Source organism: Lissotriton vulgaris, chromosome 7 (assembly GCF_964263255.1).
Source record: "Lissotriton vulgaris chromosome 7, aLisVul1.2, whole genome shotgun sequence".
NCBI classification, from domain to species: domain Eukaryota; kingdom Metazoa; phylum Chordata; class Amphibia; order Caudata; family Salamandridae; genus Lissotriton; species Lissotriton vulgaris.
In genome coordinates, this window is record NC_141695.1 from 424,131,332 (window position 1) to 424,275,510 (window position 144,179).

The following is a 144,179-nucleotide window of genomic DNA, read 5'->3' on the forward strand; positions in this document are numbered from 1 at the left end:
GCACTTCCTCAAAAAATCAAGTAAGCATTAAAAGTGAACAGCATTTACCATACTACTAAGGGGTGAACTGGCTGGAAGGTAAAGCAGTGTGCTCCCACCCCCCTACTATTTGAAAGGCTCCCTGATGAGCTGATGAGCGTTTGGAGATGCACATGTGTGCCAGAGAGAGGTACTGAGACCTGGAAGATTGTAGCAGCTTTCTCTGCAACCCCAGATGAATTTCCTTTTCATTTTTCTACTGATGAAGGATAATATCCAGAAACATATGTGTCTAGAGATTCACAGTACTAACCTGCACCAAAGTTGATGAAACACGTCCTCAAAGTGAACTGCATTCACTATAATGCTAAGGGGTGAACTGGCTGGGAGGTAGGGCAGTGTGCTCCCACCTCCCTACTACTACTTCTACTACTAGTGGTGGTTGCGGCTGTTGTTGCCCACTTTTCTGAGTTTTCTGCATTGCTTGTGCACTAGTTTGCAATTACGATAAGTCAATTTCAATGTCACTGGTCATCGTTTTGTCATGATGGGCTTGGGTCTAGGTTGGGGGGGTGGGTCCGCTGATGTGGGGGTGCTGCTCCCAGCTTGCTCCCCAGACACTGCAGCTTCAGGCACAATGTTTGGATTCGCAAAAAAGGTACTAGGCAACATACCTGTGGTGGTAAGTGGCAGTGCCGTCTTTTTCTCACTGACAACTTTGACTTTCTTGGTACTAGTACCTTTCTTTAGGGCATCTTGAAGCTGTCAGTTAGCACGCTGTAACGTTTTGAAGAACCATACATCACTCAGCTTCATGTAGGTAAGAAGTATTTAACTAAGTACCTCATCCATCTGTAACTGCCACCTTCTCACATAAATCACCCCGCAGTCCATGTTCTTAGTTCCATGGAACCAATTTCCCCAGAGCCTTCTCAAGCCATATATCACACACACAGCGGCACTTGTTTTAGATTCACAAGTTGAAGAGATGTCTGTGGTCTCACGTCACGTAACGTCGTGTGCAGGGCACAGGCCTTCTGTACGCCAGTACAATCGGTGATGTTGTCTCCTCCTCTTGTGCACCTAAAAGCAAAGAAGTAAGAAGAACATCAGTGAAAAAATATTATACTATATAATCTTATGTGTGGTCACATGCGTTAGTGTTACCTCAGCTATTAAAAAAGTACAGTACAGTCAGGAAGGATAGGAAAGAAGAACAGGGAGCTTCAGCTGACAAATTACAATGGATTGAAACACTCCTTAGACAATGAATTCTGTTGTGCATGTCATATAGCAGACATGTGGTTAATGTTAATGGTTCATTGATGCCAAATCATCTTACTTTGAAACTGAAAACAAATTGAAAAAAACTTGGAAAAATTGAAAAAACTAAAGTTGAAAATATAAAAAAGAAAACATTAAACTAATTGGATTTTAAACATAAAAAAGAAAAAAAAAAAAAAAAAAAAATAATTATAAATAAGTAAAAAATAAAAATTACCCTCAAGCATCTAATTATTAGTATATTAAGCTGCTTATCTCATTGATCAACCATCCATGCAAGCATATGGCATAGGGGAGAAGGGCACACTGACTGAATGCACAAATGGCTGAGAGCCACTTGGCCAGGCCAAAACAAGACGCAATAATCCAAGGGGAACAAAGAGAATTCATGCAGGCCTATGGCAAAAGCACACTGACTACCTTCACAAAATGGCCGCCAGCCACATGGTCACATCACAACCAGCTGGAGGACTGGAAAAAATGCAAGCCTAAGGAGGACACAGACTTTGCTAAATGGCCCTTGCCACATGGCCCTGGGGAACGACGGCAAATGCTTTACTCACCTTCTTGCAAACACACTCACACACTGGCCAAACAAGGGAGGCATGCTTGCTAAACAACACATCTTTAATGCAATGATGCCAAAAATGCAAATCCACAGGGCTAAAAAGGTTTGCAAGTTATACCACACACATCCAACAAAGTCACTTAATTAAGTTAACACACATGAAAAAAAAGTGAAATACCAGGGAAAAAATAGTATTTTCATCTAATGCCATCCATGGCCAAAATGATGTTTAAGTTCAACAGATCCCATAGAAACAGTTGTTTCATGCACACATGAGTAGCTCCGTCTATTGGCTGGAAAACCGAATGGCAGACTAGGCCACATAGTTAATCAATATTGCTAATTTATTACAAACATGGGTAAAATCTAGTGATCTGTGCTACATTTTTGCTGAATAAAAGAATAAAAAATTGTAAGAAAAACAACACCCACGAAGAAGACATAGGCACCACAAAGAAGGCATGCAGGACTATAGCAGAAGCACACTGGCTACCTTACCAAAATGTCCACCAGCCATTGGCCAGGCCACAACAAGATGCAATAATAAGCCTACAAAGCCTACAAAGGGAAGACAATGTAGGCCTATGGCAAACACACACTGGCTGCCTCCACAAAATGGCCGCCAGCCACATGGCCAGGTGCCCACAACAAGAAGCAAAAATCCAAGAGGAACAAAGGGAAGACATGCCGGCCTATGGCAAAAACAGCACACTGACTGCCTCCACAAAATGGCCACCCACCACATGGTCACAACACACAACAACAAGCAGGGGGCCTGGAAAATAATGAACACAAGCAGGCCCATGGACAGAGACTTTACAAAATGACCCCCAGACACATAGGTAGCCAAGGAAAATGTTGGGTCCTACTATTACAAACACACTCGCACACTGGCAGGACAAAGGAGGCATGCTAAATACCACAAAAACACATTTTGTATTTCAAACTAATGCCATCCATGCCCTAAATCATGTTTCAGCAGACACCACAGAAACAGTTGCTGTTTCATGCACCTATGAGTAGCTCTGGGCCTACTGGCTGATAAAGGCCTCTATCCAGACTACTGGGCTACATAGTGAATTAAATAAATATTGCAAATTGAGTTCAAAACATGGAGAAAATGTAGTGAACTGTGCAACATGTTTTCTTTATTAAGAAGAAAAATTACTTACATAAAAACAACTAGGCCCCTACTGAAACTACAGGCCACCCACCACAATAAATGTAAACAAATCGACGGATCAAAAGTACAAATAAATCTAAGTGCATTGCCCCAATCAAGCAAACAACACCAGTTTTCCAACTTACTGGTGAAATCTCAAATTCAAAGTCCTCAAATCCAATGATATATCGTGCAGAAGACACTAAGAGTGATCCTTCCAGCTCCAAATCAAAATGAAAAGTGACCAGGAAATGGACAAAGCACTGGGAGGAGCCTGCTGGAATAGAACAGGAAGTTGGAGGCTCTGGGATACTTCCTTCTTCTTGAAAAAAAGGGAAAGGACTCGTTGCACCAAAATGTATAGCCAAATGTTAATTTGAGGAGTTTTTACTCTAAATTGTCGTTTTAAGAAGGATTTGACGCTTCTCGGGGACAGAACCTTCTCCAGATTGCAGTTGCGGTTGATCCGGTGCGTTCAGGATCGCGTTTTTCACAAATTCCCCACCGGAAGTCCGCTGGTGCGCTCCAATGATGTGTTGGCAACCGCAAACTCTCTCGGGACCATGGAGCCACCTAGCAAATCTCGTCAGTGATCGCAGGCACCCAGTAAGTCGTTCCCTCACACGCAAAAACACAGTTCGGGCGTGCCAACACAAAAAGTTCCACTCTGTTGCAGAGTGCAGAGCTTTTTGGCAACCCTGCGTTCTACGCAGAAAGCGAAGTTGCCAAAACTCTGCAAACTCTGCGAGTGGAGGGGAGTTTTATGCCCAGGGATAGTATAAGACCTACTCAACCAATGTATACTTTTGCCAACCTAGACTGAGCATCCTTGGGCCCCCAAAGTCAACTATTCAAGGGCCATACCCCAAGCCTCAGACACTTTAGGGAGTCTGGCCTCAGAAGAGGGACTCTCAGAGGTGACGGATTAATGGGGAATTAACAGTGAGGAAACTGTTCTTTCTTGGGGAGAAGAATAAATTAGGATATCCTGGACCACTCCGGAAGCACAAGAAGCAATTTTGCATGATCCTTCTGGATCATCTTGAGGCCTCTAGGGATCAGAGGAAAGAGAAAAACCCCATACTGAAGACCCAAAGGCCAGGGAATAACAAAGGCTTCTATTGCCCAAGCCTTCTCAGATGGTACCAGACTGAAGATGTTTGGTAGCAAGGCAATGTTCTCTGTGGCAAATAGATGCAAACACGGGCAACCAAATCTGTGAATAATCTGTCTGAACAGACTGGGCGAGAGGTATATAGTTAGTGAGGATGGAAATGTTCTGCTCAGGGAGTCTGCAGGCCTATCATGCATCCGCAGAAGGTAAACGGGTGGGAGATAAAGGAGATTCCTCTGGCCCAAAACCCTATCTTCTAAGAAAGGAGATAAAGAAAAGTCTGCTTTCCCACGAGTGGTAAATGTAGGCTTTCACAGCCTGATTATCCGCCTGCACACAGACAGCCTGATTCTGAAGGAGGAAAGTAAACCACTGAAGAGCCTTCCAAACCACAGCCAGCTCTATCCATTTCTATGATTGAAGCCTCTCTGAAATGCTCCATCTGCCTTGGGAGTTCAACCCCTCTATTACTGCACCCCATCCAGTGGTGCTGGCATGCTTTATCAGGATCGTCACTGTTGGGAAAAACAATTTGTGTCCCTTTCTCCAATTCAAAAGGGCAAGCCACCATTGCAGCTCCCGACTAATATCTGCCATCATGGGAATACATGTCTTCTACTCCTGAGATAAAGGGCTCCAGTGATGAAGAAGATGGTGTACTGAGGGGGTATAAATAAAGGCGAGCCAATGGGAGTGTTGCCACGGTTGAAGACATCTCACCATGGCTCCTTAACCTCAGTCTTTCTGAAACCTGGGAGCTTGTTAAAAGAGAGGACACATGTTCAATCAGATTGGATTGTCTCTCGTTCGAGAGAAAAAACTGCCCCAGGTCGGACCTGAATAATGCTATAATGAATTTCAGAGTTTGAGAAGGCTGAAGACTGGAATGGTTGCAATTGAGAAGAAAGCCAAACTCAGACTTGCTGAACATGTTGTATCACTTTCGCAAAAGAAGGAGAAGCAATTAGCCAGTCATCTCATCAGGGTAGAGATAAACTTAAATTGGAATGTAAAATATCTACCAAGGGAGACAAAAGCTTTTAAAAACTCTTGGTGCTGTTGAGAGGCCAAATGGAAGGACTCAGAATTGATAATGACCCCCTTCCAGTTCAAAGCGAAGATATTTCTGGTGCTTCTAATGGATGGGTTGTGGAGACACAACATGTCCAGGGATTCCAGGCAGTTCCCATGGCTGTTCGGTTTAAGGATACCCTATAATATTAGCATCTTGAATAGTCAGTGAAGAATGTGACAATTCACCACTTTGAGTTCAATGCATGGCGATAGTCCAAAGACGCTTTTTGAATCAGAAACCGTACGGAATAAAAACCGATGTATTTCTCCTATTGTTGCCCCAAGGAAATTGCTGATTGCCTCTGATCCGCGGAATCCCCGAAGGCAGAGCACTGCATCACACCGGGTCTCTTGACAGAGGGGTTCTCCAGAAAATGGGTTCTGGAAGTCTGAAACATGATGAGATATCCTTCCGATATCATGTGTGTGTCCCAAGCATCTAAGAGTTGTCATCTACTACTGGAGAAACAAAGACGGCCTCCCACAGAAAGGGAAGAATAGTCCTGCCTAAGGGGAGCAGGCTTTACTGTGGCTGGAGGCTGATAACAGAATTTCTTGTGAGTTGTGGCCCCTACCTTGAAATGGCTGGCCAGATAATTAAGAACGATTTGGACGAAAGGCTCCCCGATAACCAAAGCCCCTACCCCTGAAAGTGGGCCAACCAGGATGACCAATGTTAAATTTTCTCAAATTAATATAGAGAGGGACCCCTTTGCCTTACCAAAGGAATAGGGTACTGTTACCAAGTAAAAAACTATTTTTTCCCTTGGTTATTACGACTCAACAACATGCAACTCTAATATCTCACACGTATCCTTTCAATTACACCAGATAAGAATATTTCAAAAGGCCCCCACAGTAGACAAAAAATACGTCAAGTAGAGATTGTACATGTGTTTATTAAAAGAATTTTTTTAATAAATGTCAATGGTACTTGTAGAGCGCAAACAATCATCCTAGATAGGATATCACGGCGCTATCATGACAGAAGTAGGTGGTTGGCAAATAACAGGGTCATAATTATAATTTAATCAGATTTAGGGAAAAGAAATGGTTTTAATTGCCTTCTAAAGGACAAATAACAGTCAGTTAATCTAAGTTCCATAAGCAAATCATTCCAGCTATTTGCCGCCAGGTGGGAGAACGCCCGTCCACCCATCCTAGCTGTTTTTCGCACAAGTATTTCTTGCTCTGGCTGCCGTGCGGGATCGCAGGTTCCTGGAAGGAGTGTAAAATCTGATTTTGTTTTTTAGGATGTGAGGGCCAGTATTGTGCAAAGCTCTATGCGTTATGCACAGCAGCTTAAACGTGGCTCTCTGCCTCATTGGTAGCCAGTGAAGCTCACGCAGGCAGCTTTTGGCTGGGTCGTACTTTTTTTTATTACAAATTGCCTTCGCCGCAGCGTTCTGTATGATTTGTAGTTTAGAAAAAAGGTAGTCAGCCATTCCCACAAACAGAAAGTTTCCATAATCCAGCCTGCTCATTAATAAGGATTGGACCAGTATTTTCCTACACTCAATAGGGATCCATGGGAAAACTCGCCGGAGCATCTTAAGTATAGCAAAGCCTTTGCCACAGATTGTTGATAAATGAGCTCTCATGCTCAAGGTGTTATCTAAAGTCACGCCTAAATTCTTGGCCATTGTTGCTGGGCTGGGAGCGGTGCCCAGAGTTGTGGGCCACCAGCTGTTGTCCCATAGCTGTGTATGTCTACCAAACAACAGTACTTCAGATTTATCTGCGTTTAACTTAAGGCAATGGTTGTGCATCCAGGTGTCTAGTTCAGTTAAACAGTTTAATAACCTGTCCTTAGTGTCATCTTCTTCATCCAATGTCATCATCAGCTGGGTGTCGTCTGCATAAGAACAGATCTCGACACCCCACTTTCTCCCTATCTCAGCGAGTGAAGAGACAAACACATTAAATAGGGTTGGACTCAATGAGGCCCCCTGTGGGACCCCATACTTGATATTCCGGGGAGGGGAAACAAAATCACCCATCCGTACTGACTGTGTTCTGTCTTGCAGAAAAAACTGCAGCCACCCTAGTGCATTTTCCCGGATACCCTTGGCTTGAAGGATTTCCAGGAGTCGATGGTGTGGAACGGTATCAAATGCCGCCGAGAGGTCCAATAAAATCAGGGCGACTAAAACTAGACCATATAGACATAAACAATGTTAAAAACAATTCAAGGTTCTTACTAGTATAAGACACTTCATTAAAAAGAAAATAACAAGAAAAACATTTTATAAATACTCTACCCTTATCCTACTATGGAAAAAATAACAATTGTTACTAACACAAATATTAAGAGAGAGAGAAAAAAAGACAGTACACTTTGTCATTCAGGAATACACATTCGTAAAAAGCAGTATGCTAACTGGGACCTGATACGTTGACTCTCGTGTAGTATCTAAAGATCCAGCCAACTGTGTGAATTGTGTAATGGATGTGTCGACGTGTTTCGATGGTGTTGTCTCACTTTATACCATCTTTCTCAAGACATTAATATCACTCTCATTATTTAACATATAGAGGATCCTAAACATAGTCCTGTATTTAAAACAAATATTAGTCTGTATCAACACTATATGCACAACATAATTAAAAAGAGAAAGAAACAAAGGAAAAAACACCTTTTTTTATTCTTTTTTTTTATTCTGTTCTTATTGAGCAGAGCCAAAAGAAAAGAGCCGTTATTTACACATCACAAAAAGTTGCACTGTAAGCAAATCGCATCCTGATTTAGCACAAAATAAATACCTGTAACAACCAAGAAAGATAAGACACCATTATTAAATTAACAATCAGCAAAATGATCCCAAACCCTTGAAAAATTCTTAGTTGCCCCCACCCGCTTAGCATAAGCTTCTTCAAAACATTTTGTATGTTTCAATTTACTCAACCATTTCTCAAACAAAGGTATTTCCACTGATCTCCAATTTTGTAAAATCAATGAACGGGCAACCAGCATAGCAATAGCAAGAAAACATCCCTGAGATTTGGAGAGTATAACCTCCTTAATACCTATGCCAAATAAAGCAGCTTCTACTGAAGGTTTATACATTTTCATAATCTCACCACTAAAATATGCAAATATTTTTTCGAAAAAAACGTTTAACTTAGGGCAGGAAAAAAAATATGTTGCCATCCCCTTCTGCTAAAATACCACAGAGAAAGCAGCTATTTATCACCTCTGGATATATTTTATTTAGTACTTCTGGAGTGTAAAATACCACCCAGTTGGCAAAAAATTCCATTCTTTTATAATTAGCAGCTCTCAAAGCCTTATTACCTAAAGATGAGATTTTTTGCCATTCTTGATAAGAAAAAACGCATTGTGTCTAGCTTCAACTTTCTCCAACATCTTTAATACCAAAGGAGACTCATCTTGATAATTCAATAAACGGTACCAATTTCCCACTCCAGATAATCTCGAAACATATAGTGCAGAAGCAATTTTACCAGGGGGGATGTTAAAAATTAAATTATACTTTTTCAAGAAATTAATAATTTGGATGAATTAAAGAAAAGAAGGTTTATTGGGGCCCAAACTTCTAGCCTGAACTTCTTCCCAGGTAAATAGCCTGCCCTGAATGCCCAATTGATTCAAACCCCCTAAACCAGAATCGTTCCATTTTTTCATTTGAGTAGAATGAATATATACACCTAAATCTTGACACTCGATTAATTTTAAAGAAAAGAACCCCGAGAGATCCCTTTGTTTAAAAACCATACACAGGCGATTTGAAAAATCTAATAATGTTTTATATCAAGTTCTCTTTGGGTGTTTTGAAGTCTTTCAAAAAGTAGAGAGCTAACTTCCGACCTCTTGGATCATTTCGCTGATAAAAAAATGATCAACAGAATAAGGTTTAGACAACAAACATGCTACATAATCAAAAAATGATGCATCATAATATAAACAAATATTTGGGAGTGCCAACCCGCCCAGCTGAGTATCTAATTGCAGAATTGGCAGATTAACTCTAGCAGTCTTTTTATTCCACACAAATGATCTAATCATAGTGTCGATCCTTTTAAAAAACTAACGTTGACCTTAACCGGAATATTTGTCAATAAAAATATCAAAAGAGGTAAAATAGACATCTTAATCAATGCCACTCGTCCTATCAAAGTCAGAGGAAGATTAAATCATTTATTCAGCAAATTCTGAATCTTGAATATAGAATTCCCCGTAATGACCTGTGACATATATTCCCAAATACCTAATGGGATCAGTTTTTCTTACTTGTTGTTTTAATTCTTCTGGAAGGCATGCCGGCCCAGGATTTAGCATTAAAATTTCTGTTTTGAAAGGATTCATTTTATAGCTCCGTATTTGTTCGAATTTCCTGAATTCCACCGATGTTGACTGTAAATTTAACTTTTCTGGCTCTGGATATAAAATAGCATCGTCAGCAAAAAGTTTCAATGTTGCCATTCCTTCGATTGGGGCTCTAATATTCCTATAGGGTTGTAATCTAATAGCAAGAGGTTCGATAAAAAAAGTAAACAAAAGAGGCGATAAGGGACAGCCTTGCCTGGTCCCGCGATTTATCTTTAGTAACCCTGCTTGATCCCTGTTGACTATAATCTGAGCCTGTGCCCCCTGGTAAATATTTTTATTCATAGTCATTAAAGATGGTGAAAAGCAAACCTAGAAAGTGCATAAAATAATGAATCCCAATTAACTAAATCAAAGGCCTTTTCTGCTTCTACCATCATGATACAAGCAGGAGCAAGAGCTTGAATCAAAAAGCGGGTATTGTTCGACATCAACCAGCCTGCAATAAACCCAATTTGATCACCATGAATCACTTCCTTAGCTGCAGGGGTAAAACGCTGTGCCCAAATCTTCTTAAAAATGTTATAATTGGTATTCAATGAACTGATTGGACTGTAAGAATTCTAATTATTGGAGGATTTACCCTTTTTTACAAAGCTAACTACTATTGCTTTTTTAAATTCAGAAGACACCGCCCCACCCATTTTAATATAATCAAATAACTTTACCAAAAAAGGGGTCAACTCCTTCACAAAACATTTATAGAGTTCACTTGGTAACCCGTCCTCGCCACAAGCTTTTGCTCCCGCCATAGATTTAATAGCTGCCGCTATCTCGGCTTCTGTAATTTTCATCTGCAGCATCGTCACTACGTTCTGCGATATTTTATGAACTTGCAGTGAAGCAAAATACTCCTCAATCAACTCAAAATTAAGCGAATGCTTAGTGTTATAAATTTGTTGAAAGTGATTCAGAAATATTCGAGGAATATCAGCTCTATCAGTAACTACTGTATTAGATCAGGGATCTATTATTTCTACAATGCAGGCAGATTCTTGTTGAGCCCGAGTTGACCAGGCGAGCATCTTACCCACCATTTGACTTTCTTCATATACCTTCTGAGAGTAAGTCTGGGAGCTATTTATTTCTTCAAAAATAAAAAAATATCTTAAAGCCTTCCTAGCCTATTCCAGCTGAGTCTGATTTAAAGAGTCCACCGGATTAGCAGCATGGATTAATGACCGCTGAAGTTGTGCTATTCTATCTAAGCGTTCCTTAGTTTTCTTGGCAGTGGTGGCAATCATCTGCCCACGGGCTGCAGCCTTAAAACCCCTTCAGACAGAAAACATATCAGCGGTCCCTTCATTAATGGAAAAGTAATCTTTTATCCAACATCTGAATTCATCAATCCAGACTGGATCTTACAAAATAAGGCGGTCCTTCTGCCACTTGGACCTACGCTACTTAGAAAGACCCAAATCTTTTACATACTTGAACGTAAAAGTGGTCAGTGAAAGCATTAGCACCAATATCTGCATCTCTAAGAATCAGAGAGCGTGACAACAACAAAAAATCGATACGAGATGCAGTTTGATGTTGGCGTGAAGAACAAGTATATTTACGACCAGTTTGATTTAAAAAACGCCATGCATCAACTAGCTGGAGATCATCTATCAAAGCAACATAAAGCGTCTTTGTTTTAGGTTTCAATTGTTTTTTCTCTCTGTTGGAGTTATCCATTTTCAAGTCCTGAATTTAATTAAAACACCACCCCCAAATTATTTGCTCGAGACCCCAATCAAAAGTTTATAAAGTGTACATAATTCAGATTCATCATCAAATATTGGCCCATTATAACTAACAAAATTCAGAATCTGGCCGTTTAATGACACCTGTACCCATATCCATCTTCCCTGGGGATCTCTTTGTTCCTGAAGAAACACCCAATCAAATTCACGAGAAAAATATGTAGCCACCCCCCGCATTGCAACACCTGCTGAAGCAAAAAAAACCTTGAAAACATTCCTGGAATATAACATTTTGGGGTATTAGATTTCAAATGTGTTTCCTGTAAAAGAAGAATGTAAGGTTTTAAAGTAACTAGCCACCTAATCAAACCACCATATTTGAGTCTGTTCAAAATTCCATTAACATTGACAGAAAGAATTTGGCAATTACTGGATGAACTCATTCACAAAGTAAAAAAAGATCAAAAAGCTCAGCGTACTGCAATTCTATTTTAAATTGATTCCTGTACCATTTAGCGCCTTCCTTATAGCACCTGCTCATTTTTCCAACGAACCCCAACCACCCTAACCCTCCCTCAAAAAAAAAAAGCCCTCCACCCCCTAGGAAATGTGGATATTTCCGCTGTCCACATACTCCGCCCCCCCAAGCACATACTGGTGCCCTGATATTGCACCACAAAGTGATCTCCCTCCCCCTCAAAACTGAAAAAAGAACAACAAATCTTCAAAAAGAAAGACTCTACAAGTCTTTAAATCGCCAAGAGAAAAGAAGAAAACAAAAAACAAAGAAGAAAGCAACCAGTTTATTATCTTCCAGCACAGATTGTCTTGAGCAGCTCCTGTGCTTCTTCTAGAGGAGTAAATAAATGAAACTTTCCATGGACAAGAACTTTAAGTTTTGATTGTTGTGCTATCAAAGCTTGTGCCCGTTGAGCTTTAAACAGATATAGTAGCTTAACAAACTCTTTCCGTCTTTTTGCCGCCGCTGCCGACATATCAGAAAAAATTCTACACCTTGCTCCATTTTCAGTTTCAAACTGTCTCAACTGAATTGCTGAAGTCAAAACTTTTTCCTTGACACGATAATCTGCAAAGTTGACAAGTATCGTGCGGGGAAATTTATCATTAGGAGGAAGATGAGCGGTGAAACGATGAGCCGTAGTTAGTGTTAAGTTTCCCGCAAAGTCAGGTAGCACAGCCTTTTTTATGAATGTTTCCACCCACTTGAGGGTGTCACACCCTTCAAGCAGTTCCGGAACACCAACTATTCTAAGATTACAGCGGCGTGAAAAATTCTCAAGTTCCTTGATCTTGGTCTCCATGATTGATTTTTCACGTGCCACTGAGTCTACTTGTTGAAGAACACCAATCATTTGGTCCTCTAGGGTAGAAATCCTTGACTCAGCCTCATGGAGACGACATGGAAGACTAGCAACTACTTCCTCTATCTTTCCCAAGCGTTACTGAATTGATTGAATTTCTAACTGCTGTGTTTTTTTCATATCTCTAATTTCCACGAGAATCATATTTAACATGGTTTTGATATCCATCTGGCATGAGATTTCCTTCTCATCCTGAAATATAAAGACAGGCTAGGCTCCTTGGTTCCTTGTTGATATAAGCTTTTATCCAAATCGACCCCGGCTACTATAGTAAAACTACTTTCCAGTAAGATTTGAGGCCCTGGACGAGCTGAAAGCATTGATTGTTCTGCCAAGGGCTGCCGGCCTTGCTTATCTGACTGACCCTGAGCCTGGGTAATGCTGGTGCCATTTGATTGCGTTTGAAGACCATTTGAGCTGGTTTGAAGAGAAGGCGAAGACGGAGGGAGTGGAGTTGCAATAGCCATTGTCATAGTCACTCCATTAGGTAGGATTGGAATCGAGAGGCCTGGGGCTGGGTCCTGTACCTGTATCAATGATGGATGCCTCCCTGAAAAAGACGGCCCTGAAAAAGAGGGGATAGCCTCCAAAGTGGATACTGATTGCGTTAAAGAGACTCCTGATGTTGCACCCCCTCTACCCCCCACAATAGCTTGCACAGAGTCCTGCACGAGAACATCGTTTCTCGAATTACCAGTGGAAGAAATGGGGGGTGCCATCTTTTTCACAAAAAGAGGGAAGTCACTGGCATTTTTCAACTCCTGATTCAGGCGAACATCAGAGATCCCTGACTGAAGATTTTGATCCCTGGGAACAACTTCTACAGGTGCCACCACTCTTTTAAAGGGGAATCCTCAATTCCTGAACTTTGCATACTGAAGGAGGACTCAGTGTGCCCTAATTTATCACTCCCCTTAGACTGATTCAGTTTGGCTATCGCAGAGCGCGATTTATTTTTTGCTGCAATCACGGCGTCCGCTTTCCCTGCTGCAACCGCCAGCTTAAGCTGTTTCCTCATCCTGCCTCCTCTTACTACTTCTGTAGCAACTTTTTTTTTCTTGTCTTAAAGATTGTCTTTAATTGATAGCACCTTCTTCTCTCTCTTTTTCTTTTTTTCCTCCTGCTCCCAAATTCTTCTACATAGCTCCAGAAGTTTTTATATTTATATTTTTCCTTTATAGGTCCTTAGCCAGCTGTCGAAAGTCCCAAAAAGGCACTATATCAAAATTATATCGCTTGCCCAGCTCTCCCTCCTGGATACATTTTAAATCACCACCAATTACAAGCAGACTTCCCCCGTCGTACTCACATGTCTATGCTTTTATACTAATGCTTCTTCAGCATTCCATGAAACAGCCTAGTCCAGTCAAGTCTGCACTGAAAATAACAGACCCGGACCCCACAAGCCAGCAAAAACAGCAAAGGAGATGAAGTACATCCACGGTCCCAAGCCGCCACTCAAATTACCGGGACCAGCAGAAACCAAACAGGAGCGAGAGCAGGAGCAGCAATGAAGTCACTGATGCCACCGGAACCGCCAAAACCACTGAGGAGCACGAACCCTCAACGCTCCCCTTCAGTCAAAAAAACGTCAGCCAGCTACACAGCAGAAACGCCGAAAATGAGAAATCAGGAACGGGAAGGGAGAAGCCTGCTATGCCGGACCTTGGTGTTTCCACACACCAGCTCCTCGAGACGCCATCTGAATGAGTGGGAGGAGCATCACCGCACCTACTCGCTAGCGGGAAGCGCCGTAGCTGCCATCCAGCAACCTCGTGGATGAAATCCCAAAACACTATTCTTGTCAGAGCTACACGTCACAATTTGAACATATAAGTTCTAAGATCTAATAATCTCATACTAAAATCATATATATTGACTCACGGGATGGGCTATAAACAAAGAGGAGGGCTACAAACATTCTCTTTCACACCCACCATACCAAACTATATATACTTTTAAGCTTATTGCTTCAACCACGCTGACAGCTCCTTACATTAATAGTAAAATCCACTATTTGATACAGGAAATATACCGATCTCACGGTAGGACGAACCTCACTGGTCTATTCATACAATGCTTATTATAGTATGTGGCGTCCAACTGACTTGTTGCTGTGAATTTTCATCTGATACTTCATGCCCAGATCGAGTAACTAATGCAAAAAGGAAGAAGAGGAAAATGTTATCCTCTGCTGTTGATTAATTCTAATTCTAGTCTTAGCTGTTCCTTGTTTTTTATGAAAGAAAAACCTCACTTTATCAACAAGATGTCCAGAGATAATAGTTTATCCATAGTCTGGGATATGACTAAATCCGTAATGTACACACCCACTACGTGGATGACACGTGACAGGATCTGTGGAGTACAATAATCAGTTTTCAGTCCCTGTAAATACACTGGCGTATCTAGGGTAGTCGCATTACCTTAGAGGCTGCTAGTCGAGCGGTCGCTTTTTAGAATTCTCTGAAAATATTGCAATTTCATTTATTCCCTTTGTGTCCGTTCCCCCCCTTGCATATAGCGTTTCACGGATTTCAGCGTGACGCTATTATTTTTAAAACTAGATCGCTCCTACCCTCACTGCTCATTTTGCACACTAATGAGGCAACATTCTTACGGTCCCCACTTGGGTGGTGCCTTAGTCGATTTTAGGACTGAGGCTCACCGGGTCCCGGGCTCGATCCGGTTTTTGCGGCCATATTAGGTGGGTCATCATTCCGGCGAGCGTCCTAGTCTACGCGCAGCGGACGCGCTTAGCGGGCGCGCCGGATTCGCGCCGGAGTCACGCCAGAGTCCAGCCCGTCTGCGCCCGTTCGCGCCTGGACGGGCGTAGGGCTAGACTCTATGCCGGTTAGTATTACTGACAGGGTGAGTTACTCTCGGAAGGACCTACTCAGTCTCAGACCTGTGAAAAACTCAGAGTGTAACTACGTCTTAGAGACAGACGAAAATTTTGAAAATTGTGCGCTCTGTTGCCCTTACTCCTTAAAGTTGACCCAGGCACCGGTTTTATTCCCTGGCTTAAAAATAGCATTATTGATTTGCAGGTCGCTTCCCAAACATGCCCTGTTAATTAACCACCTCCTTCTTGACCTCGAGCTAGATATCCTGTTTCTCACAGAAACATGGCTTACGTCACACTCGGATTCGGATATTGTCATGGCTCTCCCTCCGGGTTTTCTTATTCAGTCCCAACTACGCCCCTTGGGTAGAGGGGGCGGGCTGGCTATTCTGCATAGAGACCATTTTATATGCAGAATTAGCGATGCACAAATTACGGACTCAGAGAGTTGCCACTTTTCAATTAAATTGGCCCCTACCACCTCTCTTATAGGCCTTTTGTTGTATGGCCCCCCGGGCCATTTTGGCCCTTTTGCCAGCTTGCTGTTAGAATCCATCTCAGCTCTGGCCCCTTCTGCATCCAATTTCACTGTTCTTGGTGACCTCAATATTCATTTTGATGATCCCCTTGACATGGGGGCCGCTGATTTGAGGTTGGATTTGGCTGCTTGTGGACTTCAATTGGTTAATAATGGGCCCACCCACAACCAGGGCCACTTGTTGGACCCCGTTTTTACTAATGTCTGCTCTATCCAGGCAAAAACCCTCTTGTCCCCTCCCCTGGACAGACCATTTTTTAGTCTCTCTTTCCTGGCCAGGCGATTTTAGGAAACCTTATAAGTCTGTTACTTATACCCAGGATAGGGCCTGGTCTAGACTCTTGATTGAGGATTGGTCTAGAGCACTGAAACTCACGACTCCCGCTCCTACTGCGGACCTTGCTTTGGCTGATAGCAACTTTAGAAATTGGATTACCGGTTCACTTGACTCCATTCTACCTATAAAGACTCGAGAAAATAAGAGTGGGAAGATAGGCTCCGCCCCTTTGTTCAATTCGGAACTGAGAGCTCTCCGAAAGAATTGCAAAAAATTGGAACGTCTGTGGAGAAAGGACTGGCTCCACACAAAAAAAGACTCCTACCGGACTTCTCACTATGATGATAGGATCAAAAATGCCACAAACTCCTCGAGAGAGACCTATCTCATAGTCAAAGAACTTTTAAAGATTCCGCAGCCCCCTACTTCGGCCTTGGCCTCATCGGACAGGAGTATGGAACTCGCGAAGTTCTTTGATTCTAAAATTTCTAATATTTTGTCCTCACTTCCTCAGCCACCTCAGCTACTTTGCTGGGATAGTGTGGCCCCTGAGACCTGCTTAGCGGATTCTACTCGACCACAGCTTAAGGCCTTTAGGGCCATATCATTGGATGAACTTGATAAGACCCTGGCCAAAATGAAAAGTGGCTCTCCCAGTGACCCCGCTCCCATGAGGTTTTTGAAACAAGTTGCTCCCGTGATTGTTCCTTCAGTACTGGAGCTGATCAATTCCTCACTATCACAAGGCTCTGTCCCTTCTAGTTGGAAGGGAGGGGTAGTTAAAGCCCTACTAAAGAAACCCCAGCTGGATCCAGCAGATCTGGCTAACTATAGGCCGATCTCGCTCTTACCTGGCATTAGCAAAATAGCCAAAAAACTGGTTAATGTCCAGTTGTCTCAGTTCCTGGAATCTAACAAACTCCTGCGTTGCTCCCAAACGGGGTTTCGCCTTGGCCAGGGCACGGACACTGCCCTCCTCGCTGTCATCGAGGAAGCTAGGTGCATTTTGGATTCAGGGGGATCAGTGGCAGTGATCCTCCTGGACCTTAGTGCAGCCTTTGACACGGTGAATCACCGTGTCCTGATCCATCGGCTAGCCAGGGCAGGGCTCGGGGGTACTGCCTTAGCCTGGATAGAGTCATTCTTGTCGGGCCGTACGTTCCAGGTCTGGGATGGCAACTCTCGTTCTGACCATCTTCCCCTTCTAAGTGGGGTGCCCCAAGGCTCCCCACTTAGTCCTACTCTTTTTAATGCTTACATGGCCCCTTTAGAAGATGTGGTTACCCCCTTTGGCATCAAGATTGTGAGTTATGCGGACGACACGCAATTGGTCGTCTCTCTCTCACATCTTGACCACTGCCCAGACAATCTGCTACACTGCCTTCAGGAAATTCATCTTTGGATGTGCGATTCCTCACTCAAACTCAACGGGTCTAAGACAGAAATTATGCTGTTAGGAAAAAAATGGACAGCGATTCCATCATCTGTCTGGCCTGATACTATGGGTGAGGTTCCCGCTCCCAAAACCGAAATCAAGAGCCTGGGGGTCTGGCTCAATCAGGACCTATCCATGAAAACCCAGGCAAAAAAAACAGCAGGAACTTGTTTTGGACTTCTACGCTCGGTCCGTAAGATTCTCCCTCTGCTTCCCCCCCTGTCCAGGAAGCTTCTAGTCCAGGGACTGGTACTCTCACGACTGGACTACAGTAATGTGATCTACTTAGGGGCCCCTGAATACACTCTTGGCAAACTTCAACGAACACAAAATGCGGCAGCCGGGATGTTGCTGGGCCTCCCGCCCCGAGCCTCTGCTAGACCAGCGCTCAAAGCCCTCCATTGGCTTCCTGTGCGTGAGAGGATCGATTTTAAAGCTATGTGTATCGCTCACAAGCTTTTGAATGGGCAAGGGCCTCCGATTTTAGCTGGTCTGGTCACCCCGTACAAAGCCTCGAGATCTCTGCGCTCGGATAATGAACGACTGGCTACCGTCCCCATGTTGAGGAAGGTACACACGGGAGGCCGTCGCTTCTCTGTGAGGGCAGCCGCACGCTGGAATTCGCTTCCTCGTGGCTTGCGACTGGAATCTTGCTATTTACGCTTTCGCAAGCAACTTAAAACCTTTCTCTTCCCTAAATAGGTCCTTCTGCTTCGTTCTGCCCGTTTCTGTTTTGTGACTTTATAGTGGGGGGATGCCTCTGGGTCACCAGGCGCTCTATAAATCCCTAAATAGTAAATAATAATAATAGGGGGGAGGGGCGGGCCGCCCCAGGCAGCACTAGTTTGAGGGCGGCGGCCTTGTGACACTGGTGACCCGTGGCGGCGGCCTTTATAATTTATTTGGGGACACTCACTGAGACTACTGTCAGTGTCCCCAAATAAATTAAAAAGCCAACCGCCGCCAAGGGCCACCAATGTCGCACGGTCGCCACCCCTAAAGTGAGTGATGACGTACACAGTACACCCACAGGAGCCCGGAGCAGGATGTACCGCGTTTGTTGCGGGTCCCAGGGCCGTCGATCTTGTAGCGAGAAAGCGCTACCAATGACAGCCCTTGGCATCATTTTTGGCCAGCCCCCATGCCGAAAACGCAGCAGTGACGCATCACACGCGCCACAGGGCCGTTTCCCCACTCCTCTTTAAGGTCCAGCTCGCGAGCGGCTGCTTCGTCAGAAATTGAGGACGCTGAAAGTACCAAGAGAAAAAGTAAGTAGTTGTAAAGGCAGGAAATGACAGCCACAGATGTAAATATTTTGTTAGCTGTGACATTGATGAGTGAACTAATCTTGTGAAGGCTGTTAAGTTGGAACTTACAGGTGTGTACAACAGAAAAGATGTGAGAGGAAAAAATGAGTCAAAAAGACATCCTTATTATCAGAAGGAGAAAGGTTATTTGGAGTGATAAGTGAAGACTGGGGAAACTTTAGATAAAAAAATAGAAGAGACAGTCATATGTGTTGTGTTTTTATTGAGGAGAAGAGAGTGGGACTTTATCTAAAGATTGACAGCAATTAGACATGTAGAACACATTTTTTGGACACCAGGCAAGACGGAAGAGAAGGCTAGAGAGATTTCTACATCATCAGCATAGACGTGTTGTGAAAGGCTCGAAGTATATACTGTATAGTCAAAGAATAATACAGGAGTCAGGCAAAAGCTCTGGAGAAAATAGTAGCTGCAATATGAAAACTCAAGGAGATAATGTAAAAAGCATCTTAGTGTGGTGGCAGATATTCCAACAGAACATCAAAGGTGGTGATAGATCAAAAGGGCTAAGGGATAGGGAAAGCTCAGCATCTCCCCCTAGAAAAGCACTGAGAGTGAAAAGTTCATTTGAAGTTTCTGAAGTCGCTCTCTGTCCAAAACTGGGAAAAAGAAAGTAGACATGTGTTCCAAAACGTGGAGCCTCCTGTGAAGTTGTCCTATTCAGAAAAAAAGGCATGAATCTGAATGTAAGCTTAATTGGGAGAGCTTGGGCCACCCATGAATATTTTGCAGTCCTAAGGGCTTGTCCATATGGCTGCCCCCATTCCGAGCTGCAAAACCAAGTCTCTCCTCCAATGATACATGCATTGCTTTTGTGTTTCTAATCTTCAGCTCAATCAGCACAATGCTTGTGTTGTGTGTGCAGTGCTCGTCTCTGCCTGTGACCGGGTGTCCTGTCCCAGTACCTGCTGCGTGGTGGGGACGTGCGAGGCAGCGTGGCCCAAATAAGGGGGTCACCGCCGCCATCACCAATTCCACGTTGAGGTAGGTTTGAGGCTAAGTTACGGAGCAGCAGGGGCACGGTGAAACCATCCTTCGCGGTTACTGGTTAATTATTACACGTCTTCAGAGGCACAATAGCCTGCCTCCTTCTGAGTGATGTGACCCTCTGCATTTGGAAGCTGTGACAGGGAGATCTGTAAACTGGCCATGCCTTGTGCAGATAGTTGGACCTGGACACCTGCAAAGAAGCACAATCCTACGAGGAGACATCCAGGTACTGTACTTTGATACCGCCGTGAGAGCACAATGAGAAAGTGTGGTATTTTGATTGTATAAGGATGCACTTAGATGCCATCGTGATATTATGTGGTTACACCGAAATAGTGTGCCTCGAGGTTACTCCGATGTATTGTTCAATTATGATGATAGAAAAGCGTACTGACAATTTGACATAAATTACAGTCACAATTCGGCTATGATGTGTATTGAGGGTTTGTGCTAATATTAGGCAACCAGGGTTCGCTGAGCTATGTGCCATTATGATGCCTTGAGAGGACGCAGATATAATATGCTATTGTTAGGCAAAGAGGGTGCACTGATGTTCTGTGCTGTTATGATGCTGTGACTGATGTATTGTGCAGTTATGATGAGTGTAATGTTACGGCAATGCTGTGTAGGTAAACTGTGGGGTAGTTTTACTAAAATCTCGTGCAACACAGCTCAGCAGGCAAGAAAGCAAAAGAAGAAGAGAACAGGAGAGCGCCATATTGAAAGAAATATGGCTCATGTGAGAAATATTTGTGCCCGAAATTTGACAGTGAGGTGAGATTCAAAATTCGAGTCCGAGACTTAACCTTATACAATCACAGGACCAGCCACGGCCGGCTGTGGGAGTACCTGCAGAGCGGTGACGTGGGGAGGGGGAGGGGCAGGATGGGGGGTAGTAATGTACGGATTACGGAGTTTTACAGGTAAGTAAACATTTAAATAAATAAAACGAATTTCGTTGCGCGCACTGCATCGCATTTGGGGATGCAGTGCACTCAACGAAATTCGTTTTATTTATTTAAATGTTTACTTACATGGGAAGCTCCATAATCCATACATTACTTACTACCCCCCACCTGTGGTGCCGGGACAGGGGAGCGGGTACCTAGGCCGCAGAGTGGGGCCTTATCTTTATGCGAGGCAGTAGCACACACTGACACTAGCTATTGCTATGGGCCGAAGACCCCGAGCGGTCTCACGCCCATTTCTTTATACCCCTGGGCTAGCCCGCCCTCGGGGTGTAGGGATGCGTGCATGCATGTGTACGTGTGTGCGTGACTGCGGGTATGGACGGGCCGGGTGGCTCCGTCAGTACACCACCCTGCCCTTCCCCCTCCCCGCTCTGCAGGTACTTCCACTACCGGCCGTAGCTGCACAGGACTGCGGATGCCAAGGGCGGCAATCTGAGGGATAGCCCCGGGCGCCACAAGCTCTAGCTACGCCTCTGTGTAAATAACCTGTTCTCTGAAAACATTGACGCGCCTACAATCTTCTCCCACCTTTATTTGGCTTGCTGTAGATACGGACTTGTTGCAATCATCAGATATCAGTAGTTAGATTTTCATAAGTTTCCGTAGCTGCCCTTCATGAATTGGGACTGTTAAAAATAGAGGTAGAATCACAACCAATTTCTGATTTAAAACAAGGGACTCCAAAATGTAAAATGCGCGGAACATCCTCCTCCACTAACATATTCATTTGAATTTCGCGTCTGATGTTTAAATGTAGCTAATCGACATGCACAGTTTTTTTAGCTTGAATATAAGCGCTGATCATAGGGTGACCAACCGTCCGTAAATTTCACGGACAGTCCGTAATTTCGGCCGTCTGTCCGTTGTCCGTGAAGGAATCTCTAATGGACGCCATTTGTCCGTCATTTTAACAGGGCACCGGTTGCCTCACCCTAAAGCCTGCACAGCTTGCACCCACCTCCCTTCTTCACTCTGGTGCTGCACCAAAGCTCCTCAGATACTCAGCAGCAATGGAGAGGCACAGCGGGATGGCAACCCTCACACCTCCAGCCCTTGAGGACCTGTTAAGAGGTGCTTCGAAGGTGACTGAGAGGGAGGGGCTGCAGCTTCAGGAGCAGCGACATCTATTCACATGCAAACAGCCCTGAATGCGTCATGTCTGCTATTTAGAGGGGGGCTCACACGTTCCATTTCTACTCAGGGCCCCAAACATCCGAGACTCGGCCAGATTACACCCCTGATTACACCGAGGCAGCACGTTCTCTTCACAGAGCGTAATTACTGTCACTAAATTGTAAGCAAACCTCGGTTCTTCAAACATGCAGTCTATAATGTAAGAAAATAAAGAAATGGCACAATCGCACCCACACTGATTGACAAAGTATGGAGGACAATCAGTTCAATCAGTTCTCTTAGAGCATCTCCTGTAAGTACTGTACATCACAGTGGGGGATGGCATTTTGGACAGAGAGCCTGTCTTCTCGTTGTCTTGTGCAGGAGGGGGTGAGGAGACCAAGATGATACTAGAATACTGCATGCCCACCCCTGTGCCCACCCTGGCGGATCCTGTTCCCCCTTCTGTGATGGCTCCTACCCCCCCCAGTGATGGCTCCTGTCCCCCCATGTGATGGCTCCAGCCCCCCCCCCTGCCTGTGATGTCTCCTGTCGTCCCCCCTTGTGATGAATCCTGTCTCCGCCCTGGGTGGCTTCTGTCCCAGTCCTGGAACGGCCCCTGCAGCGAGGGTGAAGTTCTTGATGGGCCTCTTCTCAAAAGGGCTCAGCTCAAAATTAATATGGAAAGGTCGGCGAGTAAGTAAGTGAAGGGATGGGTGAATGGCTGGATGAATTAGTGAAAGGGTGAATGGATGAATGAAAGATTGAATAAATGGATAATGAGAGAGGATGGATGAGTGAGGGGAAGGATGGAGAGAAAATGTAATAGCGTGATGTATGGGTGGAAGGGTAGCTGGATGATGGATGAGGGGAAAGATGGATGAGGGGAAGGATGATGGATGAGGAGAAGGATGGATGGATGGAGGGGAAGGATGGATGGATGAGGGGAAGGATAGATGGATGGATGGATGGAGGGGAAGGATGGATGGATGAGGAGAAGGATGGATGGATGGATGGATGGATGGATGATGGGTGGGTGAAAGGATGGATGGATGATGAGTGGGTGGGTGAAAGGATGGATGGATGATGAGTGCGTGGGTGAAAGGATGGATGGATGGATGAGTGGGTGGGTGGATAGTGGGTGGGTGAAAAGATGGATCAGTGGATTGGATGGTGGGTGAAAGGATGGATGAGTGGGTGGGTGGATGGTGGGTGGGTGGATGGTTGGGTGGATGATGGGTGGGTAGGTGGATGAGTGAAATGATGGATGGATTGATGGATTGATAAGTGCAAGGGTGAATGAATGGACGTATGAGTGAAAGGGTGGATGTAAGGATGGATGAGTGAGTAAAAGGGAGGGTAGATGGACAAAAGGATGAATAGATGTTTGAAGGAGTGAAATGATAGATGGATGAGTGATAGGGTCAATAGATGGATTCATGAGTGGATGAGTAGATGGATGGATGGGTGGGTGGATGGATGGATGGAAGGAAGGATGGCTAAGTGAAAGGGTCGATGGAGAGAGAAAGGGAGGATGGATGGATGACTAAAATAGTGGATGGGTGGAAGGATTAGTAAGTGAAAGGATGGCTGGATTGGTGAAAGGGTAAATGGCTGAATGGATGAGTGAATGGATGGATGGGATGAAGAGTGGATGGATAAGTGTACAGATGGATAGGGTGAAAGGATGGATGGATGGATGGATAATGGAGGATGAGTGAAAGGATGGATGAGGGGATGGATGAAGGGATGGATGAGTGAAATGATAGATGGAAGGATACATGATGGATAGGTTTGCAAATGGTTGAATATGTTTGGAAATGGCTGGGCTTACTTATATACTATTGCGCGACCTCTGATGTGTCTGTAACACGTACCTATTGTCCTGAAGTTTTGTCCTGAATTTTGACCTCCTGTCCTGAATTTGTGTCCTGAATTTTGACCCTTTGTCCTGAATTTTTACACTCACCGTCCTGAATTTGCACCAATGCCAGTTGGTCACCCTACCCTAGCTGATCACTTATAGGAAATGTGTAAGACGTCCAACTAATTGGCCGTAGATGTATGAATTACGTTACCTCATTGCACAATCAGACGAGAATGATAGTACTACGTTTATAAAAAACGGAAGGAAAACATTATTCTATACTCAGTAAATCGACAGAGAGAGTGCCGATACACATTGAACACTCGTCCTAGTGATACACGGGATAATAATGTCACCTAATGAAGAGACCCCGTTGCTAGGAGTCGTCTACAGGCACGAACACGAACTATCACTCCAAAAAAACGCCCATACCTGTAGTGATACTTCCGAAGGATCCTACGAGCTCTCCTGACTGAACGGCTCACAATGTGGTCGAAAACGGCTGAATCGAACCGGATATACTAAATACACACGTGGTGTCTGCTAATCAAGCAGACGGTATTACTTCCTGTGTTGTGTTAGTAACATTATATCTGGTGTAATTGAGAGGTAAGTGTGGGATATTAGAGTTGCATGTTGTACAATGTTATATTTTCAACAGACTGCTAAACTATATTTTCTAATTGATGGCAAAAGATCTTATAACCTCCAAAAGGCAGCTTCATTAATATGGATTTCTGTGCATTCAGGTATGGCGCGAAGCTGCTATGGAAGCACCTGATGCTGCCACCGAGGAACATAAATTGTCAGAAGGCACATCTGATGAAAATCAAATGTGTTGTTTCATAATTGATAAGAAACCAGAGGTATCTGCCCCTTTGCTCATGAGCTCAGCCAATGTCTGAAAGTCCTTTAGAAGAGATTGGACAATGTGAGTGGGGTAGATTTCACCCTGCCGGAAATGTTGGTAGCCACATAGGCTCTCTCTATTGACCCCTCCACCTTCTTAAAAAAAATCCAAAAAAAAATCCAGTATTTGTAAAGTGTGAACAGCTACCTGAAGGCATCCCGGCGCTGGGGGCCGTTGGGAAGATTAAGCAAGCTATTGCCCAGAGTCACATGGTGCTGGGCTGACCTGCCCCCAGTGATATCAGTAGTTAGCCCCAGATTCCAGCATCAGTAGCCCTGGCCGCGGCACCACACCTCTTCCCTCTTACCTACCTAGTCCAGTGTGAGAACATCTTCATAAATCACTGTACCTTGGGAGGGCAGCCCAGCCAATAGGTTATTCACCTTAACAGTAGGTGCAAATTCCTCAGAAAATGTTTCCAGAGGATAACGTTTGGAGCGGAATCTGCGAAAAACAGTCTAATCAATATCTTTCTACTCATGAGAGAGTACCCTTCATACTGCACTGTGCAAAGGGAGAGATTCTGGATCAGGGTGCTGAAAGTTGATGAACAAATCCTCTTCATCACCCTCTGCCACTGGTGTAGGGAATCCCACATTGTCCCTTACATGAAGAAATAGTTCAGTGAGCTTGACTTCTTGCGCAGATCGACCAATAATATTCTTCAGCAGGCTCAGGGTCATCATTATGAACAGCATCGTGCTGCACCATAGGAACCTTTGGAGGTGGAGGATTGGTCCCTTCTCTAGCCCTGAATGCAGCTACAAGTGCTGCTTTGCTCATATGTCGAAGGGCTGCAACTGAAGGGGCTGAAGCAGAAGCACATTGTTGCTCATCCATAATGCCACAGGCTGAATGCATACACTAGTACTTCCTGATTCAACATTGTTTCTAAAAAAACACATAGTCAAACTGCTCCTGAAAGTTCTTAAGAGCCAACATTTTAAAATTAGGTTGTGTCCCCATAGCAGCGTCCCCTGCAAGGCTGCCCCAGGCAAAATAAACCACTGCTTTGCATTGATAAAACAGAAACATGGGATACCATAATAAGGGAGTAGAAAGCACTACGCATGTAACCCGAAAAATGCTGCTTTTTGGTCTACGCCTGCTCAGCAGGGCGGAGCGACCAGCCTGAATGAAGATGCTGCTATAGCAAGTCTCTAAAGTAAAAGGAAAGCAAGATTAATACTATAGTGTAAAGAGAAATAGTACTTAACTGAAGACTTGCTAGGTAACAGCTACTCTTCGCAGAAAGGTCATTCCTAGTTCTTCTTTTTCTGCATCATGGGATGCAACGGCCATCTTAGGGGAACTTTTTAGACCTTTGCTAGGTAATATGCATCTATGGAGTGGGAGAACTGAACACTTTGGGAGGACTGGGAAAGGAAGACGGATGAGGAGGCATAGAGGGCCAAGGGCTGTAAGATGCTGAAAACAAAAAACCTCAGCTTCATTGGTCAGTATATCAGGAGTATTAGTGTTTGTTAGCAACAAAGGAGACTTGTACATAAAGGACAAGAGATGAGACTAAGCCCTAGTCATGGAAATATTAGGCACAATATCATCTACCAGGAGGAAAACCCATGGCGAAGACTTATGACAGACAAGACTTGGCAAAGCAAATAAGCCTTGCCTATGGAAGAGCTATTGACTTTAACAAGGTGCTTTTGACATGGTTTACACCAGTGTGGATACTCTACAGCAGGGTTAAACATTTGTGGAGTAGAGAATGCTGTGGAGTGAAGGGGAGTAGAATGGAGTGTCAAGTGGAGTGTTGTAGAATGTCATGGAGTGGAGTGCAGTAGAGTGGACTGGAGTGGGGTGTTTTGGAGTAGAGTGTCATTCAGGGAGTTGGGTAAAGTGGAGGGGCATAGAGTGGAGTACTGTGTTGTACGGTGGAGTGGCATAGAATGTTTTGAAGTGGTGTTCTTAGGAGTAAAGTGGCATTGAGTGACATAGAGGGAGTTGCGTCCAGTTGAATAAAGTGTTGTGGTCTAGAGTGCAGTAGAGTGGAGGGGCATATAGTGAAGTAGACTGTCATTAAATGGAGTGGCATAGAGTGTGTGGAGTGGTGTTGCGTATAGTAGAGTTGTGTAGAGTGGAGTCATTTAGGGTGAAGTAGAATACAGTGTAGTGCTATGGAGTAGTGGAGAGTGGGATGGAGTGTTGTGAAGTGGCATAGAATGGAGGGAGTGGAGTGAATGGAGTAGAGTAGAAGGGCATAGAGTTGAGGGACGTAGAGTCAAGTAGAGGGTTGTGCTGTTGAGTAGCATAGTGTCATAGAGTAGAGTGGCATAGGCTGTTGTGGAGTGGAGTCGCATTGAATGTCGGAGATTGGAGGGGAGTGGAATAGAGTGTAGTAGTAGTAGTAGAGCGAAGTAGCATGGGGTAGCATAGAAAGAGTGGAATATAGTGTTGTAGAGTGGAGCAATTTGTCATTAGGTGGAGTAGCATAAGGTGTCTTAGAGTAGAGTAAATTGTCATAGAATGAAGTGGCATAGAGTGGCAAAGTGGAATAGTGGGGAGTAGTTTGTCATATAGTTGAGTTGAGCAAAGTGGTGTAGAGTGTCGCAGAACAAAGTGGAGTAGAGAAGTGTGGAGTGGCATAGAGGGAGTTGGTGGAGTAGAGTGTTGTAGAGTAGAATGACATAGACTTGAGTAGATTGTCATAGAGTGGAGTAGCATAGAGTGGAGTAAAGTGTTGTGGTGTATGGTGGAAAAGAGTGGAATAACGTGCCATAGAGCGGACTGGCAAGGGGTGCTGTCGAATGGTGTGGTTGAGTAGGGTGGCATAGAGTACATTGGAGTAAAGTGCCATTGTGGGAGCTCCATGGGGTATTGTACAATGGCATAGAATGAAGTAGAGTGTTGGAAGGTGGAGTGGCATAGAGAAGAGTAGAGTGTCATGGAGTGGAGGGGCGTTGAGTGCCGTAAAGTTTAGTGGCATGAAGTAGCCAGGCTTAGAGTGGAGAAAAGGGTTGTGAAGTAGAGTGGAGTGACGTAGGGAAGAGTGGAGTAAAGTATCATAGAGTGAAGTGTCAAAGAGTAGAGTGTTGTCAGGTGGAGTGTCGTAAGGTGGCGTGTCACAGGGTGGAGCGTCATAGAGTGAAGTGGTGTACAGTGTTGTGACTGGCGTAGAGTGCTGAGGCGTAGAGTGGAGGAGAATGTCATAGAGTGACATAGAGAGGAGTGGCATAAGAGTGGACTTTGGTGTATTGGTGTGTCATAGAGTATCTTAGAGAGCAGGGGCATTAAAAAATAGTGGCATGTCGTAGAGTGGAGTGCCGTAGAGTGGATTGGAGGGGAGTGTGGTAGAATAGAGCTGTGTGTCGTAGAGTGACGTAGAGTGGAGGAGCATACAATGGAGTAGAGTTTTGTAGAGTGGTGTGGCAGAGTGCCATTACAGACAAATAATTTTCAATGGAAATGGCCATTATTGTAACAGTGACATAGAGTTTAACTGATAATAGTATCCGCGCCCAAATGATAATGTTTCAAACGTCATCACCTAGTGTATCGATTTGCTTAAAAAATGTGTTTCAAATACACTTCAGAATTACAAATAATGTGCTTCATTGATGGTCAGAGTGGAGTGTTTTTAGTTTGCCTAATTACCCCCAGGACATCCATAGAAGAGCAGGGTGGGAACGCGACCTCCTGGAAGAGACCAAGTCAGGGGAGTTGCTTTCATAGTGCAGCAGGTGCAGTGATACGGAGCCCGGGCCATTTAAGGGAATCACTGCACTCCAAATATACCTTACTTTCACCACACAATGGGAAGCAGGAGCACAGTTATCTTGCTTGCATTGTGGCCCATATACCTGCTGCCAATCCACTGAAGCCAGTGTGATATCCCCCCTGCAAGCAGAAGCCTCTGTGGCCTCCCCCACACCACGATGGGTCTCGAGACATGCACAGGCACAATCCTTATGGCCACCAAATATCTTGTCTTAAAGTGAGTATTATCGCCCAGTGCCAGCTCTGTGATGCCCCTCTAGTGCACAGAACTGGTGCTCTGAGAGGGTGTGGTTTGTTTTGCACGGTGTGTTACCTTGTAAGCTTCTACTAGGTGGCATGCCCGGCCCCTCAAGATGGAAGCTATTATTAGGGACCCCAGATATTTTGATGGAGTTGCGGTGGATTACCATTTAGGGTTTGAGGCACGTCATAACTTTACATTTGTTAAAGGCTCCATGAAATTTTCTGGGACATTTCAGTTTTCCCACAAATCTCTCATCCGAAGCTCCTCTCCCACAAAAGAGCAGAAAAAAAATAAGAATTCAGTCCAGTTCAGAGCACTTCTCGGAAAATTGAAATGTCACAAACGTTCATGGTCATATTTTTAATTTTAATAAAATGACCACAACTTCTTGAAAGTGACGTTGAAGGTTTTCAAACAAAACCCCGCAGAGGTCTGGAGATCAGGAAATGAAACGTAAAAGTGAGCGCGCGGAGACCGAACCCAGCTGGCTTCTTAATCGTAAACACACCTTCAGACCTCGACGTGTCGAGTTTTCCTTTTCATCCTCATTCAGCGAGGCGTTAAGTTTGGCGCTCCCATGTGGGCGCTGGTCTCCTTACCGTAACATTTAATTTCCGGGCTTTTTGAGGTTTCGTGTGAGAACCTGGTCTATTGTAGGGCATTTTGTATTTCATTTCCGTATTTATCCTTGCACATTATATTGCTCCATTGATGGATAGCATTTGGGCTGATAGCATTTTGGAGCAGTGTTGGGGTCTGTGCAACTCTCAGAGACTTTGTTTGCTTACAGTCAAGTGGGGCGGGTGGTGGTGAGGCGGGTTGGGGAGGCATGGCTTGCTGCCCTCGGTGACCCACTTCTTTTCCGTGCAAAAAGAACAATTGATGGACCAAATGCAAAACAATGTAAAACATTCACCCAAAGTACAGTGATCTGGGCCTAAATCCGTTGTTTTTTTGCTCACCATGCCATTCTAGTTTGGACCCAGCTATATGCAAATAAGTCATGACCCTGCCCCCAATGGGAACAGTCCAGCCCGAACTGCCAGGCCAGGTCCTCCCTGGACTGGAAACATGCATTGTAGGACCGTTTTCGGGCTTTCAGCCCTCATCAGCCAGGATAGCTTGACTCCAGTGGCATGGAGAGCTCGGGACCCACGTCTTAGCATTGCTGTCCCACTCGCGGTCACAAATGCAAAAAAGAGCAATGGATGGATAGAATGCAGAACAATGTCATACATTCCCCCCAGTACAGAGATCTGGGCCTAAATCCATTGCTCACCATGCCAACCCAGATCTTTCACTAGGGGTTAGTGTTTGAAAAGTTCCTGCACTCCGTCCATCATCTCCTTCTGTTTGCTTTGTTCGCTTTAAGTTGGCAGGGTATGCCCAGATGTGGGTTCCTTGCTCACTTTGCCACTGGATTCAAGCAAGCCTGGCTGAAGAAGGCTTTTGTGCGCCCTAAGTTGGCAGGGTATGCCCAGACGTGGGTCCCTTGGTCACTTTGCCACTGGATTCAAGCTAGCCTGGCTGAAGAGGGCTGTTAGCCCAAAACCGGTCCCAGGATGCTTGTTTCCAGTCCAGGGAAGACATGGCTTGGCAGTTTGGGCTTGGCTGTTCCCATGAGGCACAGGGTCTGATTTGCATATAGCTGTGTCTGAACTGGGGTGGCAAAGTGAGCTAAAGAATGATGATGGATTCAACTCAGATCTGTGACTGGGGGTGAGTGTTTGAAAAGTTTCAGCACTCCGTTCATCATCTCCTTGTGTTTGCCACTTCTCTTCAGTGCCAGAAGCACTGGACTCAAACTGTTATAAGTAAGAGTCCAAGGCCTTGATATTGGAATCTGGAGCCTCTCTCTCAATCCCTTCTCACTAGACACAGCTGGAGAATGTTGGCAAAGTAATTGTCGCTATTTGCTTCAAATTTCCTCATTTAAATTGGGAGAAATCTGAGGAAGAAACACCTGGATTAGGCACAACATAAATCTGTCCATTTGCTCCTTTAATCTTAGGCCCTCATTCTCATGTCGGTCGGACCGCAATGGATGGCTTGTCGTTTTGCTCCGTCCAACATCTGCTGCTGCAGTCTAACCGCTGCATTACAATGCATGCAGTCGGACCCAGCAGGAATAGGAACCGTCTGATGCTCTCTGACAGGCCCAAAGAGCCTGTCCGACCACCGGAGGGACAGTAATCCCTACAATAGGGGCGGTGCCTGTTCAGGCAGAGCCATAGGGATTACAATGTCCCTTTTAGCCTGCCCTTTCATGGCTGTTTGCCGCCACGAAAAGTCAGGTGGAAAGTTACTTTGGGGGCACTTAGCAGGCTACCTTTTTCTTATGGCCCTCCTCTATGGGGCCTGGGTACACCATTGCCCCCTAAACATCCCTGTACCATGTGGTAGGCACTGCATTGAGTCTGCCACATGGTGCAGGAATGTTTTAAATGTGTATATTTTCTATTGTGGCTTGTGCTGCAGCCTGCAGCACAAACCACAATACAAATTATACGCTTTGCGATTTCCGTGAAGGCGGTTGTATTGTAATAATGGCAGCAGAACCGCCGCCTCCTTGTCGGTGGTCCCGTTTCCGAATTAATGCCAGTCGGACGCTCCTCCAACCAGCATTGTGATGATGCCCATAGTTTGTGACCCGTTCTGTACCTTCCGACATGCCGGCCACATATAGAGTGGTTGCCTGTGAAGCAGTACGCTTGTCACAGTCTCCGGTAGGTAAGGCTGGGAACATCCAGAGATTTCCATCCCTTCTGTTGCAGAATGAGGAATTATAAGCAAGATTGTCCATAACATCAGTTTTGGGAAAACGTTTTGCAGCCACAAACAACATTAAAACTATCTCCCAGACTTTACTCCCAACCTGGTAAAGCACAGGGGCGGATGTCTATATAATTTTCTTGACCAAGGTGTTGTCAAAAACTGAAAGGTTCGAGGCAAACACTTCCGTCAAGCCTGCACTTGTGGCCGATTAATTATTCTCTGGGCCAGATGTACGACCATAAATGTTTGCGACTAACAAATTGCATTAAATTGCGAGTAACAATTTGCAAGTCGCAAATATCAATGTACAACAGTGTCAGATACGCCATTTGCGATTCCCAATGGGGTAACAAATTGCATGAGGCTGTCGCAATTTGGGACCCCACTTAGAATGGCTGGCACTCCCAGGGATGGTGGCCTGTTGGGATCAGTAAACCCCCATGTCTGGGACTGCTTTTAAATAAAGCAGTTTGTTTTTTAGATGCACCCCGTTTTCCCTAAAGGAAAACAGGATGCATTTAAAAATTAAAAATGTCACTTTTCATTTTCATTTTTTAAGAGCAGGCAGTAATCCCCGGGACCGTTGCCTGCCCTTAAAAAATGCTTGGTCAAGCATTTACCACCCTTCAGAGAAAAGAGGTAAACTGCGAGTGTTTTGCTATCGCAATTGTTGTTGCAAAACATTCCTACATAGCTTTTGGGGTCGCTATTAGGTAGGGAACGTTCCTTCCTAATAGCGAGTCGCTACAACCTATTTTGCGCGTCGCAAATTATTTGCGCGTTTGCGACTCGCAAAATACGGTTGGTACCTAGGTCTCATGTTTCTTGCGGTTGCAAACGGGCCTAAAACCCCTTTGCGACCACAAAAAACAGTCTTACAGCTGGCCCCCTATGTCCAAAAGAAGCATTAGCTAGAAAAAAAGTTATACTGGCAGAAAACGTTCCCCTCCCCCAAAAAACTAAATTAATGACACGATTATAGGCAGGAAAACGGATGGGTATACATTGCTTGGCCCCTCCAGGGCAGGAGTGGAAGCAAAATGGAAAAGAGGATGGAAACCTACCAAGCTTGTGGGTTCCCTTGTCCCTGCTGCCAGCTCCTGGGGAGGAAGCTTTAGAATATTCCACACTTATAGCTACAGTAAGCCTGGCCCCAATCTAATGTGGCCTACTCAGAGCGCCCAGAAGCGAGCCAGCCTTCAGCAAACTCTCATTCTTGACGAGGGAGACCAAACTCGTTTCCCCAAATTTAGGGAGCACCATTGAACTTGCATCCTCACTGAATCCGTCTTGAGAAAATATCTATCAAATACTGATTTCCTCTTGCAACACTGTCTTTCTGGGTTTTAATGTTCTCTCAGTCCTCGACTTTCCGACACAAAGCATGGTAATGGGGTCACTGGCCAAATCTTGTATTCCTGTAAAGCAGAATGGAAGACTCGGCATTCACCATGTGTCTTGTTTCAGTAAATATGGATTGTTAAGTTCTGATACATTTAAAAAATGTAAAACCAGAAAATTCAGTCATATGGGCATTTCCTCTAAAACGAACTCATTTATCTTCTGGATTCACATTCTTAGATGGGCCTCTTGTGTCCTTGGTACAGCAATAACAACCTGGAAAAATAAAAATAACAGCAGTAACCTACACATGTAGCGAATGTTTGCTTAATAAAATAAGTACAAACATTACCATTTATATAATACATTATGATGCTTTACAGTGCTGTAAATAAAAGGTGCTACTTTTACCCTTGTCATAAAAAAAATTCTTACGACCTTTGTATATTTCTCTAAAAAATATATAGAAATAGGCAATACTTGCAAAGATGTGCACAAGTTGGTGTTCTTTTGTGGAAATTTGAACTTTCTTGAGCATTTTCTGCACACTATAATTTCTGTTGAGCTATTCACGAGGAAATCCTAAGCAAGCTATGCGCTTGCATTCAGAAAGCCTGGAAGGTAACTGGCTCAGAGCAGCTTCAATGTACTCTTGACAAAAAGACAAATAAGGGACGCACGTGCATCCAAAATACTTGTGAGTTACCAATTCCAACAATCGCACCAAAAAAATGCACGAGTGCCGAAGTGAAGAAAAAGCATGAAACTCTACCAGGGTAAGACAATAATCAGCACTCTGAAAGATTAGCGCACCTTCCCACACCCCTAGACTCAATATACGAACTCAGAATGAAAGAATGCTGACTTGGTCCTTTCGTTAGATATGTCGAATCCAGTTTGTGTCAGAGAATAGGTTAAATCACTGGCATATTTTGCGATGTAGAAAGTAATGGAACGTTGTAGAGGGAAGAGAAAAGGATCCTCTGAGGTTGCCTCACAAAACATCAGATAGAAAACTGTTGCAATCCTTAAATATTCTGAAACAAATATAGAGCCCGAAAATATAATGTTTGCATACTTTCTATGCTACAAATATCTTGAAACAAAAATATCGTGGACCAAAATATCATCAAAAACAAGTAAATATATATATAATTTGCTATGTATGGCATTACATTGAATGTAATTCAGATAATAAAGCTTAAATAATAATGTATTTAAAATAAATACAAATAATGTTTAAAGTATATTTGAAAATAATTTAAAATATACATATATACTTTAAAAACGTACACACTTATTTAAAAAGAATTAAAAAAATAAACTTATTAGAAACACTTAAATATATATAAAACAAAAACTTATATCAAGTTAAATAAAACAAATCTAAGAAATATTAAAATGATGAAATATTATAAATAATTTAAAAAATATATATTAGCGCTCATAAGTGAGCACTAATAGGGAAAGTGTTGAACTTTGAAGGGGTCAGACTTACTATTCCCATTAAAATCTTAGCAATAATAGGGAATGTGTTGGACTTTGGTGGGCGAGATTTACTACTCCCACTACAATCTGAGCAATTGTAGGGACAGATCTGGACTATCGAGTGGTTAGATTTACTATTCACATTCCACTATAAGCAAAAGTAGGAAATGTGTTGGCCTTTAGAGACGTCAGACTTACTATTCCCTTGCCGACTTTTAGCAAAAGTAGGGGAAGTGTTGTTAAAAAGGATTCCAAAGACAACTGATAACCAAAGACCCTTTTATGTTGCCCGGCGGTATCGCCTCTATGACCCACCAATATTAATCAATGAAGAAGCAGGCGCTGGAGACTGGAAGGCGGGAAACGAGGATTTTATTCTCTCCGGAGGAGAACACATCAATTCAGACAGCAAGTATCGTCACGAGGTGCTCTAACCACATCTCTGAGGCCTGGCCTCTTATACTGGAGTTTTATGACCTTTATTACACATAACACATTCTCGCAATACTTTAGTACTAGAAAGAACATCCTCGGAATCTCCCCTTCAGACCCGTTCCCACATACATTTACAGTTGGATTCCCCACCCCGGTCACAACAGGTGATGGTTGTCGCACAGCAGGGCATTCCGCCGATTCACGGAATGCGTGGGGTTGATCGGATCTCATGGGGTGGGGGCTTTGATCGGTTCGGGGGTCTTTTGATGGGGAGGGGAAGCTTCCTACTGTACGGGGTAATAAACAGTATCCGCAGAGCCAGGTGGCGGCCTGGGAACAGGGAAGACAAACGGGGACACAGGAAAAGGGGTTTGCATCAAAAAGGGTTTGAGGCCACGAAAGGAATGAGGGGAGGTGTCGCGCTGGGAACAGGATGGGATTCTGTGGTGAAGCTGCGCTGAAGAGGGGTTTATGACCCAAGGCATGAGAGAGCGGGGGTTTGTCAGTGTGCGGGGGAATGCTTGCGAGGTTAAGAGAGAGGGAGACGCGCTGGCTATCAGCGAGGGGCAGGGAGGCCATGGCATTCAAAATGGCTGCCGCTTACGCGCATGAATGGGCTTGAAAAGGGGCAAGATGGCGCAGATAATGTTCACCAAGATTGTATCAGTTTTTCACAGTCCTCCCTTTAACATTTCCAAGACATCTTGCTGGCCTATTTCCTATCAATACCTATATGCAGCGATCATAAGTAAGGGAGAGGGGACTTTAGGTGAAAGAACTGTACATAAACATCACATTATAGACATCATATCGAAAAATTTCATCATCTAGTAAGCGGTTTCATTGTTAAGTTGGTTGCAGGAAAAATCATCGTAATGCAATATCAGACTAGAATTACGCAGTGAGGGCGTTGGGCACAGATCATAGAATAAGAACTGGTAAGTTATCATATAAGTAAGTCCTTTTTGTATACGGCGGGTGCATAGTCAGTCCAACGGTGATTGGGAGAGAAAGGAGATACAGTAAAAATGTCAGAGTTCTCGTTGTCCTTTGTCGTCTTCTGTCAGCACTGTTGAGCACCTGGATTACCTATCAACAGAAATGTTCATGTGGATTGAGTCGTTGGAGGTCTGCGGGCAGGGGTACTTTTTTGTTTTGTTTCGCCAGACCTCATAGGAGCAATGCGTTACGGTTTTGGAACAGGTGCACTTTCTTTTTGTAGCGCAGAGCATAGATTTGCAATAAAAATGTGATTGTTTCAGAATTGTGAGACCTGTTCGTGTCTCGAGTCTCTGTGGTGGGCATTTCCTGTTGCTTCCATCATTTTCAGGGTGTTTGGTAGCGGGCAGAACCACAGACTTTGTTTATCTTTTCTTCGGGGGCGACCCTTGGTGGAGTTCTAGGTCACCGTTCTGGGGTTTAACATAGTTCGTGGTCTATTTAGTCGGAGCTCCCTCCCTTCTGACGCAGGGAGTACTCTTCTCTGGGTAGCTCAGTAGGATTTGGAGGAACTTGGGAGTTCGGATGGAAAGGTGCGGGTGTGAACAGTCCTTATGGTAGGTCGGAGGAGGAGGGGATGGAGCAAGGCCAAGTCGGGAACAGATCAGGGGGAGGCGGAGAGTTTGCGACAGGCGAGTCCGTAACCATGTTCAGAGAGCGGGGGCTTTTGGCACACGTTGATCATATAGCAGGGGCTTCAGGTCAGTCCTTTCCTTAGCTTTGTCTGAAACCATGCCCCGTCCGGCGTCTCCTTACTGCTGTGGTCTCGCCTCGGCCTCCGTTGCTGATGTTCCACAATCCGTTGTCAGGCCGCGTGCTCCCACATCCGGTCTCTTTCTCCTCCGACAAGCCCTTAAATGAGTTTTGAAAAGACAGTCTTTAGAGATATTGCAGAAGAAGGTAATTACATAAGTCTATTTCTCTCCCAACACCAAGCAACTGGGGTAAGCACTCGCTACATTGGAGATTCTTGCGGCTAGCGTATAAGCAATTGATGATGGGTTTGCTGGATTCCTTACAACTTCCTTTTGTGGCTAATTCTTTGGCGCTTTGATGGTTATTACGTTCATTTGTAATAGGTACGAGGTCTGGTACTCATTTATTGCATAAGTCTATTATAGTAGATGTCAGTTCTTCTGGTAGAGACCTATTTCCCTAGTACGAGTCTTGCAAGGCTAGGCTGGTCTTCAGGGCCTTGTATTTTACGAAAAAGTGTAACGTGCTATTCACCATAGTCTGATAGGCATCCTTCTGAGGGGTGAACATAGGCTAAACAAGTCTGCATTACATAAAAACATTTTATTATCAACCAGGCTTACTGTAACAAGTTCTTTCGATTTTCAATCTAATTTTCAACTTTGCACACATCCTTCTAACTTTCTATATAAGTCCTCGCAACCTGGTTACTACAAAAACTCGGGAGGGGTGGTTTACAATAATTATTAAACTTATCCTCCGGGAAGGAGGGATCTTATGGAAAACGATTAGGAACACAGCGAATCGGAGCAAGGGGCGTTTTTCAAGCTCTCGTTCAGGGTGGCTGATACCAAACTGGGGGCATTTTGGGTAGATGGGGGTGTCTCGATCATTTCTTACAGCTTGGGGTATGGAGACAATTTTCAATGGGGATGGTCGCATTATCATAGGCACATTTTATCATAGAAGCCACTGACAAATAGTTCCCTGGGAGCGGGTCAAATTTGGGGAACCTCAGTCGTCTTACCTGTCCCTTTCCTATTGGCCAATTTAAACTTCATCCATGTTTAGCAGAAAAGGAGAGGTAGTAACGTGGTACCGATACAATTTTTATTTAGGACAAATTTGTGCAAATACTTGTGGTATTTGGGGCCAATCAGGAGGTGCACCAGGTTCGCCAATTAGGTGCTAGTCGTTAGGAAGAGGGAAAGTGTGGAGGGGTGAAAAGAGTGGGAGGACAACATTCGAACACATCAAATGTATGGGCACGAAAGTCTTTTACTTACTGCATACTCTAACTCATCTCTTCGGGATATAATCCCTTAGGGTTCTGGTTTCCTAAAGTCATGGGGGCAGGCAATGTGATAGGTTGTTCATGGGGAGGTTCGAGGATGGCATTAAGGATCGGGTGTAGAGAAACATTTTAAAAAAAGAATCAGGGGTGCCTAGCGTGAGGTACCCGGGTTTGTAGATGTATCCGGCCTTCGGGATCCCTAAATCATTCCCAAAGCTGTGATGTTCTAAGGCATATCAGTTCGTCGTTCAACCCTGTACCTTAGTACCTTCGATCACCATATCTTTATAACAATTTATCAATCACCCCGTTTTACTTTACCCATTCTCAGAAGTCGAGGTCCTTCTTCATACGTTAGTTCCTGGGCTTAGTCGCATATTTTGGAGGCAACGTATCATACCTTTGATTCGATCATTAATCCAGGGCCGAACAACCATTTCTTCAGATAACCTTAAAAAGAGGAGCAGAACGGTTGCGCACAGAAAAACCCTCCCACCGATACCCATATTTACAAAAGTATGCGATGCCCATCCATAGCCTTTTTTAAAACCTTTATTTGCAGAATTATTCAGTACGTGAAATGTGAGAGCGCAATTCATATTTTGGCCTGATATGTCGTCGATGGAAGCACATACAGTAGGGGGTTATTTTGTAGCACAAGAACATGTAAAAAGGTCTAATTAATTATTTGCAAGTAACCAAAAAACATTTCATTGCGTGACGAAGGAATCAGGGGCATTTCAGTTCATAAATGGAAACACAGTCGAGCTCATCGTAATCACATTTCCTAGATATATACCGTGGGTATGCATCATAAGCGACGTTATGTATCAGTTACAACAAATATCGAAAATAGATTGTTCATTGAAATCAACATTTTACGGAACCCTTCTTAAATGTTCGCCAAGTGAACCCTCCTCCCTTTAACATCGAGTGCGCAATGGTTCGTACATATATATATATATCTTAGTACATCAAGTTTCATTAGCTAAGGAACACCACGAGGCATTCGTTAGTTTCCATTGATACCAGCGCCATTTTGGGCGAGGCCGGTTTAGTCCGGAAGTAGCATCAGGGGCAAAATATCCCCGACAATTGGCGGTTTGGACCAGAGTCCCTTTCGGCAGTTCAAAAGAAAACTGTGCTAACAGAGGGGCTGGTGGTGTGGACCGTCAATCAAGAGAGGGAGGGAGTAGAGTCTTTCTTACCGGGTCATGTTGATGTTCAGCCGGAACTTACTCAAGTTCGTTAGCCCATAATGTTCCTGGGTGGTTCAGACGGAAGCTGATGCAGACACGAGAGCACCGCCATCTTGTTGCTGTGCCGTGGTTATTTCATTTGAGATCAATGCAACTGTTCCTCACCGGAAGCCTGAAGGGGCCGAGGGCTCTTGGGACTTTGGTAGAATCTTCAAAGTCGAGGGGATGTTTGTCGATGGTGGGGGCTTGCGCCCAGGTGGGCAAGTGCCCGAGTTGCAATTTCGGACAAAGTTACTCCAGCGGCCTAGACCCGTCTTTTCGAGGGCCCAGACGCCATTTTGAGATCCTTGTGGCAGCCACCTTTGCCGTATCCGTCAGGAGTGGAAGAAACTTCTCGTGATGGCGAAGGACAGAGCATCATGCTGCTGGAGCTGGACATTTTGGTTCGGGGCGCCAGGGTGTAGCAGTGGAGCCTTCATCTGGGGAGGTGAGGGAGGCTCACTCGTGCCGTCTCCTTCTCCCGGCGCATCCTACACCGTCCCTTGGAATCAGGGGCGCACATGATGACCACCCTACACCCCTGATTCCGACTCTTGGGGGACCACTGTACATCCGGTGCTCCGTAAATATGCCCGTCGGACATTGTATGTCCTGTACTATGCAAGTATACCAGCCGGGTCTTGTATGTCCTGTGCTGAGAAAATATACCAGGCGGGCGTTGTATGTCCTGTGTTGCGGAAATATACCAGGCGGGCATTGTAGGTCCTGTGCAGCGCAGGTATATGGCCGTCGTCCGGCTGGAGGACATCGGCGCCGGACCAGGGCAGGGAAGCCTCCTACCTGTGGAGGTGGAAGAGGCTCGTCCGCGTCGCCTCTTCCTCCCTGCCCACCCTGCATCCGTTCGACGGAGGAATTCGTGATGGCCGGACCAGGAGATACGAGGGAGGGGGTCATTTGCATCCGCCCCCTCCCTACTCGCGGCCCGGGGTACGCCATCCCTGGAATGGCAGTATGGGAAGACCATTTCATTGCCTGCTTGGCGGGGCCTCCAGGACCTTCTCGCCAGCGATCCCTTTTGGCTCATGGCTGTTGGCAGGCCCCGCCCCACACGTGCTATGTGTTTCGGATGGGCGGGACCATCGAACTGTTACATTTTGAGGACTTCCGGAGTGAGCATAACATGTTTTGTATTTTTCCTATTAGTCAAGTTTGCTTTTTAGAGAGTACTACTGGTTATTCTATTTACTGTTGGTTGTGTGTTTTACCGTAATTAAATCTTAAGTTATATAATAGACGCTTGGCTTTCTTGAGTCTTTTCTCTAACGGGGGGGTTGTTTACACTGACCTGCAGTTGTGTTTGTTTTTCAGAGTGGGGGAGCAACAGAGAGCAATCAGTCCCAGAACTCTAACATGTCGTTAAAATTGGCCTGACGAAATCTGTGCCACCGAGCATAATCAAACGGGGTGGTCCTGTCTGTTCTGTCTGCACTAGTCTGATTGGTTTTTATCTCACGTCTTTTTTCCTTTCTGTCGGTCCGTCCTTTCTGTCAACCCTCCATTCTTACCTATGCTTTGCAGAGTCGGGCATTGGGCTTTCCAGTGTCCAAGACATTTACAGAAAGCACATTGGTTTTGTTTTAAATCTGTCCGTCCCGTGCGTAATGTCGGGGGATTACCTTCGGGTCGTTGTGTTCCGGGGTTGGCTTGTCGGCACATCCCTTTACACCGTTCGCTTTTCATGTCTACTCCTTGGGACTGTGCCATCGCTGGCCCTTCCCTTTGCCTACTGGACGTTTGGAGGGTTATCCGTCGTGTCCCCTCACCTTTTCTGAATTCGTCGCCTTCCCTTCGTTGCGTGGCTTCTTTGCGCCACATACCGAGGCTATCGAGCATAATAGGTGTTGTTTCATTCCTACGAAGGGCTATTTCTACTGTTTCTATTTTGTCGAGATCAAAGGATCCTCTCAGTGGCCACTGTCTTTCTCGATCCCTTTTCGTATATTTATGCCACAGCTCACTATAGGCTATAGCAATTAATCCATGCTTCATGAACATGTCCTTATTAGGGGTGCCTTCCAGCGGAGCCGGATGGTTCATCTCTAATAAGCGGTCCGGGTTAAACAGGCTACTAACCAGTGGGGAGAAGACAGGCATGACGGATCACAATGGGATAATAGTCAGCACTACCTATCTTATCACTGCGCGCAAAGACTAGACAGAATATTTCTATTCTACGTTGTTTGCACGTAGTGAATACCTCATGAACCAATTCTGAGCAATCAATCAACGTTAGGTCAAAAATAAAAAATCAATATGGTCAATGGGGAGAATAAGTAGGCTCGCAAAGGTTCGCGTCACCTACCCTTTCACTATCTGTAAAGAGGGGACCTAATCTTCCCTGTTTTCAGACAGAGAATCTCCAGAAAACAATCTATAACAGTTAATCAATGGGGGGAAGGGGCAATTGTTCAGTGGGGGAGGAAGATAGGTCCGACGGGTGCGTACCTATCCTTCGCTGTTTATAAAGGGAGAGCCTGTTGTTTCTCCGTTTGTAGACAGTGAATCTCCAATAAATTAACAAAGAGTAATACTAGTATTTTCTCAACAATTATCAATTACTTTCAATTATCTATCAATTTCGCAATTCGTCGTGTTTACACGACCTTACCCGGACCGCATGGACAGTTTCTCGTCTTCCGAATCCAGCGCCCGATCGTCCTCTTCTCTTCGTACTTCTCGTGGCACTCCTGATGGTTCCCAGTCAGGACCGCAGATCACTCGAGAGAGGTCTGTTCGGAACCAGTGAAGTTCGGATGATCGGCTGTCAGACGAGGGTCTATCGGACAGGGTACCTTCCGATCGTTGCAGTCGTTCACTCTGTCGTCGGGACCTCTCCCACTGGATCCACGAGTCGCTGATGGGCCCCACGTTTGGGACGCCAATTGTTAAAAAGGATTCCAAAGACAACTGATAACCAAAGACCCTTTTATGTTGCCCGGCGGTATCGCCTCTATGACCCACCAATATTAATCAATGAAGAAGCAGGCGCTGGAGACTGGAAGGCGGGAAACGAGGATTTTATTCTCTCCGGAGGAGAACACATCAATTCAGACAGCAAGTATCGTCACGAGGTGCTCTAACCACATCTCTGAGGCCTGGCCTCTTATACTGGAGTTTTATGACCTTTATTACACATAACACATTCTCGCAATACTTTAGTACTAGAAAGAACATCCTCGGAATCTCCCCTTCAGACCCGTTCCCACATACATTTACAGTTGGATTCCCCACCCCGGTCACAACAGGTGATGGTTGTCGCACAGCAGGGCATTCCGCCGATTCACGGAATGCGTGGGGTTGATCGGATCTCATGGGGTGGGGGCTTTGATCGGTTCGGGGGTCTTTTGATGGGGAGGGGAAGCTTCCTACTGTACGGGGTAATAAACAGTATCCGCAGAGCCAGGTGGCGGCCTGGGAACAGGGAAGACAAACGGGGACACAGGAAAAGGGGTTTGCATCAAAAAGGGTTTGAGGCCACGAAAGGAATGAGGGGAGGTGTCGCGCTGGGAACAGGATGGGATTCTGTGGTGAAGCTGCGCTGAAGAGGGGTTTATGACCCAAGGCATGAGAGAGCGGGGGTTTGTCAGTGTGCGGGGGAATGCTTGCGAGGTTAAGAGAGAGGGAGACGCGCTGGCTATCAGCGAGGGGCAGGGAGGCCATGGCATTCAAAATGGCTGCCGCTTACGCGCATGAATGGGCTTGAAAAGGGGCAAGATGGCGCAGATAATGTTCACCAAGATTGTATCAGTTTTTCACAGTGTTGAACTTTGAATGGGAAAGATCCACAATTCCCACTCCTATATGTTTGAATTTTTTTTTAAAAATATAGACCAAAAAGTAAAACATAGTTAAAATATTAAATTTATTAACAAAATTAAATTATAATCTGCTCATTTTATATTACAAATAGGAAACAAAAATATTACAAAATATTTTACAATAAATACTCACCTCCCTACAATGATAAAAAGTGATCACTGACAAGCAATTAAAAGTATTTTATATATATATATATATATATATATATATATATATACATATATATACACAGACACAGACACACACACACACACACACACACACACATGGTATTGATAATAAATTAATTATTAAAAACAAATAGAATTGAAGCAATTTAAAATGAATTAATTACAAATCAACAAATAATTAAAGTAACAATGAATCAATTAATTTATTTATATGGCAAACCCGACAGCTCAATACTAATTTATCAATTTTCAAAATTATATTAAAAACATACATTGCATAAAAAAGTACAAATTGTACTAAACAAATGAAAATCAAATATTATAACACTAACGACTTTAAGTACTAAAACAACACATTTTTTTCAAACAAATTTAAAGCCAATATTTGATACAACTATGTTAAATAAAACAATATATATATATATATGTCTTATTATATTGATTATTGATTATTTCCTGCAGGGCCATGTCAAATCACTGGATTCCTACATCCAGGACACAGGGGACTTTTTGGTCAAACTTGAGAACATCCAATGGCAGGAGGGTGATTGGATGTTAGCCCTCGACGTTACCTTCCTATATACTAGTGTCTGCCACGCAGATGGCATTGCAGCAGTGCAATACTATTTGGGGAGGAGGGAGGTCAAATTCAGACAACACACTGCTATGATAATCCAAATGTTAACCTTTTGTTTACAGCACAATGTGTTTATGTTCAACAATCTCCTATTCAGGCAACTTCAAGGTGTGGCAATGGGGGCCAGTTTCTCCCCAAGCTTCGCGTGTCTTCACATGGGGGCTTGGGAGGAACTGGTCCTCAGGACCCACTTCCAGCATGAAATGACGAATCAGGTAATCACATGGCACCGGTTCAATGATGACCTGTTTATTATTTGGAGGGGGAGCAAGGAGGAGGCGATTGACTTTGTTGATCGTCTCAATTACAATGAGTTAAATATTCATTTTACAGCGACTATGAGTCAACACCCGGTCCCCTTCCTTGACACAGAAGTGTATGTACACAATAACAGGTTGGAAACTAGGCTCTTTCGTAAGAGTACAGCTGGCAACACCACTTTGCATGCTGGGAGTGCCCACCCCTCTTATCTTATCATGAGTATCCCTTATGGGGAAATGTTACTCCTACGGAGACTGTGCAGCAATGAGCGTGAATTAATGGAGGCTCAAGCTGTTAGCCGTGAAAGGTTTCTGGAAAGAGGTTATATGCGGAAGGTGATTGATGCAGCCATACATAAATCTATGGGCTTCTCACGTGAATCCCTCTTAGCAAAGTACACCACACCTGCAGAGGCTACCTCTGACAATATGACAATTGGGTCTAAGAGTGGTGACAGCATAAACACATTCAGGGTCATCACAGGGTACTCCTCTCAACATAAGGAGATACGTAGGGTGATTAACAAGAATTGGCCCATATTACTTAAAGATCCGGTGATTGGGCATCAGTTACCCAAACGGGCCGCCATTACATATAGCAAGGCACCCAATATGAGGGACAGGCTGGTGGATACTGGCCCTGAAGTCCTTAATAATATCTCTTGCCTGCACAACAGGGGCGGCTTTTATAAAGGCCCATCCTGTAAAGCCTGTACACATGGGGTAAATCACACCAGCTACAGGAACGGCTTTGGGATCAAGGACCACCCAATCATGAAGACCCTAACATGTAAATCTGACTATGCAGTCTATGTCTTGGAATGCCCGTGCCCACTCCGGTACGTGGGCAGTACCAAATTGCCTGTGCATAAGCGCATACTACAGCATCTTCGAGCCATTACATTGCAAGACTATACTTATCCTGTTGCCCGACATTTTAAACAATTTCATCAGAGTAACAACAGTGAGCTCAGATATCATGTTGTCGATGCTGTACAAGCCAGCAGATGGGGAGGCAACAGGGAAACTAAGTTGCGCAAACTTGAAACTAAATACATCTTGCAGTTTAATAGCAAACAACCAGGGGGGCTCAATGTAACAGAAGACCTTTACACTTGCCTACATTAACCTAGCTTGGTAGAATTAATTGACCCCCCCCTATCTGTTGATGTGCAACATAGGCCTTTTTAACCAGACTATTTATTACAATGATTTTTTAACTAGTGGGGGGTGGGAACCATTATCATATTTCCCGTTCAGGTGCCCATCTGTTAATCAATGTATTTATTCATGTAGTAATGATGTTTAATCTTACGTTATGTTGCACTAATGTTTTGGACTGATTTGAATTCACTATCTTGTGTTATTCTTCCAGTCAATCCAAGAATTTGTATGATTTGGCTCGAATTTGCTAGAATTTGGTCATAACTACTGCTACACCTATGGTGGACAATACATATTATTGTGCGTGTCATACTACACGTTTGGTTAACCCATGAATACTATAGTCTGTATTCAAACATGGCTGCTTAGATATTTCCTGATCTGTCTGAACATGCTGCACTATATATCACTCATGATGTTCTTTTTTAGGCTTCTTTTAGGCTTTTTTTTAGGTTTTTTGAAATATTTTTCTAATATGCTTCGTATAATGTGGTTCACAATGTCTTTTTAACAAGCATATGGAAGTCCTCCTATTTCTACTTTTGTTCCCAACAAGTCTGAGTTATTCTTACAATCAAACAGACTTGCTTATGCGTAACTGGCTAGTAATGTATACATGTAGATTCGTTTAATCATTATTGACTTCACAGAAGTTGATCCCGCCAATACCAGACTGGGCTCAGTCCTGTTGTTGGTGTGTGGGGACGTCGAACAATTGATTTTTGATACTTCAATATATTTGCACTTTTTGCACTATGCACTTTTTCCATTTAGACTATAGGCTAGTAAGATGGGCCCCAATTGGATCCTTGATGCAAGGATAGGGGATTTATCGCAAAGTTATTTTAATGCCGCATGTTTAGTGACATTCACTTACTGTGATATGTTTTCATGTGTATATTTTTAAACATGTGTAAATATAGGTGTTATTGTAGCAGGATTAATGTAATGCTTGGTATTTCACCAGAATTGATTTTAGCATTACTGTGTTAATCTGCCCTTTTAGTAATAAGGATAAATGTACAACGTTATCTGTTTTTACTGGCAGTCCTTTCACCATATTGACTAATGGTGGCCCAATCACAATGTAGCACTAGCACTTTAAATATGCACCTCTCACCACAGCTCGCTGTCATGTGAGCAAGGCTCAAGGGAGCCGAAACGTCATGAGGCGACAAGCAAAATAAAATATTGAAGAAAAACGAATTTTGGTCCGTGCTCTATTTTCTGTTCGAGGCTGCTTTGGTATTGCAGCATGTATGAGGAATCGAGGTTAAAGGATATATATATATATATATATATATATATATATATATACATAAATAAATTAAATTCCAACAACAACCATAAGTTCTTTAATATATTTGACATCACAATATTTGTGATCCACAATATTTTCGAGGCGTTGTTTTGCTGAAACACCTCTTCTGATATGAATGAAAACATTTACATTTTCATTTAGTCTATTACGTCTTTCATTCAATAACAAAACAGAATGCACATAGAAGGAGTTTTTATCGATTTGCCACATTATGGCTGTTACATTTCATATGTCCTCTTCATTGGTTAAAGCCTTGAGTTGGCTGACGGACTCCCCTGTGCTGTATCTTCAGCTATTGTAGTTTCACAAGGTGTGGCCTTGAGAGATACATCACAGTTACCTGAGGTTGTAAACAGAGGACAAAGAAAGCTGGCAAATGCCAAGCAGGCTGCAGCCAGCAATAAACTATTAACTTAAATGTCCATAAAGCCATAAAGGGAAGCGATATCCAGGCGGCTGTTGATTCGTGAATGGCCTTTATGGCTTACAAAAAGGGAAATGCATTGACAGCCCTGATAAGTCTTTCAAAGGGCCGGCAGATAACATTTTGACAAGAAGATTTCTATAACTAGTGGGTTGTTCATGACCTTTGGTAGAGCAGGTGACAAGAGATGGAGCCCATCATTGTAAACAAGGCATCTGAGATCCATTGGAGGTGTCCGCTTCTAGCAGCTTTCCTCCAAGTTGAACATTCAGGTTACCACTGAGATCTTGTTCGGGGTGTTGCCTAATTTTAAGAAGGATGAGCTGAGGTCACGTGGGAGAAAAACATGGTCTGGTTCAAGGGATGTGGTCTGTGGGCAGATATATGTTCTGATTGCTAGGTTGGCACCAGTACAACCAGCCCGCAAAGTCCCAGCTTAAATACTTTTCCACTTTGCCACGTTGTGTGACCGTGGACAAATCTCTTCACCTCCCTCTGTGTCTCTCATTTAATTTGTTGGCAATATAAATGGTTAGAAGCGGAGTGAGACCACCGTAAAAACGTTGGACAGGGCTGCATGGCTCGTAAATAAGAGAACATTTTTACAAGTTTAAAGCGCTTAGTAATGAGTTTTATGAAACACTGGCATGCCGCCTCCTTACTGGCTGGGGAAATAGTTTTGGAGATCAAGCAGAGAATGAGCCCAAAAGACGATAGAATTGAATAACGAAAGCCGCAGTTACTTGCAGTGCGGCAGAAATACTGGTGCCTATTGGTACCCCACAGGTAGCAAGCTTTTTATATTTGCCAAGTAGGCTGGGACCTTGATTAGTATGAGTCCCGCTCCGTGGAATAACCATGTGGAATGCCCCTCCACCTGAATCTGAGTGGGCCGCTGTTTCTACACCATGCACCACATTTACAAGAAATGACAAGGCAGCAATGCATCAACATTTCTTGCGACTGTGTGAAAAATTCTGACAATTCCATAGATGTGCTGTATTTATAACATTGGACCAGGGGCATCCTGTTCTCAGACAACAATCCTGTAAAGCAATGCTCTGTCTCATGGGAAACGGCCACAACAACGCGGCCGTTTTCACACAAACCTTTGCCACGCATGCATTACAACGCATGCGTGGTTACCACAACAGCCTTTACCATGCATACCTTTACTACAAGCTACGCAGTAAAGGCTTATGTTGTAAAGGCTAAAAAAATAAAAAAGGGGGCTTGGGGGGTCTCCCCTCCCCAAAAAAACGTGGAAATAAAAAGAGAGGTGAGCGGGGTCCCCCCACAAAAAAAACACAACTGATGTGGCGAAGCAGAGGCAATCGGCATCGTTTGAGAGGAAACGGAAAGAAAATTCTGCTTCCTCTTTGTGACATACGACGTCACCAAGGAAGATGTAGAAGAGAGGACGTGAAAAGGTAAGAGGAATTTTAATTTAAAAAAAAAGATTAAGGTTTAAGGGCAGGGGTAATTACAAGGAGCTGGAGCTGGGGGGGTCATATAAGGGTACAGGGGAGAGGTATAACCTTTATGAAGAGTATGCCTGTGCCATGCATAAATTTACAACGAAAATCGTTGTAAATCTATGCGTGGTAAAGAAATTTTCGTGGTAAAGGTTATGCGTGGGAAAAGCATTGCGTTGTAACGCATGCGTGGTAAAGGCATGCGTTGCAACGGAATGCAATGTAACGACATACAACCCTGTCTCATACATTGAGACAACCACGCGGCCCGACATAACCAGTACACTCAGGATTACCTTTGCTGTCCCCTTCAGAAAGGGCTTCCAACTTGGAACTATACGTATACACTAACTAGGGAGGCTTGAGCTCGGGGTGTCCGGTGACTCAGTTCTTGCATCATATTGACTGATCAATATAAGGACTTTATGTCCGTTTTCAAGCAACTTTTCAAAGAACCTTTGATTTAACAAAACCTTGTGTCTTTCAATTTCTCCATAAGTAATTGAATTTACCTTGGGTCCAAACATGCATTTTGTTTCCTACCCGCATACCTACCTAGGAACTCTGTGGCTGTCCTGAAGAAGGCACTCACACGCCAAAACGCACGTCTGGGCGAAAGGCGTGTCAAAGTCACGGAGGTGATCGAACACGTGGTGCCACTGAACCTGAACTATGCAGGCCGGTGGGGCTACCAATCTATGCCGGTGACACTCGGTGAATAGCCTTGGCTGTCTGCTGCCCCCCGGCCTACCCTGCTTTCAGTCTAGGCTGTGCTCGAGTGGGCCACAGCTTTGGAACTGAACTTGGAGTGTGCTAAGGCTGATTACACATCATTACACGCAAGGGGAGGCCTAAGAGGATGCATCTTGGTGGAGAGAAAAGGATCATCGCTACGGAGGTGTTCGTACACTAAAGACAACTGCCATGGTATCACTAGCGCTGTGCATCGCGAGGTAAAGACACATGGCAGTGGGCCACTGCTGACCGCTGCCTACGGCTGACACTGTGGTCCAGTAGGTCACAGAGTCATGATTCAGCAATGGCAGAGTCCATATCAGTGTACCAGCATCATCGCGGTCTGCATCCCCCCTCAGTCCCGGTGCCACGAAGTCTGTTCCCTGACATTTAGGACACTCTCTGGTCGAACAGTGGTAGCCTCTGAGCCTATGGACTAGGGGGCAGTTTTTACCCCCATGTAGCTGATACAGATATAGTGGTGGCAACGGGCTGTCGCATTCCACTCCTCCTTTTGCTGCTTATGGATAAAATCAAGCCTTTCGGCGTCTTGACCTGGAGGACACCTTCAATGTCCCCCAAAACACTCGGAAACATACACCTTGGACAATGATGGTTACCCGCTCAGGTCGCATGGCCCATATGACTGCACTGCAAGTTACCGTCCCGTGACTGGGAGCCGGTGCCGGCCATAGTGCATCCAGGGCCACTAACTGTGCCTGTTAAGTCCGGGACCCCTTCTCCGGAGACATAGACTGGGCCCTAAAGCCCACATAAAAAAACTTACTGCTGTGTGCTTCGGCTCTCTAAAAGCCATGAGAAAGTTCTTCCCGTATCTGCCATCATCATTTAGAGAGTCGGTTGCTAGAGCTTTAATTTTATCTAGGCTCGACTATGCCAACTCTCTTTTTAGCGGCACTCCGGCTTCCTTAGTTGCCCGACTGCAGATTATCCAAAATGCGACAGCACGGCTGCTGTATAACATTCCAAGCAGAGAAAGCGTGCAAGCACACTTAAAAGAACTTCATTGGCTGCCGATCGCTCAAAGGATAACTTTTAAAATCCTCACCTTAGCATTTAAGGCAGTCCATGACATGGGACCATCCTATCTAAGGAAAAGATTCAGCCGCTACGTCCCCACACGGCCGCTACATTCAGCCGGCTGCAATCTCTTGAGTGTGCCACGCTTTCAGCGAGTACGACTAGGAGGCTACTCGCTTGCTGTTGTCGCAGCTAGGACTTGGAACGCCCTTCCCCTCTCCCTGAGATCGACTGAGAATTTTGTTTCTTTTAAGAAAGCACTAAAAACTCATCTTTTTAGAACAGCCTATTAGTGTTCCTTTTTCCTTTAGCTGGCCACTTGCTTGTTTTTCTTTATCGCGCCACGATACTCTGGTAGTAATGGAGCGCGTTATAAAACAGGAAATAATAATAATAATAAAGCGTGGGCATTGGGCTCATCAAAGCCATGACTCTGTGGCCCTGCTCTGTCCGCAGCCGCCTGGCCCACATGAGTCCCACCAGGGCTCACACACCAAAGCGAGTCCAGACTAGCTCAGACAACACATGACCGCAGGTGGCACACACCACCACAGCAAGTACCACTTCCAAACGTCATCTGCCAGAGTTGAAGCGGTGGTCCTGACAGACTTCCTTGTAGCTCAGGCCTGTCATGGCTGCCATCATCAGCCTGTTACCCTGCTCAGCACTCCAGGTGCCAGTGACTCAGTAAACTGCAGGCCACTGTCCATGGCTGATTGTGTTTTGTGCTGTGGAGCAGTTACGCAGGTATGTCACCTCAAACAGTGTGGGGGCCCTGAGACGTTGATGCTCAGGATGATGCAGGTCTAACACACCCCACTGCATTGGCACCAGGCATATTTTGTAGGGACAAAATCAGAGACTTTATCTGCACATGAGCACGCTCATCTCCAGTGTCCACAGCCCAGCGCACTGCGACTCATGGACACTTCTGTTTGCATGTTGGCTGTCCTCTGGACTTTATCCGGATCACCCCATGTTTCTCATCAGTTGACTCTGTATTGCATGTGTTTTATGTTTGCGTTGCACTGGTTCCAATATCCAAGTGGTTGACAGCACCAGACACTCCGTGCGGAATGGCTTAGACTCACCCCACACACATCCAGCACAGGCGTCACTGTACATGTGGCCCTGCCAATAAAGGGGCCGGGCACACATGCCTGTAGCCATTTTAACATGATCTCTGCATGTGTCCCTGTGGTCTTGTAGTATGCATGTGGTCCTTGGGCCCTATGACTTTACATTTTGCGTTGTGCCAAGGATGCAGACATGTCACCGGAGGCAGCAGTTTTAGGCCTGGACATGTAGCTTTGTTGTTGCCCACTCCATTAATGAGGGAAGTGGCCAGGGCCGTCGTACGCACAGCCAACATGGGTGTGTGACTGCTAATTGCGTGCCCCTGGGCGCGGTTCTGTGCTGTGCATCTGCATCTGCATGTGTCTCTATGGCAGAGAGGGTCTCCTAAGTGGGGTTTGGGTGGGCCCTGAAGGGTGCTAGACGCCTACGTGTGTGTCCTGGTTTGCATTCCATGGGTTTGGTCCCCTCCAACACCTGTTGGGCTACCTCCTTTTGGTGTGCTGACACATGCCATTGGGGTGCCATGTGTGGGTGGGTGAAGTGTCGTGAGCCAGCTGTGCCTGCGGGTGCTTCCTGATGTGTGGTCTATTGCAGGCTCGGTGTTCTCCTCTGGGTCTTTTGGATGTCCGGGTCCTGGTTTGGGGGTTGCTTGGGATGTCCATGGGCTGTTGTAGGGTGTTTGTGTCGATGGTGTGGTGGTCCTCTCAGGCATCACTGATGCGTTGTATTTATGTGCTCTGCTGCAGGTGTTGTGGGCCCATCTGCGATGTGTAGAGGAGGTGCGTGTTGCCTTTGTGCTGGCATCTATATTGGCACATTGTGCTGGTTTGCATGCGGCCTGTATGCCTGTGTACATTGTGCCTGTTTGAAGGGTGCTGAATTCCTCTGCTTGTGGGTCAGTTGCTGGTAGTGTTCTGTCACCTCTGTGACCCTGGTCTTGTTTTCCTGTGGTCTGCACCCCGTCTTCCTCTCCCTCTTCTCCTTGGCCTTCCCCGACCCTGTTGATCCTTGCTGGTTGTCTGTGGGGGTTGTGGGGTTCGAGTTAGGCTCTGCACTGGGATAGGGTGCATCCATGTTGCTACTTGCTTTAGCTTGTCTCTGGTGTGTTTTACCTGGGGTTTTTATGGTGCATTGTCCCGCCAGACACATGGGATTTGCAGGCCTGTGAATGGTTTATGCTACTTTTTGTGCCACGGTTAGCCTCATCGCATATTTTTGCATTTGCGTATCGCATTTTTGCAGCGTGGTGTTGATTTTCATGCAGACATTTGCTGCATTGTCTGGTGTCTATTACATGCTTCCGCCATGTTGTGAATTCCACGTTTCCACTGGGTTAATTTACCGTGATGGGCTGCGATGTTGAAAGTTGTGTTACGCTACTCTTGCGGTAGTTATCACACCTTCTTGTGAATATACCCCTGAGTCTGTACCTATATCAATGAGCCTGTCGTAGGTCGTTAGATGACCAGTTAATTGCCTGGGTTTTCTGCTTCTACTTTTATAACATGGGGCTCCATGGTGCAAGGTCCCAAGGATGCATAAGAAATTCTGACATATCTGTCGCAAGGATACACCAAGCCACCCCGCTCAAAAGTGGAGCATTGTTGTAGTTGGTCATAAAAGTGACTCAACTATAGCAATGCATAAAAAAACAGAGGCAATGAGTCAGTTTTGACTGATTCAAGTAGCCTACTGTATGAAGACTATTTTAATAGTGTCAAAAGGTGAAAGACTCTCCTTGCAATCTATGACATTGGTCCTGGATGTCTTGCGTACTTAAGTGTACCACTATGCCTATGTATGTGACATAAGTCTTTAATGGTGAGTAATGTGTTATTTACTGTCTTACCTACCTTATGTGGCAGTTACATGTCGAGGGGATATGATTTGATTGCAAATTACACTGTTTCAAGTCACTTCAGCTGGTCAAATTCCTCTGAAAGAGCGAATGTATCATTCCTACATCTGGGTTTTAGAGGCGTAGGAATGTTGATGAATCTCAGGCTCAGCCGCCCGCCTCCTGAAATTTGTAACTTCGGGAAAAAGTCATAAATACCACTGCGTCAGTTTTACTAGGGATTTTAGATGGGAACGCCTACCTTGCATATATTATGTGATGCAGCCAGTTCCGACGAAGAAAAAAAACAGCATGGGCTGAGGAAAATTGATGCAACAGTCTAGATGAGTCTCCTTGTAACGGTTCAAGCTCCTTGTAAATATGCCCCACCAGTGTTCCTGGGTGTTGAAACACTGGATCCGATTTTACCAGATGGTAATTCCACCTGAAAAAATTGCATGAGGCTTTGGGTGTAGCAGCAGCCAAGCCCCTTGCCCTCTTTTCTCTGTGTGGGGGCACGTAAGAACATGCAATTCGCCACCTTCCCTCATCGACTCCCCAAAATCCCCTTACATCAACCCCAGCCCGCAGAGAGACTGTTGCATACATTTATGACATTCTCCAAGAAGATGCTAAATATATGTGGTAAACCCCACAGAACTGGGAATTAAGCTTGGGCTTACAACCATTAAATCCAGTCCCACAAAGTAACTTGCCATTCCGTGGAGTTTAACTTGTAATTGCATGGTACTGGTGTGGTGTTACCAGATGGTAACATAATTGTTTTGTCTGGATTTTCAAACCCGTCAGTCCCGGGCATCTCTTAATGAGGCTCCTGGTAGGATAAAGGGAAAAAGATGACATCAAGGGGTTTCATGAGCAGTATGTCCGTGTTCCTGCTTTCAGCCAAAGCCAGGTGTGCTTCATCCACCCCTGGACATCTTTCAGAGAAGTAACCACTCATAATAGCCTCGTGCTCCATGTCCAGCGCGGGATAGACCGGGGTGTCATACCTGTATAAATAATGGCTAGTGTTGGATGTTTTTAGGACGCCAGCCAAAGGAGATGTCGCTGATAGAAGGTGTAGCGAGAGAGGTGATGCGTATGAGCTGCCACACATTACGTCAGTGTTTTTGGACAAGAAAAGGCAGGTTTGGTTAATCAGAAAACATGTAGGCAGGCTAAATCAGTCCTTTACATTTCAGCAGACGAATATAGGGTTTCCAGCAGCAATTTATACCCAGGTAATAATAGTTTGTTTATTGAAGCATTTATGCAACTCTTACTGTACCTATGTATGGGCTGACGTGCTGTCTTTGTTTTGAACCTATATGGCAAGAGTTACCATGCTGTGCCTGAGGTCCACCAAGGTGCGCTTATCATGTTATGGGATGCAGCGCTTGGCAGTGGGATGAAATTTAAGGACATTAAAAGCCTATTATAAAGCACACAGATGCTTCTAAGAGTGTCCCAGCGCTAATGACTAACAGCAAGAGGACAGGTAAAACAGAGACAATACCCATGCTTTGATTTTTTTTTAAACTTGACTCAGACCTGCAGGAAGGAGGGAGAGATTTGGGTGCACAGTTTATGGTTTTCAGTAGGCTGGTAGCTTTGAGCAGCTCTGCACGTCCCACTGTGATATTTCTTATGAGCACAGTCCACTTAACTGGATACAGCACTGGATTGTCCATACTGAAATGTTTAGTTAAACTTTCTGGAATCCTCATTGTCACGATTGCGAAGTTCAATATCTGCCCAACGCTAGGGTACAAATGTGACTTCAGCCACTTGTCAGATTGCTGTCTCCTGCAGGAGTGGAAACTCGAAGCTTGCTGCCTGTTCTAGTGCGTTTTGCTATGCATTGCTAACTCGGTTTTCACTGTGCGTGTTGCCATTCATACAGCAATTTCTAGTGATTTGGTATGCATACTGAGGTGACTGGTGTGCTTAGTGACTGGTGTGCATAGTGCGGTGACTGGTGTGCATAGTGCGGTGACTGGTGTGCATACTGCCGTGGCTGGTCTGCATACTGCCGAGACTGGTGTGTGCATAATGCCGAGGCTGGTGTGCATACTGCCGTTTTCAGTGCATGTTTTTATGCATGCTGCAGTTTCCAGTGAGTTTTTCGTATTCATACTGCAGTTTCCAGTGACCTTTTGATATGCATACTGCCCTTTCTAGTGCGTCGTGCTATGCAGACTGCCAGTGTCTGTGTTTGTCGCTATGCATAATGCCTTTTCTAGTGTGTTTTGGTATGCAGGCTGCCAGTTTCTGTGTGTGTCGCAATGCAAACTGCCTTTTTTAGTGTGTTTTGGTATGGAGACTGCCAGTTTCTGTGTTTGTCGCTATGCATACTGCCTTTTCTAGTGTGTTTTGGTATGCAGGCTGCCAGTTTCTGTGTGTGTCACTATGCAAACTGCCTTTTTTAGTGTGTTTTGGTATGGAGACTGCCAGTTTCTGTGTTTGTTGCTATGCATACTGCCTTTTCTAGTGTGTTTTGTATGCAGACTGCCAGTTTCTGTGTGTGTCGCTATGCATACTGCCTTTTCTAGTATGTTTTGTTATGGAGACTGCCAGTTTCTATGTTTGTCGCTATGCATACTGCCTTTTCTAGTGTGTTTTGGTATAGAGACTGCCAGTTTCTGTGTTTGTCGCTATGCATACTGCCTTTTCTAGTGTATTTTGGTATGCATAGTTCCATTTTCAGTGCTTGTTGTTAGCCATTCCTAGTGTTTTGATATGCAGCGGATTAATACATGGGTCTGTACTTCGGTGTGGTATCTTGGTCAGCATTCTTTATATTCAGAACTGCCTTTTGTTGCACATTTGAGTTTTGGTCACGCCAGGCACCCTTTCTTACCTCTGCTCATGCCACCTCTTGGCCCTACTCTGACCTCTTCCTGACCCACCTTAATGCTCTTGGGTCTACCAGAACCCATGTGCCCAGCACCCTGCCACATGCCCTGCAGCCCTTCTTCCCCCCATGTTGGCCCCACCTCTTAGTGCCACCCCCTGGCTTACCCGCTCGCTCTTTGGACTCTGTTCTGCCTGAAAAGAATGCAGGAGATGAGACAAAAGTATTTACAAACTGCAAGGAACTTCAAAAATAAGGCATAAGCGATGCAAATGTTGTCAGCAGAACATCTGTCTCTCCCTCTATCACACCAGACTGCAAAGTAATAAAGGAACGCGAGTGTGCCTAATGTATAGAGTGCTGACACCCCCTGCATATAAACCGCTGTCTCACAGCTCATCAGTACTACTTATTACTATGGAGGTCTGGGCCGAAGCAGTTTCAAAACTTCGCCCTCACATAAAGGAAGAAATGGTTCCAAAATGAAGGAGGGAAAAGAATACGGCACAGGGAACACGACTTTATAAGGCCTATGCAGGGCTGAAAATATGTGTCAATAGAGCATGGTTTAGAATCTGTTCTCTACCGTATGTACTGGTTCGGTCCGTCTCCCTCCGTTTCAACAGCGGTGCAGCACAATGGTAGGCGACAGAGACATATGCAGCCCTGCTACTGCTACTGCTACCTGCCACCTCTGGATTACAGGGAACCCCCCAGATGCGTGGGTATCTAATGGAGGGCATAGGTGTTCAGTGGACTACTGCACCCATTGAACGGAACAGTTTGATCTCATTGTCATAAGTTCAAACTCACTAGGTCCAAGCAGCCTTTCATCCTTCCGAAGTCGAGAAGATGAATACCATTGACCTGGGTAAGACTACACATCTGGTATTTAGCGTTCAGATACATGTGTATATGGTTTGTGGGTGGGTGATGGTTGGAGTGCGGGTGTCTGACTTCTAGAATTTTGATTTCTGGATATTTCCTGGTGGCGCTAGAGAGCAGACAACGAGAGCAACGAGTCTCGTAGAGAGTACCCGAGCAGAGCGGTGGAGCAGTGGAGCAAACAATTGAGGCGGCAGAACACGGTGCCAAAAAGGGGCGGGCTGTGAGGAGAGCGGTGAGGAGAGTCTGCAGCGGATATATGATGTTACAACGCATACTATTACAACGCATACTGTTAAAACGCAACTTTTACAACGCGAATACTATTACAACGCATGTTTTTACAACGAGTACTATTACAACGCAAAATAGTACTTAAATAGGAAAAATACCATTACAACGCAACATATAACAACGTATACCATTACAACGCATATATATATATATATTATTTCTTTGTAAAATAAAACCTGGCACGCGATGCAGGGAAAATAGGGGTTTTGGGTGGGTAAGTGTATTAAAAAACGGCATGAAAAACTACCATATTATTACGAATACCAATTAATTATTTATTAAATTATTACTCGAGTATTAAATAAAAAATATATAAATATATATTTATTATTTCCTTTGTAAAATAAAACCTCGCACGGGATGCAGGGAAAATAGGGGTTTTGGGTGGGTAAGTGTATTAAAAAACGGCATGAAAAACTACCATATTATTACGAATACCAATTAATTATTTATTTAATTATTACTCGAGTATTAAAATTAATACTCGAGCACTTACATTAATACTTCGATTAGTAAAAATGATATTATTTTACTTAATTCCTTTTTTAAAAACTAAAATATACACATTTTTATTAATATACACGATATGCAATTTTTCGGTTATAACAAACAGATATATAGGATTCATGGACGCCATTTTGAAAAAGTATCACAATATTTAGTCCTACTATTATTTCAATGAATAAATACCACAACACATTAGCCAAAATGGATGCCAAAACGGCAAACATAACGCTATATAAACTACTTATAATTGATTTTTAAATTATATGTTCTCAGAGAAATAAATGTAAAATTAAAAAAGAATTCCAGCGCATATTTTTACAAATAATTTTGAGATACTACACCAAACTTATAAATAGTAGTGAGACACCATTTTGAAATTAGTTGATCCTCAACTACCCGAGAGAGCAGACGTGAAATCTCATTCTGTGACCTTTTCACCCTGTCATCCCAGTTAAACTAACTGATCTACTTAATAGAACGATTAACAACGATTTACAAGTAAGTAACGTTTACTGAAAACGTTAACTGAATAAATATTTGTCAATTTATATGAATATATACCAAAATAATATAAACTATATTTCTTATTTAAAATGTAATTAAATGTGGCGAAAATATTACTGGGAATTAATAAAGATAAACGAAAAATAATTACAATTCTTAAAAATACGTCCAATTTATATTGACACATAGAATTAAATAAAATTATTTTCTGAAGAAAACGTCATTTTAATTAAATACGATAACAATAATATATTCTTTATTTATTATATTTCTCTTAGAATTCACTTCAGAACGGTAAAAAACGAGAGACCTAAATATTTCATTTATTTTGAAAACCGACCCGTTTGTGAAAGTTAAAAGAAGGTACATCATCATTATTCATTAAATACATTTATTATTAATTATGTGTAAAAGGTCGCATTACGAATAAACATTGCATATTTTTTCTGACAGAAATATTACTTCTAAATTACATCTCGAATCATAACTGGCCCCAAAAACATTTTCGACATCGTTTTAAAAGGTAATAAACATATTTTCATGTCAAACTAAACACTGCATTTTGATTCCAAAAAAAAATCACTTAACACGGAAAATGTTTATATTATTTTTTTTATGTTTCAGATAAAAACACCAATATTTGAAAAAAAATCAGAAACAAACTGTTAACTGTGAAGAAACGTTTTTCAAAACAATCATATAAAAAGGTAAAATCGAAATATTGTTTAAAAATATATGTTATATATGTAAAAGAAAAACATAGTCAAAAGATGTAAATTATTATTCTAAGTCCGATTAATTACTGCAGTAGGGAAAGTATAGAATAATCCAGAGATTAAAATTACTATATCAACTCCAAATAACTGTAGCAGTAGTAAAATTACTGGAAAATCTAAAAGCATAAATTAATAGTATTGCAACTCCATTTAAGTCCAGCAGTACAGAAAGTGCTAGAGAATACACAACTTTAAATAGGATAGGATAGTGTAGGATAATGTAGAGATATAAAATACTATTCCAATTCCTTGTAAGTGCTGCAGTAGAGAAAGTTCAGGATAGACTAGAGGTGTAATTTACTATCCCAACTCCATTTAAATGCAGCAGTAGTGAAAGTGCTGAATAATCCACAGATGTAAATTACTATTCCCACTCCAGGTAAATGCAGCAGTAGGGAAAGTGCTGGATAGTTAAGAAACATTTAAAATACTATTCCAAAGCCTGTTAAGTGCTGCAGTAGAGAAAGTGCATGATAGTATAGAAATATAAATTACTATTCCAACTCTGAGTAAGTGCTGAAGTAGGGAAAGTGCAGAGAAAATGCTAAAGTATGCCTTATTTCTATATGTCTCGAATTTAAATAATATTTAAACTATAACGAATTAAAAAGTCACTCTCCTCACAAATCATAACTGACACATTTTTTACCATACATTTCTTTTTAAAGGAGACTACCCCACAAGAACTTGAAAAAGATCAAATAAAACTAACTGCAAGTGCAAGAACCCATTTCTGCAAATCAAACATCCTAAACGAAAAGTAAGTGAAAAACAGTTTTCATTATACATATATCAATAAAGCATGAACACAAAAAAATGCTAGATAGTGTAAAAGTACAGATACGTATTCCAACTCCTGGTAAGTGCTGCAGTAGAGAAAGTGCATGATATTCTAGAGGTGTAAATTACTATCCCAACTCTATGTAAATGCAGCAGTAGGGAAAGTATTGGATAATCCACAGGTGTAAATTGCTATTTCCCACTCCAGGTAAGTGCAACAGTAGAGAAAATGCTGGATAGTTAAGAAACATATAAAATAATATTCTTACTCCTGGAAAGTGCTGCTGTAGGGAAAGTGCAGGATAGTGTAGAGGTGTAAATTACTATTCCAACTCCAGGTAAGGGCAACAGTACAGACAGTGCTGGAAAGTTAAGAAACATGTTCAATAATATTCCAACTGCTGGAAAGTGCTGCAGTAGAGAAAGTGCAGGATAGTCTAGAGGTGTAAATTACTATCCCAACTCCAGGTAAGTGCAGCAATAGAGAAAATACTGTATAATCCACATGTGTAAATTGCTATTCCGACTCTGAGTAAGTGCTGCAGTAGGGAAAGTGCAGAGAAAGTGCTAAAGTATGCCTTATTTCTATATGTCTCGAATTTAAAAAGCATTTAAACTGTAACGAATTAAAAAGTCACTCTCCTCACAAATCATAACTGACACATTTTTTACCATACATTTCTTTTTAAAGGAGACTACCCCACAAGAACTTGAAAAAGATCAAATAAAACCAACTGAAAGTGCAAGAACACATTTCTGCAAATCAAACACCCTAAACAAAAAGTAAGTGAAAAACAGTTTTCATTATACATATATCAATAAAGCATGAACATCGCCGACATCGCCATCGCTATCCCAGAGGGCTACAAGATCGTCCGGAGGGACCGAAACGCCAACCAGATGGGAGGAGGCATCGCCATCATCCACAGGAACACCATCCGTCTCACGACCAGCACCGACAACACCCTGACCAGCGCCGAACACCTGCATTTCCAGATCCACACCAACCCGAACACCACCCTCAGAGGCACCCTGATCTACCGACCCCCTGGACCACGCACACAATTCAGCGAGGACATCGCTGACTTCGTCAGCCCGCATGCCCTCCCCTCCGCCGACTACATCCTCCTGGGAGACCTCAACTTCCATCTGGAGAACAACAACGACCACAACACCAGCACCCTGCTCGACAACCTCGCCAACCTGGGACTGAAGCAACTGGTGTCCACCCCCACCCACCTCGCCGGACACACACTCGACGCAGTCTTCTCTTCCAGCACAGACATCGACTTCAGCCACGCCACAGAGCTTCAATGGACGGACCACAGCTGCGTCCACTTCACCTTCAAGAGAACGACGACCCACCACCACCAGCAACAGGCCGCCCGCAGAAGCTGGAGCAAGATCACAGCAGACCAGCTCGCCACCTCCCTGAGCCAGCACCTTCCTGCCAGCTCAGCAGACCCCAGCCAGGCCGCCGACAACCTCACAAAGTGGATCAGCAACTGCGCGGACGAACTCGCCCCACTGAGGACCCCGCCTAGCAGACCCGGCAGCAAGAAGGCTCCATGGTTCACCGACGAACTCAAGAGCTCCAAGAAGAACTGCCGAACCCTCGAGAAAGTCTGGAGAAGGGAACCGACACCGGACAACAGGACCTCCTTCAAGCTGGCCACCCGGAAACACCACCAGCTGATCCGCGCCGCCAAGAAAACAGCATTCAAGGACAGGTTGGACAACAACGCACACAACTGCAAGGAACTCTTCAACATCGTGAAAGAGCTTTCCAACCCCAGCGCAGGAAACAACGACATCACCCCATCGCAAGACCTCTGCAACTCCCTGGCTTCATACTTCCACAACAAGATCGCGGACATACACAACAGCTTCAACAACCAACCAACGCACACCATGACGGAACAACCACCCCCCACCACCACCCTCCACGCCTGGACCCCGATCAGCACCGAAGACACCATCCGCACGATGAACTCCATCCACTCCGGATCACCGACCGACCCCTGCCCGCACCACGTCTTCAACAAGGCCGACGCTGTCATCGCACCCCACCTGCGAGACATCATCAACACATCCTTCGACACCACCATCTTCCCTGAGAGCTGGAAACACGCCAAACTCAGCGCTCTACTCAAGAAACCAACAGCGGACCCCACCGACCTCAAGAACTACCGCCCCATCTCACTCCTCCCGTTTCCAGCCAAAGTCATCGAGAAGACCGTCAACAAGCAGATGGCCGCCTTCCTCGAGACGAACGGATCCCTCGACCCCTCACAGTCCGGCTTCCGAGCCAATCACAGCACCGAGACCGCCCTCATCGCCGCTACCGATGACATCCGAGCCCTGATGGACAATGGAGAAACAGCGGCCCTCATCCTCCTAGACCTCTCCGCGGCATTCGACACGGTCTGCCACCGCACCCTAGTACGGCGCCTCAGCAACATCGGAATCCAGGACAAGGCGCTGGAATGGATCATCTCCTTCCTCGACGGAAGAACACAGAGAGTCCGCCTACCACCGTACAAGTCAGAGGCCTCTGAAGTCATCTGTGGCGTCCCTCAAGGATCATCTCTGAGCCCCACCCTCTTCAACGTCTACATGAGCCCCCTCGCGGCCATCGTACGCAAACACAACCTCAGCATAATCTCCTACGCCGACGACACCCAGCTGATCCTCTCCCTGACCAACGACCCCACCGCCGCCAGAGCCAACCTGCACGAAGGGATGAAAGAGGTAGCAGAGTGGATGACGACCAGCCGCCTGAAACTGAACTCGGACAAGACGGAGGTCCTCATCCTGGGCCCCTCACCCTCCGCCTGGGACGACTCCTGGTGGCCTCCCGCCCTGGGCACCGCACCCAAACCGACAGACCATGCACGCAACCTGGGCTTCATCCTGGACTCCTCCCTCTCCATGACCAGGCAAGTCAACAACGTCTCCTCGGCGTGCTTCAACATCCTACGCATGCTACGGAAGATCTTCTGGTGGATCCCCACCGAGACCAGGAAGATCGTCACCCAGGCCCTCGTCACCAGCCGACTGGACTACGGCAACGCCCTCTACGCCGGTACCACCGCCAAGCTCCAGAAGAGACTCCAGCGGATCCAGAACGCCTCAGCCAGACTCATCCTCGACATCCCACGAACCAGTCACATCTCTGGACATCTGAAAGACCTTCACTGGCTCCCCGTCAACAAAAGAATCACCTTCCGCCTCCTCACCCACGCACACAAAGCCCTACACGACCAAGGCCCGAGCTACCTCAACAGCCGACTCAACTTCTACGCTCCCAAACGCCACCTCCGATCAGCCAACCACGCCCTCGCCGCCGTCCCCCGCATCCGAAGAGCGACTACAGGAGGAAGGTCCTTCTCCTACCTGGCTGCCAAGACCTGGAACTCCCTGCCAACCGACCTGCGCCTGACCCAAGACCACCTCTCCTTCAGGAAGAAGCTGAAGACCTGGCTGTTCGAGCAGTAGCGGCACCCCCCCCCCCCCCCCCCCCCAGCGCCTTGAGACCCTACGGGTATGTAGCGCGCTTTACAAGTGTCATTGATTGATTGATTGATTGAACACAAAAAAATGCTAGATAGTGTAAAAGTACAGATACGTATTCCAACTCCAAGTAAGTGCAGCAATGAAGAAAGTGCAGAATAGTGTACAGGTGTAAATTACTATTCCAATTCCTTGTAAGTGCAACAGTAAGGTAAGTGCTGGATAATCCACAGGTGTAAATTACTATTCCAAATTCAGGTAAGTGCAGCAGTAGGTAAAGTGCAGAATAGTCTAGAGGTTTAAATTACTATCCCAACTGCATGTAAATGCAGCAGTAGCTAAAGTGCTTGATAATCCACAGGTGTAAATTACTATTCCCACTCCAGGTAAGTGCAACAGTAAGGAAAGTGCAGGAAAGTTAAGAAACATTTAAAATACTATTCTAACTCCTGCTAAGTGCTGCAGTAGGGAAAGAGCAGGATAGTCTTGAGGTGTAAATTACTATTCCATCTCCAGCTAAGTGCAACAGTAGGGAAAGTGCTGGATAGTGAAGAAACATGTTAAGTAATATTCCAACTCCTGGTAAGTGCTGCTGTAGGGAAAGTGCAGAATAGTCTAGAGGTGTAAATTACTATTCCAACTCCAGTTAAGGGCAACAGTAGGGAAAGTGCTGGATAGTTAAAAAAACATTTAAAATATTATTCAAACTCCTGGTAAGTGCTGCAGTTGAGAAAGTGCAGGAAAGTTAAGAAACATTTAAAAAAACTATTCCAACTCCAGGTAACTGCAACAGTAGGGAAAGTGCTGGAAAGTTAAGAAACATTTAAAAAACTATTCGAACTCCTGGTAAGTGCTGCAGTAGGGAAAGTGCAGGATAGTCTAGAGATATAAATTACTATTCCAACTCCAGGTAAGTGCAACAGTAGGGAAAGTGCTGGATAGTTAAGAAACATTTAAAATACTATTCCAACTCCTGGTAAGTGCTGCAGTAGGGAAAGTGCAGGATAGTCTAAAAGTGTAAATTACTATCACAACTGCATGTAAATACAGCAATAGAGAAAATGCTGAATAATCCACAGGTGTAAATTGCTATTCCGACTCTGAGTAAGTGCTGCAGTAGGAAAAGTGCTGAGAAAGTGCTAAAGTATGCCTTATTTCTATATGTCTCGAATTTAAAAAACATTTAAACTGTAACGAATTAAAAAGTCACTCTCCTCACAAATTATAACTGACACATTTTTTACCATACATTTCTTTTTAAAGGAGACTACCCCACAAGAACTTGAAAAAGATCAAATAAAACTAACTGCAAGTGCAAGAACCCATTTCTGCAAATCAAACATCCAAAACGAAAAGTAAGTGAAAAACAGTTTTCATTATACATATATCAATAAAACATAAACACTAAATAATGCTAGATAATGTAAAGGTACAGATATGTATTACAACTCCAGGTAATTGCAGCAATGAAGAAAGTGTAGGATAGTGTACAAGTTTAAATTACTTTTCCAATTCCTTGTAAGTGCAACAGTAAGGAAAGTGCTGAATAATCCACAGGTGTAAATTACTATTCCAAATTCAGGTAAGTGCAGCAGTAGGTAAAGTGCAGAATAGTCTAGAGGTTTAAATTACTATCCCAACTGCATGTAAATGCAGCAGTAGCTAAAGTGCTGGATAATCCACAGGTATAAATTACTATTCCAACTCCAGTTAAGGGCAACAGTAGGGAAAGTGCTGGAAAGTGAAGAAACATGTTAAATAATATTCCAACTCCTGGAAAGTGCTGCAGTAGGGAAAGTGCAGGATAGTCTAGAGGTGTAAATTACTATTCCAACTCTAGTTAAGGTCAACAGTAGGGAAAGTACTGGAAAGTTAAGAAACATGTTAAATAATATTCCAACTCCTGGAAAGTGCTGCAGTAGGGAAAGTGCAGGATAGTCTAGAGGTGTAAATTACTTTCGCAACTCCATGTAAATGCAGGAGTAGGGAAAGTGCAGGATAATCCACAGGTGTAAATTACTAATCCCACTGCAGGTAAATCCAACAGTAGGGAAAGTGCTGAATAGTTAAGAAACATTTAAAATACTATTCCAACTCCTGGTAAGTGCTGCAGTAGGGAAAGTATTGGATAATCCACAGTTGTAAATTATTATTCCCACTCCAAGTAAGTGCAACAGTAGGGAAAGTGCTGGATAGTTAAGAAACATTTAAAATACTATTCCAACTCCTGGTAAATGCTACAGTAGGGAAAGTGCAGGATAGACTAGAGGTGTAAATTACTATTCCCATTCCAGGTAAGTGCAACAGTAGGGAAAGTGCTGGATAGTTAAGAAACATGTTAAATAATATTCTTACTCCTGGTAAGTGCTGCTGTAGGGAAAGTGCAGGATACTCTAGAGGTGTAAATTACTATTCCAACTCCAGGTAAGGGCAACAGTACAGAAAGTGCTGGAAAGTTAAGAAACATGTTAAATAATATTCCAACTCCTGGAAAGTGCTGCAGTAGGGAAAGTGCAGAATAGTCTAAAGGTGTAAATTACTATCCCAACTCCATGTAAGTGCAGCAATAGAGAAAATACTGTATAATCCACAGGTGTAAATTGCTATTCCGACTCTGAGTAAGTGCTGCAGTAGGGAAAGTGCAGAGAAACTGCTAAAGTATGCCTTATTTCTATATGTCTCGAATTTAAAAAACATTTAAACTGTAACGAATTAAAAAGTCACTCTCCTCTCAAATTATAACTGACACATTTTTTACCATACATTTCTTTTTAAAGGAGACTACCCCACAAGAACTTGAAAAAGATCAAATAAAACCAACTGAAAGTGCAAGAAACCATTTCTGCAAATCAAACATCCTAAACGAAAAGTAAGTGAAAAACAGTTTTCATTATACATATATCAATAAAGCATGAACACAAAAAAATGCTACATATTGTAAAAGTACAGATACGTATTCCAACTCCAAGTAAGTGCAGCAATGAAGAAAGTGCAGGATAGTGTACAGGTGTAAATTACTATTCCAATTCCTTGTAAGTGCAACAGTAAGGAAAGTGCTGGATATTCTACAGGTGTAAATAACTATTCCAAATTCAGGTAAGTGCAGCAGTAGGTAAAGTGCAGAATAGTCTAGAGGTTTAAATTAGTATCCCAACTGCATTTAAATGCAGCAGTAGCTAAAGTGCTGGATAATCCACAGGTATAAATTACTATTCCCACTCCAGGTAAGTGCAACAGTAGGGAAAGTGCAGGAAAGTTAAGAAACATTTAAAATACTATTCTAACTCCTGCTAATTGCTGCAGTAGGGAAAGTGCAGGATAGTCTAGAGGTGTAAATTACTATTCCAACTCCAGCTAAGTGCAACAGTAGGGAAAGTGCTGGATAGTGAAGAAACATGTTAAATAATATTCCAACTCCTGGTAAGTGCTGCAGTAGAGAAAGTGCAGGATAGTCTAGAGGTGTAAATTACTATTCCAACTCCAGTTAAGGGCAACAGTAGGGAAAGTGCTGGAAAGTTAAGAAACATGTTAAATAATATTCCAACTCCTGGAAAGTGCTGCAGTAGGGAAAGTGCAGGATAGTCTAGAGGTGTAAATTACTATTCCAACTCTAGTTAAGTGCAACAGTAGAGAAAGTGCTGGATAGTTAAGAAACATGTTAAGTAATATTCCAACTCCTGGTAAGTGCTGCTGTAGGGAAAGTGCACAATAATCTAGAGGTGTAAATTACTATTCCAACTCCAGTTAAGTGCAACAGTAGGGAAAGTGCTGGAAAGTTAAGAAACATTTAAAATAATATTCCAACTCCTGGTAAATGCTGCAGTAGGGAACGTGCAGGATAGTCTAGAGGTGTAAATTTCTATCCCAACTCCATGTAAGTGCAGCAATAGACAAAATACTGTATAATCCACAGGTGTAAATTGCTATTCCGACTCTGAGTAAGTGGTGTAGTTGAGAAAATGCAGGATAGTTTACAAGCGTGAATTACTATTCTAACTCCAGTTAAGTGCTGCAATGCAGAAAGTGCAGGATAATCTAGAAGTTTAATTTACTATTCCAACTCAATGTAAGTGCAGCAGTAGGTACAATGCTGGATAATATAGAATTAAACAATTATCTTACTGATGCAAAATGAAAACTGCATACAAATCTTAATATTTAATTTTTATATTCAAATACTTAATAATTTTTTTCTTTCTTTTCAGGAAATGTCTACACATCCAACTGCTAAATATATTGCTTCCAGGAAAGGAAAACAATTACTTAATCACGCAGGTTACATTTATTGTAAGGATAGGTTAAGTAATCCACGGATTCATTGGAGATGCGTGCAATACCATACAACTCGTTGCAGCGGCAGAGCGGTTACGGTCAATGATATTATTGTAAGAACAACTGACCATAACCACTCTGCCTCTGCAATGGAAGTTGATGTTAGAGAAACTGTTAATGAAATGAAAGCTATTGCAAGCACCTCCAATGAATCCACAGGATCTATTTTAAGACAGGTTGCACAACATGTCCCTACTCATGTTGCTAGTAATATTCCAAATATTCATAATTTGCGTAGAATTATACAACGTCAAAAGCAGGCAAGTAATACTCAAGTAAACACACCACATAGCTTTTCTGATATCAATATTCCTCCTGAACTTACTATTTCTTTTTCTAATGAACCTTTCCTCCTGCATGATAACGAAAACCCTCTTAAGCGTATATTAATTTTTAGTACTCCACGTAACCTTGTAAAGCTTGAAACAAGTGAAATTTGGATGATGGATGGGACGTTTAAAAGCACGCCCCATCCATTCACCCAAATTTATACTATTCATGAAAAAATTAATAACAGTGTAATACCCCTAGTATATAGTTTGCTGCCTGATAAGACTTCTGCAACTTACACAGAATTTTTAACTGTGATTAAATCAAAAACAAACCAAAGTCCTAGGAAAATAATAATGGATTTTGAATTGAGCATGATCAATGTGATCACCAAAATGTACACGGATACCCAAATTCAAGGGTGTTTTTTCCACTTTTCCCAGGCATTCTGGCGTAAATTACAGAAAACACCCTTAGTTACAGAATACTCAACAGACAGCAAACTTCAAGTAGAATTAAAAAAATTAACAGCTCTTTGTTTTGTCCCTCCCGAAAGTGTAGACGAGTACTACACTGCCATTACAGAATCAGATTATTATTTAACAAACGAAGATAAATTGGCACCAATTTTAAATTATATGGAAGACACATGGATTGGACACCTAGGCAGATCGGGTCGCAGAAGGAAGCCACGTTTCCATGTGGAGTGGTGGAACTGTTATTCGAGTTGCCTACAGGGAGAGGCAAAAACAAATAATGCCATTGAGGGATGGCATAACTCCTTCAATCATTTAATTGGTAAACCCCACCCTAATTTCTATTCATTTCTTGAAACTTTGAAGAAGGAGCAAAGTTTTCAAGAAATGAGACTATCACAAACTCTCACAGGTAGTCTAAACTCACGGATTACTCAAAGAACTAAGGAAATGTCTGAACGACTATTGGCACTATTACAACAATTTTCGTTGTGTGTGGCTCTAGATTACCTTGAGAATCTTGCTAACATCCTTTCTTTCTAAACTATTATTGACATTACTTTCCTGCTTTTACCCAAATTAACTATTTTTCTAATTTAAATTTGCAAAAAACATTTTTACTAAAACATTTTTCGAAATTTAATGTTGGGTCACCTTTTTTTCCATTTAATAAATTTTTTACCAGACTTTTTTTAATAAATCCGTTACATGATTCTTTTATTTTTAATTTTTTTAAAATAAACTTTTTGAAAAATAGCTGAAAAAATATTTCCAACATTCATTTTTTGACTGCATTATTAAATAATAGGAAATTACTTTGCAAATGAAATAAATGCATTTTCAATAACTTTCAAAACTCTTCTTTCAAAACCACACCATAAAATGAATGAATAAAATATATATGTAATCAAAATATTGATATTTCCATGTTTCTAAATTAAGTGCTAATTCCTAAAACATTAGACATAACAATAAATAATTCATATATTAATTTACTTTGTTTTATTCAAAAAGTGAAAAACAATTTGGCCTTGTCATTATTAAAATTCAATCTAACCTCATTTTCTAAATTCAAATATATCAACTCCTGCAAAAACAAGAAATACAGACTTCACCTTATTTTAAGAAAAACCATAAACATTAATTCTGCCTTTAAGTATAATAAAGCAAAATAAAGTAACTCTCCGAATCTTTTGCTTTAATTATTTCAAATGAAAGACAAAGCAGAATGTTATACCAAATTTTTAATTGAAAACTAAAATGCAACCAATGTAACCAATCATAACATCACTTATTCGCAAATAATCCCAACAATTGAATCTCCCACAAATACATATTTATTTTAAAAAAGCACGAATTAAACATTGGAAATATCACTATTAACATTCGTATAATATTTTATCAACAATTCTTTACAACTAACTTTCTCAAACTCCATATTTCCAAACTTTAATGTCACTCGAAAATGCATTTTAATACATTGCATACATAAATATATGTTTTTTATATGAAATACAATTTAAAACACTTTTTCATCATTTAATCAAACTAATTAATGCTTTAATCTAATTACCGATCTTCCCCACGCCCTCCGACCCAACATCGGCATATTCTAATAATACGAGTAGCGACATGTTGTTTAAATGACATTTTTTTTAATTCGAGCAACCTCTACTTAACATATCCTTACAATAAATGTTAATCTTTTTTTATTTTACATTATTATTTAATATTTAATTGTTTTCCTACCTGATCGTAGATCAGCGTCCTGCTGCTTCCTGCTGCTTCCTGCTCCGGTACTCCACAAAATGGCCGATGACGCTCGCGTATACGTAATGACGTCAGGATATGCTGCAACAATAAACAAAGGACTACTGTACATTTATGTATAATACTATTTTTGCATTAAAATTATTTTTTATATATTATTACATGTATATAAAAATTGTACAAAAATATACATTAAATTTACAAAAAACACAAGTTTATTTTAATATATTTCTTATTTAATAAAAAATTTTTTTTACATAATAAAAGACTGTCTCTTCGTTTTTATTTATTTAATGCAATGTATCTTATCTTTAATATTTTCATATAAAAATTGTACTTTCTTATCTTACCTGTATTCTTCTTTCTTTTCCGCTTTTTTCCATGTCTTTCCTTTCCTTTCCTTTGCTTTAATTCCGGACCGCTATACATATCTCGAGGTATCATAAAAATAAATGAAGGACAAATGTATCCATAGAAAACAATGTTAAACCGTGGGAACAAAAACATTTCTATGAGTATTTCACAAATATAATCACTTAATTATCTTTTTTAATTATAAACTTAATTATTATTAAACTCTAAATTTCATAACCATTATATTTTAATTAAATTAAAACTAAGATCTTTTTAAATAAATAATATTATTAATATAATAGTCTATAATATCCAAATTAATAATTAAATAAAATTTACTTAAATTATTTTAAATATACATACCTAAATTTATTAAACATACATTACATTTATTATTAATACATACATTATGTCAAATAAATACATTTGACATATTTTTTAAAAATTATAAAATACAAAAATTAATACTCAAAATAATTTTAAATTACTTAATTAAATAAAACTCCACTAAATAAAATGAAATCATTTTTTCACTAATTATTCTATATTTAAATTAATACTCTAATACCCTAATTAAAACACAATATAATTATAAATACAATTAAATTATTAATTATTATATCTTATAATAATTAAATATTTAATACCCAAATTTAAACACACATTGATCATTAAAATAATATTTCATATTTCACATAACTATAATAAAACTCAATTTACATTTATCTTAATAATTATTAATTATTATACATACATACATATTTATTTCACATTTCCTTTCTTTAATTCATTAATAAATTAATTAATACTTTAATACCCAAATTAATACTCATAATACTAAAATAAACAATATAATGTAGAAATAATTATTTCCTATTTCTTTTAATTTTTTAATACCCAAATTGATTATCAAATTAATTATTAACATTAAAAATTTTATATTTTAAATTACTATATTTATACTCATTTACCATATAAATTACCATATAAATTAATAATACGAAAACAATTATTAATTATTCAAAATAATGAAAAATATTACTAAAATCAAAATTATTTTTAAATAATACATTTAATTTAAATAGATATATATATATATATATATTTCCTATTTCTTTTAATTTTTTAATACCCAAATTGATTATCAAATTAATTATTAGTATTAGAAATTTTATATTGTAAATTACTATATTTTTACTCATTTACCATATAAATTACCATTTAAATTAATTAATGCAAAAACAATTATTAATTATTAAAAATAAATAACAATATTACTAAAATCAAAATTATTTTTAAATAATAAATTTAATTTAAATAGATATGTATATATATATATATGCGTTGTAAAAGTACCTGCGTTGTAACAGTACCTGCGTTGTAACAGTATAAGTTTTAAATGTATGCGTTGTAATAGTACCTGCATTGTAAAAGATGCGTTGTAACAGTACTGCGTTGTAAAAAATGCGTTGTAACAGGTGTATACCGTCTGCAGCCTGCAGCCCGTAACAGCGTAACACCGTAACAGCGGACGCTCCCGGCCCCAATCCCTCCAATCTGCCCTGCTGCCCAGCCCGGCCCGGCCCAGCCTGGCAGTCCTACAACCCACGACCCACGGCCCGCGGCAGCGTTAACGGTGAGAGAGCTGCGTGGCGCCACAGGGCAGGGGGTACTGTCCTGACTGACGGACAGAACTGAGCGGCACTGCTTGGTTCCTGCACCAAAAAAAAAACGCCGATTACAGGCCAATTACAAGGCAGTAGGGACCCTAGGGGCGCCAGGGACTATCTCTAGGCAAGGGGATCCAACTACCATTCCGACCTGGGCTAAATTGCCCTAAATTGCCCCAAATACTCGCTACAATTCAAGAGAGAGACCCTCAGTTACAACAGTTATTGCCCAGCTCCTCCCTCCTGTCCCCGCTCTCTCCCTGACGGCAGCTGCCTTTACTCAAGGGGCAGACGGGCTTGGGAGGGTGAGGGTGAGCGTGAGGTCGAAGGTTTGGGCTATAGGCAGAAGGCAGACGGCTGAAGGAGTGATTATAACACTTTCAGCCACTACACTTTCTCTACGCATTCTTTGGAAATTTGGAGCACAGCCTTTGACTGATTTGCTCGTGCGTGAGTCCGAACCCAGAGAAGTCCTGAGGTGGCAGGTTCCACGCAGGTTGCAAGCAGGTGTGAGCGCGGAGGTCCGCGCTGTGATAACAACGCCGCTGCAATCCAACAAGCATTCTAATAACAAGGCAACTGGGGATGCGTTCTGGGAAGGAAAGATCAAGAGGTCCCCTGACAAAGAAGGTGCGGAAGAACCAAGCACCCAAGGTACAAAAAAAGATAAAGCGCAGGTAAGAGGATTAAATCAGACTCTAATCTCACCAATTGCTCGGATGTTCGAAAAGTCATCTAAAATTCCGCAGAAATTCAACTTCTTGGCTGACCCGACCGGGGTACTAATGTCAATGGAATCAGACACATCCAAAAAACAATTACAAACCCCAATTGAACCGTTAAACATCTTTAAGGAAAAAACAGTGATACAGTAGATTCAGCCGAGGAAAAAAATTCAATAAACGAAATGAAACAAAAGGATTCATTATGCGAAATCTTGGACCTAAGAAGGGATCTAATACATCACACTCCACCGCAGCTAAAAGAAGCTGAGGTAACAAATAAGGACAAAAGAGAGATTGAAGAGTCAATACAAATTACACCTCTGCAGCAACAATCTATAGCACTGAAAATTCCAATACCATTAGAGATCAAATGGACATAACAAATAAGAGGAAATTGCAAGAAACAAGTAATAATGACATTGACACTAGGAAATCACATGTAGCAGAATCTACATCATTAAAAAAGTTTGCGAATAATACCACAAATATGGAGCGGGAAACGCCACTACCATTACCATTAGAGGTCGAAGTGGACATAACAAAAAAGCGGAAAATATAAGAATCAGCTAACATCAACATGGACACATCGAAATCACATGTAGCAGAATCTACACCAATAAAAAAACTTGCGAATAATACCACAAATCTTACAGGAAAACACAAGTCTGTGTTATCCCAATAAATAGAGATGTGAGTCATGCAAACACAGAATATAGCTTCTTAACGGAGATAAGTGTAGAAAGTGGAAGCCAAGGATCACAGTCACCGAATGCGAATGGTATAGGTAACGAGGATAACGCAGCAAAAAAGATAAAAGTGGAAGTAGAAAATCATATAGATGAAGCAGTCAACAAAATCCAGCATACCAAAATAGATTTGGATCAAAAACCAAAAAACATAATAAGTCAAGATCCAGGAGCTATATGGGATATATTCTACGAAACTTCTGCGTTAACATTAGAAGCACTGACATATCACTCAAATACAATGGACACCCAAATTGAAATACTGGGAGTAATGGCTAATGCAGTCACTGGAATAGACCGAAAATTGTCAGAATTAAACCACCTGATAACTAAAGCTCAAAAACATGCAGCAACTAACAACTTCGAATGCACTTGTGAACCAATCATAAATAAACTTTCAACTATCCCTGAAGTAGTTAACACCATACTAGAGGATGTGAAAGACCTAGTTCTCAAAAAATATAACAAGAAAAGAGAGGATATAGGTCAAGCACCGCAGCCCATTTACAATCATATTAATACTCCAGTAAGAAAGCAATGGGAGCTGGTGGAAGTCAATAAACCAAAGCAAACGGAAAATATAATAGGTCAGAATGTTGAAACTGACTAGTTATCCATCATCATGCAAAAAGCTTACGGAAAAATATTTACAGAAAAAGATAAGGACAATGGACAAGGATATAAAATTTCAAAGAGTCAAAGGAAAAAAATTCATAAAGCAAGAAATAAGGTAAAAAATGAAAACACAGTAAAAAAATATTCCCCCTCGGAGAAATCTCTAGAAATGACCCAGGAAGACTCAATACAAGAAGAAATAGATCTAGAAAAAAGCGAGGGTGAGATGATCCAGTTCCAACTGACACAAAGGCAAACCAAGGAAATAAAAAAACAGTATCAAGCCGAGCAAAACAAAACTCAGGATTGTAAAGTAACACGCTCTCAAAAAGGAAATGGATGTATTTCCTGGTGCCATCTACGTGATATACAAAGTACCCAGAATGAAACAAAGATAGTATTTTCTGAAGTAGAGTCTAACACACTGTTCAATGGTGAAAAAATCATGCAAAAAGCTTACGGAAAAATATTTACAGAAAAAGATAAGGACAATGGACAAGGATATAAAATTTCAAAGAGTCAAAGGAAAAAAATTCATAAAGCAAGAAATAAGGTAAAAAATGAAAACACAGTAAAAAAATATTCCCCCTCGGAGAAATCTCTAGAAATGACCCAGGAAGACTCAATACAAGAAGAAATAGATCTAGAAAAAAGCGAGGGTGAGATGATCCAGTTCCAACTGACACAAAGGCAAACCAAGGAAATAAAAAAACAGTATCAAGCCGAGCAAAACAAAACTCAGGATTGTAAAGTAACACGCTCTCAAAAAGGAAATGGATGTATTTCCTGGTGCCATCTACGTGATATACAAAGTACCCAGAATGAAACAAAGATAGTATTTTCTGAAGTAGAGTCTAACACACTGTTAAATGGTGAAAAAAATCACATAAATTTAAGGGTACAGAGAACAATTCGTCAAGTTAAAAATAACTCACTGAATGAACCCACAAATCCCTTGCAACAAAAAAAGTACTCAGTCCTGTTAGAAAAGCAGTCAGGTGAGACTGCGACTAACTCAGAACCAGCAAATAAAAAAGATGGGTATTGGAGACTACAAATGTAATAATAATGAACTAACTATTACAAAGACTGGCCAAGACAAACTAATCATCTGTAAAACCCATCAAAAAGTAACTGAAAACAAACCGGACTCATTACTCTCAAAGATGTTGTCACAAATAATATTGACATCATTATAAGACTCAAGAGGCAACAGTGACATTCTAAATAGAGGTAATATCTTACATCTAATGAAATCAATACCTTCATTAGAAAAAGTAACTACAAAAGACATTGAATCTGTGGGCTTTGTGGGCTTTGTACAAAACCTGGATGGTACTCAACCACTCACAGTCCTAACGTTAAATACAGCCTGTTTAGTGGATCAAATCATGCAGGAGCAAGAAGTTTTCCAAAGTTGGGGGATAAAAATGAGTCAACCGCTGCCCAAACCTTACCCGACCCCGTTTAAAAAGGAAGAATTCCCAAGAAAAGCTCCTAAAGAATCAAAGAACAATGCGGTATACTCAATACTAAAAACCCACAGGGTAGTACACATCAGGCTAAAGAAGAGAGCATGGAAGAAATAAAAGTTGTAGAATCTAAGCAAATAAAGGAAAGTTGGATACGGAATACACTGCATGACCACTGACAGAAAAATGATCAAAACAAACTCAAGGAAAGTAGGTATACTCGACACCTGATTTGCATATGTTCTTGGAACATAAACGGAATAGGTAAAACATTTTTTAATGCTGGAGTAGATTCCTTGTCAAATCTATACCAAATCATATGCTTACAAGAGACATGGGAAACGGAAGCTTTATTTTTACAAGGTTATAAAGGGTACTACGTCCCAGCCATCAGATATTGCAAATTTGGACGCCCACGTGGGGGACTGGCAATACTCATTGGGACCGACTTGCAAATCGACCATGAACAGCGGGTCAACAATAACGCAAATATACAAGCAGTTAAGATAACATTTGCATCCGGTGAGCAAAAAAACTGGAATACGTTAATAATAATTAACATGTATATTCCACCAAACCAGTCATCTCGCAAGAACATAAGTGTCGAATTAGTAACATTTCTCCTGGAACAAATAATACTTGACCCAACCGTTAATATTCTAGCTACAGGGGATTTTAATATAAACTTGTTGATTCAAATGACACAGGCCGATTTTATCCACTCTCAAAATTACGAATGGTCCATCCCGGAACAAGCTGTCGACCTTAGCATAATTACCAAACAAAATCCAATTGGAAAAAATCTACTGATGGACTTGGAAGCAATGGGTCTACAAGCATTAAACGGCAGGTTCCCAACCGATCAACCCGCTGGCTGGTTATTTCATAATCATGAATCAAAATCAAGAATAGACTTTACATTATTATCAATAGAGATGTATAATAAAATTGGTTCCTATAGACTTAAAAAGGTAATTGAGAGTGACCACCGCCAGCAAATATTGGAAATGTATTTCGAACTTCCAAAATATCAAAATTATTTAACTACACGAGGTCAGATCAGTACGATTAACCATAGGAAACTCATTTAGAAACCGGATAAAAAATATGTTGTGGAAAAAAAGGCACAAAAACTGGTCCAAGAATGTTTTAATAAGCAGCCTATCCAGTCTACACTAACACATTGGGAACAGTTCACTCAGAAGGTAGTTGAATTAGATGAAGGTACTCCAACTAGCAGGAAATCCCAATTTAGGACCAAAATAAAAAGAGATATTAGTATTAATCTCCCATACACAATAAAAAAGTAAGGCGGATTCGTAACAAACTAAGAAAACAGCTAACTAGGATGCCGGATAACGAGGAAATCAGAAATCAATTTAGAAGTGTGAATAATAATTTGAGGAAATTATTGTGGTCTGAAAAAAACAAAGCCCAGCAAGACTTGTGGACAAAAATCTTCCACGCAAGTAACCAACCAAATTCCAGAGAGTTTTGGAAAATAATTAATGAAATAAACAGACCTAATAAACACGTGATAGCCTCGCCAATAATGGAAGAGGACTGGGTAAGATTCCTCAAAAAGACCTTATATGTTGAAGCAGAGTTTCGCTCTCAGGATGACATTCAGACAGAGATCACTGAAAGAGAACAAGAAATTGATCCGGTGAAAGACTTCTCAGAGAGCGAGGTAGCCAATTTAATAAAGAGACAAAAGGATGGAGCACCGGGACCCAATGGAATTCCGTTTGCACTTTATAAAGAGGACCCCGCTCTATGGGCTACTTATTTGACAAAGGTCTTTAACGTAGTTATCCAAACAGGGCAAATACCGGAATCCTGGAGAGGATCATTATTATCTCCTGTCTACAAAAAGGGTAATTGGCAACTACCCGAGAACTATCGTTTGATCACTTTCCAAGACACGGATGCAAAGCTATTTGCGGGTCTTTTATTATTAATTCTGTCAGATTGGGTCAAAGAAAGGCTAATATTACCCCCAAACCAAACAGCGTTCATTAAAGGCTTAGGAACCACAAATAACATTTTAATCTTATCAGTTTTAACGGATAAAGCACTTTTAGCTAAACAGTCCCTCTATTTTTGTTTTGTCTATTTCAGATTGGCCTTCGATATTGTAAATAGGTCCCTTCTATGGAAAAAACTTGAAGATTACGGAATCCCGGGCTCACTACTGAACCTTATCAAACTACTGTATTCTGAAAACTGTGTCATGGTGCAGATCGGACACGGCCGATCGTTATCCAATAAAATACTGGTGACACGCGGCCTTAAGCAGGGTTGTGTGCTTGCACCATTACTTTTTAACTTATTTGTAGCCGACCTCACCAAAGCACTAAACAAAGTTAACTCACACCCGCCTAGGCTAGCCGGAAAACAAATGTCGAATTTGCTATACGCAGATGACGTGGTGTTGCTGAGTCACACAAAAGTGGGCCTACAAAGACTAATCGATCGTACACTTAGGTATGCAAAGGATAACCAAATGATAATAAATTAGGCAAAAACAAAAATAATGGTTGTCACAAGGAACAGAAGACAAAAAAATAAATGGATGCTGGGACAAACTCACCTAGAGCAAGTTGATAGCTATCGGTATCTTGGTGTCCTATTTAATGAGAGTGGAAGTTTTCTCCCCCAAAGCAAAGATATCACAAGGAAAGCAAATAGCTTGGTTGCAGCATTTAGAACCATACAAAAGAATCTAACTGCACTGACATACGGTCCTTTATTAAAAATCATATCTGCTAAACTATTACCAGCTTTAACATAAGGTGCTGAAGTCCTAAACTGTAAGGATGCAGAGTTAATTAACAATGCAGTGGCAAAACCCTACAAGGCCACATTTTAAAAGTTTGGAACCGTGTAAAAAATGATCAGGACAATCAACTGTCTCGAGCATTATGGCAAGAAGTAAGAGTCAACCAGAAACTTCAAGCATGGACATACCTAAATAAAGCAAAAGAAGAATTTGGAATGACAGCAATTTGGGAAAACACAATCACCCAGGAAAGCTTTAAAAAAACAATTAATAAACTGGTTATTCATCTATTGCTCCTAAAAGACAAAGAACTATAGGTAAAAAAAAAGCACTCATGGCCAATTGTAAACGACTATAAAAAAAAGCAAGTCCAAAATTACCTTCAAACTCCCTGGTCCGTCCAAAGTAAGAAAACATGTATATGAGTATGCTTTGTGGATTGGTGTGGCTCACTGGTTAGAGGCGGCAGACCCGAGAGCAGAGAACAGCCTGGGACCAGGGTTCGATTCCCAATGCGGCAGGGTCTTGGACCAGGATCAGCAGACTTGATAATTCTCGCCCCGGTGCCTACTCTAATCATGGATCACTCTGGGCATTAAGCTTGCCTCATCTCCACAACGGCCCTCACAAACACCTTGGAGACTCCCAGGAGGGACTATCTCACAGGGAAAGCCAGGACGGGTTCCCCAGCGGTCTATAGCGCTACGAGGCCTGCGGTGCGGGTAGCAGTGCGCTTTACAAGACACACAATTTACAATTTATTTACGCTTTGGTCTATGGCCAGGTTCCACTATGGAAGTCAACTGAAGGCAATATGATATGTAGGCTATGTAAAGGGGGACAAGAAGATATTTTGCACTTGGTTTGTCTGTGTCCTGCAATAGAAGCAGAAAGGAAAGTAATCCTCAGGCGGTTATTTAATGCTCGAGGTATAAGAACTTGTAGACAAGCAATAGTGGCATGTCTAAGCCTGAACGATCTACGAATGAATACTGCTTTTGTAAAAATTTTAACTGTGATTGCGAAAGGCCTTAAGGAAAATTTTATGTAGATTTTCTCTTTTAAAAAGATTAGCATTATCATTTGTATGATGTTCTTAAATTTTTTATTGTTAAAGATATTTTAATGTGTAATTTTTTGTAAGATTTTAATTAATCAAACAAATAAAATTAAACTTGAAACTTGAAACTTGGATATTTCTGTGCTATTTAGCCTATTCGTTCATTCATTTATTGATCCCTTAAATGTAACATTATATTTCAAACTGACTCCAACCGGACACCTTAACTCGTATACAGCATACATTACCCAGGCTCCTAGGAAGGAATACTTGGCTGCCCCTCATTTGTTGTTGCACCAAATGACTTGACAGCCTTTCTGTTTTTTCTTGGTTTGGTGAAAATCTATTCACCATTGTGAAGATAAATGCGTAAATGAGAGTGTAAACTGCGCATTGCAAAGTATGTCTTTATCTGCAGTTGTTGAAGTGGCAGACTGAAGCAGCACAGTGCTCATGCACAACTCTCTGCACTGGTGCACTGGACAATGACTGGGATTTTTGTCTCTCAATGTTCACAAACATTGGGAGACAAAGCAAAAAGCAAAAGAGTAAACAAAATAAATCATCTCAGTGGACGAGTGGATGCTGCTTTATTCCCAAATCAGCAAGTAAGCCTGTCAACTTACGAGTTTCTCTCCTCCACCTGTTTGACAGGCCTGGGTGAGGTCAAAATAAATAGACCCCCATAAGAACCCCATTCAGACGGCCATGCAAGCAGGAACTACTGGGCCAAACCGTGGGGGCTGAGGGCTTCTACTCCTGATGTTTCCAGGCCCGACCTACTATGGATCCTCAGCAAACGGTCTAAGTACCTTTTCAGCAAATGATTGTCAGTGGTAGCGCGAGTCGAGAAGTCCAAGTCTTCGCTAGGGGTAGGGGGTGGGGGAGTAAGACAAAGGAAGTGGGGGTGAGTACAGGCTCATTACACAAAATATGCTCAGCAACAGCAAAAAAAAGACCATCCTGTCAAATATATGCTTTTATGAAAAAATTAATATTTATACTTAAGCAAAAAGTAAAATATGGCATTCACAAATAATGCACACAGTCCCCCGAGATCAGGGCTCTAGTGTCTCCTAGCCGAGTTCCTGAGTCCCACTCCCCTCTCACTAGCTGAGTATGGTTATTCCCCATTCACTATAGCCAACAACCAGGTTAGCCTCACTAGTAGTCTGAGTCTCAGGAGTCCCATTCGGACTCTTTATTAAAGTCAAAAGTGTTTCAACGATGAAACGCTATCTGGCAGGCAATTTCCACCAGGGCCTTTGGGCCCGTAAATCAGTCTTACTCATGCAAGCAGGATCCAAGCGACTGGAGTCTCTGAGTCTGCCCCCTTCATGGGCTTTGAAGCTGCAGCTGGTGCCTCAGGTAAGTCTTTTACATGCTTCTGAAATGGGCTGTGGTTGGGTGTCCTCAAGTTCTTCACATGTAGGCCAGCAGACCCTGGGGGTGGGGGGTTCTCAATGTTCCGTCAGTGCTGGTAAGTTTTGTGGAATCTTTCCCACAGATAAGGGGGATGTGAGCAAAGCTGCTGGTCCTGGTCCTCAGTCACAGCTTGGGCCTGCTTGGATCACCCCAGCAGCTTCCATTTTCCATTAACGGTCCTAACCAAGACCGTGCTCTTGCCTTGTCTCAGTTGCCCCACCTGGCATACAGAGTCGCCGACATGGTTCTGTACTCAACCTGCGGCCCGATCCGTGCAGCAACTATCACAGCTCACTTTATGATAGTCCTCCTCTGGCAAAGGTGGTCTTCAATTCCCTGGATGATGTCCCCTCATCCATCTGGGAGAATAGCAACCATGGTCCCAAGTCCAGGTCCCAGGCAGAAGTCTTACAGAGCTTCTCCTCCTCGCACAGCCCCACTGCCTGCTTGGCAGTTGACAATTTTGGGGTCTCAAGCTTCCCTTCTTATGGTCCATTTCCATGCACCAAATGTGATTTAGTCTGAGTCTGTGAAGTTTATGTTGGGACTCTGCTTCCTTTTGAAGTGCATGTTCCTTTTCCCTTCCTCCAGAAAGCAGTCTGTCACAGCAGTGGCAACTCCAAATTTGATAGCCCCAGAACAAAGGCCATGGGAGTCACAAGAAGTTTACACCTGGATTTCAACCACGGTGATATGTGTATCAAAAGGTTATCACAGGGCCTCGGCCCTACTCTTTATGATTCTCTTATCAGCCCCATCTCCTTTCGGAGATGTTCCCAGACCCCTTCTCAGTTACCTCTCTCTGTATCAAAGAGTACCCTTTGAAGTGTACTGCAGAGCATGGCTCTCCCTTGCTCCAGTATGTCCTATCCAGATTACAGGAATGCAACAATACAAAAACCTGTCTGGGGGCTCCGCTATCTCCTCTCCATATGCTCTTCAAGTCAGCTCTGGGTCTTCCAAAATGGAACCTAGAGTCTTCCATATATTATACCATTCGCCGGCACACATACACTCAACACATACATATAAAATTCACCCACTGCACTACACTGCATCCTTCATGTATTGTACCATTCACAGGTGCTCATATACACATATACACACTTTGTAATTGGAATCTAACCCTAACTGCTGGCAGTAAATTGGAGAGAAACCCTACCCAAGTCTGTATTTAGCAAGCTTGAGCAGCTGCTCACTATTTATTTTCTGTTGCTCACTTACTATTTATGCCTATTACCTCTCCTGGGTTATAGGCCATTTACCATTACTCTCCAGACTCCCCTATCTTGGGCTTTTCTCTCAATTTGACTCCAAGTGTAACACATCTTATTGCAGCCAGACACAACGGCACGGCGCCAAGTGTTTCTTGACCTTCCTCCTTTCCTTTTCCCTTGAGAGTTCCAGGTCAGGCTTTGCCTGGTGGTGTTTGATGTGGGCTTGCGGAGCGTGTGGAATATCCAGCCCTAACTTCTTTTCATGATTTTTTCACGAGAAGGGAGCTGGAAAGTCTGCTGCCATAGGTCATCGTTGCTGATGGTGTTTGGTCAGTGCTTTTGAAGGATTTTCCTCCTACAGGTGTTGATGAAGGTCTGGACTTTATAGGTGGTGGTCACTTTTGTCTTTAAAGTGTCTTCTCCCTACAGAAGGACTAATTTAGGTTGGAGTTAAAAAGCCTGATCTTGGTTGGCAGCTTTATGTCCTTAGAGCTCCAGATTTTCTTCAGCTGAATAAAGGCAGCCCTTGATTTGCTGTTTCTTGCCTTGACTTCAGCATCACCTGCTTGTAGGTGAAGGCCTCAACCTCTTCAAGTGTTCTGTTGCATTTAGTGATATTTCTCAGCCCTAATGCATCCTCACATTCATTTTTGATGGTATTGGGAATTGTTGCGCCAATAAAATCACGCTAAATGCAGAATTACTGTTCTCGCAGAGTCCCACTGAATCTCGCAGAATATTTTTGGGTAAATCTGCATGATAATGGTACATTGAATTATGTGAGTTATGTCCACCCCTAGATTTTATACGACTATCTTTTAAAAAAGAAAAAAGACCCAAATATGTAGTAACTATACATCTATACTACTATAATAAAGGAAGAACTTTCAGCCTTTGAGGTGGGTGAACTCGGGAACCACAGCGCCAATCCACACACCCGATACACCGTTGGAATCGTCAGGGTGTGTAGATGGTTATAGGCTATATAAATTAAAACAAAACGTTATTTAAAAAATGTACAGTAAAAAAAGTAGTCCCTCTGAAGTAGCGCCGGCCGCGACGTGAGTGCTCACGTCAGGAGTGCGGGGAGGAGCGGCGTCCAGGAGCATGACGAGGAGCAGCGGACATGGCGCGGGGGAGGAGCGGTGACATGAGGAGCAGCGGACAGGCCAGCGGCGGTGCGAGCAGCGGACAGGCTGGAGGAGCGGCGGCTGAGGTAAGGGAGCGGCGGACATGGCGCAGGGGAGGAGCGGTGACGTGAGAAGCAGCGGACAGGCCAGCGGCGGTGCGAGCAGTGGACAGACGGGAGGAGCGGCGGCTGAGGTGAGGGGACCCATGTTAGGGCAGGCGGGGGACGGGCTGGGTGGGGGTCGGGGCAGGCGGGGGTCGGGGCAGGCGGTGGACGGGCCGGGCGGGGGCCCGGTCTGCTGGACAATGTCGGGGCGGGCGGGGGTCGAGGAAGCCTGTTGCTCCCGGACAAGGTCAGAACGGGCTGCTAGTCACCTATAAAATAGGTACTTCTTGAATACTCCATTTATTCCTTTATCTAAAGTGCTCTAACTTCACAACCATCTTTCACTATTTCTAAAACACATGAATAAATATATGCGCAATAGACTGATTCTTTTTTCAAATTTAGTAACATTAAAAGGTATTATGCCCTAACTTAGCAAACTATCAAAAATGTTAGGTGTTGAAACATTTATTAAGTACTATTACACACTGAGAAGACTTTGCTCCATCATTTGGTTTACAGGTCTGGATATAATATTTCTTTTTAAACACACTGTCAATCATTATTCTACATACTTAAAACTATTAATCTTTTTTAAAATATTAGAATCTTGATGATCCAGTGGACTACCTGCTGAAAGACTCTTACGAATATGTGTTACATAGTAACCCTGTGTACAATCTCATTTCATGACTAAGTGCCAAATTAACACTTTGGCAGTCTTGGAGCAGGACGCCATGCTTCTGCCCCAGTCCAAGAATGCCAAAGTTGTATTGACACCACCCACCAGATTACAATTTATTCAGGGCCAGATTAGGAGCCGCCGTAATCATGGTGGAGGTTGGGGACTGACTACGGCATCTGCGGTCCAACTGCTGAATTACGAGTTTGTGGTTGGACCGCCATGGCACCGCTGCAACGAGCAGGGATCTGCAATCCCTGGTGGTTGCGAACCAGTCAGGGACAGCAATATACTTAGTGGTGCCGCTGCAGCACTGCCAAGCATATTACAACATTCCCCACTGCCAGACTTTTCATGGTGCTGAGACTGCCATGAACACTGCGTTGGTGGGGAAAGAAAGGGGGCCTACAGGGCTCTCTGTTGCCCCTGTGCATGGCAATGTATGCAGGGGGGTACATATGTGCCCCCTTGTATGCAAGCACCCCCCAGTACCTGCAAGGCATGGACCTCACAGTCCATGGTGTGCGGGTACGGGCTGTGAAGCTCCCATTGCAGTGCCTTTTGAAAAGCACCTCCATGGGACCACCGCACTAAATGCCCGCCGGACTACAAAACAACCCGTAATGTGGCCAACGGTCGACTTTGAAGGTGTTGGAGCGGTGCACTGGCCTGGTGACCCACTCCAAGACCACCAAAGTCGTAATCATGTCCTAAATCTCTGGCAGGCAGTTCTTTGGCCGTCCCAGGGTGGTGCCTATGAAATAGGCACCAAAATGGGAGTGTCAAAGGCAGTTCCTGCACAGAATGGACTGGTGCAGTCTATGCCATGCAGGACCTGGGGTACATGCACACATGAGAACGCAACATTTGCCCCCCTGTATGCACCCGATGGCCCTGAGGCAACAGACGTCCCTGTGTTGCCCCCTTTGTTTCCTCTCTCCTGTAGTTTTCAGGGCAGCCTCACTGCCAATAAAACCGTGGCTGAGAGTTAACTCGTAATATGTGTGGCAGCATATTGCTGCGTTAAGACAGCCACAACACCTTCAAGGATCACTTGCGTTTGTCGGGGTCCCAAGGCAGTCCAACTGCCTAACTTGTAAAAGGGCAGCTTCAGCAGGACTGGTGCAGCGGTGTCTGCACCACCATTGTAGTCATAATTAGGCAAACCCGCGGCATTTCACGATTTAGCAATTCAAAAAATAATTGCAAAATTGGCTGATTAGCACGATGGCTGTGATATTTGATATTTTTGACAGTAAAAAGGTTTCCCATAAGAAAGGAGAAAAATGATGGCTTGGTATAAACTCAAAATATCGAGCTTTTAATATCGATTTGCATTAATATCAATTGGAAAATATAGAATGGACACAATATAGACGACAGAATATAGACTACAAAAATATCGAATAGGATAGCATTAATATTGAATCAAAAATATAGAATGGACATAATATCGAATGGACAGAATATATATAAAACAAAAATATAGAATGGAAGGAATATAGACTACAAAAATATAGAATGGACAGAATATAGACTACAAAACTATCGAATTTGAGGTAAGTAAGTTAATGTCAATTTTTAAAGTGTTTTTTATATTAGTATATGTTTGAAAAGTGTATATTTGTTTTATTATTTATATTAATTACTTATTTTTATGGTATTTAATTTTTGCGTAATATAATTCTGTAGCGGGTTGTTGGTTTACAGGTGAATAGGGTGGGAAGTAATTTAATTATAATTAATTAAATATGTTAATTTATTTATTGGTATTTATTTTGAATTAATTGTTAATTATTTATTAATTGTTAATTAATTAAAATATAATTGGTAATTATTGTTAATTAATTGATTAATTGATAATTATGTTAATTTAGGTATATATTTTCTGTAGCAGGATGTGGGTTTATAGGGGAATAGGATGGGAAGTAATTTAGTTATAATTAATTAAATATGTTAATTTATTTATTGGTATCTATTGTGAATTAATTGTTAATTAATAATTGGTAATTAATTAAAATATAATTGGTAATTAATTTTAATTAATTGATTAATTGATAAATATGTTCAGTTTAGTAATGTATTTCCTGTAGTGGGTTGTGGGTTTATAGGGGAATAGGGTGGGAAGTAATTTCATTATAATTAATTAAATATGTTAATTCAATTTTTAAATTCTTCTTTTTGTTTTTAATCTAATTTTTAATTATTTTTTAATTGTTAATTAATTCATTGTTAATTGGTAAATCATTTGTATTAGTAGGTAATTATTTTTAATAATTAATTTTAATTTTTATTTTAATTGATTAATTAATATGTTATATAAAAGTGTTAATTATTTTAATTAATTTGTAATTGGTATTAATATTTATTTTATTTTTATTTATATATGAAGTATTTACTTTCCCTACTGTTGCACTCACTGGAGTGGGAATAGTAATTTTTACCCTCCTGCTATCCAACGCTTTCCCTACTGTTGCACTCACTGGAGTGGGAATAGTACTTTTTACTCCTACGCTATCCAACACTTTCCCTACTGTTGCACTCTTTGGAGTGTGAATAGTAATATTTACCCCTACGCTAGCCAACGCTTTTCCTACTGTTGCACTCTCTGGAGTTGGAATAGTAATTTTTACCCTCCCACTATCCAACGTTTTCCCTACTGTTGCACTCATTGGAGTAGGAATAGTAATTTTTACCTTCCCGGTATCCAATCTTTTCCCTACTGTTGCACTTACTGGAGTGGGAATAGTAATTTTTACCCCTACGCTATCCAACGTTTTCCCTACTGTTGCACTCCCTGGAGTGGGAATAGTAATTTTTACCCCTAGGCTATCCAACGCTTTCCTTTCTGTTGCACTCACTGGAGTGGGAATAGTAATTTTTACCCCTACGCTAGCCAATGCTTTCCCTACTGTTGCACTCTCTGGAGTGGGAATAGTAATTTTTACCCTTCCGCTATCCAACGCTTTCCCTACTTTTGCACTCAGGGGAGTGGGAATAGTAATTTTTACTGCTACGCTATCCAATGTTTTTTCTACTGTTGCACTCACTGGAGTGGTAATAGTAAATTTAACCCTCTCGCTATCCTATGGTAAATATATTATATATTTTTAATAATACTATGTTTATATATATATATATATATATATATATATATATATATATATATATATATATATATATATATATATATATATATATATATATATATATATATATATATATATATATATATATATATATATATATATATATATATATGTGATCAAGGTCCGAGAGGGACCGAAACACGTCATGGCGGTGGTGTTGGGCGGAAAATACAAATAAAAATATTTAGCACGACCTTGGGTACACTTCGTCTCTTGGGAGAAACGATTCCTGTGTGCTGGAGGCGATAACAAGGATATATATATATATATATTTATAAACATTTTGTTTAATTATTTATATTAATTATTTATTAATTTTAATGTTATTTAAGTATTTTAAGTATGTTTAAGTTAGTTATATTTATTATTTCATTGATTTTAAATTACTTTTAACTATTTAAAAAATTCAATATTTTGACTATATGTTTTACAACGATATTTTTGTACTTACCTGTTTGGAGATAGGAAGTCGATATTTTGGCATTCTATATTTTTTACTCGATATTTTTGTAATTCTATATTTTTGCCATCGATATTGTTTCAGTAATCCCTTCTTTATTTGGACTGTGTTCCCTGCCCCAAGGCACTTCGTTCAATAGTACAGATACTATCTGCCATTAAAATGTAGTGTTCGGCTTCATTTGAAGTCCCCCCACAGGAGCTGATACTTTTTCCTGCATGTTCATTCTGACAGCCCTTGTCCATTTATACGTTTAGTGTGTCGTGTTTCTTTCCACTTGAGGTCTCTCATGACTCTGTCTGTCCCTCCCTTGTACTCTACCTTCTCTGTAAAAGAGAGGGAGAGAGTAGGGAAGGCACTAATTGCTGACCAGGTTTTAACAGTTTGGCAACAGAGAAACTGATTAGTCTTCACTACAATGGAAGACCCAGGGGACAGATCTGACCTCCATGCCTTTAGGAAATGCAGGACTGCTTGCCCAGGTTACCTTCAGCCAAACTGAAACCTGTAATGAACTGAGCCCCCTCTAATATCCAATATCCATTGGATTGCATTCATAAATATTCTGCAATCTTTGGCAGATACTATATTTTATATTACAACGCTCCATAAATGAATTATTAATAATCTTGAATTGAATACAGTTTAAAAAACCCGCAACTACCTTAGCAAATTAGTATGAGGATACACTGTCAAACAGTCATACATTTATTTTGAACCAATATACCTTTCAGCTGCATTAAAGGTGGTGGAAGAAATATGTACAGGTAATCGTCATTAAATACACCCAATAACAACAGCACTGTCTCGTTTTACCAAGTTGATAGAAGTCCCCAAGTTGTCCATCAGGCATGTGACTTACCTATTTTAATAACAGCACATAGCTTCTATTATTTTTTCTAAAGTAATCCTTTATTTGGGGCATATCTTATGTGTAGTGCTATTTGTACCATTAAATATTAATTGTCATATTACCTACCGTCAACTACTACATCAGCCTTTCAGCACACAGTTCCACCTCCAAAGGACATATACAAACTCTCAGCATGGAATGTTACATACTTGCATGTAAGAGTTTCAGTTTGAGCTTGCACTGTTTTATCTTTCATACTAATACTCCTACATTCATTTACATACAATTACTTTTCTTGCTATTACCATTAATTTCAGATTCTTCAGAATTGTTTGCGTGTCAATTAAAACGAAATGTGACACTGTTAGAGAAGATACAGCACTTTGTCTATGCATGTCTATGCAGACACTGTATTATACAGACCCTCCAGCATTTCACGATTCTCGAAAAAAATTGCGAAATCGTCTGAGTTTGGCTTCTAATTGGCTGCACGAGCACACGCCACTACGTGCCGCCATGTAGCCATAAAATAGCTGCTATCTAATGGGCTCAAGTACATTGCTAACTTTTACGTGGCCCAGGTCAGGCAAGCAGAGGGTGGCGTGAGCAGTTGGCGGTCAGCACAAGCTCATTACTATCCCATTGGCCAGCAGCAGAGCAAGAGAGGTGCGCATGTGCTGCTGAGGACTGACAGATCTCCTCGACAGGTAACGGGAAAACTGGGCTTCCCTTTGAAGAGGTGGACAGGGAAGTATCTCCATACAGGTCCTGGATGACACAGCTATTGCTACTTGAACAGAGGTGTGTCGGGAGGTAGCATAGGGGGTTACAGCGCCTGCAGCAGAAATCTGCTTGCAAGATTCAATCCAGGTTTATATTAAGTAATACTTAATTTTAGCTAGAGTTTTCTAGCATATTTGAGCAGGTTCTTAGCACTGTAACTGTTAGGTGTTATTTCCCAGTCATATGGTGCTTGATTTACCCACCTCGAAAATATATATGAAAGTCTGTGTCAACACTGTCAGGACTGAACCTGGTATACACAAGGATCTCTGCACTGTGCGTTTTCTTGCTGCAGTATTTTACACAACAGTGACCACATCCAGGGCTGGCTTTAGCGCTGGTGGGCGCCTGATGCCACAATTCTTTGGGCACCCCTCATTGACCTCCTTCTGCATGTATTCCTTCACTGCCATCCAATGCCTATTTTGTAAAAAAAAAAAAAGATAAGTGCCAGGCCCTCATCAGGTGGCTACTGCAGCTTGCATCATCCAGTGCCCCTGCCAGCTCCCCCAATGACAGAATCAACACAACTACCGACCATCCTACCCTATGAGTGAGACTATTCAGATTACTACAGACCCAGAATCTGTAGGATTGGTTTGGGTTGCCGGTATTAGTCCCTTTTAAAGATTATTGAATGAATAAACACTATTCCTGTGTTCATCTTGAAAGCAGAAATACATCACCAAATGTGTCAGACTGTCATCAGTGCAGATGTTGACCATTAGGTGACAGTGCAGAGCACCGGAAACCACTGGCCTCTCTGTCATACATTTCATTTTGATAGCACTACTCATAGTTCACTGACTCACAACTCAGTTCTGCCATCTCCATGTTACACGTTCTTTACAGCAGGCAATGCATCCCTACCAATTACCATCCTGTGCCCTAGGGCGCCTGATGAAGAGTCATGCCTCATGGGTCCAGGAGGTAGCGGTGCCCCGGCCGGGGTGCATACATGGACGCTAAAACATTCCAGGGAGAAATAGGGCCCCCTCCCACGAGGTTAGGATTAGAGCAGTGCTATTTCAAAGTGGATTTCTCTGCTACAGTAGTTTCCATTGATTTAAGGCTAAAAAAGAATAATTACCAGTAAAATAAAGTGCCTCAATAATGCCACAACATTTCAATTTTTGGCCTGCTAAATTTCAAAATCTATGCTGCAATAATCTGATTAGGCCCTTAATCTGCCTAACAAGAGAAGGTTACATATTGCAGAAAATCGAGGAATTAAGCAGAGAGAAAAATAGACCAATAGTGGATAAATAAAAGCTTGTGTCTTAGCTCCGTGAAATCTCTACAGTCGATTTTATTGTATTTTACTATTTCTGTATTTATTTAGCACTGCACACACTTGAAAACATTTCCAAAAGGTTATTTTCAAAGGGTCTCACCATGGATGTCCTTTGGTGGAAAAGCTCCTTCCCTGCTTTGGGTTATTTGTTCCAGTTTCAGCTGGTGCTAGGCTGAGATGTGTGTTGTCTAAAGTAAAGACAAAGTACACTTGTTGTGGGATTGTCTTGGGAAGGTCCAGACCTTTAATATCTGCATTCATTTCAAGTGGTCTTGGCTCTCTTGTACAGAAAAGCAGATTTCTTTAATGCATTTCTCCTGGTATGGAAGGGCGGATTGTATCTCACAAACAAGGGGCATTGACTGCATTCATAAGGACCAGAATTTAACATACTCAATTGGTGCAGTGAGTCACTTTAATTTTGCAGAATTTTTCTTTGTTCTCCGATATGGTATACTGGCTAGAGTGTTTCATTGGTTTCTGTATTGCTGTTCTCATTAAATCAAATTATATTTTAAAACCTTCTCAGCATATACCTCAATTTTCTGACATATTTTGCACAAAATGATGCAGCACTCGTGCTCTCTTTGGGGCATATTTACGAGGAAGGGGCATAGCTCGTGGTTAGCCTCATTGGCTTAACGCCACTTCTGAAATGCAGGGCTGCACTATATTTACAGGAATACAATACAGTCCTGCGTTTGCCCCTGTGCTGGCGCTAATTTTGCTGCATAGCGCCAACGCAGAAACCCTTGTACCATAGTGCAGGGGAAGATAGTTTTTTTTGCAGGAAGGTGTTCCTTCCTGCACATAAACAATCTGAAATGGGGTTTTGTAACTGCTTTGTGTGCTGCTTAATGCAGCACCCATCAAATTAGCAAAATGTACTTTTTATTAAATGATTGTTTATGTGCAGGAAGGGGCACTTTCCTGCACCTTACCAATCAATGTTCTTTTGCTGTTTCTATGTGTGCTGCACAACACAGAACACATAGAAACAGAAAAAACGAGGGAAAATTAATCATTTCTTCTCATTGCGCCAGGGTAAGACCTGGTTTTCCCTGGTCTTAATTTTGATGCTGCCCCATATTTACGCCACCCGTGTAAATATGGGGCAGCGTCCAAATCAATGGGTGTTGCGGTGGAACGTCCACATCAACACCTATTGCCCGCCCCTTTCATGCTAAGTGTAGCGTGAAAGAGGGCCTTAATTTCAAGGCAGCATTAAGCCACATGTTTAACGCTGCCTTGTAAATTAGGCAAAGCCCATATCACCACCACAACATCAGAAAAAGTGACATTGTGGTGGTGATAGGGGCTTGTAAATATACCCCTTTGTTGCCCTTGTTGCTTAAAGCATCAGTCCACCTTTCTATTGTTGTTTCACACATGTTCATTTCACGAGATTAGAGTCATGGGAAGGGGTTCAAGGAACATCAATCAGACTCCACCCAGACCTTAAGACCTTAAATCGGGGTAGTAGTTGCTTAACGTTTGGTATCCCAAGCTGTATTTTTACTATCATTTGTCTCAGAAGTCATGACTAAAATCATCAGGAAGAAAAATTAAATGAATAGGGCTCTATAAACCTCCTTTACTCTCTGTAATTTCCACTCCTATCCGATTCCCTGGCCACTCAGCGGCCAACAGTAGCCAATTAGAGACTAAGGACTAGACGTATGAAGCATTTTCAAAGTTGCAAATGGCGCGATCCGCAAAAACAAGCCTTTTGCAAACACAAAAAGGGGTTTTCTATTGTATCAAACTCAACTTGTCAATCGGTAACACATTACCGAAAGCAAATTGGGTTTGCATTTGGAAGGTGCGTGTTTATGGCTTCCCTTCCAAATACCAAATTAAAGTGGTCTCTACTAATGTTTTGCAACTGAGAAGCAGTCAAAATACATGCATACTTTACCATCAACTCAAAGTTGGTGATAACCCATTCACAAATACTAAGGGGTCACCTTGGGACCCATTCCCCTTTAAGAATGTTCAAAATGTTTTTTAAGAGCAAACAGTGGACCCAGTGTCTAAACATCTTGGACTAGATACATGAAGGAACGTTCTCATGAGAACCTTTGCAGGCCTATTCTATTAGCTGATGTCAGTATATCATTGTGTGGACAAAGAGCCAGTCTAAAGCAATAAAATATTTATATCAGGGAGTTTTGATGAAACCATGCAAACAATATTCTTAGTAAGCTTAACATAATTAATACCGTATTCATTCTAAAATATAGTACACTACACTGTTTAGAGGAATAAATAAATCATCTGATATGAGCAAGCAAAGAAATACATTTCTCAAAGAGCAGCACATTTTAAAGTGATGAACAATTTTTCAGTCAGATGATTAGGTCAGCATTTTTTAAAAGACATTTTATTTGGATGTCAGACAGAAGTCTAAAGAAATGTTCAGGCCTAGTCATTTAAGAACATTAGGTATGAGGGCCTGCTACTTTATTTAAGCTGCTTGTTCATTTCACACGTTTAAGAAAGTATCTTCTTCAACAGTTTAAAGCTATATAAAGTATTTATCATATTTTAGAGAAGCATTTTCTATGGTTTTCTCCAGGGTTATGACAAAGTTAAACACATTTTCTAATGCCCGGGCCTATTTTCTCCAATGTTAACCAAGGTCAATTTTCATGAAAAATTTAGACTGTAACACTGTGTAGCCTCATATTCCTCTATCACCAGGTTCCCCCAAGGTCTTTTCAAAATGACTACAGCTAGAACCTTATGTTTACTGCAGCTCACGAGTGAAAATATCTTCAGTGTCAAAGGCAGGAGCAGCCAGTGCAGGTAAGAGTGCTGGGGCGGTGTGGGGAGGGAGGGAGTCAACAGACCACGATGAGGGAAAATTAGATTAAAAAACAAGAAAACCACTTACCTTGCGCTCACCGCATCGGCAAGTTAGCAATGTGGCGAGGGCAAGCTAAGTGGCTTTCTTTTTTTTTTATTTAATGTTTCCTCTTCATTGTCTGTCGACTCCCTCCCCAATCCGGCCCACCGCTCCTAATTGCACGGGCCGCTCCTGGTCAAAGGGGTGTGAATATAACACATCTAACAACACTCTAACAAAGTACTAGAAAGAGGAGTAATGCAGATTGCCAGTAAATAATTTGGCCATTCATCATTTATGAACCAGCAGGTAGTAGAAAATGGCCTATACCATCACACTGTCGACAGTGGCGGAACGCAAGATGATGGGCCCCGCTGCAGAATGTGATGATGGGCTCCGGAGTCTCCCATATCTCACAGATATTCATTGGACTGAATAGGGGCCCCAGAACGTTTTGCCCCCCCCCCCCCTTCCTTGTAGGGGCCTGTGTTAGTCTCCTGACGGTGTAATCAAAAACTGAACTTTAAATAATATATGAATACATTACAATAATAATCAGTTACATTACAATTTCATTATATGATCGACACTTTCCGAACAAAATACCTTCAAGGTGTTCCCCTTCTAGCAAGAAAATATTGTCTTGGTTGTAGCTTGTTCTGTCCCCCAAAGCCAACATGCCTGTGCGTTTTATTTTCGCTCAGATTAGTAATATTTCAGATGTAGCTTGTTCTTTGTCTTGCTATCGGAGTCTAGCCAATTATAGCACGCTGTTGTCATAGATACCTGCTTACTTTCGCCCTTTGCCATCCTCATGTGTCTAATAATAAATACATAGCCCATATTCTCGGTAGGAAGCCTCTTCCTACAGGCCCAGGAATAGGGAAAGAAAACAAAAGGTGAACAATTGTCTGCCGAGGTGTTGCACAATGCGCGCGCGCTCAAGTTTTGGAGCTTGCATCAAGGCACGTCTGGTTTCTGTAGCTCACAACAGGCTGTCACCTCTTGAGGGAGGAGGAGCGAATTATAGACGTGAATAAATCATTTCTAGTGATAGTTGGGTATAGTTGTGAAGAACTTTAGATGCGTTTACAAGCCTTAGTCATCTCATTCTCAAGACTTGTCGTTTTACTTCGCTGGTGTTCAGAAGAGGGTTCCAAGGGGTTAGAATCCATTGTTTTAAAACATTTTTGGAAGTAATAGCATATCAGTGCCATTAGAGAAAATCATCGTTTTTGCTATTTAAGAAATATGGGCAATGGAGCAGGAAGTGGCAAAGCATCTCTTAAACCCTGACCTCTGTAGTTTGTGCCCTTCAGAACTGAACACAAAAGTCCAGGTAAGTGGTAACTCAACCTCAATGCAGTGAACAGAAAACAGAGAGTGCTTTGGGTCAACCCCCTTCAGCCATTGACTGTTTTAGCTCACTCCCCTTCAGCCATTGTTTAATGAAAGTGGCATTCACATTTTGGATCAGTCCTCAGGTGCAACTTCACTTTATCATCATGCTATTGACTATTATAGTGTTCATTTAGTATGTGATACCTGGCCGGCCATCTTTGTGGTATCCCCTCCCCGACCAGAGATGGGAACACCGCAGGATATCCACTAGTGAAGTCTCAGCTTGACTTTTAAACTCCCTTGACATGGTGGTGCATCTGTCACTGGGCCACCAGGGGCAGGCGATCATCACGGAATTTCCCTGCCTGGGAACCCCATGAAAGGTATACCAATCCTGGCTAGGAATAATGTTCTCTTACATCTTACACCACTTCTAACCAATAGCTACTCTTATCAGGACCTACACCTCTATCTTTATGCCTTTGTACACCCCACATACACTAGCTAACACCTACCTTTATTATCACTACTGTTAGACCTGGCATCTTTAGCGTGGTTTCTCCCTGTCTTTTTGCCCCTACCTCCTGTATTTTTGATGCTGTGCAGGATTTTGTTTTTGCTGGTTTAGAGGCTTTGGGCACTCTGCCACTGCTGATCAGTGTCAAAGTGCAAGTGCTCCTTGTGCAAATTGTTATTGTAATTGGTTATCCATGATTGGCATATTTGCATCACCAAGAAGTCCCTAATAAAGTGCACTGGGTGTGTCAGGGCTGATGATTCAAATGCTACTAGTGGGCCTGCACCACTGATTGTGCAACTCACATGAGTAGCCCTTAAATGGTGTCTCAGGTTGCCACCGCTTTGCCTGTGTGCAGTCTGTGAACTGCCATGCCCTCCTGGTCAGTGTCCCCACTGACCAGGCCTAACCCTTCCCTTTCTGTACACATTGGTCACCCCTATGGAAGACCCAGGGTTCCCCCTTGGGCAGGGTACAGTGTATGTGAAAGTTAGAGCATGTACTAGTGCAGGTGACATCCTCTGGTAGTGAATCACAGCCATTTTCATGTTATACTATTGTAAGGATAACTTGCCCATAGGCTATCATGGGGAATGCTGGCTACAGTGGCTACCAGCACATCTTCCAATAGGAGCAAGGTAGGACATAAAAGTCTGGTATCCCTGAACTCATAATTTAATAACACATCTTTTAGGAAAGGTTGTTTTTAAATTCTGTGTTTGAGAATAGCACTTTTAGAAAGTTGCTGTTCTCTTGTCTGACCTTTCAGTGTGCCTTGGCCTGTTTGTGAATTGACAATCTGGTTTGTGAGTGACAGGGGCTGGGTAGCTCCCAGAGGCTGAGTGGGCCATCCCTGGACAGAATAGCTCCATCTGCATCTAGAGTGGTGGGAGGGGGTAGCACCTGGGCCTGAATAGGGCTGTGCCTGCCTTCAACAATCTGTCTCCACCGCCTGCTGGGTGGCTGACGACCCTGCCCCTTTCTCTGAAAGGAAAAGAGAGGCCAGGAAAACAAAGTCTTCAAGGAACACCCAGAACGGGTTCAGACCGGGCTCAGAGCCCTCCTGCACAAAGGGAACAAAGACTTTTAGGGGTATAAGTACAGGACCCCAGACTACAGAAAATTAGATCATCGTGGAATCAAGAATGAACCTCTGCCAAGGAGAAAGCTGAAACTGAAGAAGGAAGACTATCCTACTGTTGCTTTGCTAGACTGACCTGCTGGTGCTTTGCCACCAAGGAGAGGGGAAGGACTTTGCTTTGTGCTGGGTCCCCTTGCTTGAAGGAATCTCCAAGGGCCTGAGAAGAGCTGGCTCCCTGTTAAGAAGTCCCAGGAACAAAAGGACTTCACCCCCAGCTTACCTGAACTCTACTGGGAGAGTTCTGTCCTTCCTAGAGTGCTTGGGAAGTTCTGGTGCCTCTGGAAGTTGTACTTGTGTTGGGAAGCTGGAAACCAAGAGTTTAAGGAACTTTCTGCAAAGCTGTATGCATCGCTCACTTGCGGAGCGCATCCCTGTCAGTGCGAGGAAATTCCCACCGCCTCGAAGGACGAGATCATCGCAGCACCTGGTGCCGCTGCCAGAGTCATCGCATCCTTCGGGACGCATTCCGGAGCGGGAAGATTACCATCACTGCGAGTATGGTCACAGAGCCTGTCGTCACTGGGTGAGATCGTCGCACCGCTTGCTTGGGGACCGCATCACGTCGCTGCGGTAGTCGTCGCAGAGCCATCGCATCGAGGGGCCGTGAGAGGAGAAGATAGCCGCTGACCCGCGCATAGTCGCCGCACTGGAGATCGTCGCCGACCCGAAGATCGTTGCATCGTACCTTTTGTGAGCCACTTCCACCAAAACCTGTGCACCGGAATCTACGCAAGGTATCACATCCCTCCCCATACAGACCTGAGTCACCCCAACATGCCCGCTGCATCCAGCGGGGTTGTCGGATCACCTCCCCAGGGTCTCAGGAGTGACACTTTGCTTGCTTTTTACCACTACAGCTTTCACTTGGAACTTTTGTCGCATCTAAAGGAACTGTTGGCTAAAACGTGACGCAACTGTGGATTATTTTAATGCAACCTTAAGAACACTTTTGAAACCATATTCTTGAACTGTGTATGTTGGATTTTTGTCGTTTTGTTCTTGTGTCGTTTAGATTAAATACCTTTATTTTTATAAACTGTTGTGGAGTCAGTTTGTGGTGTTTTCACTGTGTTACTGTGAATGTTGGTACAAATACTTTACACATTGCCTTTGATAAGTCTGACTGCTCGTGCCAAGCTACCAATGAGGTGAGCAGGGGTTATCTAAGAGTGTTTCCTCCTTACCCTGACTAGACGCAAGGGTCCCTATTTGGACAGTGGTACCTACCTCTGCCAACTAGAGACCCCCAGTTCTAACATTGGTGGTCAGCAGTGGGATTTGAACTTGTATTTGTACTAGACCCACAGTGACTGGTGTACATCAATAGTGATTGCAGACCACTACGCCACTGCATACTAAATGTTTTTTGGTTGGTTCTATTTTTGAGTAACTCTTCAAAGCATCATATGTCTGTGAAAGGAAAGGAAAGGCGCCCAGTGTGGAGGCAGAATTGGAGTTTGTCATTGAGGATTTGTATTCCTACAAAGTTACAGAGCTTAGACAATTCCGAGACAAGTGTCCCATAAAGAGCAACTTCAGGAAGGAGAAGCTGCAGAGCATCCTGAAGGCCTGGTGGGAGGCCCAAGAGGGAAATGATGCAAGTGGAGGGAATGGTTTTTATCTCCAAGATCTGCCTATGGGCAGACCAGGCTGAAGAACCGTTTATACCCACTTACTGGCTCTCGGCGGCGGGGAACTGCCAAGGTCTTCCACACCCTCCATATATAGAAAAAAGGAGACACAGGAGCCTTCATCTACAGGAGGAACCAAGTTTTATTCGAATAGCCCGGGCTATAGACAGAGTCCCAAGCTCGTCGGAGAAAAGACAGAGGAGGCTGCTGCTTCACTCCGCAGCTTAAAGGCATTTTATACACATTTCCTACCTTAAGAAACCAGTTCAGATGGGGGCCTGGTGCCCCGGAGTCAGAATGCAGTCACGCCATTCTTTGTTCAGGAATGACGGTTGCTGCAACGAATGGTACAAAAGATTACAGACAGGTCTTGCAAAACAGGATACGAACGTGAGAGAACAGACAGATCTTGAACAGCTGGATATGTAAAAGAAACAAAATCTGGGACGGTGGTGTGACCAAGTCTTGCGAAACAGGGTGGGTGTCTGCAGGAGTTCAGTCCGAGGGTGGTGAGTCCAATTCTTTGTTTTTTTTTCGAAATTGGCTCAACCACAAGGAGCAGGAAGGGCAGGGTGGTCGTGACAGTTAGAGTTTCATCAGACATCAGTAGAAACAACCAGGAGAGTCATGCAGAGGTGTTTGACATGAAATGGCAATTCAAAAATAATGGAGTCCTGACACTAAATAAATGCCGACAAGAAGGACACTTTTCCTCAGACCCTCCTTTTGCCATTGAGTGTCAAATACTCTAGGAAACGTCGATATTCATGAGATCATCTGTTTCTTGTTGGAGCATCATCTTCATATTGGCGTCGTGAGTATTAGAAGGTTGAGGCTTGAGAGCCTGAACACATATTGCACAGAGCATTGGCAGGCACTGAATACACAAACAGCAGGAGACTAGGACAGCTACTCCCAAGGCAAGGAAGATGAGGACCCTCCATCCCCATTGGGAAAGGAGGCCCCAGATCCAGCCTGTGAGGGACCAGTTGCTTTCATCCTGATGAATTTCAGAGGAAAGGTGATGCAGGCGTTGGATGGCATCATATACTGTGGATGCGTGATCTGGAATATACACACAGCAGCTGTGTGTATATTCCAGATACCTCCTCCTCCAGTTCCTCTTGCCCACCTTAAACCTCACAGCCGGAACTCCTTCACCATTATTTTCCCCCCACTCCTCTCTACTAAATTGCGACGCACTTTCAAGCAGAAACTCATTCGCAATCATAAAGAAACCCTAATCACTGACATCTACCACTCGGCCTCCAATGGACCTACGAAGATGGACTTAATATTCCACACTGAAAGACCGGAATACTGGGTCTCCACGATTAGATCGCGGATGCTTATCGCCAAAACAACCTCCACTCTCCACAGCTGCATACTAACCGCGATTCTCCCGTTCAGATCAGCTGGTAGAGGCTTCATAACCGTGACCATCTTCACCAATGGCACGGTCCTCATCCAAGCCAATAACGAGAACCTGGAAGCTTTCGACTCCATATTTCCCGCACTTAGGTCAGCCCTCCCAACCTCCTCTAACCTCGCCCCAACGCCGCCTCTGACCACAACCTCAACTAACAGAGAAGACCTTGATACGCCCTTCCGCGATCCCTATCCAGCCCGACAGGCCCCCCCCCCACCCAGCCACACCTCACCCCCACACACAGCCACCTAACATCAGCAGGACACTCAATCCCCTCCCTCTATCCCTTCCTCCAACTACCTCACCTCCCCCAGCCTCAGTCTCCGACAGCCTCCTACGTCAACCACCCCCACGCCAACAGTCGGCCTTCTGCCAACGAGCCTCATCCCCGCAAATCCCCCTACAATCCTCAATTCATCTATGCCCAAACCTCCTCCTGTCTTCCTCCCTACCTCCCCTCTGTCTAAACATCTTCCCGGCCCCCCCCGAACCCCCTTTCGTCCCTCTCCCTGACCCCTATCGCCCACCAACCCTCCCTCGCGAACCCTACCACACTTGGCCCCACCCCGGTTGCCCACATCCCCTCCCTTGAGTCCATAACAAAACGGCTCGCAGCCCTGGAAAATCAGGTCGACACTATCACCCTAGGTTTATCAGAAATCCTCTCTAACCTCGGTATAGCCTGTAACCCCCATAAACACTCTCCCCAGACCCCCCTGCACGCCAATACCATCATCTCCCAAGGGCCCTTAAAAGCCCTCAGTGCCCAGCCTCTCGATCCCCTCCCCAAGGTCCAGTGTTCCGATTAAAAAAAAAACGAAACAACAAGAGCCCCCTGCACCAGACCCGTGTTCTCCATCTCTTCTCCCACTTCAGCGGGCTCAAAACAACCAACCTCCAGGCCGCTTAGATCAGAAGCTCCCTTGTCAGACAGGGAAGCAGCCTTACTAGCCGCCACCTACGACTCCCCCATTGCTGATTCACCTAAATCAAAAATCCAAGTTATCACAGGTCACCGGAAAGTTCTACCCATCGTCAAACAACAGAGATTTCCAGTCCTCACCGCTATACCCAGAGAGACTAAAGATAGAACCACCAGCAATCAGGAGAAATTCACCAACTGCCTCCTAATCAATTGCAGATCGGCCTCACTACATGAAACAGACTTAGCTGAAGCCATCCTCACGCATGACATTGACGTTGCGTTCCTCACGGAGACCTGGCTTAATAAGACATCCCCCCCCTGCCTAGATATGCTGGTTCCACCCGGTTTCTCCCTCATCTCCAAAGACAGGATCAAACAACAACGAGGAGGTGGGGTCGCTATCATCCACAAGGATAGCTGGAGCATCACAGAAACCTCCTCCTTCGAGTACAACTCGTTTGAATGTCTATCCACCGTCATCAAGACAAAAGACAACGAGTCTCTACGGTGCCACCTACTCTATCACCCCCCGGGCAGAAATAATGAGTTTGGAGAACAACTATCAAACCTGATTGCTCAAGACGCACTTGGCGATTCCAAAATCCTAATTCTTGGTGATCTGAACCTCCGATGGAATGAGACCCATAATCCTCTAATCAGATCGCTATCTAGCCTCCTTGATGATAACAACCTCACCCAACACTGTACCGAGGAGACTCATTACAAAGGAGCCACACTGGATGCCATCATTGCCCAAAAGAATTCTATCATGGTCAACCACATACTACCCGTTGATTGGTCAGATCACCACATGATCCTATTTCATATCAATCACCCCATCATCTCGCTTAAACCTACGCAAGACCCCCCCAAATGGTCAAGAAACCTCTCCCAAGTACCCGAGGATATCCTGGAAGGTCAGCTAAGTTCACTTCTTCCAAATAACACACTGCACCTCTCGACCAATGATCTCGTCGACCACTACAACGCGGGGTTAGTCTCCATACTCGACAATCTTGCTCCTCTAAAGCTCAAAAGAAGCCGAGCCACTCCATCTAGAACCTGGTTCACTGCGGACCTCAACACAGAAAGAAGAAACTTGAGAGCCAAAGAAAGAAAGTGGAGAAACAACCCTACCGCCATTCTCCGCCTCCAACTAAAATCTGCCCGCAGGAAGTACAACAACCATATCAAAAACAAAAAATCCAGCTTCTTCCGAGAGGCACTGGTCAAATCCAAAAACAGACCCAAAGAGCTCTACAACATAATCAGACAACAAACATCCAAACCTCGGCCCTCAACCCTGCAGGCATCCAAAGAACTCTGTGATAACTTCGCCAACTTCTTCAACGATAAGGTCTTAAAAATTGAACTGTCTCTAGACATCAACAACCCGCACCTCCAGAAGAGTAACCCGGCCTTCCCATTGGCAATCCCAACCAACTCCTTTCCTTCCCCCTGGCTAAGCTTTCGCCCCGTCCAGGAAACTGAGATAATCTCGCTGATCTCGACCTCCAAACCATCAGCACACGTCTCAGATCCTTTTCCCCCCTCTTTAATCAAAAAAATGAAGCTTACCTTAGCACCCATCTGGGGAAGAATCATAAACAGCTCCTTACAAAGCGGAGTGGTCCCCGATTGTCTAAAAATGGGGCAAGTCACTCCTCTACTGAAAAAACCCGGTCTTGACTCAAGTGACTTGAACAATTTTAGACCGATATCCAACCTCCCTTTGCTTTCAAAAACACTTGAACGCTGCGTACTCCTGCAACTGACGCAACATCTGGACCACATCAACCTCCTGGACCCCCTCCAATCCGGCTTTAGACAAGGCCGCAGCACAGAAACCGCGATGCTGAACATCATAGACGACATTCATGGTTCTCTTGACGCCGACAAGTGCTGCCTCCTCATACTCCTTGATCTCTCCGCAGTGTTCGACACGGTGGACCACAAGCTCCTCATCATGACCCTGCAAGAAAGAGCCGGCCTCGGCGATGTAGTTCTCAAGTGGTTCTCCTCCTTCCTACATAACCGTACGCAAACAATAAAAATGAAGAACTTTACCTCCGAAACCCAGCAGGTCACCAAGGGTGTCCCGCAAGGATCAGTGCTCTCTCCTCAGCTCTTTAACATCTACATGGAACCGCTCGCCAAATTACTCAGGAACGCCAACATCCACTTCCACCTCTACGCGGATGACACGCAGATTTACCTGGAAACCTCTTCTCTTAAAGACATCCACAGACTTAACGATGTCCTAAATGAAGTTCAAGACTGGCTGACAAAGAATCACCTGAAACTCAACCCCGACAAGACAGAAACACTCCTCATCTCAAACAAAGAAGACAACCCTCAAATCACCGAGTGGCTAAAATCGATCGATGCTCTCAAAGGCAACCTCACGCTAGCCGACTCCGTTAAATCCCTGGGCTTCACCCTAGACCCCAAACTAACCCTGACAAACCACATTAAGAACTCGGCGAAAAGCGCATTTCTCAACCTCAGACTTCTGAACAAAATCAAACCTTACATTCCCAACAAGGACCTCAAACTAGCCACGCAATCTCTAGTTCTATCAAGACTGGACTATGGGAACTCAATCCTAACAGGCATCCCCAAATCGCACCTGGCCCCTCTAAAAACAACACTTCATGCGGCAGCGAGAATGATCACAGGCTGCAAAAAATCTGACCACATCTCCCCGGCACTCAAAGAACTCGAATGGCTCCCTGTGGAAATGCGGAGCACCTTCAGAACGGCCTGCCTCACCCACAAGGCCCTCCACACCGGCAAACCGGAATATTTGGCAAACAAGCTCAAAAAAGCAGGCCAAGCCAGAAGCTTGAGAAGCTCCAACTCCCTGCTGCTCATCCTACCAAAAACCAGAAAGAAGAGAACTGCGGACTGCTCGTTCTCAGGAAATGCTCCCAAAATTTGGAACGCCATCCCCCCGCACATCAGAACTATACCGTCCTATCCAGAATTCAAGAGCCAACTCAAATCCTTGTGCCTGATCCGTTCCCTTGGTTGCGGGTAACCTGGATCAGCAAGCGTCCCCTGAACCCATGCAGTAACATTGAATCCTGCTACCAAGAAGTCCTGCTGTCCGAACTTTTCCGCATTCCTAATTGTCGCTCGCTGATCGCTTTATTGAATTTGTGTCATGTTGTTCTCTTTTCATTCCCTCTATTGTAAAGCGCTCTGCTACCTTCGGGTCTTGTTAGCGCTATAGAAAACTTCTAAATAAATAAAAAAAAAAAAAAATTACACACACCACCACGATCAGCGAGGATGATGTCAAGGACCATACGATTTTGAAGTGTTACAAGGCGGTTTGCCCTTAGCTCTGCAGTGATGTTGGAGAGGGCACCATCTGTTTCTGTGATGATGGCCTTAAGGACCCTGGTCAGTCCTCGTATAGCCCGACTGTTTGCCATGGGGCCCCAGAATGGGAGGAAACCCTTAAAGAAGTCCCTGGCTCCTGGCCTACTGTATCCTCAGCCGATATGACACCCCTACATGAGTGGCACAAAGCGCCCTTCGTCAACAGGTGGTAATCTCCATGGGTAGAATACGTTGGTGGAAGAAGGAAGGCCAGATATCATGTACCAGACCAGTTATGAGGGAGCCAAGTGTAGGCTGTTGTGCCACAGATAAAATAAGTGTTGGGGGATGCCACCAACTTTGGAGGAGACGTAGAGTTTACAGTTTAAGGATATCAGAGATACTAGTACCAACTTTCTTAGTCCCAAGCCATGGATGCAGACACGGTCCGCACATTTATACCATTCCTAGTGTTTCATACATCAGGTAGTAGCCTTCTGGCGCGAAATTTGGTAAATGTTTGTCAAGAAGTTGAGTTAAGTACCACCATTTCACCGAGTTCATCTCTGAGTAATAGCAATGTTGATGAGCCGGTCGGGCAAAAAGGGGTATTGGTATTGCCAGACCTGTTTCGCCAGAAGTCATCTCGAAATGTTCCAAGAGCAGAATTGGCAGTACCATTCATAGTATAGGCCTCCTGCATCAACATCCACCATGCAAGACAGGTCCCAGAAATGGAAAAAGGATAAGGAAAGAATGGAACAGGTTGTGTCATAGCATGCAGCATCAGTCCACATACCCAACAGTTGGAAGTATTTATGATCAGCTGATGGTGATGTAACATTTGGACAAAGGTGTTATTGAAAAATTCTGCACGGCGGGGTAATTCGTGGTGGGTAATGTGAAATACTGATGCTCTGCAGGAGTCGGGGTAGGAGTTGTTGGGGTAACAGGATAGTAGATCAGTAACATCCAACCGATGATAGACAAGATGATTGAGACAAACAGCGTCACCACTGGGGCCACAAAGCACTTGCTATGTAGGAGACTGACATATCGTTTCTGGACATGGGTGTATTGGACGGCTGCCATTGTACTAAGCCAGGGACCACTAGCGGATGTCTGTGATTGGTGGTTGCTTCACTGGATGCAGCTGCCAAGAGCGCTAGGGGCATACCTTAGTCTGACACACCAGCACCGTTCTTAGCCGGGAGATCCCAGCTCTACAGCCTATAGGTACCGGGGCAAAGTCAAGGGCAAGCTTTCCTCTGGAACGCAAGTTATATCGGGTAGAAGTAGGAACAGTATGGTCGGGGAATAATTGTTCCTGATGCTGAGCAGAGTGAGGGGAGTGTTCCACCTTTCCTTTCAGTATACTGTCACTCTCTGCTTCCGTAGATGTAAATTGTAATCTTGCGTCGCTGAATGGAACAAACGTCTGGACTATTTCTGTCTCTGAGTCTCCTCGTCCTTCTCTCACCCACTGATCATAGGGGAGAAGCAGAGGCACTCATCTACAGTGTGTTGCGTGGATCCAGATCTTCCGACCTTCAACTTTCACGGCAGTGCAGGTGGCCAGTAACACCTGATGTGGCCTCATGCACCTGGTGGAAAAGAGTACGAAAGGTGTTGATCAAACTGTACCGATAATTAGTCAACACAGGGTTTCAACATCAGACAGTTTCTGAGGCTGTAGAACACCCCACACATTGGCAGGCCTCCCAAACATAATCTCATGGGGAGATAGTCCTATCTTGGTAAGGGCCGTTGTCCTGACAGACAGCAGAGCCAGGGGCAGAGCATCAACCCAAGTGACACATGTCTCGGCTACAATCTTGGCTATTTTAATCTTTAGGATGCCATTGTGCACCTCCACTAGACCTGCTGACTGGGGGTGGTTAGCTGCATGAAATGTTTGTTTCATACCCAGTGCTGAACAGACATACTCCATTATTTGAGCCGTAAAGTGTGTCCCATTGTTACTTTAGACCAAACGGGGCAAACCAAATTGTGGGAAGCATTCTTTCAATAGTATTTTGGCTGTAGTGATAGCGGTGTAGTCTTTGACAGGGTAGGCCTCCAGCCATCAACTGAAGGTACAGACCACCACCAAGACGTATTTTAAATTATTACATCTGTCCATCTGGAGAAAATCCATCTGGAGGGCTTCGAAAGGAAAGGTAAAGGGAGAGAATCCTCCTCCAGAGGTTACTGTACCTTTTCGGGGGTTGTACATAAGGCAAAACATGCATATTTTGACCATCCTCTCAGCATATGCTGGTATCTTCGAGTTATAACAGGTGGGTTCCAGCAACTTACATATCCCTTTCGCACTAATGTGAGCAGGGCCATCGGCCATCGTTACTACCGGTAGCACATACATTTTCTCTCCATAATGATACGGGCCCAACAACCATCTATTTCCTTTACCGCCAAATGCTCCGCCCACATCCACAGCTCCTCAGGGGTAGCATAGGACTGAATATCGATCACACTCTGTACTATATCTTCTACCATGCCCCCCGCTGCCACCCACCTGGTGGGGCCTCCCACATACATTCCTTCCTTTTTCTTAAGAGCTGTCTGTCTGGCTGTCTGGTCAGCCAGGGCATTTCCTTTTCCAACATCATCTGTTACTTTTTTATTCGCTTTACATTTTACAATGGCTACCTTTCTGGGAAATGTCAGGGAGTATCATAATTGGTGCATTAGGGGATCATGTTGAATTTTCGTCCCATGTGAAGTAAGGAAATTCCTTTATTTCCACAGTCTCCCAAAATTGTGAGCCACCCCAAAGGTATACTGACTGTCAGTGTAGATATTAACCTTTATTCCTTTGCTTAACTCACAGGCTCTAGTGAGGGCCACTAATAGTGGAGAAGTGTGGCTCAATGTTTAGAGCGGCAGTCCCTGATGCAGAGGTCTGGCCGGGACCAGGGTTCAATTCCCGTCACGGCAGGGTCTTGTGCTCAATGTCCACGGACTCGATCATTCTCGCCTCAGTGCCTACTCTAATCATAGGTCCCCACTCTGCAACTCTGGGCAATAGCTTGCTTAATCTCCACAACGGCCCTAAAAGCGCTGGGATGCCTTGTTTCACCGTGGGGGTGCCCAGTAGGAAGCATCTCACAGGGAAAGCCAGGACGGGTTCCACAGCGGTATACAGCGCCAAGATGCCTGTCAGGTGATAGTGCGCTTTACAAGTATACATACATTTACATTTACATTTACTAATTCTGCAGCCTGAGCAGAGCACTGCCAAATCTGAGCTATTTCTACTACTTACCCCAATGTAGCGAGGGCGTAGGTGGCTGATGTGTTACCATCTGGCCCTCTGAGATATGACCCGTCCACATACAGTGTACCTTCTGGGTCTGCTATCGGGGTATCCTGTAAGTCAACCCGTCCGTTCGTCTCCTCCTCTGTCCTCAATATACAGTCATGTGGATTTAAACAGGCATCCTGAGTATCCAGTGGGAGTAAGGTGGCGCGATTCAGTACAGTACATTTCTTGATGTTAATGTGGCTGGAAAAGAGTGTCACTTCATATCCTGTGAGTCGTGGGCTAGTGAGGTACTGTGTCTTGGTGTTATTAAGGAGGGTATCCACAGAATGGGGAACCATCAGAGTCAAGGTGGAGTTCATGATGATCCCCGCACTCTGACGGACCATGAGTGCGGCCGCAGCTGTCGCCCGTAGGCATCCTGGGAGAGCCCTCGCAACAGGATCTAAGGTAGCTGAAAAATAGGCACATGGCCGATGGTGATCTCCGAATATCTGGGTCAAGACTGTGCATGCAGAGCCGTCTGTCTCATGTACAAAAAGAAAAAATTGTTTGTTATAATCAGGAGTACTGAGGACTGGAGCAGTACACAGAGCTCTTTTTAAATCCTGGAAGGCCTGTGCATGCTCTCTAGTCCATGGAAAGGAACTGTCTGATATGTATTTAGTGGTGAGGGCAAGAAGAGGTTTGACCATGGCCGAAAAATTGGAAATCCACTGTCTGCAGTATGAGGTTAGGCCTATGAAGGCTCGCACCTGTTTTTGTGTCCATGGGGCCGCCATAGCATTGATAACGCCTACATGATCAGCGGTGAGCTGTCTTCCCTCCTTCGAGAGGAGATGACCTAAATAGGTCACCTTCTCTTGACAAAACTGAAGCTTTTTTAAAGAGACTTTGTGGTTATGGAGGGCAAGGTGTCGTAACTAACAGAGAGTAGCCTCTTTACATGTTGGGGCAGAATTTGCAGCAATAAGGAGGTCATCAACATACAGCAGCAGTGTGGAATTAACAGGGAGTTTCAAGGAATATAGTTGACTTTTGAGAGCTTGACTATAGATACTGGGGCTCCCCGTGAAGCCTTGAGGGGCGCGGCAAAATCTAAAGCTCTGCCCTCCAAGGGAGAAACCCCAAAAATGTCTGCTGTCAGGATGTATACGAATACTGAAAAAGGCATTCTTCAGGTCTATGACAGAAAAGTGCGTGGCGTCAGAAGGGACCATCGTCAAGAGGGCTGTAATGTCGGGGACAACAAGGTATTGGGAGATCGTTATTTTATTAAGGGCTCTCAAGTCAATCACAAATCTGTATATTTTAGGGGAGAGTATCTCCATTGGTCTTTTTAAGAACCAGGATAATGGGACTGTAACAGATATTACCACTTTCTCCTCCACTACGCCTCTGTCAACCAATTCAGATATTATTGTTAAAAGGGCTGCTTCTCCTTCCGCGGGCAGTCAATACTGTCGAAGGCAGGGAAGGATGGTACCGGGGTGAATACGTACCACATGAGGGGGTATATTGAGACAGCCGACATCAGTGTCTGATGATGCCCAGAGGAAGGAAGGTAAAGACTGCAAGAGAGGGGACCGGACAGATACATATAGGAGGCTGCGGTGGGAGAAATTGTTAGGGATACATGTTGGGGACAACATGATATGGTCACATACAGAGCTTTCAGTAAATCCAGGCCTAATAAGTTTTCACTGCAACCTGTAGTGAGGACCAAGGGAGCATCAACATATGCAGGGCCAATATCGAGAGGGAGGGGTCCAGAGACAGGGCTGGTCACGGTTGTTCCTGCAAAACTCACGGAGACATTTATGTTGCCAGAAAGGGGTGCCTCCGGGACTGACAGACCCGCAATAGAAGACCTTGTGGCCTAGGTATTCAGAAGAAAATTCTGATTGTTCCCCACAGCTGACATTTAAACGTACGGGCCCCTTTGATCCACTGGAATTTGCACTCTAGTAATACCCCTTTCTTGGCTGTCCTATGCTTGATAGAACCCTGTCTCATCAACTTTGTCATAATCATCATTGTAATAAGTGTGTGTTGCTTCGTATTCAACCATCCTATTGGCCGGGCGTGGCCAGACAGGGGCGTCATCCCTGGACCTTTGCTCTTTGTCCTGCGGACGGGGTGGGCAGTTGGCCTCCCCTCACTAGGAGCACGAGGCTGAGTCTTCCCAGTTCGGATGTTTTCAGCTAATATGGGACACTCATCTATCCAATGGCCTTACCCTTTACAATAAGCCCACTGATCTGTTTGGAGGGCTACCGTGCATTGAGGGCCTGAGGGGGTAGACGGGCGAGCCTCGGAGAGGGTTGGGGCTGTGGTCTGAAATTCCTGCGGGCATCAGGACCTCAGGGAGAGTAAGCCTGCTGCAGAAGTACCTTAGTCTTAAGATCCCTAGCCTTCTTACTTTCCTTCTCTTTATCTTCATTCTCCCTATTCTCGTGATACTGTGCCATAGCCAAGATACCAGTCATAGTCTGGGCAGACCATGTACTCTCAACTTTCTTGAGGCTGGCAGAAATCTCAGTAAGCAAGTTTCTGACAAACTTATCGACAAATACTTAGCTAGAGCCTGGGATAGGGGGGGTCCAAGCCACTATGTCCTTTGTATTCTGTTTCAAAACGGGTAAAGAAGTCAGCCACACTTTCATCTTTTTGCTGCCTACAGGCATTTATTTTATCCAAGTTAATGACTGTTTCTGGCAAAAATGTTTTCATAAGCGTTATTATTTTACTGGGCAAAGTCAGGATGGCAGCTTCTGGCTTAGTCCCTCCTGCCCTTGCATCTTCCATAGCTTCCGGATAAGCCCATTTACCTCCCAGCTCTACTTCATGGTTTGTATGTTGAATTTTATCCCAAGTTTCAGTGGGAACGACCGTACCAAAGAGCAAGTCGATGTCTTCAAGAATAAGTGTACCAGCAGACGTTATCTGGCCTAATTCTTTGTAAAAGGCAGACAGATTTTTTCAAGCATCTAGTAACTCCCCATTCAACTGCATTACCTCTGACCTTTTCCAAGGGACATGAACCCATAGCCTACACCAGTGGGCTTCAACAGGCCAGCGGCCATTATTTTGGGCATTGGTGAGTGCGTTAACAAAGACCGGGGCCGCCTCTCTCATTGGCACAGCTGTCTCTAGGAGGGGTTTGGGGAAGGCGGTCATATCACGGTAAGCTATCAAAGAAGACATAGCACCAAACATCCCCTCTCCCTGCACATCGCCTCTTTTTTTTTTTTTTTTTTTTTTCTTTTTTGTTGTTTTTTTTTTGCCCTCATTAGCCAAAAAAGTCGATCCAACAATGCTCTTATCCTCTCAGACACGAGGACCGACCCCCCCGTAGCCCTCGGAGCCCAATGTTGAGCTCCAGGTGCCCCGAGAGTCAGCCTCAGTGTCACCAACGGAGCTTGGACGGACATACTCCCTTCAGACCAGTTCGGCCGGATGTCCCGTAGCTAAACGATACCACCATATAGGACAGAGAGATTTTAGGCCTAATCATCGGACCCGGGGAAAAAAGAAAAAAAAAAAAAAAACCCCGGGTTGTCTAACTATCCCTCGTCCAATCAATCAAAAAGTCCCAAAATTTAAGCGATCGAGGGCTGCATGTTCTCGATAAATCCAACCTTGATGTTGCATAAAGTGAAGACAGCCACTCTGCATGTGTTGGGGGATTTATGTTGACCCAATTTTTACAAATTTCTCTTCTTGCCAGTAGGATGGCATAAAACAGAAAATCTCTCTCTAATCCCTTAATATTGTGGTTTAGTCCAAAAATTATTAAAGACCATGTGCACGGAATCGTGATACCAAGAATAGATTCAAGTGTTGTTCTGACTTCATGCCAAAAAGTGGCTATATTTGGACACTCACTAAACATATGAAGGTCTGAAGCTGCTGGTAAAGAGCATTTACAGCAGCACTTCCCTATTTGAAATTTCGACAGTCTTTTAGGGGAGTAATACGCTCTGTGAAGTGTGAAGAAGTGGTTGCGTCTCAACCATGCTGGCTTGATGATTTTGTAAAGAAGGGTGAAAGATTCCTCCCAAATAATCTCTCTATCTGGTTCTCCCTCCACACCCCAAAGTTTTACCGGGAGGTTAAAATCCCGCTCACCATCCTCTATGATATGCCAATAGAAGAGTGCAACTTCCTTTTTCCCCACAGGTTTTTCCACTAGGATATTTTCTAAAGGACTCTCCTCTCCCATCATTCCTTTTTTCTTAATTTGAGTCCGAAACCAGCTTCCTATTTGTAGATATACTATCCAGGAGAGTGATGATATTACTTTTAGCTTGAAGATATCCCAGTCAATGATTGATCTTTCCAACAGCAAATCTCCCCACTTTGTGATCCCTGCGTCTGACAGGACTCTTTTGACTATGTTGACTTCTTGTGATGCTAGCCCAGGTAGGTCCCAAATTGGTGCGTGTTCAGAAAGGTATCCTATTCCGGCCTTAGACTTTATTTGAGACCATTCTTTCAAGATACTCAATAGTGTCTTTAGCCTGATTTTTTTGAAAAACTTCTGGTGGCCGAACTTGAAAAGAAAGCCATTAACCGGTAGGTCCGAACCCAGTAGCATTGCCTTGTACAAAAACCCATTTGCATTTTCCCAGGGGAGCTTAAGTAACATCCTAGAATGGGTCAGATGAAATGCCCAAGCGTAATATTCCAGGTCTGGCAATGCGAGCCCTCCTTTTTCTCTTCTCCTTCTCAATTTTTTCCAAGCTAATCTGCTGGATTTATATCCCCAAATGAAAGAATTAATATTCTACTGACATTTTGCAAGCTGTTTGGTATCAAAAACTAGCGGGATGGCATTGAAAATAAAAGTAAATTTCGGGAGAATACTCATTTTTATCAGGCTAGTTCTCCCATAGATATTAAGTGGGAGGAAGGACCAGGCTTTCATCAAAATTTGGGATTCTCGCGAAACACGTGCTAGGTTATTTTGCGTCAAATGTTCTAGGTCATTAGTTATTGTAATTCCCAGGTATCTCATTGACGATTTTACAGGGAGTTGAAGATTTGGAATGTTCCAAACCATAATTTCGGTTTTTCCTGCGTTCATTTCGTAACCCGAGAATTTCCCAAACATCTCTGCCTTCTGTATAATTATGGGAAATGCCAGTGTGGGGTCAGTTGTATAAATAAGTATGTCATCGGCATAGAGGCCAATTTTCTTTTCCCATCCCGAAAAAGTAAAATGTGGAATGTTGGTATCCTCCCTGATGGATTGTGCAAACGGTTCAACATATAAATTAAAGAGGAGAGGGGATAAGGGGCAGCCCTGCCTTGTTCCTCGGCTAATTTTAAAAGGAGTTGTTTGTGTACCATTAATTAATAAAGATGCTCTAGGGTTGTTATATAATAAGCCTATGGTCCTACAAAATTTGGGTCCCAGATGAAATGTATTCATTATTGAATTTAGGTATGCCCAATTTACCCTATCGAACGCTTTAGTGGCGTCGAGGGTCATGATGGCCAGGGGTAGACCAAAAGTTGAGGCAATGTCCGTGGCTCCCACCAGATCATAGGTTAGATCAGCCAACTGCCGGCCTCTAATAAACCCCTTTTGATCAGAGTGGATTATCGACCCAATCTCGCTTCCCAATCTCGCACATCGCCTCTTGTTATTTGTGACCTGAGGTCCACTAATACGACGGGTATCTGCATAAATGAATTCTCGAATCTCTGCATAACCAAGGTACACATGTATTCAGCCCAGGTGGTCTGTTCCATAATCGTCCACTGTGAAAAGGTGGACCATATTTCTTTAAATGGATAAATATTCCCGCTATTAATCCAACATTCACACTGTTGCTTTTGCAGGTCATCTTCTCGAAGGGACGAAAAGCTGACTGCAGAGCGCAAGGAAGCCAGTCGGGGGAATTCAATAATCTATATAAATCCTGCTTAACCGTAGACCACGGGAAGAAGGGAAGGGGTGGGCAGGGGTAAAGCTGCAGGGATTGGGCAGATGGGGAATTGTTGTCATTCCCGTGGCGAGGACAGGGGTACTGTGCGCAGTCGGTGTCATAGGCGTCAAAATTGGGGAGGTCGGTGTGACTGGGGAACAACTAGGAGGGGCAGTGGGGGCAGGAGTATGCAGCATGGCTGGTGCAGCTGCATGCGGGGCAGAGGGTATCAGCGCAGGGTACATGGGGGCATAAGCAGGAGGACTTTCCAACATGGTATCGAGCAGGGAATCAACCTCTTTCCCCCTTCCATAAAACCTTTTCCTTTCTGTTCACCGGCCAGGCAGCACTTCTGCACCCGCACCCTATGTTTCCTATCAACTATCTCTACAGGAAAATTTGTGTAGCCTAGAAACTTAGGCTTGACAATGAGCTAGTTCGCCTATGGATGTCAACATGTTTCGAGGCTTCGAGGCTGACTGCCTCTTCATCAGGACGGGGTCAGATCCCTCAGTCACTCGCTAACGTTGCCATCAATCTGTGCTATGTGTACATACAAGTGAAGAGTATAATACCTATGTGGTATGGAGTACAAATTACAGTTTCAGCCCTATCAGTATTTCTGATTCGTGAGCTGGAATAATTTGGAGTCATTGCCCCATGAGCCGATCTGGAAGAGGGGTAAATGAAACTTCTATTAATCCTCGAGCAGTCCTCGCATCCTCCCTCGTCCGCGGCTTTCTGACTGAGGGATCTGACCCCGTCCTGACGAAGAGGCAGTCAGCCTCGAAACATGTTGACATCACTAGGAGAACTAGCTCATTGTCTAGCCTAAGTTTCTCCGCTACACACATTTTTTAAGAAACCAGCCTATGACCAATAAAGATTTTTGTTTTCATAAGGCCAGGTATTCTTTCAATCTCACTTTTCCAATTCACTCCTGACCCTACTTCCACTCTCTCAAATACACCTCACATTGCACTTCCAATATCAGAGTGCTCCAGCGTAGTCGCTAGTCGTAGCACGCCCCGTCCCGCAGCGGGGCGGGAAGACCCCGATGATGAAGCATGACACCAAGGGCCCTTTTGGTGTGTAAGGGGTATTTTAACAAATACTGTGTATGCCTGCTATACCTTGGCTCACAGAAAACCTCTTAGAGGTGGACCTTGTTGTTTATTTATACATTTGACTGGTAGAGGGTGCGCCCACCTGAGTGCTTTCTAGCACTACCTCTTCACTCCCATTTTGATTTTTGGTGAACCTAGAAGCTAGCCAGGAAGAAATGAAAAGATGGTACAACCAGAATACCACTCGAATTTCAACCTGGGTGGAAAGTGTGGGTGATGGCGCCGGCGAGCCTTGTGCGCTCCACGGCAAGTGGACTGGGCCATATGAGGTGGTGGGGCGCAAGAGCGAAGTAATCTACCTGGTTAACTTGAACACTCCCAGGAAGCCCCTGAGAGTCTTGCATATGAACCGCCTCAAACCCTACTTTGAGAGCTCTGAAGTGACAATGATCATGGCTACAGATACAGGAAGAGAAGAGGATGGTGATCCTCCCCCTGATTTCCTAGCAGTCAAAGAGCAAGATGGGTCAGTAGATAGTGTGGTCCTCTTGCCAACCCTGACCCAAGAACAGCAGAGGGACTGTCGCCAGGTGTTGTGTCATTTTGCCTCCCTGTTCTATCTGAACGTGCTAAAAGGAATGGGAGGGCAGGGAAATATCAGGAAGACCAAAGGGAAAAAAAAGAAGCAGTCCGCCCCATGGTTTAACCCGAATCTTAAAATAAGACAAGGAGAACTGCGCAGAGCGGAGCGCAGATGGCGTAAGATCTACTGCATGATAGAACGCACCAAATACAATGCCACAAAGAAAAAATACCATGAACATAAGTTGGCAAAAAAAACTTATTATCGCAAGGCGGTTGAGGCTGCAAATAACAAACAGAAAGTCATCTTCAACATTGCTAGAGGATTTAATAAACCTGACTTTCTAACGCAAGAAATTCCCCCTTCAGAGACTCTGTGCGAGGCTATCGCCGAGTACTTTGAAGGAAAAGTACATGGCCTGACAAAGGATTTTGTAATCCCTAGCCTGGCTGGTGATGAAGTTAATGGAAAGGAGAGACTGGTGGAGAAATAATTGGCGAGCTTCCAACCTGTCAGCTTAGAGGAATCCCGACGAGCTATACTCTGCACCAAATCAGGTTCTCCATTTGACCCCTGCCCTATTAAACTCCTGCATCTTATTGTGGAGGTTACCAACCCAGTCATTAACGACATTGTAAATAGTTCCCTGGCCACAGCTAATGTCCCCCCAGAGTGGAAACTTGCAGCAGTGAGACCCCTGCAAAAGAAACAGCTCCCTGACCCCACTACACTATCCAATCTGCGTCCCATCTCACTACTTCCTGCTCTATGTAAAATCACAGAGTCTATGGTCAACCAACAACTGACCAGGTTCTTAGAAGAGAGTGAAGTATGGCATCTCAACCAGGCTGGTTTTAGAGCGCAGCAGTCAACGGAGTCTGCTCTCCTGCATACCGCAGATACCATCCGTACCGCCCTAGACCAAGGGAAGAAGGCCGTCCTGATTTTATTAGACCTATCGGCGGCCTTCGATACGGTCTCACATGTCATTCTGATAGACCGTCTGAAAACCTTTGGCATCACGGGTGTGGTACTTGAATGGCTCAAGAACTTCCCGAGTGGAAGGAGGCAGGTGGTGACGCTAGGAGAATTTCACTCTGGGGAGAGAAGACTCACGACAGGAGTACCTCAGGGCTCCAGTCTTAGCCCGACATTGTTTAATGTCTACACCGCACCCCTGATCAGTCTAATTGCATCGTTTGGCATAGAAGCTATAGCCTATGCTAACGACACGCAACTGATCCTGACTATGGATAAAGACAACCAGGTCTGGGAAGAGAAACTCAAGGGCTGCCTCACGGCAACCTTTGAATGGATGTGGTCTAACCATTTGAAATGCAACACCGGGAAGACGGAGATAATACCGATGGGCCCAAACAATGAATTCATACCCAGACTGTGGTGGCCTGAGAAAGCAGAAATACCACCCAATACTGCCACCACGGCCCGCAATCTGGGAGTGACCTTTGATTGGAATTTGTCCTTTAAACAGCAGGCACTGAAAGTGGCAGGTACGTGCTTTGGTGTTATAAAGAGCTTGAGAAAGTTCTTCGACCTCCTTCCCTTCGAGGCCAGGAAAACAGTAGTGGTCGCACTGGTCACATCCACCTTGATTATTGTAATGGACTATATGCAGGTACCAACAAGGAGGTTACCTATAGGCTCCAAATGGTGCAGAACTCGGCGGCCAAACTTGTATTAAAGTGGCCCAGGAGATCATCAGCGACGGAAGCCCTTAAGACTTTACATTAGCTACCTATCATTAAAAGTATTCTATTTAAAATCTTGCTCATCACCTTTAGGGCAATACATAAACTAGGACCATTGTATTTGCGGAAAAAATTCATCAGATACCATCCAACTCGAACTCTCCGCTCGACCAACGCCAATCTTCTGGCAGTTCAATCATTCAGGCTTAAGACCCGCGGGGGCAAGTCCCTTGCGGTGCTAGGCACAAAAGCCTGGAACACACTCCCCCCCCCACATAAGAGCCTTGGATAGAGAAACTGAATTCAGGAAACAACTAAAAACCTGGATCTTTACTCTACCTGACACCACTGATAGATCCCTAGTGTAAGAATTCTATCTGATCAGCCATACAAGTGGGCGCCTAGATGCTCCTTGGAGCGATAGTTGCGCGGTATAAATAACCCCTTACATTACATTACATTACCTGGCCCCAGGTGTCACAAATTGATACGTCCATGATGTGGACATTGGAGATAGTCTGCCTGTGAAACAGAAATTTTACAGGGTAGCTGACAAGGTCAGGGCTGCATCAAGGAAGAGGTTTCCAAGATGTTGGCGCTAGGGGTTCTTGAGCCCTCCAGCAGCCCCTGGGCTAGCCCAGTTGTCTTAGTGCCAAAAGCTGCTGCGCCCGGTACCACTTCAGAACTTTGATTTTGTGTGGACTACTGTGGGCTCAATGCAGTCCCCAAGACTGACACACACTCCATCCCCAGAGCTGATGCGCTTGTGGATCGGTTGGGAGCTGCCCAGTACCTCAGTACATTTGATTTAACTTCTGGGTACTGACAGATTGCCTTAACTGAGGGGGCCAAAGAGAGGTCTGCATTCTCAACGCCAGAGGGGCACTTCCAGTTCCGAGTCATGCCCTTAAGGTTGAAGAATGCCCCTGCCACCTTCCAGAGACTGGTTAACCAGGTACTGACCGGGCTGGAGGAATTCAGCGCCGCAAACCTGGATGACATTGCTGGGTTCAGCTCCACGTAGGAAAAACACTTGCAACACCTCTGTGAAGTGTTGAAGGCTCTGCAAAGGGCAGGCCTCACTATCAAGGCCAGCAAGTGCCCGATAGGGCAGGGATCTGTGGTGTACTTAGGACACCAGGTAGGCATCGGCCAGGTGGCACCCCTACAGGTGAAGATTGATACCACTCTGGCTTGGGAGCCCCCCAAGACCCAGACAGAGGTGAGAGCCTTTGTAGGTCTCACGTGTATTACCAACGGTTTGTCAAGAGATATGGCATCATTGTTGCCTCCTTGACAGAGCTGACTTCCAACCTTAGCCCTGTGTGGGTTATAGGTGTTTAATATACACCACGGTTTAGTAATTCCCTAATCTTTTCTTCTAGGGTAATTAAAAAATCCCTTGGTTGCCCCAGTTTGTTCCAACAGTCCTGATGAAGACTCGCAATCCCCAGGTCTAAATCACCGTTGGGTTAAGACGAGTCGAAACGTCGACACTTTCTTTTTATAACCTTGGACCAATTTTTCAACACCATTATTGATAGTGCAAAAAATATAGGACATATATGCTTATGTATTACAATGTTGTGATAATATAAACAATATTTTGGCCAGGTAGTCAATACGGAAATTTGGATGTCCGATATTGGTTGTAAAATAATGTGAATATTTTCTTGTCCACCACTGTGTCTTCCTTTCACCTGTTTCAACTCTCTGATCACATCTCTTTCTCTTTGCACGCTCCCTTTTGGGCAACCTGCCTGTTTTTACTTACTTTAAATATATTGTAAATGAACATAAAAATGAAAATTAAAGATGGAATAGAATAAATATATATTTCTTTAACCGTGGTGTTAGGTTTTTCTCAGAATAAGTATTGGAGTACTATAGAGCAGACTGGATATTGTTGCTCTACTATAAATATTGAGTCATTGTTGATTGAGTTAACTGATATAATCTATAGGTTCTGGATCACTGTCTGTTTATATCAATGTATACCTAGGTCCATGCCTTATGGGCTACCCCATTTTCTTAATGGGCTTCCAAGAAGCAGCCCAGGAATGTGAATTGGACCGATGCCTGTCAAACTGCTTTTGATGCCCTGAAGACTGCCATGTGCACAGCACCTGTGCTCATGGTCCCGGACTTCTCCAGTGAGTTCATTGTGCAGACTTCAGAGCATTGTGTGGGAGCAGTACTCTCACAAATCAACAACGAGGGCTGGGACCAACCTGTAGCTTTCATTAGTAGGAGGCTTCTCCAGAGGGAGTCGAGGTGAAGTGCAATTGAAAGGGAAGCTTTTGCTGTGGTTTGGGCACTGATGAAGCTGAGGCCCTAACTGTTTGGGGCTCACTTCCATGTTCAGCCAGACCACAGGCCATTCAGCTGGTTAATGCAGATGAGGGGTGAGAACCCAAAACTGTTGAGGTGGTCCATCTCCCTACAGGGAATGGACTTTACGGTGGAACACCTACCAGTTACAGAACACGCCAACGCTGATGGTCTGTCCAGATTCTTCCGCCTTAATGAAAAAAAAGAACTCCCAAGAGGGTGGGCAGTTCTCTTCACTTTCAGCTGGAGGGGACACGAGTTAGACCTGGCATCTTTGGCATGGTTTCCCCTGTCTTTTTGCCTCTACGTCCTGTATTTTTGATGCTGTGCTGGATTATTTTTTGCTGGTTTAGATGCTTTGGGCACTTTGCAACTACTGATCAGTGTCAAAGTGCAAGTGCTCCCTGTGTAAATTGTTATTGTAATTGGTTATCCATGATTGGCATATTTGTATCACCACGAAGTCCCTAGTAAAGTGCACTGGGTGTGCCAGGGCTGGTGATTCAATTGCTACTAGTGTGCCTGAAGCACTGATTGTGCCACCCACATGAGTAGCCCTAAAATGGTGTCTCAGGCCTGCCACCGCAGTGCCTGTGTGTAGTCTGTCAACTGCCATGTCCTCCTGGTAAGTGTCCCCACTGACCCGGCCTAACCCTTCCCTTTCTGTACACATTGGTCATCCCTATGAAAGGCCCAAGGTACCCGCTTAGGCAGGGTGCAGTGTATGTGAAAGGTAGAGCATGTACTAGTGCAGGTGACATGCTCTGGTAGTAAATGACAGCCATTTTCGTTTATCACTATTGTAAGGCTACCTTGCCCATAAGCTATCATGGGGAATGCTGGCTACAGTGGCTACCAGCATATCTTCCCATAGGAGTAAGGTAGGACATAAAAGTCTAGTATCCCTGAACTCAGAAGTTAATAACACATCTTTTAGGAAAGTTTGTTTTTAAATCCTGTGTTTGAGAACAGCACTTTTAGAAAGTTGCTGTTCTCTTGTCTGACCTTTCTGTGTGCCTTGGCCTGTTTGTGAATTGACTGTCTGGTTTGTGAGTGACAGGGGCTGGGTGGCTCCCAGAGGCTGAGTGGGCCATCCCTGGGCTGAATAGCTCCATCTGCATCTAGAGTGGTGGAAGGGGGTAGCACCTGGGCCTGAATAGGGCTGTGCCTGCCTTTCACAATGCTGGCTCCACCTCCTGCTAAGCGGCTGACGACCCTGCCCCTCTCTCTGAAAGGAAAGGAGAGGCCAGGAAAACAAAGTGCTCAAGGAACACTAAGAACTGGTTCAGATCGGGCTCAGAGCCCTCCTGCACAAAGGAAACAGAAACTTTTAGGGGTATAAGTACAGGACCCCAGACTACAGAAAATTAGATAATCATGGAATCAAGAAGGAACCTCTGCCAAGGAGAAAGCTGAAACTGAAGAAGGAAGACTATCCTGCTGTTGCTCTGCTGGACTGACCCGCTGTTGCTTTGCCACCAAGGAGAGGGGAAGGACTTTGCTTTGTGCTGGGTCCCCTTGCTTGAAGGAATCTCCAAGGGCCTGAGAAGCTGGCTCCCTGTTAAGAAGTCCCGGGAACAAAAGGACTTCACCCCCAGCATCCCTGAACTCTACTCAGAGAGTTCTGTCCTTCCTAGAGTGCTTGGGACAGTTCTGGTGCCTCTGGAAGTTGTACCTGTGTTGGGAACCTGGAAACCAAGATTTTAAAGAACTTTCTGCAAAGTTTAATGCATCGCTCGCTTGCGGAGCGCAACCCCGTCAGTGCAAGGAAATTCTCACCGCGGCGAAGGACGAGATCGCCAAGCACCTGGTGCCGCTGCCAGAGTCATCGCATCCTTTGTTTGCTGGACGCAGCAGTCCGGTGCGGGAAGATTACCACCACTGCGAGTATGGTCGCAGAGCATGTCATCACAGGGTGAGATCGTCACACCGTTTGCTTGGAGACCGCATCACGTCACTGCAGGAGTCATCGCAGAGCCATCGCATCTAGGGGTCATAAGAGGAGAAGATAGCCGCTGACCCGCGCATAGTCGCCGCACAGGAGATCGTCGCCGACCCGAAGATCGTCGCATCATACCTTTTGTGAGCAACTTCCACCAAAACCTGTGCACCGGAATCCACGCAAGGTATCGCATCCCTCCCCGTACAGACCTGACTCGCCGCAAGACGCCCACTGCATCCAGCTATTGTTGTTGCATCACCTCCCAAGGGTCTCAGGAGTGACGCATCGCTTGCTCTCTACAGCTTTCACTTGGAACTTATTTCTCATCCAAAGGTACTGTTGGCTAAAACGTGACGCAACTGTGGATTATTTTAACACAACCTTAAGAACACTTTTGAAACCATATTCTTGAACTGTATATGTTGGATGTTTGTTGTTTTGGTCTTGTGTAGTTTAGATGAAATACCTTTATTTTTCTAAACTGTGGTGGAGTCAGTTTGTGGTGTTTTCAAATACTTTACACATTGCCTTTGATAAGCCTGACTGCTCGTGCCAAGCTACCAAGGGGGTGAGTAGGGGTTATCTAAGAGTGTTCCCTCCTTACCCTGATGAGAAGCAAGGGCCCCTATTGGGACAGTGGTACCTACATCTGCCAACCCCCATTTCTAACAACCACCAATAAGAACAAAATCGTGCTATTTGCTGAGAGCATATCACTGTGTGATCCACCTTTTAGCCAACAGAGTTAGGGTTGACACCAAACACCTTTTTCTCTTTTATATTCTTGGACAATATGTCCTCAAACCATTGGGAGGGGGATCTGCTCCAGGTCTGGTTTACCCATTATAATAGCCACACATCATAGTGGGCACAGGGAGCTCTTACAAAAGGAAGAAAGGTTATGCAATGTTGGATTAGGGAAAGAGGGGTACTACAGAAAAGTTTACAGAAAATGCACAGGAAGTGTTACAACAGTAGATAGGGTCATCCATATGGACTTTTACTCCAGTTGGTTAGGGAGTGGCCAGTAGTATTCAACTCCCCCGGCTTCAGTAGGCATAAATGTGGCATTCCCAGTCAGCTCCTCAGAACACTCCTCGATCTTTGAAGAATCAGAAGAAGGACTGTCCTGCTATCTGAAGAACTTGAAGGAAGACTGGACCTGCTTGCCTTGAACCCAGGATCCCAGTCAGCCAACTGATCTTCAAGCTGAACAACAGTTGACTTACCTTCAGTTGGAGCTTCAGGGATTTAACATGCCTGAGAGGCCCTTTCCCTGCAACTGCCCAGCTGACCAGTACTAGCTGGACCTATCCTGCTGCTGGGCTCTGTTGGAGTGGGCCCTAGCCCCCAAATGTATACCTTCTATGTCTTGGATCCTTAGCTGAGTTACAGAGTACTTCTCCTGTGCACAACAAGTGGTACTTGTTGCTAGCGTTGTGCCTGGAGAACAGATGGAATCTGGGATCACTGTCAAAGCTGCATCCTTCAATGTTTATTCACCCGATTGTTCTGCTGATGCGATCTGACTTCACAAAACATTTCTAACTCCAAACATTGAGCGTTTCATGGGGACCAATGCTGAGCAGCATTTGATTGACGTTGAGGTCTTCCAGGGACAAACTTCAGACTTTGCCTGCTCAGAGCTTTCCCACCTTCGTTGATGACCACACTGAGACACTGATCTTCAGCAACTCTCTTCGGTCGAGCCAACTTCAGTCGACAACCACTTTTCTCCATAAAAGTTCTTAAGTCGAAAGGTATGTGTAAGAAATTGGGTTTCGGGTTGGGGGGTGAAACGTTTCTCAAGCAGCAAACACAATTCTTCTCGGGGTGAAGTCCAGTGGCAGCCTGCTCATTTCCAGGGAGGGGCATGGAGGCTACACACACATATACACACTCATGCATTCACACATGCACGCACACCGCACACATCCATTCACACTACTCACTCTCAAATATTCATGCATGCATACACAACCAAACATCAGAAAGAAAATCATATAGCTCTGCCTCGGAGATCCCAGGAGGGTTGAGACTACTGCCTTCCCTCATTGGCAGATCTAAGGTCAGCTAATGAAGGAAGGCTGCAGTCCCTTATTTGTCACAGAGTGAGACTGCTGACTCCACCTCACTCTATGATGCAGTGTCAGTGATTGACATTTGAGCCTGTGCACTTCAGGACTTAGAACTGAGCACCCAGGTCGGAGGCAATCAGGACACTCCCCCTCGTCAATCAGGTGAGGGCCTCAAGGTGCTCCCCCAGGCTGAAGCTGTCATGCTCACAGGAGCTCTGACTTCTTCAGCCTGGCAAAGTTCAGCTCGGACAGCCAGTACCCTGCACATTTGGTGCATGTCTAGCTCCTGGTTGCCTGACCTGAAAATAAAAAGTGTGTGTAAGGCTGCCCTTTGCTTAGCCTGACAGACATTTCCTATAGTGGCTAAAAGTGGATTGGGCATAGCCCCTCAGCCAATTAGGATGGGCCGTGGCTGGTGAAGTCACAATCAAAACCTAAATTAACCTGTGGTCAACCTCGGTTTGCTTTGCACAGAGCAGTCAGACTTAACTCAGAGGCAATGTGTAAAGTCTTTGTGCAACACTTCCAACAGTAACACAGTGAAAACACACCACAAAAGGATCCCACACCAGTTAAGAAAATTAAAGTAATTTTTAATAAATGTTAAAAGATGAAAATATCAAAAATCCAATCAGTAAAACTGAAGATTAGCAGTCTTAAATATTTCTGAGAATATAGAGTCAAAACACACAAAACACCATCTGTGGATTTCTGGTTGTACCAGACCTGGACAAGTCACAAGTTCAAGCCAACTGCAATGCTCCACAGGCCAGCTACGTGGACCCAGTTAGGCCTGCTGAGCAAGGTAACTTAAAACCTGGTTTGCAGACGGTTATGAGGATCCGTTTGGAAGATGTGTCTGTTCAAGTGTAAAAAGGGCTGTGCTCAGCTCCACCCTCCCAACCTGCCAATGATGGTTCATCCAGTCACACCTAAGTTCTCTATTTCTAGTGGCAGTCTAGGAGGAATACACAAAGCCCAACTGTCAGCTACACCCGGGCATGTGACCCAGGGGCAGATTACAGGCACTAAATGGCTAAGGCATGAAAATCCCCACTTTTAAAACATGGCATTTTCAAAATTATAATTTTAAATCTGACTTCAGAATACGTTAAGATATTTCATTACAATTCCAAAGACACCAAAAATGAATTGGTTACCTGCTTCCATTTTGAAACGACAGCTTATTAAATGTAATAAAGTAACTACAGTGTTATCCTGATGAAGATGTAGGCTTTGTAAATACATTTCACCCTGCCCTGTGGGTTGCCCAGGGCCTATCCTAGGGGTGACATATTTATTAAAAAGGGAGATTTGGGCCTGCAAAACACTTATTTTTCAGATTGAAATGACAGGTTAAAAACTACATACACAGTTTGCAATGGCAGGCCTGAGACCTGTTTAAAGGACTACCTAAGTAGATGGCACAAGAAGTGCTGCAGAACCACCTGTGGAACTGTTTTTACAGGCCTTGTGTGCTCATAGTACTACTTTACAAGGGACTTATAAGTAAATTAAATATGCCAATTTGGGATAAGCCAATGTTACCATGTTTAAAGGAGTTAACACATGTACTTAGGCACTGGTTAGCAGTGGCAAAGTGTGCAGAGGTCTAAGGCAAGCAAAAACGAGATCAGCAAACAAATGGAGAAGGATGGCAAAATGTTTGGGGGAAGACCACCATAAAGATGACAGGTCTAACATTATACTGTTCAACTGGTCCTTGTATCCGACCAGCAATTGATCACAGTTGGCATTAACAGTTGACTTTAACCCAGTCTAGCGCAACCAGATAATTACTGTTGGCACTTAGTGTTTTTTGCTCTTATTTGTAATTCACACTTTAAAAGCCAATATCTTCATTTCTACAAATTGGAGTTTTGTTATTTAATTTGGTAAAATGTTCTCAATTTTTTTCTAAATTGCTTTGGGATTGTTCTTGTCACTGTGTTTTCACTTTATTACTGTTCGAATACTGAATTGCCTTTAAGTTAAGACTGACTGTTTTATGCCAAGCTACCAGATGTTTAGGCATAGGTTTAGTTAGTGACTTTATGGGTTCACCCTGACAAGGATTGTGGTTATTATTTGAGGGAGGTCCATATCCCCCTCAACTAATACTTCAAGTCCTTACACATTTCTAATTCATACCTACATATCTTGTAGTCCGAGCACCAACTCTTAATTAACGTGCATGTCACTAAATGCCATGTTTAGTCAATGTACATTATCCTAAAACCTCCAACCACCTAGTTTTTTTTCAGAGAAAGAACTGCGACTGTACTTAACTATTTGGAGTAGGGAGTTTTTTGTAATTCTCTTGAGGTTGAATGTCTGCAAGTGCTAGAACTTCTAACTTATAAACAATTTGTTTGTAAATAGGATGCATCAATAATCTAAAGAAGTGAGAGGTTTTGTTCTATTTAGATTCCCCTTATAGCCCTTATAACTATATAATCAAGCCATCTATCACAGTGAGCATCTTTGCTCATTCTTTCCATCTTTGATGATTTGCAGGGTACTTCTGACTTGCATGGATTCTGAAAAATCCACAGCACTTTTGAGGTTCCGTGACAATTGTAAGTGATGTTTTTGACTCGCACGAATATGGTCGAGTCTGGTATCTATGAACCGCAAATGACGAGTTTAGTGGGTGTATGCAGTTTCGCTGTGCTAACCTAAACCGTTCGTCTGTTACGTGGGGTATTCTATCTGTACCCACGGGTTCCATCTTAGATATGGCATCCATTTTGTCTCTTGCCCTCAAGTAGCCAGCGAACGGACGTTGTCCGCTTCGCGACCCTGGGATTCCCAAGGCATCTACGGAAGACACATGTTCTTTGAAGATGTCTTTATGACGAGGGGGATGATACTGTAAGGCAAATGGCCCCGCTCGAGGCTCATCTTGTCGTGCCGGTTTATTGTCTCAGCCGTGCATCTCATTAGGCACGTCCCTTTGATGCCAGGAGCTCGTGTTTCCCGATACCTCCCCTTTTACACCCTTTCCAATCTCCCCACTGGTTCCATCTTCCCCTGCACCTGTCCTTGTTCCTTCTTCGATCTGTTTTACTGCTGATTGGAATGTACTAATGGTGGGAAGATGGGTTTATACAGTTGGGAACCGCCAAATGTTTCCTCACTTATGTTCCGGACCTTGAATGTATCAAAGAGACCAAAGCGACCCCTCTGGGGGATAATCATGGGAACCGAGCCATAAACCTCTGTTTACCATGTAAACCTATGGGTGAATTATGTATAAAAGGAGCGATCCACAGAACCAATTTGAAGCAGTCTCCACAAGTAGCACGCGTTGTACTTGCCGTGACTTCTGTGTTCCCTGCAGTAAATAAAGCTCGAATCTTTGACGCCGAAGGAAGTGTCCCGTGTCTCTGTCACTTGTACGCCGGAGCAGGTTACCCACGAAGGTTTCAGGTGTTGTCCCCTGGCACCGCTGGGTCCTAAATAACCCAGTCCTTCAGTTGGCGCCCACGTGGGGCTGCATCAGTGGTACCGGTCCAAGCCCGACGATCGTGAGGAACTTCGTGTGAAATCTCCGAGGGAAGGTGCACTCCGCTTCATCGATCCTGTTGTCGAAATAAGTGGCCCGAAGACTTTTCCCGCGAAGATTCCCGCCTCCTGACGGCTGCGACGGACTGCTGCCCTGACTGTAGACCTGTTTTGGGGCCTGGCGTAGACCTTGGTATAGCGAGACGATTGACGGGCCTTCCTGGTGACGCCATCGATCTCTGAGTTAAGTATTTGTGGGTCGCTCCCAGAGTTCTTGGTTGTGGTTACTTAGTTGTTGCATGGTTCCATTGCATTTGTGGTTCTTGGTACTTTGTTGTGATATTTGACTACTGCAGACGCCAAAAACCGAGGGTTCTTGCTCTTTGCTGGGACTTGGTAAATCCCGTAACCCTTGAAGTTTGTGAAACACGGCTAGTGTGCAAGATGCCTGGTCGCTGTACTTTGTTTAGTTGTTTCAGACGTTGTGGTACAGATTCCCGACTGGAGGACTCGTGTCCGATACCTCCAGTTGGAACTCCCACTTATGAGCTCTACAGTAAGCATGGGCTAGGCCCGATTACTTTTAATGACTATTGGATTCGGTATACTAAGAAGGATGGTGTCCTTAGTTGGCCACCTCATGGTAACTTTGAGACTCCAATCTTAGATAATCTAGAGGCTAAATTATTTGCGAAGAAGTCAAGGCCGGCCATGTTTGATGCCTTTCGGTTGTGGCGTAAAGAAGCCCGACAGAAAGAGATCAGACAGACTAAACGTAATCAGAGAGATGGTGTTGCTACCATTGTAAAGAAAGCAGAGCAGTTTCAGCGTGATAAGGAGGATAAGGAAAAGGAAGTGTTTGATAGGCTGCAGCGTATGTCCATAGATAAATGCTATCCTGCTTTGCCTACGGAGTCGGATAAGAAGGAAGAACCAGTTGAGGATCCTCTAATGTCTTATCTTCTGAAATCACCACCTCCGTATGTACAGGGTACCGCTGCTCCAGTGGTTCCCCCTGTACCCGTTCCTCCACCTGTCCTTCAGCCTGTTCCTCAACCTACACCCGTTCTTCCGACTGTTCCTGCTCCTTTGCCTACTGCTATTCCCACTGCTCCTCCACTTCCGCATACTCCTGCTCCCGCTACTGTTCCTGCTCTACTAACTCCTGTTGTTGCTTCCGTTTCTACTCCTTCTCTTGTTAGTCCCTTGTGCTATACTTCTTCAGCTACTCGTAGTCGTACTTCTCCTGTTGCGGCTAACTTCTTCCATTCTCTTGGACCTGTCTTTGGGTCCGCTGGTTCGGATGGTCCTCAGAGACGTAGTCAGCTTCCCGGTGGTAGGGAACGCGCTTCGCTATATAACATGGCGATGGGTTGGATGGCGCATCCTCTTAGAAATCCTCCACGTATTGTACTTGATACGTTCTGTCAATTCAATGTACCGACACAAAGATTTGTTTTCGAAGAAATGTGCAAAGTTTTGCGCGATCAGATATCGGCCGATGCACCTGACGAGGTGTTGACCGCTTTGTCTGATCTACAACTTCAGTTCTCGAACGGACTGATAGTGGATACCAACGTTCGACGTGCTGTTGAACGGTTGTTATCTTTCCGTCCCACTCCTATACCTCAAGCCTTGTTTGTTGAGGACGTTGAGAGGCAGTTTGATGCCTCTGGTCAGTTTCCCATGCGGGAAGTTCCACCAGTGTGGATGCCAGGCGATCCTAATGCTAACCCCATTGTTCCACCCTATTTCCAGAGAGTGTGGATACATCTCCCATGGAAACGATCGGAAGTGTTACAGGTGAAGCAATCTTTGCCTGACCCTCGCAAAAATCCTGCAGGGTACTATAAGGAATTGTCGCAGCTTGTAGACGCTACGATAATGAATCTTGCCGATATTGATATGTTGTTTGGTAATGTTGTACCGCAACCGGTATGGGCTAAGATTCGTCAGGAAAATCACGCAAACGAACTAGGTGGTGATTGGGCGGCCATTATAGCGGCGGATGGGTTGCAAACTGGTGGTGCTAAACCCGAACAGTTGATTGCTGCTCTCCCTTAGAGAATAATTACACTAATGAAAACTCTTATGCCAGCTATGAGGGTGAATTGGGACAAATTGTCAGCTTGTAAGCAGAAGAAGGACGAGAGCGTCTCCGACTTCTTTACGAGATTTGAGGAGGCATTCATCGATCATAGTGGGCAGGATATGGGCACTGAGGGTGGTCAACGGTTGTTCGTGGATAAATTTGTCTCTAACTTATTGCCTGATTTGGGCAGTAAGTTGAAAAACTCTGAAAGTGCGTGGGCCGTTTCTACCTCGGCTCAAATATTGGCTACAGCACAGTATTATGAGAATAGAGAGAAAGAGGAGAACGACCGCGCTGATAAAAAGACGAAAGAACTTAAAACTAAAGTGTTGTTACAGCAAGCGTATCCTCCGCGTTCGAATCAGAATGCTTCACAGCAAAATAGATCGCAGTCGCAATCTAATCGATCACAATCTAGAAATGACTCCTCATCTCAAAGATCTTCGTTAGGGTACAATCAGTGTGCCTATTGTAGACAGGAGGGTCATATAAAATTCAATTGTCCTGTTTTGAACGATCGTAATAGTGGTAACTCATCTAGAGGAGGTCGTGGTGGTTCTCAGCAGACATCACGTGGTAGAGGTCGTGGTGCTCAAAACGACCGATCAGATAACCAATCAAATTCTAATAACTGTTTCGATCAACGTGGATCATCGCAAGGACGATCTGCGCAGTGCAATGTAGACGATTATTACGTCGATCAGGGAACTGACGACAGTAATTACTAGGACAGCCATAGACAAGGAGAGGGAGTGGTATCAGTTCCGGTTGATCAGAGAGGGCCTTACGTCGCAGTTGCTACATCGGGCGTCGTTGAGCCTTTTCTGTTGGACACTGGTGCAGCGAAAAGTTCCATTATGCATTTGAAACTCCATGGCGCACCTTTGTCTGGCTTAACAAATGTTTCCGTTGGATTCTCTGGCGCCCCCGTTAGCAATCCAGTTTCACGCCCTTTGCCTCTTACAATTGGGCCACGCGAGCTTGAAGCTCCGTTGATTTTGACTACTGGTTGTGGTGAAAATCTCTTGGGTCTGGATTTGCTAAAACGTTTGTACGCAACTCTGTATTGTTCTCCTGCGGGTGTAAAGCTTACGTTAGGAGAGAGGGTTGTCTCTCCTATGTACTTGTCTCTCGATAAGCTTCCACCGGAATTAAGTTCTCTTCCTGCATCTCTATGGGCAACAGGTCCCAATGATGTAGGCCTGCTTGACATCTCCCCTTATGTTGTTCAGTTGAAATCTAATGTGCGATTGCCACGTATTCCCCAGTACCGTATCCCTCTTGATGGTGAACGAGCACTGTTAGCGATCATCTATGATTTGATCGACAAAGACGTTATTGAAGAGACTCAGGGAAACGTGTGCAACAGCCCTGTACTGCCTATTTTAAAACGTACTGATCCTTCGAAACCACCAGTTTATCGTTTTGTTATCGATTTACGGGAGGTAAATAAAATTGTGATTCCTCAGTTCCCCGTTGTGCCTGACATCACGGCGCTACTGACTCTGATTCCAGCTTCTGCGTCTTGGTTTTCGGTGATCGATCTGAAGAATGCGTTCTTCAGTATTCCGATTGCTGAAGAGAGCAGAGACCTTTTCGGTTTCTCTCTTGGTGGACGCAGCTTCCGGTTTAAACGCGCTCCTCAAGGCTACTGTGAGAGTCCATCGATTTACAGTCAAGCCTTGAAGGGTCAACTGGATGCGTTTACGTTGCCGGCTGGTGCGGCCTTAATCCAATATGTCGATGACTTATTGGTAGCTGCGGATACTCAGGACATTTGCAAAATTTCTACGGTGTCGTTGCTGCAACATCTCTGTGACTTACATCACAAGGTGTCACCTTCTAAACTCCAATATTGTTGTCAAGAAGTAACCTATCTAGGTCACTTATTGTCAAAGGAGGGAAGGCGGTTGACCCCAGAGAGAATTGCAGCAATTGCGCGAATGACTGTGCCAACAACACAAAGAGATGTGCGTGCCTTTCTAGGTATCACGTCGTACTGCAGACAGTGGATCCCGAATTTTTCATTGCTAGCGAAACCATTGGTGGCTCTTACGTGCAAGGATGTTTCAACTCCTTTACCATGGACGGAGGAATGTCAGAAGAGTTTTTCTGAATTACGTGATTCATTGTGTTCGGCGCTTGTGTTAGGTACTCCTGACTACAGTAAGCCGTTCACATTATATGTTCATGAGAGGGAAGGTTGTGCTTTGAGTGCCTTAACGCAACCTTTTGGTGATAAGCAACGTCCATGTGCATATTTTTCCTCGACCTTGGACCCGGTAGCTAGAGCATTGCCGAGTTGTTTGAGAGCAACAGCGGCAGCTGCGGTGTCCATCCGACAATCAGCAGGATTGGTCATGGATAATATGCTTACGGTGATGGTTCCGCATGCAGTCGATACTCTTTTGAATCGTACGAAAACTCAGCACTTGACGAGTGCGAGGTTGTCTGGGTACGAGTTGACGCTGCTGGCAAGTCATATTCAGATAAAACGTTGCAATGTTCTGAACCCGGCAACTTTGTTACCAATTAGCACGGAGTCAGATGAAATAGCAGAACATGACTGTTATTTGAGGACCGAAGAAGAAACAAAAGGTCGAGTGGACCTCAAAAACACCCCTTTAAAAGATCCAGATGGAACGTTGTATGTAGATGGCTCGTGTTTTAAATTGCCGAATGGTGATGTGACCACTGCGTATGCTGTTGTAACTTTGAGTACTGTTGTGGAAGCTGCGAGATTGAATCAGAATTCTGCCCAGGCTGCAGAGCTGGTTGCCTTAACTAGAGCGTGTGTGTTAGCAAAAGATAAACGTGTGAATGTGTATACTGACAGTCAGTATGCATTTGGTGTTGCGCATAGCTTTGGACGGTTGTGGAGAGAGAGAGGTTTTATGACGTCGCATGGTACGAAGATTCAGCATGGCCAGCTTGTGAATGATCTTTTGGATGCACTCACATTGCCTAAGCAGGTAGCGATTGTTAAATGTAGTGCACATCGTAAGGTGACGGATGATGTTGGACGTGGTAATGCGTTTGCGGATGAGACTGCTAAGGAGACTGCCCGGAACCTTAGCATTCGAATGTATGTGGCAAGTTCGGTTAGGTGGCCTGCGGAGACTATTATGTGTGAGGACACTATCGAGAGTGTGAAGGCGATACAAAATGAGGCCACCGAGACTGAAAAGAAGAAGTGGAATGAAAGTACGGGAAAGTTGGATGCGAATGGTTGTTGGGTTGATTTGTCGGAACATAAGAGATGGATGTTACCAGATGCGTATGTGCTGGCTATTGTGACAATGGCACATGGGTTAGCACATATTAGCGTGAAAGGTATTTGTAAGTTGCTGTCCCCTGTGTGGAAGAATGATGGTATCACGAAATGTGCTGAACGATTGGTTAAGAATTGTATGGTATGTATGTTGTACAATCCTGGTAAGGGAACCCCAACTCCTCCTGGTAGTTTTGCTCCCCCTTCGTGTCCCTTTGAGGTGATTCAATTAGACTTCATCCATATGGAGCGATGCAATAACCTGAAATATGTTTTAGTTGTGGTTTGCGCGTTCTCCCGATGGATTGAAGCCTATCCTCTCAAGGACAACACTGCTTTGTCAACGGCAAAAATCCTACTGAAGGAATACTTTCCTCGGTACGGAATGCCTCGGGTTGTGTGGTCTGATAACGGAAGTGAGTTTGTGGGGATTGTGATGAAGAGTGTGTGCAAAGGCCTTGGAATTAATCAAAAATTCCACAGCGCCAATCATCCCCAGTCAGCTGGTTTGGTTGAAGGATATAACGGCACCCTTAAACTAAAACTAGCGAAGATTCAGGCTACGACTGGTCTTTCGTGGCCTGACGCTTTACCCTTAGCCTTACTGTCAACAAGGGCAACCGTACACTCCCGAGTAGGGCTTAGTCCCTATGAAATAGTGTTCGGTCGCCCTGCGAATGTGTGGGGGGTCCCTAGACCAGGTGTGTTCCGTGATCTTGAGTGCCCAATGTTGATTGACTATCTTCATGATCTGACTGCTAAACTGAGGTTAATTCACCAACAGGTTTACGAAGCATTGCCGACGCAGACGGAGGGTCCAGGCCACCAGCTCCAGCCCGGAGACTGGGTGGTCACCAGAAATTTTTCTCGGAAGAAGAACTTGGAGCCCAGGTTCACCGGACCCTACCAGGTCCTCCTTGCCACGAGAACTGCCGTCCGTTTAGAGAGCCGGAAAAATTGGGTGCACGCCACCCATACGAAGAAAGTTCCTATTCCGTTACCGGCAGACTCGTGGGTGAGGAGGGGCATTGCTTCAGCTGAATCCGAAGGATTGCCGGCGTTTGTACCTTTCAGCGACGCACAACCTGTCGGAGAATCCCCAGTGCAGCAGAAAGATACTGTTGAGCATTTGTTATCAAAAGACTCGAGACCAGAACATTCGACTGATCAACAGAACTCTGTTTCTTCAACGGATCCTTTGTTTGATGAACAGACACGTCCTGGGAAAACTCGATACTTTTTGCGATCCAGTACTAAGGACAAATAAAGTTTTGTTTTGCCCCTTGGCAATTGCATTATCCCGTTTTCCACGATCAGTCTGAACACCTGTATCATTGCAATTATTCTTGTATATATTGAAGGTTCTTTTTCTATGTATTTTTGCTTCCATAGCTGAGAGACATTGCATATATATTGTAAATAAAGGCCGTAGGGCCGCACGCGTACTTCTTTCTGGTTAGTAGGTCTTGACGCTAGGTTAAAGACCGTCGGTTCCTGGGAACTCCTAGGGATTGACTATTGCTACACAGAACGAAGTGCGTCAAGAAACGTTGCGGACGGTCATAGGGGATGGCGTTTTCAAAGCTGATGGACGTGGAAAAAGCACAGGCACAAAGATTTGAGCTACAACAACTTAGCCGTACGAAATGTTTTATGTTCCAGATATTTGTATTGCTTTTGATTGTTTCTGCATTGTTGGCGGGTGGGGTGTACTATATGATGTTGTACTTCTTACTTTCTGCCATACCTACTCCTACTCCTACTTCTGACTCTAAACTTACCTCTACTGCATCTCCTCATTCTTTCCATATCTTACCCGAACACGAGCAGGCTAGACGTGCAGAATTTCGCAATAATTCCTTTATTCAGCTCCTTCACCAGCACCAGTTAGTGGTTAACACTACTAATTGTTGGGTGTGTGGGTTGATGCCACATACCACAGATAAGGGAATTCCATATTTGGTTTTACCGTATAGTTCCCAGGGTTCCGCTCGAGCATTCCAAACAATGTTTCGAAGCGCACTAGGTTCCCACCCCAATCGAGAGCCACGATCCCCCTACTCTGGCCCTGGCTCGTATCAAAGGCCTTTGTCTATAGCGATAGAGGATTTAGATAGAGATATCTATGAACCCTCGCTTATTCCAGAAGAAGAGGTACACGCCTATAGGGTCCTGAGTAGAGGCGAGTATAGTGTGTTCGCCAGTGAAAAACAGCTTAAAAGCTCGCCTCCGATATGGGTCGTACCCCACATCGGTAATTTTTGTCTAATAGGTCGCGGGCGAAGATCGAAGGCCCGACTTGGAGAGAGTGCTTGCACTGAAAATTACATTTTGCCGATGGTCTCGTCCCCCGTGTTTCTGGCTGCCCAGGGTACATACTTTATCTGCCATGATCGTGGGTATGCATGGTTGCCCTTCGACTTTGTGGGCTCATGTTTTATCGCAAATTTGTTGCCTCCGACGTTCACTGTAGATACAGACTATCACAAGACTAGAGTTGTGAGAGGCGTAATTAGCGAAGAGGACACTGCCGGTCAAGAGGCAGGAGACTTTTTCAAGGGTTTCCTCCCGTTTTGGGGGCCTATGGTTAATAGTAGGAACCTGAGACAATTGACTCGAGTGGTGGAATCGACAGCTAACATTACTGCCAGTGCCCTTGGTAATATCACCACAGAACTTCAGGCGGATAGACTTATGACGTTACAAAACCGTATGGTTTTAGACGTGATCTTAGCAGATCGAGGTGGGGTATGCAAGGTGATCCATTCGAGCTGCTGTATTTTCATTCCAGATAACGCTCCGACCGTCTATCAAGCCATCTCAAAGTTGCATAAGATCTCTGAGTCCATACACGTGGACGTAGGGGATTGGACGCTACTTGGGTGGTTTTGGGGCCTGATGTCGACTTGGGGTTGGAAGATTCTGATGATTATCGGAGTTGTTGTGGCATTCCTGTTCACGTGTTGCCTTTGTGTGCAGTGTGGTCCTGCCTTATGTGGCCTCTGTGCTACAACGTGTATAAGACAGCCGCCTGTTACCAAAGAAGCTCGATTGGACAGAGCTATGTTACAGCAACATCTAGATGGTCTGATGAATATCGAGTATGATTCCGACTAGTGCTTGCCTACATGAGGGCAAAAGGAGCATCTGAGGTTCCGTGACAATTGTAAGTGATGTTTTTGACTCGCACGAATATGGTCGAGTCTGGTATCTATGAACCGCAAATGACGAGTTTAGTGGGTGTATGCAGTTTCGCTGTGCTAACCTAAATCGTTCGTCTGTTACGTGGGGTATTCTATCTGTACCCACGGGTTCCATCTTAGATATGGCATCCATTTTGTCTCTTGCCCTCAAGTAGCCAGCGAACGGACGTTATCCGCTTCGCGACCCTGGGATTCCCAAGGCATCTACGGAAGACACATGTTCTTTGAAGATGTCTTTATGACGAGGGGGATGATACTGTAAGGCAAATGGCCCCGCTCGAGGCTCATCTTGTCGTGCCGGTTTATTGTCTCAGCCGTGCATCTCATTAGGCACGTCCCTTTGATTCCAGGAGCTCGTGTTTCCCGATACCTCCCCTTTTACACCCTTTCCAATCTCCCCACTGGTTCCATCTTCCCCTGCACCTGTCCTTGTTCCTTCTTCGATCTGTTTTACTGCTGATTGGAATGTACTAATGGTGGGAAGATGGGTTTATACAGTTGGGAACCGCCAAATGTTTCCGCACTTATGTTCCGGACCTTGAATGTATCAAAGAGACCAAAGCGACCCCTCTGGGGGATAATCATGGGAACCGAGCCATAAACCTCTGTTTACCATGTAAACCTATGGGTGAATTATGTATAAAAGGAGCGATCCACAGAACCAATTTGAAGCAGTCTCCACAAGTAGCACGCGTTGTACTTGCCGTGACTTCTGTGTTCCCTGCAGTAAATAAAGCTCGAATCTTTGACGCCGAAGGAAGTGTCCCGTGTCTCTGTCACTTGTACGCCGGAGCAGGTTACCCACGAAGGTTTCAGGTGTTGTCCCCTGGCACCGCTGGGTCCTAAATAACCCAGTCCTTCAGTTTGCATCCAAATCAAAGCATGTATTAAATCTCATTGTGCTCTCCTGAATCTTCGCACATATTTTTTGTGCATAGTCTGTTTTGTGGCCTGGCCCGCGGTTGTTGCTTGGCATCAGCAATATAAAGAGGCTATTATTTTGGATCATGCGTAGTGTTAGTATGCTAGGACATGATGTTTAGGGTCTATTTGCCTCTGCTTTTATTGGACTCAGTCCTTTGAGAATATAAAAGGGTCTGCAATTGGCCTTCATGGGATTGCCTAATCTAATGCATTGTCTTGAATATGTGGTTGGTTCTTTTGATTCCGAGTTCTTGTTCCTTCTTGTACCACAGTGGATTTGTATAGGTTTTCAGTGTAACACCACCATGTTTGATATCATAAACCTAAAATTTGTTGTGTGTGGGGGGGTGGGGGTTGGTATGGTGACATGTACCTATTCATATGTCACTGGTTGGGATAAGGTGGAGTGCTAACTTCTTCATGTGATCGGGCTCATTATATACAGAAGGCTTTGTGTAGATGTTTATATATTTGTCTAATAATCTCTATGGTAACTGAAAAGCTTAAATCTACAACAATCACCAATTCCAAACTCTATGTTGAAGCCTCATTGGCTCACTTTATACTTTTTGGCACTGTTTTATATAAACCTTTCGGCTGTGGACAGTGACAAAGGAAGCAGGGCAGATGCACAGCATGTGGCGGCAGCTGAGAAGTTAGTCAATTGACAGTAAGATTTGGAATATTGACTAGGCAGGGCTCTGGAAGGCACCTGGTAAGCCCATTCTTGGATCCTTCCAGCTAACCGTATGCACCCATCTATCACTCAAGTCATCTCTATATTGATCATTTCACTTATATTCATCCACCCATGCACTCACCTCTTTATCCTTCCATCCATAAACATTTCTGCATACCTCCACATAGATCTACCCTCATCTGTGCATCCATCCACATACTCCTTTGCATCCATCATCCGACCTAACCCTACCACATGCCCACTCACCCACCCCAATAATAAATCCTTCAACCCACAGACAAGCGTTCATCATCCACCCACATTTTCTGTGCAACTATAGTAATTCATCTAACCAACCAATTGCCACTGTATGCAACCACAGTACTCCAACTACATGTTCAACGGTGTATTCAGCAAAAATAATAAATGCTTCCATGCATGCATCCAACATCCATATGAGTCTGCACATGCTTGAATGTGGGCTCTCTGACTGCAGGTTTGTCTGAAAGTGTTATCTGTATCTGGGGATTCTTGGTGTTCATAAGGGTGCACGTATGTGTAATTTCTGTTTGATTACCCAACAACATACAACCATCACAACAAAGAACGCATACAACTGAAAGAAGACAGACCAATTGGCTTTGCCAATGCTTTTCTGTTCATTCTCTTCCTCAGCACCACAGTATTCCTTTTTTTTTATCACATACAAAATAAAAAATAACAAGAGGCACATGGAGAAATGTGTATGTGTGTGCGGGTGCGTGCATGCGTGTGTTCTTATGTACAAGTAGTGCTAACACCTCTGGGTATAGGAGGGAAATCTGCACTGCTGGTGTGCATGGTAATGAAGCTTGGTAAGCAAATGTTCACTATGTAAACCTAAACACTGTCAATGTTTTTTTTTAATTGTGTCATATTTTGAGTTTTATTTGAGGTAGTTTCTTGTATTTTTTCCAATTGACATTAAAGCATTAAATAGGGCGATAAGTGTAGCAAATATGGCAATTTAGACCACAAAAACTATTTCCTGAAGTCTGTTTTATTCCTGGCAATATTTCTGAAAAGTGTACTAGAATCAGAACTGCAAAGAAAAGATATGTTGAAGTTACATACCTCAGCATCCTTGGATAAGGACACAGGTAAACATTCATGAAAATATCAGGTACTTCTGTTGTCCATTCTACCATCCTGTATGTAATTCACAATTCTCATTTCCTTTGTTGACATGTCACCAATTTTAAACTAAATAGATACGATCTCAGTAAAGAGAGTCTTTCTCAGGGCACAATGGGGACATTTGGGAAATTGCCCCATGTCTTGTTAGGTCAAAGTCTACAAGACAGCGCACATACAGAAATCTACCCTTGAGTGCATTCTGCCCACTACTTACCATTGGCTTTGTGGTTTGTTTAACTCACATTTTTAGGTCTCGGATGGCAAAAGCAGCGCACATGCGCTGCTCTCGTCATACAAGAGCTTCTTGGAATCAATACAGATTCCGAAACTCTCTGAGGCGGAGTTGAAGCCCCGCCCATCTTTTTAATTGGGCAGCGTCATCTCCCATGCAAAACACTGGCTTATGATTCTAAAGGAGGCTTCTTAGTCCCTCCTTGTTGCCCCCTTGTCTCCTTTTGGCCCCGCCCACCAGGATTGGATTTTTTGCTCGCGGCAGTATTCAGGCTGTTTTTATTGCTTTTAAAAAGTGTGATCTCACCGTCCGTCCATGTTGGGCCTCCATCTGTTCGCATTAGTTTGCCTCCTGTGACTGTGAAGACACACAGTTTCTTCGGGCAGTGCGTGTTCCAGAGCTTGTGTGCGCGCTGCAGGAAACCGATGGTGCAAAGTTCCAGTACTCGTCCATTGACAGTATTATACCCTGCTGAGAAATGTGCATACCCTTCCATTCAATTGTTATCATATACGGGGTGACCCAATGGAAGTCCTAGGACCTGGGTATCAAGTGTTACAGATTTTGTGATAAAAAGTACCAATTATCATATTCAGAATCAACGTCTAGGACCACTTTTACCCTTCCATTCAAAGCATTGCACCCTTCAGAGAAGTGCTGTTTATCTCCCTTTCAAATGAAAGCTGTGCAAGTACACTATATTCGACAGTACCAGCCATGTAAAAGCACTGGACTACAGTCAACGCCAGAGGCAAAGAACATTTGCGTTCTTTCAAAGTTGGTAGACTGAGCGCCATTAAATTGGTAATAGTAACAGTAACAGCTGTCATTTAACTCACTTAGAAACGGCTGCAGTGTGGCAAGAAGTATTATAAAAGGTTATGTAAATTCTACTAAAATCACCTGGGTGCTTGAAGAGGTACAGGATCACGGACCGAAATATTTGGTGACAGGGGAAGAGGATTATGAATCAGTTTATAAATCAATACACTAAACCTGCATTATATACGTGCCTTGGAGCACTTTAAAATGAGTGAGTACCAGTGGCCACAAGACTGTGAGAACTTAAACTCATTGAGAAGGCTATAGCAGTGGGTATGCCAGACAAATAAGGGTTGTTAATATGATTGAACACACTTCTTGGAACAATTAGGTTGGCACATACATGGTCAAGCTGTGATATGACAGTATATTAGTTTCTGTCAGTGTGACTCTAATGATTTGTCTTACGGTGTGCAGTGAGCTTGAACTCATCTTGATGCATTGACGTGGCCTGTGGAAACACCTATGTTAGAAATGTGGTTTTTGATTGACTAGGGTATGCTCCTAAGCCAGGCAGAACCCACCACTAGTCAGGACAGATAAATCAGACACCAAAGATCACCCTTGCTCATCCCCTTGGTAGCTTTGCAATAGCATTCAGGCTTATCCCAAGGGCAATGTGTTAAACACAAGAAATGCACCACAAAAGAGACTCCACACAGATTATATGAAAATATATTGTGTATATTGTTGAAGACCATCACAATATGAACTAACACTTACTTTGCCAACCAGGCAATGGTCAAATATTACATTGAGTGCATATTATGCAGCCCCTGAAATAGTACTCGTTATCCTGTCAGTGCAAGGTAAAAATGACTTGCCCAAATAATTAATGAAAGAGTGCAAGAAGGTACAAATGAAGACAAAATCACCCCTAAAACACCATTCCTAAAGAGAAAGAGAAACAATAAGCAGGACAAAACATGATAAGAGGTATGCATTCTGCCTCACATTTCGCTAAAGTACAGTTTGACCAGAAGCTCCTACTAAAACCCCCCATGTAGGGTCCTATCAGCTTCATCCATCGACTAGTGTCTGCCAAAATTCACAACGCACAATCAAGAAAACAAGGGTCCATTATAATGTAAAAACAAGCATTGGCATAGCCAATAGGTCTCGCTTTTGGGATCTTATAATTGTTTAGCCATGCAACACTTGATGTTATCGCACCAAGGATATTGTGCAGGATAACTAAACACTTATAAGGTCCCACAGGCGAGACCTATTGGCTATGCCAAGGCTTGTTTACATTTGTAGTGTGCTACTGTTACCAAAAGGTGTCCAGGGGATAATAGCCATCAGCTGCCTGAAGGCAAATGAGAAGCACACAGAAGGGGAAGGAGAACCAGTCAAATGAGGTGACCTACAGAGCATAGAGCCAGGTTTTTAAATCTCTATAAAGGATGATAGACCAAAACAGCAAGACAAACAATTTGTGCCTTCCTGAATTAGGGAACAATAAGCAGAGGGGCTAAGGCCAAGAGGAGCATACAGGTCCAACCAGGGTGCTCGGTGAGGAGAGATGACAGAATGAGAGGATGAGAAAGTACAGCGAGGGAGTGAGAGAATTCGATTGAAGAGGTCAGGGATGAGGAGAAATGTGAAGTGCCGAAGGGAAGTGCAGACACGCAAGAAGTGAGTGTGAAGGAAAATTGAGGGCACAGAGGAGGGCTACTGTTAAACTGTGAGAGAAGATAGCTGTGAGATGATCTATAACCTAAAAAGTAATTTAATGCGACATGGGTGAGGGAAAGCAGCTATAGGGGAAGAGAGGGAGTACTGGGGTGGGTGCTGAGCAGTGATTAAATTGTAAAAAAAACATGAACCAGAGACCTCACCAGTAGGCCACTGCAACTTTAACCACCCACCCATTTCCTTGCCTGTGTGGCCAATGTTAATACCTATGCAACTACCAATCATAACACTTGTACAAATGTGACTATTTCAGGCCCCCAAAGCTATAAGAATGACATGGATGTCAGGTGTTTATCATTTCTAATGTATATTGAATTAATAAACAGCTGTTCTGCTCATCTCTAAATGATACAGACAGAGCCACCATGTGGCAGACGGTCCTAGTGCCCTGCTTAAATTAAGCACTAGTGCTGCGGTAACAGGAGAGAGGGACATTGGTTCAAGAAGGTGTGGAAGAACAAAGGAGAGATGTGAAAGATGAATGGGGAACTGGAGAGGTGTAAGATACAAATAAACAACAATTTGAATGGAGAGACTTGAGGTGAATGAGAAGTGCAGATGGGCACAGGAGGTGACGGGGCCAGAGAGACCATGAGATAAATGCGAGATGAGGGCAGTGAAAGGACAGAATGGCAAGAGGTGATTAAGGGTGAGAGTTCAGAAGTTGTAAAAAGGGGTGAAAGAAAATGGCCTGCAAAGTGAGAGAGGTATCTGGGATTGGGAGAGGAGAGGAGAGAGGGATGGAAGGGAGGGCTGAGAGGAAAGCGGCATGGGTAAATTGCTTAACTCTGCACAAGACCACCAGAGTTTTCAGGGACCCCTGCTGCTCCTGGCCAAGGCCAGCTGAGCTTCTAATGTGGCAGCACGTATTCCTGTGGAGTGGAAGGCCCTTCACAAAGGTTGACTAGACATCTTTCTGATCTTCATAGCTGTATTTTGGTTATAAACCGGTACTGATGGGGTGAAATCTTTCCTCAGTGTTACTGTGTGCAAAAAATGTCAAAATAATTAAGCAATTCTATACCAAAATAACGCGGCATCATATAACATTATTTACATTTTCTTCTCACACAATTTAATCAAGCTGGTCGTGTAATTTGGTCCTCACCTGCCTCATAATTCCAGTAGCCCTGCCTACAGGTTTCGAAATGTTTGTCAGGAGGGGGTCCTTACGACTGAAAATGTTGCCAGAGGGGTCTCGGCACCCAAAAGTTTGAAGACCTCTGATCTAGAGGGAGCACTACGGAAAGTGACCTAAAGTTGTATAAGCTTTAAATTTCTTTTTACCCCTGTCGTAGATGCGGAATCTGCATTGAGGCTAAATTTAAAGAACAGATGAGTGTCAGCTAAGTAAAGTAAGACTTGGTAACTCACCCGAGTGCCCCCTCTTGCAGGCTGCTGCTCCCTTGCCTCCCCCGGAGCTGTGGTTATGTCCAGCGCATGCGGTGCCCAGTTAGCTGCCTTTTAGCACACAGCAAAATTGTAATTTCTGTAAACGGACTGTGCAGATATTTCAGACTATATCAGAATTAGGAAAACACGAATGAAGCACATTTTTGGGAAGTTCTAAAGTGTGGAGGAAACAAATATTTTAATATGATCAAAATAACTCAATACACTAGGTGATGACATTTCCACACATTGACGTTTGTGTGCTGTATACTTTTATCAATGAAACTGTATGTTTGTGCAAATGTAATGGTCATTTCAATTGAAGATGTATTGTCTGTAATGACCGTGTTTAACACACCATGCATACTCCACTTTATATCACTCCACGCAACTCTGCACCACACTAAGTCAGTGCACTTCACTTTGTACCACTCCATATTGCTTTTCTGCTCTCTGCTCTGCTCCACTCCTCTCTGCGTCACTTTGCTCTACACCTCTCTGCTCTACTCTGCACCACTCTAACCTATGCTAATGCACTCTATGCCACTCTACACTATGAACAACTGCACTCTTTGCCACTGCACTGTACACCATTCCAGTCTAGGCCACTCCATTCTACTGTCCACAACTCCACTCCACTCCACTGTATGCCACTCTACTGTGCAACACTGCACTCTATGCCATTGCACTCTGCACCAACACACTCTTCTCTGCACCAATCCACTCATCGTGAATGCACTTTATGCTAATCTACTCCATGCCACTCAAATCTACTCTGCACTACTGCACTGCATCTACTCTACCCCACTCTACAATACTACATTCTATGCCACTGCACTCTATGCCAATCCACTCTATGTCACTCTAATATACTGTGCACCACGGCAGTCTATGCCACTCTACTCTGCACCTGTCGACTCTATGCCAATGCATTCTACTATGCACCACTGCACTCTTTGCAACTGTGCTCTACACCACTCCAGTGCAAGCCACTCCACTCTAGCCTGCACCACTCTATTCTTCCCCACTCTGTGCTACTCTAATCTACAAAACTGCACGGTGTGCCACTGCATTCAATGCCAATGCACTCATTGCCACTACTCTATGCCACTGCACTCTACCCTGCACCATTCCACTCTAAGCCACTTCACTGCACTCTGAAACAATCTACCCTACGCCACTGCACTCTATGACACTGTACTCTACGCAACTCTATTTACTCAGCACCACTGAACTCTACCCTACTGTTCTCTGCATCACACTGCTCTTGACCACTCTACTTTACACCACTGCACTCTAAGCCAATGCACTCTATGCCAATGAACTCTACACCACTGCACTCTATGCCAGTCTACTCTGCAAGACTGCAATGCCGGCCACTGAACTCTACACTACTCCACTGTACACCACTGCACTCTAATACACTGCACTAAATTCAATTCAATTCATGATGCTTTATTCGGAACATATAAAATGACCATAAAAACACATATTAAAAATACATAAAACAGCAATGTATAAAAAGAATATCATGAAATACAGACCAAGTACATTAAAATATCATGCCTTTTCACACGCTGATAGACTTGTTTAAAAACACAGTAGTATAAAAACAAATATCAGCTGATTTCATATTAAAGATAAGACTCATTCCCTCATCAACTGTACGTACCCCATATTTAACAAACATAGGTTTTAAATACATAATACGAAAGTTCATGTACAGTTTGCATATTAATAGAAAGTACAAGGTGCTCTGTTTAAATATGCCTTATTTCAGGGGAACAAGGGGACCCAAGGCGCAGTAAGCTAAGGACCATGGGTAGGTACTATATTATCAAGAACAGTGGTCCTTAGAACAACAAACCAATACACGAAAGAATAAATATAAACCAAGTGGTAATATATTCTGGGGAAGTGTCCAGCAGGACAGTTTAATTCCCTGATACAAAAGTACTATAACAAATGTAACACTGGGTGTGATAGAAACGGGGCACCGTCCGGTGTCCGACTAACACACTGGAAGAACATACAACATACAAAATAACAGGCAATAGCAAGACATCTGATTAGAGTAAGACATACACCAGACAATCTAAAATATACACATATGCAAGAAAAAATTGTATCTGCATTCGTTGCATTTAGTGTAATATGTCGACGACGTTTCGAACCATACTTAATAGAGGTTCATCCTCAGGACAGAGGGTAATTGCCTTAAAGTTACACATTTGCGAATGTTTCACTGGTAGTGGGATAAATACCATGTAAAAAGAAGAGGAGACATAAAAAAGATAGAGACATGTCATTAAAACATTGCCACAACTGCGTACATAGATTGCATGACTCATACCATGCCAAGGTGCAGCCGGTAACGAGATGTGGATCATGCAGGATATGGGCAGTGAAGAACAATAACGAGGAACAAGGCTGGTGGCGCCGAGTGTCGAATCAACTGTGGCTAGTGCAAAAGTCAGGCACAGATGGAGTGAAGTGGCGGCGGGCCGG